The sequence below is a fragment of the Ovis aries genome, chromosome 4, assembly GCF_016772045.2.
Source record: "Ovis aries strain OAR_USU_Benz2616 breed Rambouillet chromosome 4, ARS-UI_Ramb_v3.0, whole genome shotgun sequence".
NCBI lineage: Eukaryota > Metazoa > Chordata > Mammalia > Artiodactyla > Bovidae > Ovis > Ovis aries.
Genome location: NC_056057.1, coordinates 95681481 through 95808143, shown reverse-complemented (window position 1 = coordinate 95808143; position 126663 = coordinate 95681481). Strand labels below are relative to the sequence as shown.

The 126663-nt window shown below is 44.8% G+C and overlaps 3 protein-coding genes and 1 long non-coding RNA gene across 11 annotated transcripts; 1 reads left to right on the top strand and 3 right to left on the bottom strand.

Annotated features, from left to right (window-relative positions):
- Positions 1-5893: 5893 nt before the first annotated feature.
- On the bottom strand, positions 5894-12440 carry CPA1 (carboxypeptidase A1). The gene is made up of 10 exons (XM_004008067.6): positions 12376-12440; positions 11851-11932; positions 11150-11383; positions 10803-10904; positions 9955-10056; positions 9675-9785; positions 9014-9101; positions 8298-8497; positions 7730-7814; positions 5894-6159 (listed from the first exon to the last, which is right to left on the bottom strand). Exons 1-10 carry the CDS (start codon positions 12438-12440, stop codon positions 5972-5974), a joined length of 1257 nt encoding a protein of 418 aa, XP_004008116.2. The 3' UTR covers positions 5894-5971.
- Positions 12441-22960: 10520 nt separating this feature from the next.
- CPA5 (carboxypeptidase A5) lies at positions 22961-76199 on the bottom strand. Of its 2 annotated transcripts, none has more exons than XM_042248831.2 (12): positions 76115-76199; positions 43329-43518; positions 42129-42210; positions 41011-41145; positions 30537-30635; positions 29860-29961; positions 28548-28649; positions 28091-28201; positions 27577-27667; positions 24110-24309; positions 23767-23851; positions 22961-23282 (listed from the first exon to the last, which is right to left on the bottom strand). In XM_042248831.2, the coding sequence occupies exons 2-12, from the start codon at positions 43442-43444 to the stop codon at positions 23095-23097; spliced, it is 1311 nt and encodes a 436-aa protein (XP_042104765.1). In that variant the 5' UTR covers positions 43445-43518; positions 76115-76199; the 3' UTR covers positions 22961-23094. The 2 variants fall into 2 exon arrangements, with proteins under 2 accessions (XP_042104765.1, XP_027824604.1); XM_027968803.3 differs by lacking the exon at positions 76115-76199 and adding an exon at positions 71467-71571.
- On the bottom strand, positions 71470-116680 carry LOC121815991 (carboxypeptidase A4-like). 4 transcript variants are annotated; one of them, XM_060415128.1, is made up of 12 exons: positions 116485-116680; positions 113932-114014; positions 91082-91163; positions 90546-90680; positions 89192-89290; positions 85527-85628; positions 83603-83707; positions 82722-82832; positions 81362-81452; positions 77281-77480; positions 76115-76199; positions 71470-71738 (listed from the first exon to the last, which is right to left on the bottom strand). In XM_060415128.1, the coding sequence occupies exons 3-12, from the start codon at positions 91100-91102 to the stop codon at positions 71554-71556; spliced, it is 1134 nt and encodes a 377-aa protein (XP_060271111.1). In that variant the 5' UTR covers positions 91103-91163; positions 113932-114014; positions 116485-116680; the 3' UTR covers positions 71470-71553. The 4 variants fall into 4 exon arrangements, with proteins under 4 accessions (XP_060271111.1, XP_027824605.2, XP_042104762.2 ...); XM_027968804.3 differs by having other exon boundaries at positions 113932-116680; XM_042248828.2 differs by lacking the exons at positions 113932-114014; positions 116485-116680 and adding an exon at positions 96328-96415.
- Positions 104773-118877, top strand: LOC121819429 (uncharacterized). Of its 4 annotated transcripts, none has more exons than XR_009600534.1 (5): positions 104773-105998; positions 109457-109558; positions 111826-114731; positions 114823-114993; positions 116110-118877. It is a non-coding gene; the product is annotated as an uncharacterized LOC121819429 (long non-coding RNA). The 4 variants fall into 4 exon arrangements; XR_009600533.1 differs by lacking the exon at positions 111826-114731 and having other exon boundaries at positions 104783-105998; positions 116110-117573; positions 118218-118877; XR_009600532.1 differs by having other exon boundaries at positions 111826-114993.
- The last annotated feature ends 7786 nt before the right edge of the window (positions 118878-126663 follow it).

The window sequence follows — 126663 nt, the reverse complement described above, 5'->3', positions numbered from 1 at the left end:
GTTCTATCCTGAAGATAATCATTAAGAACCTTTCTTTCTCCAGTTCTAAAATGCTCCCAGTATCAATAATGTGCTTTTATTTTTTCACAGTTCTTTCAAAGTTGTAACTCCCATAATACTCTCCTTTCTCTTTTTTCAAGAAACATCAGAAATGTGTATTTTACATCAGCTTATGTGAGCATGATGCTATGCTTATCTTCTATTCAATTATTTTTTTGATTAAAATTAATATGTTTTTCCTATAAAAACAATAAATAGGACACATTGTGCTTCCCAAGTGATCAAAATACATTTGGGTAGTAGTACTTCCCTAAAATTGCAGTAATTATTGAGATTGCTATTGCCATGTCCTTAAACTGGCGCGCAGGTCAGTTACAGCATGAAATGTGTAATGGCGGCAATTTGTCAGCACTGGATCCTGACGGAACGGGATTCAGTGCGTGATTTTACGTGTTTACAGAACTCTACTGCCTCCTTCCCCCGCCACCCCATCCCCTTACAGTCTCACTCTCTGATGCTGGTCCTCTTTGTTCCGAATGCAGACTCAGATTCTCTTCACATGCACAGCATCCTGAGGCACCTGGTGAAATGTATGGCAACAGAGGTCACTTCACTACGGACTGACTGACTACATTTTTAAAAATTATTTTGACTATAAGCTCCTAGAAGGTAAAAATCACCAACTACGTGACAGTGACCCTTAATAAGAGTATGTGCATAAATGACCTAAAGAAATCCATCCAGACTGAAGTCTGAGATGTAAAGCCCACTGTGGCAGCCACTCAGCCCTGGTCTGCCATTCTGGAGACCTGGAAAGTTTGTTATCCCTTGTTCCCTTGGACGTCCTACTTTCGTAGGCAAGGCATTCATAGCTCTGAGAATTTTAGATTACCCTCTGCAGGAGGTGCCCGGGAAGCTGTGAGGACCTTTATTGTTACCCTGGCTGTCTACAGTCTGTCTGTTTCCATGGTCCCCTCAGGCTCAGCATAGCCTTCAGAATTCATCAGCTGTGGGTTATACACCATCTCCCCATCTGAGAGCAGGTTTTACTTTCTCTTTTGTTTCAAATCTTAAAGATTTCCAGGTATTAATGCTTGTAAACATTTATGGGGTGCCTACTATGTGTTAGGTAGTAATCTTAGAGTCTTCATTGTATGTTTTGACTCATTTGACCATCCCAACATCCCTACAAGGTAGGCGCCCCCGTTTTTAGGTGAAGAGACTGAGGGTCGAGTGGAAATTAAGCAACTTGCCCTTGAGTCACTGAGCTGGAAGGTTGAGAAAACCGCTCTGCCCTGGGCTTCCCCCTCTGGGTGGGCCCAGCACGCTCTCTCTGGCCATACCTCCGGTTCACCAACAAAAATGTAACATCCCCTTGGCTGTCGGCCTCCCTTCCTTCCCCGTTACCCGAGATGCCACTGAAAGCCTTCCTCCTCTACCTACACGAAGGGCAATGGGAGTTCAGGGACAGAAGCATCTGCTTCTGGGACCATGAATTTCCCCATTCCACCGTTGTCTGTGTCTGGTGACCTATCTTGAAGACAGGTGCCCCAGGGATTCTGAGATTTGTTTTGGTTCTCAGCGTGTCCCTAACGAGGTATCACTTAGGGAAGGGGAGTTACAAGCTTTTCAACAGATTGTAGGGGGAAAGTAGGCTGTTTTCCTGATGGTTGAACTCTCCAGTAAAACTATATTGATATGATTTGTGTCCGATCTTCTCTTTCCTTTGTGGCTATGTTTCTGATGTAGGCTGAGACATAAATTGTGTGAATTGGCTCATGGTCACAGGCCTAAGCTTCATGGGAGGAAAAAGCAGCAAACCTGTGCGCCTCTGTCCGTGTGTGAGCAGAGCTCTCATTCCACTGCACTCCTCTAAAAATGTAGCTAAACACACCACTGTGGTTAAACAGAAGACTTAACTTTCTTCTTTTAGTTTGGCAGTAAACATTTGGCCGCTTTGTCTCTGGGGTTGGTAGATGATGCTCACAGTTTGAGTTGCCAAATGGATCCTGAAAGCTTTGGAGAGAATTCATTACCCTTTGACAGTTTTGCTTTTTCAGATTTGACGGGTGTTCTGTGCTTCTTTCTCAGTGCTCTTCCTTCATCTGGCCAGTTTGAATGTTTTGGTTGGTCATATCAGTTTCCTGTAAGGAGCATCTGGGTCTCAGTGTGTTCACAGAATGATGTTTCTGACCCTAGAGTCCTTAGAACAAGGATCCGTCTGCATCTTCAAATCCACCTAGTCCCACATGTCCTTGCAAAACAATCGCTGAGATGATGAACAGCCCTGCACTGGATGAGGAACTGGTGAGGTCATATCTGGATTGTATTCAGTGACATTTCAATTTTAACTTCAGGCCAACGCTAGACATACATATCTTAGTGTTAATTCAAAAGACCACCCAAAGGATTCTTATGGACCACCAATGGCTTCACAGGCCACACTAAGAACCATAGATAAGGATCGAAGAATGGAATAAATGAGTTCATTTTAAAATAAAGATTTTTGAAAAGTCCTGGAGAATAGGCATTAGCCTAATCAATTCCCCAGATTGCTGCAGGAACTGAATGTGAGCAGCAAGCGCTCCTGGGATTTGTCATCTGCACTACCTCTGGCCCCAACAAGGAGATGTTGGTACCCTGCCCTTGGTAGGGCACTTACTTCCAGCTCTATCTGGAATATAAACTTTTCCAAAAGTAAGACAATTACCTTGTTCAGGGCGACAGCAGAAGAAATGAGTTTAGACAAATTATGAAAAAGAATCTGGGCACAAATTAAGACGATCATTTAGAGTTTAATTTTGATAATAAGTTGATATTAGATAATGTTACCCACAGATGATCTGGTGTGTTTGTAGTAGCTTCTTTCATTGCAAGAAACTCAGAAAAGTGTAAAGAGGAAAAACCATCAACCAGGGTAACCGCAATTATTATTATTGGAGAATATCTACTTCCAGGCATAGTGGGTATATGTTTTTCCAAACAAAAGTGAGATTCATACTCCAGATACTATATTATAGCCTGCTTTTTAAAAAACTTTGTGGAAATACAAATCATATGCCATAAAATTCACCCATTTGAAGGATACAGTTCAGTGGAGTTTAGTAAATTTACAGGGTTGAGCAAGCATTACCACAATCCTATTTTAGCATATTTCCATCATGTGACCAGCTTCTTTCACTCAGTATATTGTGACCATTTTTCCATATCAATCACAGACTATAACGGCTTCCCAATATTCCATTGTGTAAACATGTAATATCCATATTAATACTGGTATCTATCTAGGTTCTTTTCTATTTTATTTAAGTTTTTATTATTGCAATGTGTACCTGTGTTTATTTGAACTTCTCAGGTAATTTTTAATAAAATGAATTCCTCCAAGTGGACTTACTGAGTCAAAGCAGCAATATGCTGAAATGTTTTATTTATATCACCAAATTCCCCCTGGGAAGGTGGTATAAATCTATCCTCCCACCAGCAGTATATGACAGGTCTTATTTCTTCATACTCTTGATAATACTGAATTGTCACTCTTTTTATTCTTTATCTGATGGGGAAAAAATAATATATTTTTCTTTAATGTATAAAAAAATTTGCCCAGAGAATCAGTATCCTTCATTTATCAACTTTTTGTATTTCTTCTTTGGGGAAGGAATCTTCTATTTTTCTTTTGAAATGTTGTCTTTTTTTTTTAACTCCTTTTACTTATAAAGGCTCTTTTCTTCTCAGGGTTATTAAAAATTTTTCATATATGTGGTATTAGTTTCTAAATTTATCATTTCTCTTTTAGCATTGTTTAATTTAGAAAATAAAAACTTTCAATCCATAGATTTATAAAAATATATATCTGCAAAGTATAAAGTTAAAATTTTTTTAAAATTAATTTCCATGTCTCCATTTGAGAAGCATTTATTAAGTGCATGATACGTGTCATGTACTTGGCCATTCATTAGAAACCAGTGTTGAGCAAAACAGCACAGTTCCTGGCCTCGTGGCATTTTCATTCTGGTGCTGTGCTTCTTGTCTTTTCAGCTTTCTTAATACTTTTACTTGTTCAGAGCATTACTTTCTAAACTGCAGCTCAGGGAAATTCAAAATAACTTGCAAGCCTACACAATACAGACTAGAAAAATGAGAAGTTTTCTAGTAAATGTGGAGAACATTTGTTCAACAAATATTTATTGGGTATCTGTATGTCAAGTACTTCTGAGGGTTTTGCAGACTGAATACCAAACCAGGTGGCCTCTGCTATCAGGGAATACAGTTTATTTTAGATTAAGCAATTCCACCATTGATCCCTAAGTAATCCAGTTTTAATAAGAGGATACACTATCTTGCTAACGTAATATTTTTATTCATTTATCAGTCTGTATTAAGCAGTAAGATCAGTTTTTTTTTTTCTTGTCCAATTTTTTTTTTTTTTTTTTTGCTGAGCCATCACAGTGGGTTTCAGCTTATCTACATAAATTGAAGGGAAATGCTTCCCAAAAGATAACCTGAAGGAAAGGTTATAAAATCTTTAGATCATCTTTCTGTAAAGACTGATTTACACTTTCACCTTGCCTCATAAACTTATATATGTGTAAGTTTATGTGTACTATATGTATAGTCAGCCTCATCCTTTTTATTTTTCAGCATGTTTGGTAGCAAAAACATATTAAAATAAAAAATGAATGGTGTATAATATATAAAAATTGTTAATCCCTATTTTGCATACCTGAAACATATATATATTGTAAATCAACTATACCTCAATTTTAGGATATCAACAATTATTTTAAAAACTCCAAGATGAAAATTCCCTAATGGGCCCTTAAAAAAAGCAGTTGAACTTCAGGCTACTGTATGTGAAAAAGACACAAATTTTTAAGTCACTGGAGTTGGAAGCATTGTGGTACTTTGTCTGGCTGATACAGGGAAAGGCTGCCATCCTTACCCCAGCTCCCCTGTTTGGGGAGCTACCGAGCCATCTCCCTACCCCAACTTCCCAGTAACTTCTTCGGACTGACTACCTACTCAACAGTCACACCTTAAGAGATCTGGAAGAAACGAATATAGATTCTTGCTTTGAAAAAAAGTTGAGATATATGCTACATGTTTGTGGTGCTAGCCACTAGGGTGATATCACAGACACTAGAATCACCAAGCCAAAGGAGGGAAGCCAGATTCTAGGAGCTGAGGAGGTGATGTAGCAAGAGGAGAGTCTTCCGTTTGAGAAATTTTGCAAATGGTAAGGAGCGGCGGTAGGTGGGAGAGGAGAGGGGGCGCAGACAGTGTACTAGGAGATGCTAGAAAGCGTGTGGCCATGAGAAGTAAACTACTTCTGTCTCTAAAGGCAAAGTCTTTGCGATAAACTTCAATTAATAAAAATGCCTGGGATTGGTGTTTGTTCTTTATCTTTAAATGATTCCGTTTAATGCAGTTGTTTTATTCCAATTTAGTTCAGGAGTGGGAGACCATATTTTGCTGTATAGAAAGCTTTGCCTGACTGTGACATCCATCTGGGAAAGCAGTGACCACCAGGATTATTCTATTTCATACTCAGGGTTATTGCTTTTGTAGATGAATGGATCCAACTAGCTAGATTATTGTACAAGCTGAATTCCTTACCACGGCAGGGTGCTGGGCATTTGGTTAGCAGCTGTGGCTGCTGCTTGCTCCTAAGGTATGAACAAATCACCCCACTGACGAGCTGAGCTCAGGGTGGTCTCATTAAAACAGATGCCACTTGGATACAACTTCACAGGACCTTGGAATGCAGGGAAGTTTAAGGGTCATCTAGTCCAGCCACCCACACATTTCCACTGCGATCTGCAGGAACTAAATGACTTCTGCCCCAGCTTGAAAAGGCAGGCATGCCACCTGCACCCCCACACGAGAGTCCATTCTGTTCCATGTACTCTCAGACTTTATTCGGTTGATTGGGTGGGGCTGAAGAGGAGGAGGAGGAGAGTGCTGGAGGGCTGGGTCAGTAAGGGTTATTCAGCGTGTGCTCCATGATGGCCAGAAGCCCCAGCCACGTCTCCTGGGCCGTGGGGATGATCTGGGAGGCTGGCAGCAGGAAGCCGTAGCGCCCCGTGTCCCGGAGTTCAAAGGTGAAGGAGTACTTGATGCCTTGGTTGTAGGACCAGTCAATGCTGCCTCCACTGGCTTGGTCTGCGGCAGGAGCAGAACCGGCAGAACAAGGTCACTCACTTGAAAATATTTGCGTGGGCCAAGCTAACGGTCCCAAGCCGAAAGCCTCATGCAGTGTCGACTGGAGTCAGCCTCTGCTACCTTCCCACTCTTGACCAAGCAGCCTGGCTTCCTCCCAAGAAGCTCCCCTGAAAGACTGGAGTCCAAGAGGGCCAGAGAGGCAGACCAGCAATGGTTTTCCTCTCACTAGGGCGTGCAAGGAAGCTCCCATGATTTTGAAAGCCGCCTCCGTCTAACAGTGGCTTGGGTCAAGCCCCCACATATTGGTAACCAGGATTGTCCCCCAGGGTCCTGCTCTGCAGGGGCAAAGTGCAAAGGGCCAGAGTCATAGCAGGAGCCCTCGGCTGTCTTTGGCAGACAGCTCTGCAGTAAATAAACAAAGCTCCCGAGGAACTGGGCTGGGGAGGAGGAGGTGGCTCCAGATCAGAACTGAACCCCATAACACGCTGAACAAAGCAAAAACCTTTTCATTCAGGGTTGAAACAGTCTCCAAACAAACTTCAAACAGTCCAAAAGCAAGGCCAGCCAGAGGTGAGATTGCAACCCCACTTGCCCCCCAAAACTGGGCAATCAGGGCAGGAAGTCAGAAGTGTGCCCCTGTGCTCTGCTTCTTTAGGACTCTTCCTGGAAGAGTGAACCCCAAATTTGCTGTATCCCCTCAGGGTCCTACAGAACCTCCTCCACCCCACACCTGTCTCTGCTGCAGCCAGTGAGTCTCTGCTCTTCCTGCTGTTCCCAAAGTACATCAAGCCAGAGCATGTGGTAGGGACTTTGTTCTAGAAGATTTCTCTGCCTAGAATCTCTTCCTCAGCCTCTTGGCTCCATCCCTCATTTCCTTCAACACTTGCCCAAATTTTGCTCTCACTGAGGCTCATGCTTCGGTCCCACTTCCACCCCCATTACTTGAGTCCCCTCACCCTATCCTGGGAGTTCCTTTTCTCCTTAGCATCGATCACTTAACACACCATATCATTTCCTTATTCGTGTTTATTGTCTAGAATAAATGGTCTGTCCCTGACTAGAATAGAAGTCTGCTTATTTTACTCCCAACTGTGTCTCAAGCACACAAAACAAGCCCTAGTGTATCATAGGTATCCAATAAACATTTGTTGACTTAATTCCATTTGATGCATTGCATGGATAAGTAAGCTGAGAAAAGATAAGATATATTCTATAATAGAAGGGCATTGGAGGAGAAGTATTTTTTAAGTTGAATTTCTTGGGGGATCTACAAGGCCAGCAGAACTCTCTACCTGCTCCATGTATGAAGCTGGATTTAACCCCAAGATAAGGGGACAAGAGTTCTCAGAGGAACTGAAGTGTTTGTCTGAAGGTATCAAGGAAGGCAGAGTTCACATCAGGAAAGGGCCCTCTGCCCACCAAGCCAACAGTCAGCCGGGGCCATTCTCCTTGCCCATGCTCCCCACATTGGGGTACCCCTGGCTACTTCCTCTGGGAGAGACACTCCCATAGGCAGGAAAAGTCAACCTAGCTTCCTCCCAGGACCACCCACGAGACCATGCACACTTACAAATTGTTGTGATGATGCTGCCATACTTATAGCTGGTCCCATACAGAGAGCTCAGGGCCTCAACAGCAGACTTAGCCACCTGATTCTGGAGAAAACGCCAAGCAGGACGACTTGTCACGGCCAGCAACCCCAGATCCCCCTGGGGGCTGGCAGGGTGACCCAGGAGCACACGCCCTGCAGAAGCCCACCCCCAGCAGACAGCATGGAGCCCACTGGGCCTTGCAGGGTCAGTCTCAGGAACTCAGAAGCCCTATGATTCTGAGCTTGTGGGCTGTCTGGCTGGTACTTCGCCACCCTTTGGTCATTCTGCAGCTCCAAGTGTGAACTTGTACTAGCTCAATGTCCAGCCCTGCCCTTTGCTCTGTCGTGTGACAAGAGTGACCGAAGCACTCTGTGCCTCAGCTTCCCAGGCGGAGAGTCTAATTGGCCTTGCTTGTCTTCCCAAGCCGTCAGGAGTCCATGGGAGAAAGGGGTGCTAGGCACAGTGTAGGCCCTCACTAAGCAGGTTTGATGGGCCCGCCCAAAGCTGCCTTTGGGATGAGAGGACAAGCAGGCACCAGGTACATACCAGCTCATTCTTGTCAGAGACTGATTGTGTTGTGTAGCCATAGGGATAGAGGAGGAGCTGGGAGTAGCTGTGGATGGAGAGGAAGGCCTTGAAGTTCCCATGGTCTTTCACAAAGTCCACAATGGACTTGACCTCCACTTCGGAATTGGCATACTTGCCGTGATAAGTCTCCGAGCAGGGGTTGCTGCTGGCTCCTGCTTCTGTGGGAGGGGAGAGAGGAGAGCTGGCATTCTTTACACCCAAGTAGTTGGTTTCCAGGGGCCTCTGGTCTTTGCAGGAGGTGAGATGTACGAGGCCTCACCCCCACCCCAGATAAGGAAAGGGCAGAGAGGCCTTTTATAACCTGGGGGTCCTGGGCCTCCCTCCCCAGCTAAACTTGGACAGAGCAAGAACACACCCAGAGAGGTAGGAAGGGTCCCCGTGTGAGCCTGCTCCCTGCAGTGCAGTGACCACGGAAGGAAGGGGCTGAAGTTATACTAGAAAACCCCTGATGGGCTTCAGACCTCAGATCCATCGGGAAGGCTCTCCTTTTACTGGCAAGGAACAAGCAGGTCTCAGAGGCCACCTTCCTCACTGAGTACCTTGGAGGAGGGGCCAGCATTCCCCACATGCCCCCATGGCAGGGGCAGGAGTCGGGTGGGGCAACAGAACAACGGATGGTAAAAAACCATTCTGGGGGTCCCACCCCTGCTCCCCAAAACCACACTGGGCCTTACTCCCAAAGCCGGCGTCCCAGTTCCGGTTGGCGTCCACCCCAACACAGAGGGAGCTCGTGACAGATCGCGTCTTGCGCCACAATCGATTCTGAGAGAGGAGAATGGTTAGCCACCCAATAGGGGCCACAATCAACACAGAGCCTGGGTGCGGACACAGTAGGGGATCAGAAACCATTGTCCGCTGGTTTTCAGGGAGGAAGATCTGCAGAGGAGGCTCTTGGCTGAAGAAAGATGGAGGAGATGATAGATGGCACTTGGCAGAGGGTTCTACTGGTGGAAAGTGAAGAAGGCATGTGGCATTCCCCCAACCCCATACATAGCTGATTGGTAGCAAGTTGTCCCATAGAAATAAAAGAGAACCAGGAAATAATTTCTGGGGAGCATGTCTCCACCGGGGACAGTTCTGTCCCCCACAAGCTGGAGATGTTTGCAGTCATCTCATCTGGGGGCTTGAGGAGGTCAGAAAGATGTTTACACAGGACACACACCAAGAATTATCTGCCCAAACTGTCAAGAATGCCAAGGTCAAGAATCCCTAGTCAAGGAGAAAAGGTTTGTCCTTCCCTCAACTTCTGGGGGCTGAGATTAGGGGAGAGTAGCTTGTTGGGGGGACAGAGGACAGAGGCTTGCCCCGCTTCCCCCAAGAACAGAAGGGCTATACCCGGCTGTGAGTGAAGACAAAACCATCAGGGTTGGTGACAATCTCCAAGAATATGTCCATGCTGTCAAGAATGGCAGTGAAAGTCGGGTCCTGGCCGTAGTCTTCTGTGAACTGGGGTTGGGGGGAGGGCGGTGTTAGGGAGCAGAGGGGCAGAGCAGGCCAAGCCAGGCATCTGCTGCACTGGACCGATGGGTGCCTGCCCTTAGCCTCCTTCTGTGGTCACTGCTTCCGGATGGGAGGCAGGGGCCAGGTGAGAGCACCCTCACCTCCCCAGGCTCACCTTCTTTGCAAACCAGACCCCAGTGGCCTGGGTGATCCACTCCCTGGAATGGATGCCTAAGTCGATCCAGATGGCTGGACGGTTGCTTCCCCCAGTGCTGAACTGGATGAGAAGAGCAAGAAATAGTTCAGCTGGGGCCCCATCTCATCCCCTGGAAAGGGAGTGCACCCTAGGCTGTCTGGTCTCTGTACCCCAGGTTGAAACTCCGTCTGAGGGACCGTCACTCAGGTGGGAGGCAGAGGTGGGTCTGGACAGGGATCCTGCACAGCCTAGCTTCCTGCCCTCAGCTCAAGCGAAAGTGAAAGTCGCTCAGTCGTGTCCAGCTCTTTGCGATGCCATGGACTGTAGCTTGCCAGGCTCCTCAGTCCATGGAACTCTCCAGGCCAGTATACTGGAGTGGGTAAGCCATTTCCTTTTCCAGGGGATCTTCCCGACTCAGGAATCAAACCCAGGTCTCCCGCGTTGCAGGTGGATTCTTTACCGTCTGAGCCACCAAGGAAGCCCAAGAATACTGGAGTGGGTAGCATGGGGCAAATATGACTTGGCCAGACTTCCGGGCCCCACCGTGTTCCCAGACCCACACATAGTTCTGTCGAAGGTCATGAGCATTTTATCTGGACTACCCAACTCTGGGATACTTTGCACAATGTGACACTTGACTGGGAGCAGGGAGTCACCTAAAAGTTTAAATTGTGTGTACAGGTATGTGTACACCTGTGCTACACACGGAGTCTGTATAACAGTGTGTTTTCTGTCACCCTGGGCTCACCCCGGGAGCCCTATTCACAAATGCGGGCGTCCATTCTTGCGGAAGTGCCCACGTACAAGCACTGGCAGGCACCTGTTACCTTCAGCACGTAGATGGGACGGCCTTCATAGCTGCTGCCAATCTGGAGCTTGCTGACAAGCTGCGGGTGCTCGGCCACCAGCAGGTCCATGAAGTCATAGATCTGAAGGGGCAGAGGAAGGAAGGCCGCCTTCGTGGCTTCCGAGGGGAGCCTGGATGCCTCCCTTAGCAGCTCCCTGAGCAAGCCTGCTGTGGGCTCTGAGTGCGGAGGAGCTGCCACCCCGAGCCTCCAGGCAGCGTGGAGATGAGGCAGAATCCACACACTTCCAGGCTGGCCCTGACACCATCTGCCGGTCTGACCAAGAGCTTGGCGCTCGTGGGGGGCAGCGCCCTCCCGGGGCCCCTCACCTCGTCCAGGGTGTGGTAGGTGGCGTAGTTAAATGAGTCGGTGCTGCGGGCCCGGCTCTGGGAGGCGAACATCTGCTCCTGCTCCTCGTCTAGCAGCGACTGCACGTCCTCGATCATGATCCTGTATCTGATGCCATGGGCTTCCAGGAAGACTTTAACAGCCTGGAGGCTGGGGAAGGGCACTCGGACGTCGATGGGGGAGCCTGGCTGGGCAGGGCCCCTCCAGAAGTCCAACTGGGGAAGACAAGAGCCACTGTCACTGCGGGCTGGGGAAGGGCACCCATGGGAGGGGGTGCTGGCGCCAGAATTTCCCATATAACTGGGGATAGGGCATGAATATGACAGGAAGAGGATGAGGGGAACCCCTGGGCACTGCACAAAGTCCAGTTTGGTCGGGGGAATGGCCCAGGAAGTGGAATGGAGGGGCTTGGAGGCAGCAAGGGAGAGACAAGAGCTAGAAGTTGGGACAGGGGGAGGGTGGGGGAGGCCCTTTCCTCAGATGCACAAACGCAGCAAGATTCCAAAATTGGGAGGTTTAAGTCACATCCTAACAGGGATCATCAGTCCCATAGCTCATTCCTGGGTAGCTGGGGAGAAAGAGCCCAGGTCCCAGGTGGCCCCAGATGGGTGGAGGTCTGGGGCAAGCCCGTCTGCTCTCAGAGGTACCCTGGGGCCTTGGGGCTGCTCCCACGTCCTCTAACCTGCAGGTGCTCCAGGTCCTCCAGCTCCTTCACCGTCTGCACCTCGGCCTCATCGGCGGCAGAGATTCGGAGCACCTGGTGCCTGGGCAGAGCGGGAGGCGAGGCTGAGGGCCTGAGCAACTCCTACTGGCCATGCACGCTCCCCAGGTGGGAGCGGGGCGGGGGGCCAAGTAGGGAAAGCACAGGGGATCCCAGCAATGGGAGCCCTGGGCCCCCTGGAAACTTCTAGACACTGCTGCCATCACCGCCCCAGCTTCGACTCTTTCTCTCTCCAAAGACCGCCAGGCCTCCTCCTGCCTCCGCTTTTGAAAATTCCTCTTTAGGGCTCAGATACTCTAGGGCTCACGAGGCTGTCCTGAGAGACTGGACCCTTTCTCAGTCCTGGTCCCCAGTCAGCCTGCCTTCTGGGATGTGCTAATTTGCTGCCCTCTGGCCATCTTCCCATGTATCTCCCCCAGGTGCTGGCTGGCGGATGAGTGCTCCCCCATCTCTCCTCTGAGCACCCCCTCCTCTCCATGCTCCTACCCCACAAAGTCCTCTTTGCCGAGGGCAGCCCCCAGCAGCACACTCAAAATCAGCAGCCCCTGCATGCTGCAGTCAGTTGGGAAGGTCAGCAGATGCGGAGAAGGTCCTGGGGCCTTTTAAACTCTCCCAGGACAGATGTCTCCTGGCTGAGCCCAAGAGTAGTCCTTCTGCTCACACCTGGGCCCTCTCCCACGGGCAGTGGGGAGGGGAGTTCCGGGCTCTGACACCGGCCCACCCTCCATGATAAAGTGGCAGGGAACAGGGCAGCTGGAGAGATAAGCCAGGCCTCAACCTCTGGCCATGAGGGCCCAGCCTGGGCCTGAGGGTCAGCTAGGGCTTGAGGCCTCCCAACTGGAAGCCTGCTTGCCCACAGACCCTCCAGTCCTATTACTGACCCGGCAATGGAGAAGAAGCCGGGACCCTGTAGCCTGGCTGCACCAGCTGGGGCCTTGTGTGGGGTGTCCCCTTCTCCCACGTTCCTGAACACCAGCTCTTTTGTTCCCACGAGAGAGCAAGCTGGGAGCCAGACTTGCTGGCTCCTCAACCACCCTGGTTTTGTCTAGGGTCGCCTGACCTGTAAGGGCACAGCCCTGGGAAGGAAACTTCCCAGCCCCACTCCCACCAGTCTCAGCGGCCTTGTGGGAATCAGGCCACAGCACAGGAACAGAAGTTCCCCTCCCTCCCTGCTGCTCTAGGGCTTTGGGAATCAAGGGTTGCCCTCGGTGGGAGCTGTAATCAGATGTCCTCTGAGCAGAAAGTGTGATGGTGGGAACCAGGGCTAGACCCCTATGGGGACTGCACAGTGTACAGGATGCTGACCTCACTGAAGAGACATCTAACACAAATCCACCCTAATCCACAGGGGTCAAGCGGTTCCCCCGCGGCATCCGGGGGCCCTGCTCTGCGTCAGGGCCTCAGGCTCCGGCACTGCTGAAACAGCCAAGGCGGCCCTTTCTGGTTTCCATCTGTTCCTTCTGCCTCTCCAGCCTACCCCCTCCCTACCTGGCCAAACTTCCTAGGCCAAGGCAGAGTGACCCATTGTGTTTACCCACAACTCTCCTGAACATAGCTCCGGGAAGGTGATAAGACGCTGAATTCATCCTCAACAGATGCTGAGCCTCCATGAAGACTGTTCCTTTCTATACTCTGGCACCCTTGCCTGCCCTCCGCACCCCAGGGAAATCTTACCTCCTTCCTGAAGCTTCCTCTGGCTTTTCTCCCACCTCTCTGTCCCACCTCTGAATGAACGCTCATCTCTTTGCTCATTCATCCTTCTGGGCCTGGTCCTCCGCTCCACCCTGACATGATGCCCAAGATAGATGGGCCCCTGATCTCATGGAACTTGGTCTGATGGGGCACACAGAAGTAACCAGCTTGGTTGTGTTCTCTCAAGTTTTCCTAGATGCTGTCAGTCACCAAGACAGAATTAAACATGCGTGACATTCACGGGGAGACATAGCCATGAGAGAGAAAGCGGAGGGGAGAAGAGCCTTCAGCTCGCCGCAGGACCGACACCTGGGAGGGGAGCAGGGAGAAGGCAGACTGGGTGGGAGGGATTCGGGCAGCAGCGCAGTCCTGAGGACACTTCAGCCAGGCCGATGCAGAACCTTGGGGCCAACACGGCAGCTCAGGGAGGCCTGCCTCCGACAGGAACGCTGCTGCCAGTGCGGTGCTGTGCTCAGTCACCGGCTGAGAACAGCCCAGGGGACACGTGGCCTCGTCACACCTCAGTGATGGGGCCATCGGGCCCCTAGGCTCCCCAGTGACTTGTTAGGATGCTGACAGAGTTCTAGTGGGAAAGACAGAAATAACCAGCCAACGTGTTGGTTCTGCAATAGGTCTCCAAGAAGCTGTCATCAAGATAGGATGAAACATGCGAGACACTCCTTGGGCCGCTCCCCTTGCTATAGGAGACCTATACGCATTTTCCGTAACGTGGTGTGAGAGACATCGGTAGGGCTGCAGGCTCAGAACTGTGGACCCAGCCAAGAGTGTCCAGCAAAGACTTTACCGAGAAAGTGAAATCTGACCTGGGTCTTAATGACTGGATTTTGCCAGGTAGGGCAGGGAAGTGATGTTTATCACACTGTTTGGTGCTTGAACATAAACACAGTTATTTCTCCTTAATCATTCCTAAAGTGTTATTTCTGTCTCCCCAGTGAGACTATACACTTCCTGAGACCAGGAACCATGTCTACCCATCCCTCATAGTCCCCCTCATCTCTTAAGTGTCCTACAGGGCTCTCGAGCTGCTCTAATCAGTGCCCCCCCGACCCCAGGAAAGTTTTGTAGGGCCTTTCTTTAGTTTGCATTATGAAAGAAGTATTTCTCTTTCTAAGTCAAAAGCTGCCCTATAGTTTTTAATGTTTCATGCACACTACCCATGTTGAAGGGGGTGCTGGCTAATTCTTGGTCTTTTGTGAATTCCTTTCAGAAAAGACAAGCCCATTGGAAAAGGGAGAGCAGAAAGGAGGGTGCCACAAGCCGAAATTAGGGTCAGCGCTGAGCAGCAAGCTAAGAGCACCGTGGCAGAGGAACGTGGGTCTCAAGTAGAGGTTAAGCCTAATTTCTGGGGTCCCTCCAAATGCTGAACATTGCCTTTTGGTAAAGACCAATTTGCTGGACTGGAACCGGGGGCAGAGGGCCGCAGCTCTGCCTTTCTACCCATGGGCATGCTTCACATCAGTCCAGAGTAAGGGCAAAGATGAGGGCCACTGGGCTGAAAGCTGGGGGAACAGGCAGAGCACCAAGACCTGGTCGCATGAGAAAGAAAACAGGCTGGCATCTAGATACAAGGACAAGCCACTGGGCAAGCGCCCGAGTGCAAACAGACGGCCCTGCTGTCATCACATCGACCAATTCAGTGTCCCTCCCTCCTTCCTGCTGCTGAGCTGGCTGAGCTAACCCAGAGTATATGCGGGTGCCACCCCTCAGCAAAGTCACCCCATTCCCAGCTTAGGGATAAAGTCTAAGATTGAAAGCGAAATGAAAGTGAAAGTCACTCAGTCGTGTCATACTCTTTGCGAATTCTCCAGGCCAGAATACTGGAGTGGGCAGCCTTTGCCTTCTCCAGGGAATCTTCCCAACCCAGGAATCGAACCCAGGTCTCCCACATTGCAGGCAGATTCTTTACCAGCTAAGCCTCAAGGGAACCCCAAATTCTAAGATTGGTCTAAGACAGTCTTCAAAGAATCTCATTCTATTTTGCAAGTGATTGGTTAGAGGTAGGCATGTGACCCAGTTTTGTCGATGAGATACGAGGGGAAACCAGCAAGGAAACTTCTAGAAAACATTTCCCTATTCTTGAGAAAGAGATACCTTTCTCTGGACATTGTCCAGTCTGTTGCCCCACATTTAGACTGTATAATATGAAAGAATATACATTTTGTTTTTATTAGTTGGGATTTCTGTTGTTCCTGTAAAAAGCATTCTAACTGATGCACTTACTAAGGTAAGCATACAGCTATTTTTAAAGTACCTGTATTGTCAGAAGACAATAAATTTTAGCCCAGGAGAGCCTTTATGGGAAATGGAGAAAGACACCCCTCCCGCTCTGGACAGACATCATTCCTTGTCCTAAGCAGAATACCTTTGTGCAGTGCATAAGCTGGACACACATCCATGGCAGCCCTGTTGCCAGAAAACACCCAAGCATGGCCAATAGGAGCCCTAAGACAGTGCTTAGAGATCCCCACGGCAAAACCTGGAAAATGGGCTGGTGACACAGCATAAGAAGATGCAGCCCCCCACGTCCACATTAGAGGTCCAAGAGGCACAGTGACGAGGGAGACCTTGGAAGAGGACAGATGGGCGCAGTCAGAGCGGCTAGATGCAGTAAAGGACTGAGACATCAGCTGTCCTGCCTTGGCAGCTGTGTTTAAGGCTGTCCGTGCTACATACAGTGTGCATGGGAAGAGACGTCTGTGGGAATCTGGGGCAGCCAAGTGGTGGACTGTAAAGGACATCTCTTATTTGCCCACCCAGTATCCTCCTCCTTCTGATAACAGCACCTTCATTTTCCCTTAAGGTCCACCTTTCCCAACTCTGAGGCCATGTGACTCAGATGGATGGAGCCACCCTGCCCCCACCCCAGCTTTAGGGACGAGCCAACAAATTCTACTTCTTTCCCACAAGCTTTTTCAGGTTGGTTTTCTGTCACACGTGATTGAAAAATGTATCTAGCTATAAAATAGACAACTAATAAAAACCCACTGTATAGCACAGGGAAATTTACCCAATACTCTGCAATGGTCTGTACTGGAAAGGAGTCTAAAAAGAGTGGAGATATATATATATATTACTGATTCACTTTTCTGTGTCCCTGAAACTAACACAACATTGTAAATCAACTATACTCCAATAAATTTTGGTTTTAAAAAAGAACCCACCTAACACAGACACTGCCTAACTTCAGAAGAGAGAACAATGGGACAGCAATGCCTTGTACAGTGATTGCCACAAACCCAGCAAATGGTTTGGGGCAGCTCCCTGCACATCCCTGGACCTCAGTTTCTTCATCCATGCAATGAGGGAGTTGGTCAAAATGATCTCCACAGTCCCTCACAGCTGTGACCCTTTATGATTCTAAGACACTTATATTTTTACCCTGGGCAGAGTGGAGAGAGGTTTGCCAGGTTTGTGGGAAGGTCAGAATAGAGACAGAGGGGCCCTGGAGTTCTCAATGGGTAAGTGCTCCCAGAGCAGTGTAGGTTGAGAGGGACCACGTCCTGCTAAGGTTGTATTAGGGAGGGCGGTCTTGGTGGGGGGGCACGGAAGCCAAGGAGAAGAAGGTCCATCAGCAGCCCTCCTTGAGCTCTGCTTTCATACCTGAGTGCCCAGTAGAGACTATTTGTTTGCTTGCAAGTTATGGAGCTGTCACTTTAACATAGCTAGCAGTGTTCATCCTCAGAATGGAGGCAGAAAATTTCTTTGGAAGAAGAGTCACCTACAGAAAGAAGCACTCCAGTGGGTTTTTAGGAAAAATCAGAAAAAAGAAAAAAAAAGTCAAAATCAGAGCCCAAATTTCAGGACAGAGATGCAGAAAAGAGAGACAGTGAGCGGGGGTGCCCCGTGTGCACAAGGGAAAATGTTCCTGAGCAAGCCTGAGAGAGAAGCTGGGGAGCACTTGAGGGTGCATTCCTACCCTTGGAGCCAGGATGGGCTGCCCCAGCAAAATAGGAACAGGCAGAGGAAACCACCTCTGAACCACCAACTCCAGTGGCAGCAATCTCCAGCATCCAATTTAGGTGTTTTATTTTCTACACTGCATTTCCCTTCTGTGTTCCCAAGTAAAATTTCGTGAGATGTTACCCCTGGTTTTGACTCTGTCTGGGGGAATTGAGGGAGGTGGGCTGATGGGTAAGGAGGTGAGGCTCAAATGGAGAATCACAGAACTTGGTGAAGCTAGTTAGGACAGAGCAAGGGGCCGAGTGCAGACCCTGGGGAGAGGTTAGCAATGGACAAACCAAATGAATAGATTTGCAACCGTGTCATCATTCCCAAGGATGGCCCCGAACCCTGGGGGGTGGACCCTCCAAAGGCAAACAGGCTGGAGTTGTTATTCAGGACGCACACCCCACCAGCAAGAGGAACATGGCCTCACCAGTTTATCAAGCCCTGACAGACCCCACGTCAACTGGGTTCTCCCTCAGTTCGTACTGTGTGGCTGCCTGGGCCTTCTTGTTTTTCTAAGGAAGCTTTTTAAATTTTTACTTTATCTTTCAGTAAAGTCATTTTCTCTCTGACCCTGTCGGGGGCATGCAGAGGTGAGAGGGAGGAGGAGGGGGGAAGTGGACAGCACCTCCCTGGACTCCCAGGACCCCAGCCATTAGCCCATCACCCTCGGCCCCTGCCGCCTGCCCTGCCCTCACACAGGACTCTTTCACATTCCAAACTGCCTGCCTAGTTTGTTTTTCTAAGAAAGCAATAACCACAGCACATTCACTGTGGTTCTTTATAGCTTTCCATATGTATAATCGCTCTTTCTCCCTTCAGTTTTTCCAATGTTTTTTTTTCTTTCAAATAAATGCTCATAAATTTTTCTGGTGAAAAGGATGAAAAACATACCAAAAAAGGACAGTCTGTTGGGAGAAAAAAACAAGCAAAATGCAGGGGGAAAAAAGGTCTTGTTTAGTATTATATACCTAAGAAATGGGGCAGGGTGCGGGGGGTGGAGTTCAAGCTTTATGAAAAAGAGATTATTCTGTAATAGCTCCCAAACTTGCATGTCTAAGTCTTGAGCTTTTGCTTGATAAACCTAAACCGCACCCTCACCCCGCCATCACGCCCCAGGGCTTGCTAGAAGAGACCCCGCAGTCCCAGGGGGACGATCCCTGGCTTCCCTCAGCCATTAGGTTTGTGTGGAGCCTTGCATAAGTCGGATGATCCAAGGGCCTCCAATCTTTATAACTGCAAAGTGTTGGATTAGAAACTTTCAAAGGACTCCTTAAGCTGGAAAGTTCTATGGCTTTATGATTAAGTCAGTCACTTGATGAGCTAGAGCAAAGAAATGGATTCAGAGGCCCCTGAAAATCCTCTGCCCTCTCAGAGAAGCTGCAGCAGAGTCTGCTGGCTGCTTTTCCAATATCCATGCTCCCCTTCCTCCTTGCCAGCAGAACTCCAAATCTGGGGGGAGGGTCAGCAATATCACCAGCTAGAAAGCAACTTTCCAGCCTCTCTTGCAGGTGGGCATGGCCACCTGACTGTCCCAGCCAATAAGACGTACATTTAAGTTCATGGACAGTCAGCTCAGCCCCTTACACTTTCTGTCTGGAATTCAGTCCTATGATGGCGACAGACCAGCGGTCAAGAGGATCACAGAGTGAAAAGATGGAACAGGCCAGAGGGGTCAGTGTCCCCAGCACATCACGGATGCACTGAACTAGCCCTGGACTGCCCAGCTCAGATGACTTGTTAGGAGAAACAAAACCATCTGGTTAAGCCGCAGTAAGATGAGTTTGGAGAAGGAAATGGCAACCCACTCCAGTACTCTTGCCTAGAGAATTCTGTAGACAGAAGAGCCTGGTGGGCTGCTGTCCATGGGGTCCCATAGAGTCAGACACAACTGAAGTGACTTAGCACGCATGCATGCATTAGAGAAGGAAATGGCAACCCACTCCAGTATCCCTGCCTGGAGAATCCCAGGGACAGGGGAGCCTGGTGGGCTGCTGTCTATGGGGTTGCCCAGAGTTGGACAAGACTGAAGTGACTTAGCAGCAGCAGCAGCAAGATGGGTTTCTGTCACCTATGCTAAACCTACACTAGGCAGAGAAAAAGAAACACCCCTTCAATACTGAGTACCTACTGTGTGCCTGACAGGAGCCAAGCGAGAGGGAAAAACCCAGACATGGTCAGTACCCTCATAGGCTCTCAAATAGCAGTAGACAGAACCACAGATAAAGAAGTCAACTAGGATCATTGCTGTCAAAGAAATTAATCAGTTCAGTCCAGTCACTCAGTCATGTCCGACTCTTTGCAGCCCCATGGACTGCAGCATGCCAGCCTCCCTGTCCATCACCAAGTCCCGGAGTTTACCCAAAGAAACAAGTAAGGTTTGAGAAAAGGAAACGATAGATCTACTTCCAGTGGGTGGTCTGAGGAGGACTAGTGAGGAAATTATACTGAAGGGAAAATCTTAAGGAGTGGGACACTTGAGGGAAGAAGAAGAGGACATAATATTGCAGACAAGGAGGAGCAACACGTGCAAGGCCTCTGGTTGGGAAGGAGCTGAAGGAACGGAGAGAAAACTGGCGAGGTTCGGGCTGATGAACGAGGCATTAAAACAGGCGAAACATGGCTGGCCACTCGCAGGGCCTGGCAGGGCCTGCCAAGCAGTACCTTGGGCGGGTTTTAAGTCATTGAAGGATTTTTAAGGGAAAAGTTACCTTTTAAGAAGACCACCCTCTGGAAAGCCGTTTCAGTGTCAACTTCGGAGGGCCTGTTGGCTGCACAGAGATCTCGCCAACGTGGCTGTGAGAATGAGTTCCTGGCCCTGGTCCTGAAGAGCTTTGAGCATGACTAGGGTGACCTGCAGGCCTGCCTCAGGCCTGCCACTCAGTAGCGTTGTGCCTTTTAAAAGCCAATGTCCAGTCTGAGTCTGAGCTTCCTCTTCTGGAAAATGAAAGACAGTACTACTCCTACCTCTTGGAGTTGCGAGGAGGCAATGGGTTGAATCCTTGGAAACATGCCTGGTGTGTAGTGTGTGCCAGAAGAGAGTTGATTATTTTCACTGTTATTGGGAAGCCCATCAGAGTCCAGATCTGCTGCCTCTAGGACTGTGCTTCTCTGACTAGGCTTTAGCATCACCTGGGTCCCCTCCTCAGAGATCCTGATTCAGGAGGGCTAAGGTGGCCAGAGAATCTGCCGTTCCAACAAGCTCCCAGGTGATGCTGATGCTTGTGGTCTGCAGACTACTCTGCACTAGGCTAGGGTCAAGGCAGTCCCTGGGAAATATTTGGGAGAAGGGTGACAGGATCCCCAGTGTTGTAGCCACCTTCAGCCCTAATAGCAGCAGAGGGTAGGAGGCCCAAAGCCCCAGGAGTCCCTGGGAGACTTGAACATGTTCCTTCAAGTCAGGGGAGCAGGGATCAGAGGTCCTCAGCCTTTTAGAAACCTCAGACCTCCTGGGCAGGATGGTAAAAAGGTGGATTTGGGGGCCCACCCCAGAGAGTCTGTTTCAGTCTGGAGATGGAATCTAGCCATCTTTATGTTAAATGACTCCCTACAGATTCTGCCCCGAGCCACACTAAGACAAATGGTGACATGGTGGGTTTGGAGTTAGACAAACCCAAGTTCAAATCTCCAACTTTCCATCTGTGTGGCCTTTTATGATCTTTAAAACCTCTCCAAATCATGCTCTCCTTATCTGAGCTTATTAATGAGTCTATACACCAGGAATATCCTCCCCTCAAGGCTGAAATAAAAATATTTGTGCAAAGGGCATAAAAGTTATAATCACAGACTCCAGTGTGCAAAAGTATGACTTGCTTTATTTATCTATAGCTTATATTAACTTAGCCCACAGCCTCGGGTTTCTGTTAATAGCAGAAAAATTCAGCTTGGAAATTCTAGGCCGCTTCCAGCTTTAAAAAAAAACACACACACACAAAAACTCAAGTCTCTTTTAGGAAACTCTAGCCCAAGTCAGGATTCTTTCCTCCTTTGTTGCCTTTTTCCTGGAGATGATCTAGGTACAGCTGGCCCTGGACACAGGCATGCCCACCATGCCATCACGGCCACTGGCTGCATGGCCCATCAGCTCAGCCTTCTCGCCTCTACGCATGCCAACCTTCTCATTTCTTTGCTCAGAGCTCTCAACAGCTGCTTTACTGATGTGTACCCAGCCATATGGCTGCCTCTAACCACCTGTCCAGACTCCCTATCAGCCACTGTTAATCTTTGGCTCAGGCGCCATATTGGACATGGCCCTTACCTAGAGCTTTGATCACCATTGATGCTCTCTTTCCACTAACTGGTCCAGCTTCTGTCTTCTTCTACAGGTTGGGTGGGAAGCAGAAGTTGTTCTTGTTCCCACCATCCCTCCTTTTCTTCCCTGTCTGTAAAACCCTGCACTCTTTGTGTCCTGCAGGGGCTAATTCATGGGTACCCACAATTCTGTGGGTTTTTTTTACTTTTTATTTTACATTGGAGTTGTGAAAGTTTCAGCAGCATAGCAGAGTGACTCAGCCATACACATACATGTATCCATTCTCTGGTACCCACAATCCTTTAGCAACAACAATAACAAAAGTCTGACCCTTGCAAATGAAGGTCTTGCTTTCTGCCTCAGACTTACACAAGCCCACTCAGCTCTCTAGTTGACCTCCTGTTCTTGGGGGTACCTGCTTGCCCCTGAAGGCAGGGCAGACAGACCCACTCTCCCTGCTCCCCAGTGATGGGGTAATGCAAAAGGGACAAGGCAGCCTGAGGATGGGAGAAGGCAGCTCATTTGTGTCTTAGAATCTCTCCTTGAGATAAAGTGCTTTCTTAGTAAATGGCCTTGCCTGGACTAACTTCTCAGTGCGTGACGACTATGGTGAGTAGCGAGAGGACCTCTCTCTCTGGATGTGCAGCACTTTGCTATACTGGCTCTGACGGGCTGCAACTCTGCTCCCAAGACCAAGGGAGCCTCTGAGGGTGCCCAGGAAGAGTAGGTCACACACCAGTGACTTGTTCACTTTTGTTATCTGGGTGACGAAAGGGGGGACTCTAAACAGGTCTCTCCAAAATAGGCAACTCCTCCCTACCCAGGATGGGAAATGCGGCAGGAAGAGGAGGTCACCTGTCTGTACCCACCTCTCACTCAGGGTGCCAGAAACGCCGCCCCTGGAGATCCACTCCTTCAGATCAACCACTGCCCCTTCCAGGGTCCTCTTAACAGTTAAGTGCCAAAAGGCTGATGTGGATATTAGTAGCTCCAAGGAGTAGTGTTATCTGTTTTGGGCCCCGAGACCATTGTAAGAGGAGAAAAGGGAATGCCTGCTAGTCTCACCTTTCTCCTGGGTACCTAGGAGGCCAAGAGGCATTTTCAAGGCCCCTGTCCCTTCCTGAACCCAAAGGAGTGGCAGCCAGCACCAGAAGCCACCAAGCCTCTTCAAATTTGTTTTTATTTCCTAAGGAGTCAGGGCAGGGATGGGGAAGGGATCCATAACTTGGATTTCAGGAGGATCCCAGGCCTCAGGAAAGAAAACCACTCCCCTGGCTCTCCCCTCCGCAGTTCTGTCAGTAGGGATGATGCAGCGTGTGCTCCATGATGGTCCGAACGGCCATCCACGTCTCCTGGGCCGTGGGGATGATCTGCACGGCTGGCAGCAGGAAGCCATAGCGCCCCGTGTCCCGGAGCTCGAAGCTGAAGGAGTACTTGATGCCACTGTCATAGGCCCAGTCAACTGTGATCCCGCTGGCCACATCTGGGGACAAAAGGGCAAAGAAATGCCCCCCAAAAGGGAGAACAGGGTGTGGTCACAAGGTACAGAGGCTTCCTGCAAAGACAGTGTGCCTTGGAGACCAAACCCCCACTCATCCCAGACCACACCAAGCTTCCTGGCCCAGGCTTCAACCTGGGCCACACCCTGCTCACCCAGTGCATGCTCTGCTCTAGCAAAATGGAAGCTCCTGGAGGCCACCAGACTTGGGATATGTATGCCTAAGAGGCATCGCAGTGAGCCAGCCATCAGGGGCCGTGCACTAATTAATAGAGAAGTGGGTGCTGGGTCTAGGTACCACTATTCACCCTTGTACTCAGATGTGGAAATCAGCTCTGGCCCAGCCCCGCTGGATCTGTGGCACAGCCCTGTGGCCAACCAGGCCTGCCAGCCAGCAGAGCCTGCACCTGCCTGAGCCCAGGTGGATGTGGCGCCCGCAGGAGCAGCAGCCAGGGGACGGCTCACTCACAGAGGGTGGTACTGATGCTGCCGTAAATGTACTCGATCCCGTGAACCTCATACAGGGCCTGCACTGCATCCTTGGCGAGATGGTACTGCAAGATTCAATCCAGGGAGTGAGAGGCAGTGGGTCCCCACTCCCCCACACCCTCACCAGCTGCTGTGAACCAGGGACTTAGGAGTCTTGGAAGTTGAATGTGTAGATGGCTCTTGCGGGAATGAAGCACAGCATCTCCAGCTGTGAACTGGATCACATGTGAGAACAAGCCCCTCACCCCCACCCTGCTCCCTACCAGGGGGAGAGTTGAGAGTCTGCGGGATGCCTCCCCCAAGCCCTAAGCAGCCAATCTTACCAACTCCTCCTGGTTTGAAACAGGCTCCAGAGAGTGGCCATACGGATACATGAGCATCTGAGAGTAGCTGTGGATGGAGATCAGAGCCTTGACGTTCCCATGGGACATGATAAAGTCCACGACGGCAGCCACTTCTGGCTCTGACTGAGGGGAGGGCCCATGATAAGTCTCTGAGCAGGGGTTGTTGTTAGAACCGTTTCCTGGAAGTAGAATAAAGATACCCACAGGGTTCAAATTCCCAGGCGTGGGAAAGACTCTCACAAAATATTCTGTATTCCTCTCTAATCCTAGTCTTCTTTGCAGTTTGGTTGCGATCATGTGGCTACTTTTGACCAATGAGAATGTGAGCAGTAATGATGGGTCACCTCTAGTTTGAGGCTAAGAGCAAGTATGACTTCTTGATACTCTTCTGTGTCATTAAAGCAAAAAAAACAAAACAAACAAACAAACAAAAAAACCCTCTAAATGGAGAAGTGTCCTGGATCTCTCTGTCACCAATGGAAGACAGCTATCAAGGAGGGTCACCTACCAATAGTGGACTTTACGTACATGAAAAATAAATTTTTTTACTGTGTTAGGCCACTGAGACTTGGAGGGATGCTTGTTACTGCTACATACCCTGGTCTAATCCATCAGAGGAGTGTTGCCACACCACAACTCAGCAACTCTGTGCCCTGCAGAGTGCTCCCTTAGCTTGTCTTTTGGTTAAGTCCTGACTGTGGTTCCATTAGAAAGTCAGGCCTGCCTCAGCAGTTGCTGCTAGGTCTCCAACCTGGCCTCCCCTATGAGCAGTGACCCCTGTGAGCTGACCCTTCTCTGCCGACCCTCCGCTTCCATGGGGAAGGCTTGGGTCAGTTGAGTGCTCAGATATAGTGTCTGCACAAGCTGTGCCAACCCAAGGGCAGCATGGACTTGGAGCTGGGAAAAGAGAGAATAGATCACCATAGTTGCCCAAGACTGCTCTGGGAAGCACAGATGCAAAAAATCCTTGAAAATTCTTCTGAATGGGTACCTAAGTCGGAAGGAGGGCAAAGAGTAACTGTTCCTCTACTTTGCTCACAAACTTAATTTGTTCCCATCTCCTACTAGATTCTTTGCTCCTCATCTCTTTTCTTCCTCTCCTGTTTTCCTCTCTTCCCCAGTGGCCAGTTGGTAGAGGGCTAGGCTGAGCTGGTCAAGATTTGGGGGTCAGGAACACATGAAAGAAGCATCCCAGGCCCTGCTCTCACTTCTCCCTGAAATGACTGCACAGAAGCCCGGTCAGAAGCCAGGGGCTGCCCAACTTCTGAAGCCTCCTGAGGATGCCAGAGCAGCCCCCTTACCCCCAGGGCAATGAGCTGGCTGCAGACCTAGGTGGTTGGCCCATGGACTGGTTCAGATGTTGTCCTAGGACTGCAGCAAACAGGTCCTCCCCAAGGGTGCAGGTGAGGGCGGTATAGGTGGGAAGGATGATCTACAGATTACTCATTATGCAGAAATCAAATTAAGGCAATAATAAAGTCATAAACAAAATCTTCCTGCCTGAGTCACTAAGCAGATACTCGCTATTTCTGGCCACAGGCAGGCCCAGAGGCAATTCTGTCACCTGAAAGCGCATCCCCTCTTGGTCTGCACAACCTCACCAGGGGTGAGGACTGACCCTGGTTGGAAGGGGGTATGCCTGCAGGGAATGAAGGGGTAGGAGCAGCCTGGTGGGCTGGAGCTGGCCCAGCTAACAGCGGCCCTGTTTGTTGTGTCTGCTGGGAGCTTCTGCACCTGCTACACTTGATGAATGACAAATAGCAACAGATGAGCAGAGCGGGGGAGGCTGCAAGCTTTGTCTGCTTTTGCAGCCCACGCATGGAAAGCGGTTCCCCTGCCAACGACCAGGTGGCTTTGCCCAAATATGGAGAAACACTTCAGGCCATTAGTTCTGGTTTGAGCTAAGCAGAATAAACTAATCTTCCCCTGACCAAATGGGAATTAGCTGCCTGCCTCTCTCTGACGTTCACAAAGTCCTCCGAGCCTGCCTGTTTCACAAGTACCTGCTAATGGATTCATTAGCTATTTATTTTTCCTTCTCAAAAATGTAATTTGTAGCAAGGGGAACTCACTGGAAGGACACGGTAAATTATTAAAAGCAGTAATCTTTGGGCAGTGGGATTATGGGAGCTTTTTGTCCCCTCTGGGCTTTTTTTTTTTTTTCCACTTTTTTTTCCACATTGTGTATATACTGATTTTTCCCCCCTGTGGTGAAACCCACAAAAGATATTTTCTTTAAGAGGTAATTTGTCTTTCTTCTAGCCAGTCTGTCTCAGGGTAGATAGGCACTCACTTCAGCCAGTTCTAAGGGGCCCACGTGGATGCTTTCTTGGGACAAATGTCTGGTTATTTGGAGATGGAAATGCCTAATTTTACACAGCTGTGTTTCCTTACACAAGCAGTTACAAGTACAACCCAGATTCTCAGGCAACCCCTACACTGTGGGCTGATTGGCTTTGCTCTGTAGACTTCAGAGCTATCCTTATTTTCAAAGAACGGGTTCAAAGAAGCCAGATTTTCGAAACAATGGGCATCTGGATCTAGAATGTTCTGCCTTGTTGGATTAGCCAACAAACAGGTCTGCAGATTTGTTTTTCAATAGCACTGTCTCCTGTGGAGCTAAACTCTGACTCCTGGTATAGTGTGGCAGCCACATCTGGAGGCCAAGGGCTATGCCTATTCAACCCTCTGCTTTGGAGACTGTCCTGGTTAGACCCAGCATCCCACCCATCAAGCTGCTGCATTCCCAGGGTTCACATACTGGTCTCTGTTTCAGTTTCCCCATGTGGTCCTTACGCCCCTGGCATGGCAAGGGAGATAATAAGGAAGAACACCAAGGGAACTCAGGAGGAAGCTGCCCACTCCTCCCTAGGATCACAGGGCCCTGTGGATACACAACAGCCGAGGGTCACAAAGTAATTGGACCGAAATAAAAGCCAGGCTTAAGTCAGTGTTGATGATAAGAAACTAGCTTATTCTATATTTAAACCTTTGTCCCGGCCTCCCCAGAGGGCAAAATTCGGGTCACAGTTCTCAAGGAATGAGTTTTGAGACATTTTCCTGTGGCGTGCTCCCTTCAAGGAAGGGCTAGAGATATTCAGGGGGCACCATAAATCCTGGGTTTTAAATAACAAGCAAGACTACTTTGGACCTCCTTAAGCCTTTCTCTGCCATATTTAGGATCGGATCCTTGCAGTTAGTCCCCATTCAAGGAGCTGTTTCCCACGAAGGCTTAGCATATGTATACACTTAACAGACATATGCAACCTCTCCCCATATATCACAGCCAATCCTAGGCATGTGCCCGCCTGTCCCTGGCCATGACTCACTCGCATTAGCTAAGTGCTCTGCCTCCCCGGTTATGCGTCAACATAATCTGTGTGGGAGATGTGCCAAGGACCAAGTTCTCCCCAGCCCTGCCCTCGGGGTGCAGCAGACTGAGGTACCTCCAAAGCCTGACTTCCAGTTCCGGTTAAGATCCACACCAATGCAGAAGGTTCCCGGTCTGCTGGACTTGTTCTTCCGCCACAAGCGGTTCTGAAAAAGTGCAGGGCAGGTGACTGAGCCCTTTCTGGGTGGGAGCCTCTGACATCCTCGTCTAGGAAGCGGGTCTGGTGGGACAGGGAGGGATGAAAGGAAGGAATCTCTAGGGCAGGATGGGGCTGGCATACTGAGCCACGGCTGCAGATCAAATGCTTTCTGGTTAAAGCTGGGGTACGGCGAGAGGCGTGAGCACAACCAAATAACAGTGGACTTCCCTGGGCAGTTGGAGGGCAACAGTTGCAACCACAGCACCTGAGCAGCCCGCCTGCCTCACGGAGACTCTGCAAGGAGCTCCCAAAGGCTCTGTCCCCAGGGAACCTCAGCAGAGCATCCCAAAGCCACCGTGACCTTTCTTTCCTCCATTACCCCCAGAGCTGACCCCTGATTCCTAAGCCCCTCCCTCTCAGGTGCTCTCACCATACTGTGGGTATAAGCAAACCCATCAGGATTAGAGACAATCTCCAGGAAGACATCCATGGCGTTCAGTACATCTGTTACGATGCGGTCTTTGCCATATTCACTGACAATCTGCAAGAAAGGGCCGAGTAGGTACAGACTGAGGGACAGGAGGTCCTGGCGGGCTCTCCTCTAGAGTACAGCAGGACATCAGTACAGCCACTGGCTACAGGCAGGGATGGCATCGGGTCATCAGGTTCATCCTTGTGCAGAACTGAAGGCTTGGATTTTCAACAACTAGAAGGTGGGGGCTCTGGGCTGCAAATGGCCAGAGCACATGGCAGCTGTTCCACAGGGCAGGTGTGCAGAAAGCACCCCAAGTCAGATGAACCAAGTAAGTTTTCAACTGGAGGTGCCCTTAAATAGTTGAGCAGCTCCAACCCTCCACCCCATCCCAGCCCCTACGGTCCATGCTGACCTTCCTAGCAATCCAGATGCCGGTGGCATGGGTGATCCACTCCCGGGAATGGATTCCAGAATCAATCCAGATGGCCGGACGCCGAGAACCTCCAGTGCTGAACTGGGGAAAAGCACCAGGCCCCACACAAGTTTGAACCACGACAGCTACAGGGCTGTCCCCAGACTGCCTAGAATGAGGCCCCAGATATATCTTCAGTGCCTGCGGTGGCTCCCTGTTCCTGAGAGGGGGGTTATATGTGTGGGTACCTGCGTAGGAGCCCATGGAAAGTGCACACATGTGGGGACCTTGGCAACATAGTGATGCTCTTGCGGGGCAAAGTGATCTAGTTAGAAGCACAGAATTGCCCAGGTCTGCAAGTGTTTTAGACTAGTGCTTCGCAAACTTTCAAGGGCACGTGAATCCTCCAGAAATGTTACTAAAATTCAGATTCTGATGCAGTAGATCTGGAAGGTGAGGTTGGTAATTTCTAACAAACTCAGAAATGCTGTTCCTTTGGGTCCAGGGACCACCCTGAGTAGCGAGAGCTTAGACAACATTAAAGAGCGAACACAGGCAGCCCTTATGAGAAATCAAAGCAGGCACAGGTGAAGTCAAGTCCCACGTTAGCCGAGGCCAAATGACCCTTCAGAAGAGTCCCCCAGGGCACTTCTGAGGACAGCTGAGTCTGTCTTCTCTGAGAGCTGCGTGTCAAATGACCTGCGAGGTCCACGCTCTTGAGTGCCCTCAGAGCACATACAAAGAATTGTTTTCCAGTATGCTTCAAACTTCCACCTCTCCTGCCGCCTCCATGGCCAAGGGCACTGCTGCCGCCAAGTTTACTGGAACCCTGTTTCCAGTGGGCTCTGTGAAGGGCTAGAAGGTCTCCTCATAGACTCAGGCCTATCCATGGGGCTGCCTAAGCCAGAGGGCCTCAGTCATTTGTAAATGAGGCCTCTGTGTACCTCTTTTCCCATTGACCAGATGAAGCAGCTGAGTTAACAGGAAGAATGCTGATTCACTCACACTCACATCCCAAGTTCAAGCTGATGACTGCCATTCTGCAGTTCCATCTCCTTAACAAACCTCCCACCAGATTCCTGACCCAGAATATGCCCAGGTCACTGCACTGCCAACTGTCCACACCTACAAGGTGTGGGTCCCTGAACATCACCATCCCAAAGCTTGTGCATCACCTCAGGACACGAGTGTACACACCTCTCTCCCTAAACGGACTGGCTGACTCCCCACCCAGCCACAACCCCACATGAGCTCAGTCTTATGCCTGAGGCACTCACTGTATAGTCTAGCGGTCAACACTCCCAGCTTTTACCTTCAGAACAAGGATGGACCGATTTTCAAAGCTGTGGCCAATCTGAAGTTTTGAGACAATATCTGAATGCTCAGTTACAAAGTTGTCAATCCAGGTATAGATCTGAAAGGAAAGAAGTTTCTCAGATGGGCAGTTAAGCAGGGAGGGAGCAAACCCCAGGGTCTCTCTGAATATTCTCCTTCCCTGATCCTACCACCCTCTTTAATGCTTCCCCACCTCCCTTGAGGATATAAAAGAACTGCAAAAACCAAAGACTACCTCCAGGTCTAAGGCAGGAGCTGTGGTCAGCCTGGATTCCCAGACTTTTCACCTCCGTGCAGTGCTATGCCTTTGCCTGGAAGAGCAGCATGTGCTGAGCCAACTCAGCCCCCTAGGGTTAGCCTGCAAGGCTCTCTCTGGTTGGAAGTTTCTCTTCCTTCCATTTTATTGGCCCCTTCCATCTACTTACAGATCTCATAGTCCTTGCAGTATTGTTTTTAGTCATCCTGCCCCTTTTATATTCTAAGTTTCTTGAAGGCAGGATTATTTATCTCAGACATCAATAACTTTCTCCCAGTGTCTGCTCTACACTCTCTAGGCATCAGCTCACAGTCTGCTATATCCCCAGAGCCCTGAGTCTGGACAACCCGAGGGTCCAAGAGGACAGCAGAGTCTGGAGCCTGATGGGGCAGACCCACCTCCTCCAGAGTGTGGTAAGAGGAGTAACTGAAGCTACTGGTGCTTCGCTCCAACCGGCGGGATTTCGCCATCGCTTCTCTCTCCTCATCCAGCAGCACCTGGGAGGCAGAAGCACATATTGGAAGGGAAGGCGAGGTTGGGCCAGGCATGTCACTTCTGGGCCCTGCCTCAGCTGGCTGCACAAAGATAGCATCGACATAGCAGAATGAGCCAGAATGAGTGTGAGCTGTGCAACAGGAGATGCCAGGTTGCTGGGTGATTCTTCTGCTTGGCAAGCTGGCATTCATCCTGCCTTTTCCCAAATGAGCATGGGTCAAGGAGTCTGGAGAATGTGGTCCTAAGTCTGCCACTGCCACTGACTTGCTGTGGAACCTTAACCTTGGTTTCCTCAGCTTGAAAATCGAGACTTGCCTTGCCCATTTCAATAGGATAAAATGTAATAACAGATACCAAAGTGCTTTGGAAAATATGCTCATGGGTGGCTGCCAACATTGCTTTTGCCCTCTGTGAACACTCTGTTGAGCAAAAGCCCAAGCTGAACTATGTACACTGACCCCTTGGAGAGCAGAGGGCTCACCTGGCCCACATCACGAACTCGACTCCAGGAAGCAGCCCTGACAGTTGACGTCCAAGCCATTTGAGAGACCTGTCCAAATCACTTTACTTAATGTGCCAACAGTCTTTCACTCACCATTTTAACTGCCTGTTAAACACAAGTACAGATGAGCCAAAGCAGCATCCTTACTTGAGTGGCAATTGGGAGCTGGCTCTCAGTCCTTCTGTGGTACTTTGAAGTGACCTCCCACATCATCCTGGGGCATTTTCCCCACTTTTGGAGTCAGTGAAATGGGTAGGTGCCCTTCATCCTAAACTCATACCCTTACATTGTCACCCAGGGACGAAGACACCCCAGGACTCAGCGATGACTACAGCATGGGAGGGGTCTGGGCCTCTTTGCAACAAAAGGGAAAGCAAAGACCCTCAACCCAAAGTCACCCTGGTTTGCCCCTCTGTGGTTGTTGTTTAGTCACGTCAGGCTCAGTCATGTCTGACTCTTTGCGACCCCATGGACTGTAGCCCACCACGCTTCTGGGTCCATGGGATGTCCCAGGCAAGAACAGTGGAGTGGGTTGCCATTTTCTTCTCCAGGGGAACTTCTACACCCAAGGATTGAACCTGTGTCTCCTGCAATGGCAGGCGGATTCTTTACCACTGAGTCACAAGTGCACGGGAAAGTCCGTGCACCTCTGGGTCACAAGTAAATCCTGATGATGCCTTGCTTCAGGCCAGGGCCTTTTAGTTTACCAAGCATCTTAATACCCATCATCTCAGTTCATCTTATGACCTGATGACAGGACAAGAATTAACTATTCATGTTTTAGAGATAAAGCAAATTAGAGAGATAAACAGACTTAACAGCAAAGCTAACAAGGGACAGAGACGAGATAAAAATCCAGTTACCCTAGTTTCTAGCACTATGTCCCTTAAGGCCAGCTAGCTAGCAAAATTAAAGGCAAATAAGAATCACACACACACACAGATACATCTATGTATCTGTGTGTGTGTGTGTATACACAGAGGGAGAAAGAGAAAGCACATGTATAAAATATTAACAACAGGTGAAAAGCCCATCATACTATTCTTATAATTTAAAACCGCTTTAAAATAATAAAAAGGCAATACCCCATGCATAGGAAAACAAGACAGTAAAATGCCAACAAAATTTACCCAAATGCTAACATGACTGTTAGGATAGAAAGCTTGTGATTTTAAGCAATTTTTCCTTTTCTCTATTTTCACATTTTTCTCAGCATGCTCATATTACTTCAATAAGTAAAATCTTCTGAATGAATAAATACAAAAACAAAGGCAAAAATGCCCCCAATGTCTGAAAATGAAGGAGCAGCCATCCATGGAGTCTCCAGTCCCAGGGCTAGAAGACAGCCCCTCTCCATCCCCACCTGCTGAGGCCGAGGTCACTGCCGGGTGACACTCTCACCCCACTCCCCCTGTCAACTTACTCACAAACCTCAAATCACAAATTTAAAAATGGGAGTGGAAATCAAAGCTTGGGGGCTCATTTCTTTTTGAGCACCAACTACACATGTGGCCTTTATAATGGTGACGTTTTCTAGCTAAACTGGCTGGGCTGGGGACGTTCCCACTTGTGCAAAGCAGGGATTGCTGGTTTAGAGAGAGATGGCTGGAGGAGCCCCGATCTTCACTGACACAAGCACCATCCTGGGAAGTCCTAACAAAGGAAATTTGTCTTCTTCCCAGAAAATCGACAGAAATCTCAGCAGCCCCCATGACCGATGTGTGCCTGTCACCGTGGGCCAGGCACGACCAGCTGCAGTGAGCAGCTGCAGGAAGAGCAGGTCGGGCCGACGTACCCGGAGTCAAGGCCGGTTCTGTGCCATGCTGGTCCCACCGCCATGAAGTTAAAGGACTGACTTCCTAGGGGTGGAGGTGGTGGGTGAAGATGGAGGAGAGAGAAGACAGGACTGGAGGACCCAGTTCTTTCTACACAGCCCAGGGACACCCACAGGAAGGGAGTTCACACAAGGTTGTCCTTTGTTCTACACAACAGCTTGGAGGCAAATGGGAAGTCGGCACCCAACTGCAAATAACTTTCCAAACACCCTCACAGCCTTGTGAATGGATGTGACACCCGCTTACAAATTGGAAATGCTCAGCCCTCACAGCTGGGCCCTGGATTCCAGGAACATGAATCTGTCCTGGCCTGAAAAATACACAGATGTTTGCTCCCTTCATAGGGCTGAGGTAAGGGAAGGAAGGGGATGGGAGATCTAAGAATGCAGTCTCATCTCACCACAGCCCTGTCAGGCTTCTTGGAGAAAAAAAACAGATTCAGAAGTAAGCCATTTGCCTCCTGGAAGCCATAACCTGACAGAAAAAGTAGTACCTTGGTGTAAATTAATTTATGACAGGAGTAAGGAAGGATGGAGACATTAAGAAGTGTACCTCCAAGATGGGGGGGGAGGGTGCGGGGAGCAGACTGAGGGCCCCAAAGGTGAAGGTGACACCTGAAAGGAACCTGCATTCACAGCTCTCTCCAACCTCAGACGTGAAATGGAAGCAGCTCCAGGAAGCAGTGGGTGGGGGACAGGAGACGGCTCTAACACGGCTCTATGAGGACAGCAGTCACTTCTCCTTACCCACCCCTGACCTCCTCTGCAGGCCTAACATCTCCAGTGGTAGCTGCATGGCTGGTAGCAACCACAGTCCATGCCTATGCTGGGATGTGGGGCTTGGAGGGTACAGATCTGGGACTGTTAGAATGAACCCTTCAGAAGTCAAAGCTGAACTGGGGCTTCACTATCCTAAAGGCAAAGTTAAAACACCATATGAACAACAGTGACACCCACTAAGGAGGCAGATGGCATAAGAGTAAAGAGTCCAGGGCCTGGAGTCAGGCTATCTCAGGTTAAATCCTTTGTTGTCACTGACGGGCAAATGACTAAGTTCTCTGTGCCTTGGTCTCCAAATTATGAATTTTTCTGAGCTTTCATAAAATGGAGGTCATGTTATCATGTACTTTCACACATACTTGAAGTGTTCTTGTGAGGATTAGAAGGGTGAATACATGTAAACTGCTTAGAACATTGCCTAGCACGCAGTAAATGCCAGCTATGATGACGAGGGACAACAACAGGATGACAGTAACTCTCGAGGTGACTCTAGGACTCCGAGGTGGAATAGTCATTACAGGGCACAACCAGGAAACCTGGGTTCCTCCAGAAACCTGGTGTCTGTCAGACTTGGACAGTAAGTGGACCATTAGTGGTCACTCGGGTGAGTCAGACAGTCCCTGCCCCTGCCCTCCGCAGGACCAACAGAGAGGCTGGCCCTTCTGTCCCCGTCTCCCCACCCCCTGGACCCTCCTCAACCCTCACCCCCAGGCAGCTAGCCTCTGCCTCTCCCTCAGCGGCTTGCCCATGATTCCTATCTTTCCTCACCTATTCCTGTCCTCCTCTCCTCTTCAGAGCTGCCACCCACCCCGACCCCAGCCAACACAATTCCCACGTTTTAATCTCTTCTGTTCAGCAGACTGGACTTCCCAGGTGGTGCTAGTGGTAAAGAATCCAGCTGCCAGTGCAGGAGATATGAGACTCAGGTTTGATCCCTGGGTTGGGAAGATCCCCTGGGGGAGGGCACAGCAACCCACTCCAGTACTCTTGCCTGGAGAATCCCACAGACAGAGGTGGGCTACAGTCCATGAGGTCACCAAGAGTCAGACATGACTGAAGCGACTTAGCATGCACACACATTCAGCAGAGTAATGTCTGTGATGCACACACTGGGCACTAAAGACACAACAGTCAACAAAATGAAACTGCCTGCCCTCCTCGAGCCCTACAATCTGGTAGGGGAGACAGACGATAAACGAGACAAAGAAGTGAACCATATAGGATATTAGAAGGCCATAGGTGCCAAGAAGAAAAGTGAGGGAGGGAACTGGGGGAATGTGGGAGAAGGGTACAACTTAACATAAGATGAAAAGTTGATATGTGAGTCAGGTTTTGAGAGCAGTGAGCCACCTGCTGATATTTGCAGAATCAGGATTCCAGCAATATAGGGCCAGCAAGTGCAAAGGCCCTGAGATATAATCCTAGCCAAAGGCATTGAGGCAAGGATAGCTCAGGCAAGCTGGAGGAATGTCAAGAAGGTGATGGTGCCTGGAGCAGAGTAAGCAAGAGTCAGCAGTGCAGGGCAGCACGTGGATATGTAGAGCATTACAGCAGTTTTAAGGACTTTGGCTTTTACTGTGAATGAAGTGGGGAGACATGGAGGGTTTTAAGCAGAGGACTGATATAACAGGACTTGCATACTTTTAAAGAACACCTCTGACTGCTGTGTTGAGACTAGGCAATAAGGAGGCAAGGGTGGAATCATGGAGAACAGTTAGGAAACTACTAGAATAATCCAGGTGAGGGCTGATGGGGTATTGACCCATGGTGTTTGCGTAGAATTTGCAAGATACATCTCTCTACATCTCACCATCAGAAGGGAGAACTGATAGGATTTGCTAATTTGTCTGTGGGACAGACCACCTGACCTGCCTCTTGAGAAACCTGTATGCAGGTCAGGAAGCAACAGTTAGAACTGGACATGGAACAAGAGACTGGTTCCAAATAGGAAAAGGAGTATGTCAAGGCTGTATATTGTCATCCTGCTTATTTAACTTATATGCAGAGTACATCATGAGAAACGTTGGGCTGGATGAAGCACAAGCTGGAATCAAGATTGCTGGGAGAAATATCAAAAACCTCAGATATGCAGATGATACCACCCTTATGGCAGAAAGTGAAGAAGAACTAAAGAGCCTCTTAATGAAAGTGAAAGAAGAGTGAAAAAGTTGGCTTAAAGCTCAGCATTCAGAAAACAAAGATCATGGCATCAGGTCCCATCACTTCATTGCAAATAGATGGGGAAACAGTGGAAACAGTGACAGACTATTTTGGGGGGCTCCAAAATCACTGCAGATGGTGACTGCAGCCATGAAATAAAAAGACACTTACTCCTTAGAAGAAAAGTTATGACCAACATAGACAGCATATTAAAAAGCAGAGACATTACCTTGCCAACACAGGTCCATCTAGTCAAGGCTATGGTTTTCCAGTAGTCATGTATGGATGTGAGAGTTGGACTGTGAAGAAAGCTGAGCACCGAAGAATTGATGCTTTTGAACTGTGATGTTGGAGAAGATTCTTGAGAGTCCCTTGGACTGCAAGGAGATCCAACCAGTCCATTCTGAAGGAGATCAGTCCTGAATGTTCACTGGACGGACTGATGTTGAAGCTGAAACTCCAATACTTTGGCCACCTGATCCGAAGAGCTGACTCATTGGAAAAGACCCTGATGCTGGGAAAGATTGAAGGCAAGAGGAGAAGGGGATGACAGAGGATGAGATGGTTGGGTGGCATCACCGACTCAATGGACATGAGTTTGAGTAAACTCCAGGTGTTGGTGATGGACAGGGAGGCCTGGTGTGCTGCAGTCCATGGGGTCACAAAGAATTGGACATGACTGAGTGACTGAACTGAACTGAAGAACTGTCTGCGGGATGTGAGAAAAAGAGTCAAGGATGACTCCAGGTTTCTTGTCTGAGGAACGAGAGGACGGCATTGCCATTTGCTACACTGGGGGAGGCTGTGGAGGAGCAGGCCAGGGGAGCTGGGTTTGTACCTGTGAAGTCTGAGATGCCCATTAGACACCCAGGTAGAAATGCCAAGTAGATGGTCAGAGATGTGAACCTGGAGTTCCAATCAGATATGAGAGGCTGGCTGGAGCTACCAACACGGGAGTTCTCAGGAGGTGGAAGGTATTCAATTCCATGATCTTGGATGAGGGGACAGAGAAGAGGTCGAAGGACAGAGCTAGGAAACAGAACAGCGTGCAGAGAAGCAGCCAGGAAGATGGGACGACCCAGGAGAGTGTGATGTCCCATAAGTCCAGAGAGGAGAGGGTGATGGGTCGGGCTAAAAGCTGGAAGCACGATGCACACTCGGAGCTGACTGCTGAGGGAACCTGGGAGCTGTGTGACGCTGTGTGTGACAACTGGGGTGAAGGTAGCGGTGGACAGTTTACCCAAAAAGAGGGATGAAGATGGCATGTAGAGTCAACATTTCCTGGAGTTCTGCTCTTGGAATAAGAGAAGTGGGGTGATAGCTGGAGGTTGGGGGAAGGGATCAAGAGAGGACCTTTTTAAGATGAGAGAAATAACTCTATATTTGTATGCTAATGGGAATGATCCAGGAGAGAGGGGAAAATTGGCCAAGCAGTATTTACACTAAATTGTATTTTACTCTAGAGCGTGCTCGGAGCATGGGTGATTTTTGTTTTCTCCTTTGTGCTTTCCCCTATTTTCCGAATTATCTATCATGAATATTTATTAATTTTGTAATCAGAAAAAAAGCCATTAAAATCCACAGAGCTGATTGCTCAAGTGAAGCCTTTCCATGGTGACTCATCCCAGGGAGGAAAAAAAGAAAAAAGAAAAAAGAAACCAAAGGGCTAAAAAGAATGAGGAGGTGAAGAAAAATTAAATGCAAATAGAGCTCACTCAAAATCAGATAATTTCTTTCCTGGCCCACTGCAATTTCCTCACCACCCTCCTGCCTGTCAGTCTCTCCCTGCTCCTGTCCCCAACTCAACACTGTCAACATTGTCACTGTCAGAAGGATTTTTCTTAAATGCAAATCTGATCGTGTCAGAGCCCTCCGAAGGCTCCCCCATGGTTTTCGGGATTTTCTCTCAACCTTTTCACCTGGTGGAGGGTGCCCTTTGTGCTCTGGTCTGGCCTCATTGCCAATCATGGGCCCCTTCCCCTCCCCAGCCCTCCCTTCTCCCGGCCCTCCCTTCTCCTGGCCCTCCCTTCTCCCGCTCTTCAGCCACACCGTAATTGCCGCCTTCTCAGAGCCTCAGAGCGACCATGCAGTGCCTCTTGTACCCGCTCCCATAGCAACCTGCTCCACTCCATCAGCGCATCATCCACTCCATTGTAATCACTGATTTACTCCCCTCCGCTTCCCCACCCCCACAGCACTCCAGCTCCCCTGGATACAGGGACTGGATTTCTTTATCTTTGTTTTTCCGGTACCTTGCCTAATACCCAGCACACAGTTGGCATCTCTGTATCTGTGGGTGGAATGAATGAGTCCACCTAGTCTATCTCAAGCATCTTTCTGATCACAAGACAGGAGGTAGTAGGGAGCACGTCCCTTCCTCAAAAATCTCCAGTATCTCTGGCCAAGGTGAAAGCTGGGATCAAGGTTTTTCACACTTTCTCTCAGCCTGGTACTAACCAGCAAACACACCCTCTTTCCTTTCCTTCTCACAACCATTGAGTGAAGTAACATTTACTAGCGCTGTGCTGTACTGAGTCACTCAGTCATGTCCGACTCTTTGCAGCCCCATGGACTGTAGCCCCCAGGCTCCTCTATCTATGGGATTGTCCAGGTAAGAATACTGGAGTGGGTTGCCATGCACTCCTCCAGGGGATCTTCCCAACCCAGGGATTGAACCCAGGTCTCCCACATTGCAGGCAGATTCTTTACTGTCTGAGCCACCAGGGAAGCCCAAGAATATTGGCATGGGTAGCCTATCCCTTCTTCAAGGGGTCTTCCCGACCCAGGAATCGAACTGGGGTCTCCTGCATGGCAAGCGGATTCTTTTCAGCTGAGCTACCAGGGAAGCCATTTACTAAGTCCTACCTAAATGACAGGCCCTATGGCAGATGCTGGGGTATAAAGATAGATAAGGCAAATGATTCTATACCTTGAGGGGCTTCAGGAGGGGACTCTTGAGACAAAGACCAATATATTAATCAGGTCTCTCTGGGCACGCTTTTCCTGAACCTGCCAATAGAGCAATTCATTCAGCACACAGTTACTGAGGGTCCCGTGCAGGAGACACTACGCCAAACACTGGGGTGAGAAGATCCAGAAGACAGAAAGCAATCAGTCCTGTGCGTCAATAACTAAAACGTGAGACTGGAGGCCAGCAACCTGAGTGGTGCAAACCCCTTCCCTTTTGTTAACACCTCTGAGTTTCCCTCCTCATGGACACCTTCCCCCATCATCACCACAAATCAGCTCAACACAGCAGTCTCCCCCCAGCCCCAGCTTCCTGGAAGCCAAAATGTGATCTCAAGTACGACAATCAGAGCTTGATGCATTGCAGACAGAGCAAGTTGCTGGTGAAAATCCTGCCTGACTGGGTTAGCACCCAGAGTCCAGGGCACTCTACTGAGAGGCAGTGAAAAGCTCCCCTTTCGTTATCCTTAAAGGGAATCCAGGGCTGGGGGTGACAGGAGAGGACAGCCCCAGAGGAGCCAGTGATTCAGGGAGACTCCCAGGTGCCTCTGGGGCCACTCCTGATACACAGAAATCAACAGAAAAATTTTAGAGACCTCTTCATATCTGTTTGCCAAATACTGCAGAGTCTCCAGGGCAGGGCAGATGCAGGGAAATGCAAACTTAGAAATCCAGGCACAGGCAAAAAATGAGAATTGAGCACTGAATTATTTGATGTGGTAGCCTCTCTTGTCTATGCGCGTTTCCCCATTTTTGTTTGTGGGGGATTAAACTGGACAAAGAGCCTACTCCCAGATGTTGACCAGGAAACAGATGCGCCTGAGGAGGAGGAAAGGTCTTTGAACGGACCACAGTGCCCCAGCCCTGTCCTTGCATGAAAAGGAATGCACCTAATGTGTTTATCCCCTGGCAGGCGGTGAGTGTGTGCACTCTGCGGACTGTGCGTTCCCGCACTCAGAGCCCGTTGAGGAGACCAGCCGCAGCACAACATGGCTGGGCAGGAACCTGTGTGTATACAAATCTACAGGTACGCAGCAGCATCTGCAGAGGGCTGCAGCCAGAGAGGTCTAACCAAGGGATGCCCCAGAAGAATCGTTTTAGGAAAGAGGCTCCTTGTGGGTATTCTGGAAGACAGATCAATTAAAACAGAATTTCATGATGTTCCGAAAAGATGCCATTAAGATGCAGCAACGAGTGAGGGTGGGGAGAGAATGGGATGCCTGGAATGAAGTCTCCCTTTGCCCTAACCAAGGGCAGGTCTGTAGTCACTTCTCCCAGAGCTGTTCTTCTGGGAGAGTCCTGCCCGGGAGAGACACCTGGTACTGAGAGCCGGCATTGGAGGCGGCAGGAAGGGAACCACAGCAGGGTTCACAGGAGCGGTTTCGCTCACCTCTTCCAGCTTCTCTGGAGTGAAGGAATTCCCTGCTATCGAATGGGTGAGACACACAGGGACAGGAAGGAGCAGTCAGAAAAGCAAAGAGAGCCGTCCAGAAGAGCCCTCCCTGCCCTCAGTGCCTAGGGGAGAGATGAGCTGCCCCCTCCAGCCTCCCTTCTCCCTGTTTTCTCCTTTGCCATGAACTACAGATTCCTCCATAAGAGAACTCTTAAAAACACAACAAACTAGTGAATATAACAAAAGAGAAGCAGACTCACAGATCTAGAGAACAAACTGGTGGTTAGCTAGTGGGGTGCCAAGGGGCAAGACAGAGGCAGAGGAGTGGGGAGTATAGACTGTGGGTGTAAGATAGGCCCTGCGATGTAGTGTACAAGGAATACAGCCAATACGTTTTGTAATAACTATAAGTGGAAAGCAACCTTTAAAACTATATAAAGTTCAAAAAATTTTTTTTTCGTTGAAGAGGATTCCACAAGCTACCCTGACCTGTGAATTATGAACTCTTTCTTGGATTTTTCTTACATTTAAATTTTTTAGAAAGATCTTTCTTAGATTTAAATTTCCTTTGACTAGCGTGAGGTTTCATTCCTTTCCTGGAAGGTTCACAAAAATGCAGATGAAACTCCAGAAAGAAAACATCCATTTTAGCTTTGGGTATTTTTTTCTCCAGGTTGGGCCCAAACCTGCAAGGGATGTGAAGGTGAGACCCCCAACCTCAGTGTTGGGGCAGGACCTCACCTGGATGTCCTTTATCATGATGTTGTAAGCAAGGCCGTGAGACTCCAGGTAAGCTTTGATGTCTTTCAGTTCGGAGAAGGGAACCCTCATGTCCACAGGGAGGCTGGGCCTGGCTGGGCCACGCCAGAAGTCCACCTGGATCACGAAGGAGAAAAAACAATAGGCACGTGTGTCACACATCCTGCAGGCACCCAGAGAAGCGGTGATCTTCTCTTATACAGCTGAGAGGGCCCCGGTTCCAAAACGAAACCCTTAAGGCAGACCGGAAAGATGGAGACAAACAAAATCCCCAGGTCATGGAGTTTCCTTCCGTAACGCTAAGCACCTTTGTCTCCCAGCCTCACTCACTCCATGTAACTTCACCCAGATGCAAAGAGCCCACAATAGTTTTCTAAAGGTGAGACAGCTTATCATCTGGGACATTCACATGGTCAAGAACATTAGGGAGAAGAGGGAGACATCACTATCCCCAAGCCCCAGAGGGGTAGGAGAGGCCCAATCTGGCGCCCTGTGCTGTCCGATTTTCATTTTGTAAAATGGAGAGAATTATTGTAAAGTGTTCTGAGTCCTGGTTGATAGGGGCACTCACACAAATAGGATGGTGGGCATTGGGGCACATCCAGAAATATCTGGTTGTTTCAACAGCCCTCAGACCAAACTCTTCTATATTGAAGAAAACGTCTTCCCTAATGGAATACTTGCAGAGGACACACATTCTCAGAAACCAGGGCTCAGGCTGAGGGACAAGCCCAAATGAAACAGGTTTGCCAAGCTAAGCCATTTCAGTCGGGAAGCAGATGTGTCCAGTGCGTGCGGCATGGCATCCCACCCAAGACCCACGTGCCTCTCGTGTGGCTTTAGGACCTTCCAGCCGTTTTCAGAGCAGCCCTCGCTTACAGGGCAGAGTGGAAAGCCAAGCAGGGCTGTCCCACTTCCTGGGCCAGTGTTCCCAGCCTCTCCTGAAGAAAAGCCTCGCTTGATTCTCCCCCGGTGCTGTCATCTCTGGCAGACACACCCAGAGGGCCAGGTTTGGGGTGGAGGGAACGGGACAGGAGCCAAGGGTGCAGGCCGCTGTGAGGGAGGAGAGGATGTGGCCCCAAGCCCCGCGGATTCCTCACCTTCTGCGGCTTCAGGCCCTCCAGATCCCTGAGAAGTGAAAGCTGCTTCTCATTTTTAGCCAGGATTCGAAGAACCTGGTCACTGGAAAGACACAGAGGGGACCAAAGGGGCTTCTCAGAGGGGTTCCTGAAAGGCTGTGCCGCCTGGAGGATGCAGAGTGGAAAAGAGAACCTGGCGGGATAGCTGGAAGGCTAGAGGACCCCTGAGCAGAAGGACCTGCAGCTCTGGGGAGTTCCCAACTCCTCTAGCCTGAGGCCAAGGGGTCTCTCCAGACCCAAAGACAGACCACCTGGAGACTCCATAAAGCCTATCAGTGCTGCTGATGAACCCACTGCCAAGACAGGGCAGACAGGACACCTAAGGACTGGTGGTGGAGAAGGGAGGAAGAAAAAAGAGGAAGGAAGGAGAGAAAGGGATAGACACAGGGAGGCGAGGTACTGATAGTGGCCCCATGTACTCTTTATACAAGGGTCCAGGCTATGTCTGCCCCAACCCCGCTGCCTTCTCCCAAGAGCTGGAGGACATGGAAGAGATGAATCTCACCCTACCTCACAGGGGGAAGCTGAGCCCCTCCCCGGGCCCCTGGAGGGGTGGGAGCTGGGGCAACTGAGCAGGTTGCGGTGTGGCCTCTGGGGTCTGAGCCCGGATGGCCATGGCTCCCTCCCTGGCCGGCTCTGATACCCTGGATGATGAACCCCCCTCTCTAAGCTTGTGTTTCCGCTTCTCCACTATGGAAATACTATGGAGTGCTCACTTTGCGGGGCCTTTGGAAGGCTGAGCAATCATGTCTGTAGAGGGCCTGGTATGTAATACTCATACTTAATTTTACTCAAAGGAGGACAATACCGCACCCACACATTAGGAACACATAGCCTTTGGGGATTATGACTTTTTTGAGAATCAGAGGAAAGTTATGAACACTGGAGAAAAAGTAGATACACACAAAATTTTACACATGGTTTCAGGGGATTCTTGGATTCTTGGGATTCACGTAGACTAAGAACTCTAGATTTGGGGAGGAATAATAAGACACCTGCGCGTCCTGCCCTCACACGCGAAATTGGCAGGTGAAGGAGTAAGAAGTGGGTTCAGGATGGGAAATGAAATCCTGAATCCCTCTGCCCTTATCAGGTCCCACTGGGCCACCAAGTCACCCGGCTCCTGGCAATCCTCCCTCCCACTAAGGAGCAGCCACTCACCCTGTGAAATTCATCTGGCCCAAAGCTGCTGCCAGGATAAAGCTGCAGACCAGGAGTGTCCGCCTGCCCACAGGGGACCACTTGCGAACCACGCCTCCTCCAGGGGAACTCTGCATGCTTCTTCCTCCAGGCGAACTTTAGGGGTTTTCCTCGCACACAGGCATGGGCAGGCCTCAGGACAGCAGAGCACCTAAAAGCCGGCAGGCCCGGCAGAGGACGTGCGTTAGGCTCTCTCTAGGGAGACCCTGTGTGGGACTCCCACATGTCAGGCCTTCCAGAAGTGGGTGTCTCTTCCCACTTCTAGGCAAGTCCTCTCCTGGGAAGGTGCAGGGGGCAGGGGTAGGGAAAGAGGAAGTCAAGGCCTTTAGCTGTTTTCCTTCCCAGAGGTTTACTGGGCCAGCCTCTCGTGAATATCGAATCCTCCATCTACAGAGAAAGGCTGAGAGAAGTCATAGGCCCAAGGAAATCGCTTCTTTCCAGTCTCCTGCTAATCTCTTCTTTGTGCTCCTTCTCCCTCCCCATCCACTCACACATATGATCCTTGAACATAAGGCTGTGGAAGCCATTGAAACAACACCGGGTTTAGACACAGAGCTGGGTACTCACTTCCTGTCTAAAGGATCCGGGGCAACTGACCTAGTCTCTCTAAGTCTCAATTTACTCATCAGTCAAATAGGGTTAATAATATCTCTCCTCCCTACCTCACAGGGTTTTCTGGGGGATATTAGATGAGACAACTTGGGTGAATTAGCTTGGCAAAGCCTGCAAAATAGAATGTCTTTATTATCTCAAAGCATTAGCTCTTAGTCACAGCTGCATCTTAGGTCAGGACTCTAGCTGCAGTGGAGAGAAGGGGAGAGAAGAAAATGGAGCGAAGAACAAAGGAAATGTCTATTCTGTGAGAAGGAATTCAGTGAAGGGTCCCTTTTTGCTGTCTTCAGGTGGTCACCATTATGCCTGGATAGGTAGTGCATTTTCTGCTAGACATGAAGGTCACTGCAGTCATTATTATAGTTCTCAACAGAGAGCAGAGTCAATTTCTCAGTCTGCTGAAGCCCCACACAGCCCCCTTTATGGTCTGGGAACAGTATGAATAAAGCAGAGTCCAGCATACAAAGCAGTCATATTAGAAGGAGAAAGTGAAAGATGATGCCTGAATGGTAAATGATGAATCTAACAGAAAATCTGCAGGAGGTGGAGGAAAGGCAGAGACTAAATCCAACAAAGTTGTTCAGCAGAGGACGTCAACAAAAGGCCACTTAACTGTCACCGGCGATTCTCAGAAGCCCCCCTCCCCATCCATGCTTTCCCAGAATGGCCAATTAACCGGCCATGTGTGCAGAGAGGAGAGCTCTTTTATTGAGAGAATGCCCTGCTCCCACACCCCGCCGGACCTACTCCATTATCTCGCAGTTCAGCTGTTCAGACATGCCAAACTCTCCTAGAACCCTGGCTTTGAGAACTCTCAGACTGAAACATTAGCAAAGAGTTTAAGGACCTAGAAAAGAAAGCAATTAGGCTTTCTACTCAAGTAACATTCAGCGTCAGTAGAAATTTGGAATAAAAGAATATACTAGTAAACAATAGCTCAGGAATTTAAAAGAAAAACAGTGGGATGGTACTAGTCACCCAAAGTACCCAGCATCTTCTTGTTCAAAAGCATCATTGTAAGTCACTAATAATAAGACAACCCCTGCACTTGCTTTAGGGGTGGGGAAAGAGAGAGAGATCGAGAGCAAGAGCAAAAGAGAGACAGAGGCACAGTTAAGAATTCTTGAGAATTCTACGGCAGCACATGCAGTAGAACTTTCTATGATAATGGAAATGTTCTACGTCGGCAGCATCCAATAGGATAACCACCAGTGGCTAGCATGACTGAGGAATTTCAATTTTTAATTAGCTTTAGTTGATTTAAATAATTTAAATGGCCACATGTGGCTAATGAGTGCCATATTATAAGACAGCACAGTTGTGTGGGAATTCACCAGCCCTAAGTACTGACTCCATGGCTGGATCCGAAGCAGACACACACAGCTGTGTTTAATACCTAACATCGGCTTCTCACTCAAAATTAATTGCTCGTTAATTAATTTTTATTTGTAGACATTACTTAGACATTAGATAATGTCTAATTAAGTAGACACTATTTACTCAGTAGATGCTTACTGAAGACCTACTATGGACCAAGCACTTGCTAAGGTGTGGAAATAAAATAGAGTGATACAGATCTGGCCCTTAGGTTTCTACTGGGCTAAGTAGACAATTGAAAGAGCATACAAATAAATGTGAAAATATAGCTGATGTATGTGTTACAAGGGGAAGGTACAGTGTGCCAGAAGGACAGGTAACATAGATTCCATATAGACTGAAGATGCAAGGAGAGTTACTCTAAAGAAGTTGTTAGAAGGACTTTCACCTCCTGTCATATACCTGACCAATCCTGCCCAAATGAAATAAGTAAAGTGCTAGATAAAATATTTTTAATACAATGCCTCACTGGGTTGGCATGAAAGTAAGAATCCACAGATCCCAAAAGAAGTAAAAGCAAGACCCATGAGAGGTAAGCAAACTTTTCCCATGACGAGTAGAGGTCTTTCAACTCTATAGAGTTCTTGATCTTCCTCCTTAGAAGAATATACCTTGTATCTAGGGTCATTTTCCTCCTACTTGAAGTATATATTTAAATGTTTCCTTTAGTGAAAAAAAAAAGCTCTCTGTTTTTGTTTGAAAATTCTTTATTTGCTTTAATTCTTGAAAGAGTCTCACTGAGTATAAATTCTAGGTTGATTGTTTTTCTCTCAACACATTGAAAACATTATCCCCCAGTCTTCTAGCTTCCACTTTCACAGTTAAAAGGTAATCAATTAGTCTATTTACTGTTCTTTAGTATGTGATCTTACCTTTGGTTGCTTTGAAGACCTCTTTGTCTTTGATGTTCTGCAGTTTTATCTTCATGTATTCTTCAGATACACAATAATGTGTCTAGGTACAAGTTTCTTTTGGTTTATCCTGCTTGAGATTGGATTCCTGTATCCGGGGATAGCTATCTTGCCACTATTCTCATGAATTTTTCAGTCATTATACTTTTTAACATTGGCTTTTACCCAATCTCTTTATTACCTTCTGGAATTTTATTAGGTATATGTTTTGTGCTCTCATTCTATCCTCTAAGATGTAGTCTTTCTATCATATTTCTATTTCATTGTCTCGCTGGGCTACAATCTGGACAATTTACTTACATTGAATACTGTTTCTTTAGTCCAGTTAACTGATTCTCTCATCAGCTGAGCTTAATCTGTAATTTAATCAATCTGCTAGATTTTTAACTTTCAATTTATATAGTTCATCAATTCTGAAACAACTTTCCTCTCAGATTTAAACACCCCTGCAACAGTCCAGGAGCATCTTATAATCAGTGGCCTCTTGAATGATAACTGGCAGTGTTTTTGATGGCCCATAAAATTATGCTGGATCTTACAATCTTATTTTATAGTCAACACAATATGGTATTCCTTTTTCATTTTTTGGAATTTCTATTTGATTCTTTTTGAGCCCAAAAGACTTGCAATTATTATCTATTTTACTTTATTTTTATTTTATTTTATTTTATTTTTTTACATGGTGAAATGATCTTTTTTTTTAATTTTAATTTTTACTTTATTTTACTTTACAATACTGTATTGGTTTTGCCATACATTGACATGAATCCACCACGGATGTACATGCGTTCCCAAACATGAGCCCCCCTCCCACCTCCCTCCCCTATTATCTATTTTAGAACCTCTTGTTTGTTTTTTTAAACTTATAAAATTTAGTAATTTTAGACTCTGTGTCAGGTAACTGCAGTATCTGAAGACTGTAAGTCTATGTCTACCGCATATTATTTCTGCTGGTTCTTATTCAAAAAGCGCATTGTTTTCTTGTGCCATTTATCTGTGAGTCAATCATTTTCTTTGGACCTTTATCTGTGGAATTCCTTTGAGGCCTAGACTGAAGTTGAGTTCCTCCAGAGAGGATTTGTATTTATTTTTATGAGTTGCCGGTGGTGGGGGCGTTGGGGCGGGGGGGGGGGCGCACTACCAACCTGAGATCACTCTAAATTATTTGCTTGAGTTATTTTGGACAGCATAGTTAGCATAAATTTAGACCACAGACTCATGTAGAGGCTTACTTATTGTTATGAATTCTTGGAAAATACTTTTCTCTGGATTGCTTAACATCAATACTTTAAATCCTGCACAATAAAGCAAGTTACTTGCAAGTAGATAATCAGAGTTAGTGTTTAAGTGTTTTAACCTAGAACTGTTGGAAGAAAGGGTAGATAGTGATAATTTTCTAGACTTAGATTAAGTATGTATGTTCAATTTGCTAAAGCAGTAACTTCCAAACAGGTAGAAAGGGTAAAGATGAAATAAAATACTGGGGGAAAAATAAATCAAAAGATGAGAAAGGAAAGTTAAAAAGGCAGGGGGTAAAAGTATGACAAAGAGAGCATAAAAAGAAGAAACTTACCTAAATATATATTTCAGTTTAAATTTAAATGATTTTAACCCGCTAGTACAGACAAAAATTATCAGAATAGATTTTTTTAACCTAGCTATATGTGTTCACACGAGCTATGCTTAAAGCATAAGAACTAAAGAAACTAAAAGTCAAAAGTTGGGGGGGAAAAGATATGTCAGGTAAATGTTAACCAAAAGAAAATATCTGTAGCTTTATTAAGAAAATATCTGTAGCTTTATTAATATAAGATAAAAATAAATATCAAGGCAAAAGGCACTATCAGAAACAATACGGTCACTGCTGCTGCTGCTAAGTCGCTTCAGTCGTGTCCGACTCTGTGCGACCCCATAGACGGCAGCCCACCAGGCTCCCTTGTCCCTGAGATTCTCCAGGCAAGAATGCTGGAGTGGGTTGCCATTTCCTTCTCCAACGCATGAAAGTGAAAAGTGAAAGTGAAGTTGCTCAGTCGTATCTGACTCTTCGTGACCCCATGGACTGCAGCCTACCAGGCTCCTCCATCCATGGGATTTTCCAGGCAAGAGTACTGGAGTGGGTTGCCATTGCCTTCTCCAAAGAGGGTCACTACTACTTTCAATTTCCCAAGAATTTTTAACATATAAAAATATTTTGGAATTATTCTAGCAAATAATGTGCAATCCCCCCTGAAGATAATTATAAAGCTTTACTGAAAAATGCTAAAATTCGAAATAAATCTGAAGATATACTTTATTGTAGGATAAGGAATTTCAATTCTTCCCAAATTTGGGAACGTAATTTGGGAAAATTACATTCTTCCCAAATAGATTTAGAGATTCAATATAATTCCAATCTTTAAAAATCCAACAGCCCATACAACTTCATAAGCTGATGTAAATGTATATGAAAAAATAAAGGCCAAAAGAAGAGTCAGGCGAATCCTGGAGAACTAATTAGAACTTTCTATATCAGACACTAGTACATATTATAAAACTATATGAAACTCTGCTGCTGCTGCTGCTGCTAAGTCGCTTCAGTCATGTCCAACTCTGTGCGACCCCATAGACGGCAGCCCACCAGGCTCCCACGTCCCTGGGATTCTCCAGGCAAGAACACTGGAGTGGGTTGCCATTTCCTTCTCCAATGCATGAAAGTGAAAAGTGAAAGTGAGGTTGCTCAGTCGTGTCCGACTCTTTGCGACCCCATGGACTGGAGCCTACCAGGCTCCTCTGTCCATGGGATTTTCCAGGCAAGAGTGCTGGAGTGGGGTGCCATCGCCTTCTCCGGAAACTCTGTTCTAGAGCCTGAGAACCGCAACTACTGAAGCCCATGTGCCGAAGAGCCTGTGCTCTGCAACAGGAAGCCCCTGCAATGAGAAGCCAGGGCGCCGCAGCTAGAGAGAAGCCCCCGCCCGCCCAGCAACGGAGCCCCGGCACGGCCGAAAACTAACAAGCAAGCGAAAATTTTAAAATAACACAGAACTATAGTAATTGAGATGGCATGGTATTGGCACAGATAAACAGAACATAGCAGAAACACACCCAAGCATATTTGGAAACTTCGGTTTTTTGCAGACTTGGCCCTGCACATCATTGTGGAACAGAAAGACTATTCAGTGAATGTTGCTGAGACAACCATAGATCTATATGAGGAAAATGGCATTAAATCTCAATCCTACCACAAACAAAAATCAGTTCCAGGTAGATTAAAACACTTAAATGTAAAGACAAATTATAACACTCTCAGAAGACAACATAAACAATATTTTATGACATTGGAATAGGTAATAATTTTTTCTAAATAAGATGTAAAGGCAAAAAATAAAAAACATAACTATAAAGTTTCCCATAAAGGGAAAAAATGAGTAAAATCAACTACATTATAATTAAGAACTTTGCAACAGAGAATAGAAAATAAGCCTCAACCTGAGAGGATTTTTTGGTAATACATAAAACTGGAAAACAATATCCATGATATAAAAAGAACATCTGTGAATCATTTTTTAATGGGCAAAGAACACAAAAATCCATTTCTCAAAAGAAGACTCACAAATGATCTATAAACATATGAAAGTTATACTTAGTATTTGGGGAAAAGAAAATTAAAACCACAATGAAATTACCATATCATACCACCAAATTGTCAAGAGTTAAATGTCAGTCAATACCAGGAGTCGAGGGCAAGAGCACCTCTCATCACTCCTGGTGGAGCTTTAAAGTGGTGAAATCACTTCAGAACACCGTTGTTACCTAGTAAAGCCGCATATACTACACCCGAACAATTCCACACCCAGCTATATGCCGTGAAGAAGCTCTTGTGCCCATGCAGCAAGATTTATGTCCAAGATTGCATTTCTAAAATGGAGACGTAGCTGTAATACAACAGAGGAGAGAAAATGAACCAATTACAGCTACATGCATCCAGCAGACAAACCTCAAAACAGCGATGTTGAGTGAAAGACGCCAAATTGGAACATGCACTATATGTTTCCATTATATATGTTCAGACAGGTAAGACAGAACAATACATTGTCCAGGAATATGTGCACAGCTGATATTACAAGGAAAAGGAAGGAAATTATTATCATGGATTTGTGGTTTCATCTGGGGAAGGGAAGGGTGTGCAAAGAGGCTTCTAAAGTGTGTTTGTTCTTGTTAATGCTGAATGGTGGGTAAAAGAGTTAATTTTAAGAGGCAATGAAAGTTTTACACAGGCTCTTGTACATATACTTCATAGTAAAACCTATCTTAAGGGTAATATGGGAAAGCTAAATTCTTATTTTTCATAGTGAGAAATCAATAGAAAATGCCTAAAACTTAAAAAAGCAAGAAGTAGCAATATAAACACCACATCAAGGTTTATGGATGTGAATGTCAAGGTTAAAAGAATTCAATTTGGTTGTCGCTGGAGAGCAAGACATGGGAAGAAGGAAAGGGGAGTGGGACTTAGCTGCTTTTTACAAGTCTTTACAGAACTACTTGACTCTTGAAACCATGTGCTGTGAAACTGATTTAAGTAAAAATGAAGTTTTAGAAGTGGCATTTGATACCTAGAATAGTCAAATGCATAGTGACAGTAGAATGATGGTTACTGAGGGCTAGTGGGGGTAAAGGATCATAGGGGTTAGTGGTTAATGGGTTCAGAGTTTCAGTTGGGGAAGATGACAGGTTCTGGAAATGGATGGTGCTGATGATTGTACAACATGTGAATGTACTAAATGCAAATAAACTATACACTTAAAAATGATTAAAGTGGTAAATTTTATGTTATGCATATTTTACCACACACAAAAAAATTTAAGCTCAAAACAAAAAAAGAGAGAGACTGGAATTTGAGCTAAGTTAGGCAGAGTATGAAGGAGTCAACCATCCAAGGCAGGGTGAAGAGGTTGTAGGAAATCTGATTCTTGCCCCGGATCTTTTCTTCATTAAAAGTATTAATTCCCACTCCTGGTTAGAAACCTCCCTAAGAATCTCCAGAGATCACATGAGGTGCTCCAACATAAAACTCACAAACTAAATTATGTTTAATTTCCAAAATTCCTCCTTGGGTGCTTAATGGAAATAAATACATCAAAAGTAATCTTAAAAAACAGAAAAACTCGAGTATCATTATTCACAGTACAAAAGGATTCTTTGACTAACAAGAGGATTTACTACAGTCTCTTAATATAACTCCCCCAGGACACTCAAAATGTGATTTAATTAACACAAAACACGCTTATCCCACCTTTCAGAAATATGCCAAACAGGTGCTTTCAAAGGAAATTGAGAACTGAAAATCCAAGAAAACAATGACCCACCATACAGTGGGTTAAGGCTGCTCTAGCCTAGAGTTTCTAAATCAACTTTATTACTGAAAAATCCCACACTGGGATCATCCCCACAAGGGAAGCTATAGCTGACCAACCATATCTCCAATCATACCTCATGCCTCCCTCTATCATTACACACCATATAAATTCTAATTCTTCACAAGAATCCGTCTAATATGAGACAAGCTCATCGTGGGCTGGGGCTGTGTCTTCCATCTGTATGACCCCAGGACATTTGCATACAGCCCAGGCACTGCCCAGGACCTACTTATTGATTATGTTGATCCAACTGCCCAAAGCCTAGGAAAACAAACCCTTCTTTCTCGGGCTTTGTCCTTGCCTGCATCTACCAGCTCTGCATCCACAAGCTCAGAACCTAAATCTTTGCTCTGTTCTGCTCCCCACTTGTAGTTACTGGACTCCTTTCTTATCATGCACAGTCAGAGACCTCACATGGTATCATACTTGAGTATAATCCTTGGATATCAGGGTCTTGCCTTCCCCTCCCCCAGAACGGGTGGCCATCCCCAAACCTAGGTCCAGCAGTTAATGACAGGCTCTTGGGTCATCCTCTGCCGCACAGCTGCCTCCACTTAGGCAGCCAGCTGGCCTCCTCTCTGTTGCAGTACACCCTCCCTCTGCCTTACCAGGTCAGCCACCTAATGGGGAGACCCCAGCTCTATTCCACCTCCACTCAGTCCCTCAAGGGGAGAGGGTTTGCCAAGTGACATTCTCTGGCCCTCAGTCCACAGGTCTCACCACACTGTGGCTGAGGGTCTGGCCACACCAGGACCACCCAGCAAATGATGATGAGGTGTCCCAGATCACAGGACAAGAGCTTGCTCCTCAGTGAGGCAGAGGGTTGGCAGCCACCACCCAAGAACCCACTTCCTACTCTTTGGAGGAAAGGCATCTGCAGCCAGGGACCACCCCTACAGCCGGGGAGCCCCCTATATAGCCCTGGGAAGAGCGGGTGAAGACCCTACTGTATGGAAGAAAGGCAAGGTGACTAGACACCTTCCCTATCTGCGGGCCAGCAGGACCAAATAGTAAATATTTCAGTCTTTGGCAGGGCGGGGAAGGGTGGGGAAGGGCATGAGGCAAGACAGAATCTCACTGAATAGTCTTTCTTATATTTAAAACTCTAAAAAAGTTTTGGGGCTGTACAAAACTAAGTAGAACTAGATTTGGCCTGCAGGCTGTAGTTTGCCCACCCCCTGGTGTGGTTGAAGAGGCAAGAATTCATTTACTAAACTATTAGAAGCTATTAGAAAGCTCAAGGGAAATCAGAGATGTGCGTTAGAACCCTTCTTCAATCAAAGCCAATGATTTCCAAAGCTATAGAAGCCTTCTTCAATCAAAGCCAATGATTTCCAAAGCTATAGAAGCCTTCTTCAATCAAAGCCAATGATTTCCAAAGCCAGGCATTCACTCCTACTGGGGAGAAAGGTAGAAATTAATGACTTCTAGTGTATTTTTATCTCATACTTTTTATTTCAAGTTTTGTTTGTGTTTTATAAAATACATGATAATACAATGGTATGTATACAGAATTTATAGATATGTAATTATATTGGGTGTGATGTACTACAAACTTTTTAATTGTAGGAGGGCAGGGTAAAAAAATCTGAAGAATGCTGGCCTAATGATCTGGCACTAATTGATTTTGAAAAATCTCACACTGTCATGCCTTTATTTCTATGAGTACCTATTTTCTAACATAGTGTTGAGGTTTTTTTTTTAATTAAAATTTATTTAAATCAATGTTGACAGATACTAGAGGATTTCCCTGTTTTTGAAATCAACATATTACGAGGGGGGGAACGCTATTTGAGTACTGCTATGAGCAAGGTTCGGGCTTCCCAGGTGGCACTACTGGTAAAGAACTCGCCTGCCAAAGCTGGACCTGAGAGACACGAGTTTGATCCCTGAGTTGGGAAGATTCCTTGGGGAAGGGCATGGCAACCCACTCCACTATTCTTGCCTGGAAAATTCCATGGACAGAGGATCGTGGCAGACTACAGTCCATGGGGTCACAAAGAGTTAGACATGACTGAAGTGACTTAGCATAGCACAGCATACATCAACAAGGTTCTGCCTTTGGAATCCAATGTGTGGTCAAGATATTGAATCTTCACTGCTCCTTTTTGTCGTGTTGCATTAGAACCATCTTCCCCTATGGCAGGCCTCGGGATCAAGACTTTTAAGACTACTTCTGGGTCCATGTTTACTTCATGAACCTTGAAGGACTGTGGTCAAGGATCATGCTCTCCTTGACTTACACCAATTACATAGTAACACTTCCTGTATGTGCTGAATTCAGCCTCTTTTGCAACAGAAGGAGTTGCTGGGGGTGGAGGTGGTGCCTTCAGTTTAGCTCCTCACCTTACCTGATTTTATCCAAATGGCATCATTTGTACATTTTGCCCACATTTTGTAAAAATGGAAAATAACAAACTGAAAATTGTAGTGCCAGTGATTAAACAGTGGAGATAAACTTGATGCAACTGAGATAAACATGAATGGAAATAAACATTCTGGAAACAAATAGCCTCACTTGGACACTCATTGCATAACCAAGGTAGCTAGGTATTGATTTGGACAGGAAAAGATTAAAACTATAGAAGACGTTGTCAAGGACACTGAAAGGCCAAATTTTTACCCCAACTTCAAATTAACTTGGCTTGCCACTGTTTCATGGATGCCAGCAAAAGACACAAAACCCTGGGTCACAGAGGATTTTATTACTCAGGGTAATATCAGCACTCGTGCCAATTCCCTGAGCCCTATTTTCTACAAAGAGAGTCAAGTGACATCTGCCCAGGCAATACATCAAATTATAGGAGAGGAACCCTGAGTGTAGGGAACCTGAAATCTATGATTTCTAGTTTTTTTAATTTTTAAAGTTTTAAAAAAATTTTCTGGTCATACCATGGTTTGCAGGATCTTAGTTCCCTGATCCAGGATTGAACCTCTGTCCTTGGCAGTGAGAACATAGAGTCCTCGCCACAGGACCACCAGGTAATTCACCAGATTTTTTTGTGTATATGACCCAGAATGTGGCTTATCTTAGTGAAAGTTCATGAGAACTTGGGAAGAATGTGTATCCCATTGTTGTTGGATGAAGTGTTCCATAAATGTCAATTAGATCAAGTCAATTGATGGTGCTGTTTAGGTCAATCATATTCTTTCTGATTCTCTGCCTGGTTAACCTAAAAATTACTGAAAGAAGAGTTTTGAAATTCCCAACCAGATAGCAGATTTTTCTATTTCTCCTTGCAGTTTTATAGTTTTTGTCTCATTAATTATAACACTGTTAAGGGAGAAGGCAATGGCACCCCACTCCAGTACTCTTGCCTGGAAAACCCCATGGACGGAGGAGCCTGGAAGGCTGCAGTCCATGGGGTTGCTGAGTGTCGGACACGACTGAGTGACTTCACTTTCACTTTTCACTTTTATGCATTGGAGAAGGAGATGGCAACCCACTCCAGTGTTCTTGCCTGGAGAATCCCAGGGACGGGGGAGCCTGGTGGGCTGCCGTCTATGGGGTCGCACAGAGTCGGACTGAAGTGACTTAGCAGCAGCAGCAAGAGCAAACATGTTAAGAACTATTATATAGTCCTGGAAAGTTAAATTATTTATTGTTATATAATGCCCCTCTTTAATCCTGATAAGTTTCCTTTTTCTGAAGTCTGCTTTGTCTGTAATTAAGACAGCTACTACAACTTTCTTTTTAACTAGTGTTAACACGGAATAGCTTTCTCCATCACTATACTTTTAACATATCTGAACCTTTATATTTAAAGGGAGGTTCTTGCAGGTAACTTAAAAGTTGGATCTTCTTTATACAGTTGACAATTTTGGTCTTTCAATTGATGTATTAGACTATTCACATTTAAATTTATTACTGATATAGTTGGAGTTAATATTACTCGAACTATCATTGGAGTGAACTATTACTGATATAGCTGGATGAATCACAAACTGGAATCAAGATTGCCAGCATAAATATCAACAACCTCAGATATGCAGATGACAACCACCCTTATGGCAGAAAGTGAAAAGGAACTAAAGAGCCTCTTGATGAAGGTGAAAAAGGGGAGTGAAAAAGCTGGCTTAAAACTCAACATTAAAAAAACTAAGATCATGGCATCTGGTCCCATCACTTCACGGCAAAGAGATGGGGAAACAATGGAAATGGTGACAGACTTTGTTTCCTTGGGCTCCAAAGTCACTGCAGTGACTGCAGCCATGAAATTAAAAGACACTCACTCCTTGTAAGAAAAGCTATCACAAATCCAGACAACATATTAAAAAGCAGACACATCACTTTGCCAACAAAGGTCCATATAGTCAAAGCTATGATTTTTCCTGTAGTCATGTATGGATGTGAGAGTTGTACCATAAGGAAGGCTGACTGCCGAAGAATTGATGTTTTGAACTGTGATGTTAGAGAAGGCTCTTGAGAGTCCCTTGGACAGCAAGGAGATCCAACCATTCAATCCTAAAGGAAATCAACCCTGAATATTCCTCGGAAGGACTGATGCTGAAGCTGAAGCTCCAATACTTTGGACACCTGATGAGAAGAGCTGACTCAATTGAAAAGACCCTGATGCTGGGAAAGATTGAGGGCAGGAAGAGAAAGGGGTGACAGAGGGTGAGTGAGATGGTTGGATAGCATCATTGACTCAATGGACGTGAGTTTGAGAAAACTCCAGGAGATAGTGAAGGACAAGGAAGCCTGGCTTGCTGCAGTCCATGGGGTCACAAAGAGTAGGACACGACTGAGCAACTGAACAACAACAACATAGTTGTAGTGATATCTACCATTATTGTAACCATTTTCTATGTGTTATACTTGTTTTTGTTTCTTTTGTTCCCCTCTTTACCTGCCTTCTCTGGTTTAAAAAAATAAATATTTATTTATGTATTTGGCTGCACTGGGTCTCAGTTGCATCCTGCGAGATCTTTAGTTGTGGCGTGTAAACTCTCTGCTGTGGCATGTGGGATCTGACTCCTGTATTGGGATCACCCACCACTGGACCGCCAGAGAAGTCTCACCTTCTCTTGTTTTGACTGAGCCTTTCAAAGAGCTATCCTGATGGCTCAGATGATCAAGTGTCTGCCTACAACGCAGGAGCTCAGTTCAGTTCAGTCACTCAGTCGTGTCTGACTCTTTGCGACCCCATGAGCCACAGCACACCAGGCCTCCCTGTCCATCACTGACTCCCAGAATTCACCCAAACCCATGTCCATTGAGTCGGTGATGCCATCCAGCCATCTCACCCTCTGTCGTCCCCTTCTCCTCCTGTCCTCAATCTTTCCCAGCATCAGGGTCTTTTCAAATGAGTCAGTTCTTCGCATGAGGTGGCGGAAGTATTGGAGTTTCAGCTTCAGCATCAGTCCTTCCAGTGAACACCCAGGACTGATCTCCTTTAGGATGGATTGGTTGGATCTCCTTGCAGTCCAAGGGACTCTCAAGAGTCTTCTCCAACATCACAGTTCAAAAGCATCAATTCTTCAGCACTCAGCTTTCTTTATAATCCATCTCTCACCTGGGTTCAATCCCTGGTTCAGGAAGATCTCCAGGAGAAGGAAATGGCAACCCATTCCGGTATTCTTGCCTCGAAAATCCCACCGATGGAGAAGCCAGGTAGGCTATAGTCCATGGGGTCGCAAAGAGTCAAACACAACTGAGTGACTTTCTTTCTTCAAAGAATTCCACTTTATTCTTTCCCTTGGCGTTATCAAGAATGCTTCTTTTAAAAATTATTTTAGTAATTGCCCTAGAATTTGCAATGTACACTTTTAATTATTCTATGACTGCCTTCAAACAACACGGCTTCACATGTGGTGTGGATACTTTAGAATATTTTCAGTTTCTTCCTCTTGCCCCATATAACATTGCTGAAATATAGTATGTTTCACATATCCATAAACTGTAATCTAATTGTTACTATTTTTAAAGTTATCTTTCAGATCACTTTAAGAGTAAGAAAAATAAAATATTTTATTTTACCTTCTTTTATTCCTCCCACTTTCTTTATATAGATACAACGTTTTGACCTATGTCATTTTCCTACTCCCTGAAAAACTTAAAAAAATATTTTTTCCAGAGCCGGCCTGCTGCAATGAATTGCCTCAGATTTTGTTTGTCTGAAAAAGTATTTCTTCTTCATTCTTTTTTTTTAAAGAAATTTTCATCTTTATTTATTTATTTAATGTCTTAGGCCAGGCTCTGCACGGCATGCAGGATCTTAGTTCTCCAACCAGGAACTGAACCAGTGCCCCTGAACTGGGAACTCAGTCTTAACCACTGGACCTAAAGGGAAGTCCCCTTTCTGTTTTGTCTTTTTTTTTTTTTTTTGCCTCTCTGCTTGTCATCCCCTCACTCTTTTTTTTAATGTTGATATTTCATTATTATCCTGAAGAAGGAAATGATAACCCACTCTAGTATTCTTGCTGGAGAATCCCATAGACAAAGGAGCTTAGCAGGCTACAGTCCATAGGTAGGCAAGAGTCAGACACGACTTAGTGACTAAACCATTTAATTATTATATAAGTTTCAGGTGTACAGCATTATAATTCAATCTGTATATACCATAAAATAAATATCACAAATCTAGTTACCATTCATCACCATTCAGTTGACCCCATTCCCTCTATTTTACCCACCTCTCAACTCCCTTCCCCTCTGGCAGCCCCTAATCTGATCTCTGTTTCTATGAGTTTATTTTTGTTTTATTTGTTCATTTGTTTTATTTTTCAGATACAATATATGAGTGAAATCATATGGTATCTATCTTTCTCTGGCTTCGTTCACTTATTTCATAATATCTATCTATGTTGTTGCAAATGGCAAGATTTCTCTTTTTTATGTCTGAGTGTATTCCATTTTGTATACACCCATCTTCTTTATCCATGCATCCATCAATGGATACTTAGGTTGTTTCCTTATCTCGGCTATTGTAAATAATGCTGTAATGAATATAGTGTTGCATGTATCTTTTTGAGTTAATGTTTTCATGTTCTCTAAAATAAATACACAGAAGTGAGATAGCTGGGTCAAATGGTAATTCCAGTCTTAATTTTTTTTAGAAACCTCCATATTGCTTTTCATGGTGGCTGTACCAATTTATAGTCCCACCAACAGTGTATGAGGATTTCCTTTTCTCCACACCTTCTGCAACATTTGTTATTTCCTGTCGTTTCAGTCATAGCCATTCTAATAGATGGGAGATGATCTCTCATTGTGGTTTTGATTTGCATTTCCCTAATAATCAGTGATGCTGAACATCTACTCATGCGTGTTGCCCATCTGTGTGCCTTCTTCAAAAAAATGTCTATTCAGGTCCTGTGCCAATTTTTTAATCAAGGTTGCTGGTTTTTTGTTGAATTATATGAGTTCTTTATATATATATTGAGTTGGCCTATAAGTTCATTCAGGTTTTCCTTTAAGATGGTACAGAAAACTTGAATGAACTTTTTGCCCAGCCCAATATTTTGCATATTAGACCCTTATCAGATACATGATTTGCACATACCTTCTCCATTCAATATGTTGCCTTTTCAATGTAAGACAGTTTCCTTCACTATACAGAAGCTTTTTAGTTTGGTGTGGTTCCATTTGTCTATTTTTGCTTTTGTTTCTCTTGCCTTTGGAGTCAGATCCATAAAACGTTACTGAGATATCACTACATGTCTTTGAGGTTGAGTGTTAAGTGTTACTCGCTCAGTCGTTTCTAACTCTCTGTGACCCTATGAACTGTGTAGCCAGTCAGGCTCCTCTGTCCATGGGATTCTACCAGCAAGAATACTGGAGTGGGTTGCCATTCCCTTCTCCAGGGGAACTTCCGGACTCAGGAATCGAAATCGGGTCTCTGGCATTGCAGGCAGATTCTTTACCATCTGAGCCACCAGGGACTACCTATGTTTTCTTCTAGCAATTTTGTGGTTTTAGGTCTTACATTCAAGTCTTTAATCCATTTTGAGTCAACTTTTGTGTACAGTGTAAGACAGTGAGACCACTATTTCATTCTTTCATTCTTTTTCATGTGACCATCCAGTTTTCCCAACACTACTCATTGAAGAGACTATCCTTTTTCCATTGTATGTTCTTTGTTCCTTTGTCATAAATTGTCCTTACGCATATAGGTTTATTTCTGAGCTCTCACTTCTGTTCCATTGGTCTGTGTGTCTGTGTTTGCCAGTACCATACTGTTTTATTATTAGATCTTTGTAGTATAGTTTGACATCAAGCAGCAGGATATCTCCAGCCGTGTCCTTTTCTCAAGACTGTATAGCCTTTTTGAGTCTCTTTCAGTCCTGAAGGATAATCTCACTGGGTAGGAATCCTGTTTGTCTTAATTTCTTTAAAATTTTAAATATTTCACTCCACACTCTTCTTGCTTTCACAGTTTCTGACAATTTCACTGTAATTCTTATGCTTGTTGCCCTGTAAGTTGTAAGGTCATTTTCCCCATTCTTGCTTTCAAGATTTTTTGTCTTTATTTTTCTGCAGTTTGAATATGCTGACTATTCTACTATACTGAACAGTAAACAACTGTTTCCTTCACTCCAGAAGGAACATTATCTCCATCCTCCAAAGCTATTTACTGTTCTAACATCCTTGAAAAGATCATCTGGATGTGCAGAAAGATAAGAGATCCATGGAGAATTTATCCATGTGTAAAACATTGTGAAAATTGCACTGGAAATTGTGTTCAAAACAGTTTCCTCAGGGAGAATTCCCTGGTTGCCCAATGGTTAGGACTCGGTGCTTTCATTACTGCAGTTCTGGGTTCGATCTCTGGTCAGGGAACTAAGATTCCTGCAAGTTGCACGGTGCAGCTGAAATTTTAAAGTGCTCTCAGCCTTGGTTGTCCATTAGTATCAGCTGAGATCTTTATAAGCCAATGTTCACAGATTCTGTTTCAATTGGCCTGAGGTGGAACCCAAGCCATCAGTAGTTTGCAAAACCCCTGGGTGATTCTAATGTACAACCAGGGTGGAGAACATCTGTCTAAAAGATGCTGAGGTGAGGTATAGTTGGTAAATATATTTTTAGCTCGGTGCTTCTCAAAATTTACTGGGCATGTGAATTACTTGAGAATCATGTTCAATGCAGACTCTGATTCAGAAGGTCTGGAGTGGAGCCAGGGATTCTGTTTCTGACAAGCTCCTGGATATAGCCTAATGCTGTCATTTGACTCTGAGTAGAAAGGTTACCGGGATTCCCTGCTCAGACGGTAAATCATCTGCCCGTAATGCGGGAAACCCGGGTTCAATCCCTGGGTCGGAAAGGTTATCACTAGAATATGTGTCTACTGTAAACTTTTGTATATATACATGTTCAGAAATTTACCATATATGAAAGGAGAAGGCAGCTTGACTCTGGAAGATGGTTTTGCAGTAAGAGTGAGACCTTTTGGTTCCCAAGATCATAGAAACACCTTGGGTGTTAAGATCTTGAAAAATTTGACAGACAATTCAGGGTGTTAACAAAAACACAGAGATTTAGAATACATGGCCATTAAATCCTAAACAACAACTTTACTCTGAATCTCACATTGCTCAAATATGGATGGTGCTAATAGCTGAGGAATGGTCCACAAATTGGGATTCAAGTGTCAGAGAAATTCTGATACTACTAGAGCAAACAGTCCATCAGCTTTGAGCAACCCAGGGAAACACTGATCAATGTGTTATTATTGCTCCTTCTATGGGAGTATGAACAATTATCTCTGGACTGCCTCCTCTCAATCTTTCAGTTTAATTTCCAAAGGTTATGATACCACTGACCTCTGAGCCCGCAGAGCTGGCACTTCTATCTCTCCCCAACCCTGCAGCCCTGGCAAAGAGTAGCAGGGGAAATCCCTCTTCCAGAGCCAGTGCTATTAGTTAGCAGGCCTTCCCCAGCCTCAGCAGTAAACAATCTGCCTACAAGGCAGGAGTCTCAGGAGACATGGGCTCAATCCCTGGGTCAGGAAGAGCCCCTGGAGAAGGGAATGGCAACCCACTCCAGTTTTCTTGCCTGGAGAAACCCATGGACAGAGGAGCCTGGCAGGTTACAGTCCATGGGGTTGCAAATAGTTGAACACAACTGAAGAGACTTAGCATGCACGCATCCCAGCCTAGCAATTTGTCCACTTTCAGCCTGAACAAGTATCTTTCTGGCTACAGGAGTACCTTATTTGTATTCCTGAGTAAACAGAAGGCTCCTAGACTTCCTGCCAGGGCTCAAGGAGCCTGGAGGACATAAAGAAGCATGCCTATAAGATAGTTATCCTATTGATGGCCCTGGGGCAAGAGGGAGAGAGGAAGATATGGGGCCTTCTTTGACATACCTCCTTAGCAAGTTAATACCTGCTTACCACCAACTGCTGCTAGAAGTATCTAGAAATACCACTTTAGGGACTTTCCTAGTGGTCCAGTGGTTAGGAATCAGCCTGCCAACGCAGGGGATGTGGGTACGATCCCTCAGGGAGGAACGAAGATCTCATATGCTGCAGGGCAACTAAACCCATGCACCACAACTCCAGAACCCACGTGCTTCAACTAAGACATGACACAGCCAAAAACAAATAATAAAATATTGAAATACATATATATTGTTTTAATTTTAAATAAAGAAATAATACCACTTCACAACAATGAGATAGGTCATCCTTCCTTTCCCACTGAGCCTGACTTCTCTGAGTTTTCTCATACAGATTTGCTGAAATGAGAGCAGGAGGTCTTCGCTTTCCCTGACCTCTGGGCTTCTTACATCCATCAGAAGAGAAAAATACCATGGCAAGGTACTCAGAGCCAAGGAAGGGAGACTGCCTCAGCCCATTAGCCAAGTGGATCAGATGTGAAAATGACACTGCTGTAGGGGTCACCACTTTTTGCTCACATACTATGGACCCAAAATAAATAAAACCTTGGCTCTGCCCTTGAGAGTCCAAAATCTGAGTTAATGATTTTCTAAGGTTAAGTCAACTCTTTGCATGAGGTGGCCAAAGTACTGGAGTTTCAGCTTTAGCATCATTCCTTCCAAAGAACACCCAGGGCTGATCTCCTTTAGAATGGACTGGTTGGATTGCCTTGCAGTCCAAGGGACTCTCAAGAGTCCTCTCCAACACCACAGTTCAAAAGTATCAGTTCTTCGGCGCTCAGCTTTCTTCACAGTCCAACTCTCACATCCATACATGACCACTGGAAAACCATAGCCTTGACTAGACAGACCTTTGTAGGCAAAGTAATGTCTCTGCTTTTTAATATGCTATCTAGGTTGCTCATAACTTTCCTTCCAAGGAGTAAATGTCTTAATTTCGTGGCTGCAATCACCATCTGCAGTGATTTTGGAGCCCCAAAAAATAAAGCCTGACACTGTTTCCATTGTTTCCCCATCTTTTTCCCATGAAGTGATGGGACCAGATGCCATGATCTTTGTTTTCTGAATGTTGAGCTTTAAGCCAACTTTTTCACTCTCCTCTTTCCCTTTCATCAAGAGACCTTTCAGTTCCTCTTCACTTTCTGCCATAAGGGTGGTGTCATCTGCATATCTGAAATTATTGATATTTCTCCCAGCAATCTTGATACCAGCTTGTGCTTCTTCCAGCCCAGTGTTTCTCATGATGTACTCTGCATATAAGTTAAATAAGCAAGGTGACAATATACAGCCTTGATGTACTCCTTTTCCTATTTGGAACCAGCTGGGAGGGATTGGGCACAGGAGGAGAAGGGGACGACAGAGGATGAGATGGCTGGATGGCATCACCGACTCAATGGACGTGAGTTTGAGTGAACTCTGGGAGATGGTGATAGACAGGGAGGCCTGGCATGCTGCAATTCATGGGGTCGCAAAGAGTTGGACACGACTGAGCGACTGAACTGAACTGAAGGTTAGGTCAAGTCGTTTAAATACTCAAATAGAATGTATCTGTTTGTTGAGAGCAGTAGGCATTTTGTCATTCAAGGTTTCAAGAGGCTAATAGTTAAAGATGGGAGTAGGTGGTTCCATAGGCTGTCTAATCTCTATGAAAGTGCACGAAGTACCTAATGTATGGAAATAGTGTCTTTGGTCCATTCCAGATGTTTCATAATAATTAAAATATTGTCCCTTGATGACAATGTTAGGTGCAGGCACAGGGGGCAGACCCATGGGAACCACACAATGCCCCTCAATTGTGGGTGTCATCAGCCAGCAATGGTAGCCGGAGAGGGAGAATGTGGCTCCTGTTTCTTCCCTAAACTCCCTCTTATCGCTGCAAACCTAGAAACTCAAAGCTATCAGAGGTCAGGAAGGTAGTATAGGGTTGTGAGACCAAAAGAGCTGGAGGAACTCTGTGCATTTTAAAAGCATTCAAATTGCTTTCTCAGCAACAATTTCTAGTGCTGGCCTAGAGAATCTGCTTCACCATTTCCATCTGTTTTTGTTTGGACAGGTTACTTCACCTCTTTAATTCTTTGACTCCTCATCAGTAAATAGGGACAGGAATACCCAGCTTGCATGTATCCCCAGGTGGTTGTGATAATTTAATTATCCAGTATAAATAAAAGCATTTTTTAAATATAAATCATTACAAAAATGCAAGCAACTTAACATCAAGTCTTCCTTATCTCTGAAGGCTTAATTTATGTTGTTTCTCTTAGAACTGAGGGATATACATTCCTATCTATTTTCCAAGAATTCCACTGATAATATTTGTTGGAAAAAGTACTCTTTTTCTGCTGCCTGAACTTGTTGAGAGTACAGCTTATGCAATTGTTAACTTGCTGCCCTACAGCAAATCAAATCGACAAATATTTACTAGCTGCTGAGCTCAGCTTTGTAAGAAATACAAAAACTATGAGATTCACTTTCTGAGTTAAAGGAACAAATTGCCCAGCTGCACACGGTACCCATATATTCTAAGGAGGAAAAAACTGCCTATGCTCTCTGGATGCCACCAGTACACCTGGAGCTTTACTTCAAATACAAGAAACAGCTGGTGCTCATGATTTAAGGCTCAATACAAACAGTAGAGAGAATTTATTTTACAAGCTGTCTGGTTTGGCAAAATTCCAGAATTCATCAACTAGAAAGATAAGGATGATGATGATAATGATAAAAATGATTCTTCATAGTTGGTCTGAAGATAGTGACATAAAAAAAGTACAATCTACATAAGACATTCCAAAACTGGAACATATCCTCAACTTCACCCAAAATAGACTTATAGCAGGCAGCACCTGTAAAAACCAATGGTAACCCTACACACTTGACACGGCTGTGCGTGGAAGCTGGACCTATGGAAGTTTCAGGCCATGTTCCTTTGACTAATCCTTTTACTTAAAAGGGCATCAATATCTGTTTAACACAGAAAAGCTCCCAGAGAAAGAACCCCGCAATTTCAAAACCCAAATAATACTCAAAATGGAAACATCCAACCAGTGCTTTTCTGTGAATTATTGAGATCTTTAAGTCTTAAGACTAGTCTAAAAAAAATCTATGGCTTCTATGGGACTTTCCTGGCAGTCCAGTGGCTAAGACTGTGCTTACACTGCAGGGCACAATGGTGTGATCCCTGGTTAGGGAACTAAGATCTCACATGCCACGAGGTGTGGCCAATAAATAAATAAGGGTTCTAATAAGGGAAAATGCCAATGCCTCATTCATAAATGAATTTTTAACATTTGGTGAGAATAATAATTCAAGCTAACACATATGGAGTACTTCCACCTGTAGGTAAAGTGCTGAAGACTTTCATGCATTAGCTTACTGAATCCTCTTCATAAGTTACTATAAATACAGTCACTATCCTCATCTTAAAGAAAAGGAAACTAGGGCTCCCAGAGGTTATAGCAAGGCCCAAGGTCACATGACTGAGTGAAGGAGTTGGGCTATTTGGCTGCCCCTTGCCATGTGTAACACAGACAAGTGGATATGGTCTGCCTTGAAGTCCCCAGATGGCTGCAGTTCAATAAGCAGCTCTGGTTTCAAGTAGCTAATTCCATCCACAGCCATGGACTATACCCCTACCCCATCCTATTATTTACTTCATAGAAGGTCTTCTTTTGGTCCCCAACAGGACTGGGTATAAGACTTGAAAATGGCTCAGCAAGCCCCTTCCCAGTACTACAAAAAAGAGAATTTAAAATACTTTATTTCCATTATCAATGGATTATCCCTTTTCTATCCTCTTCCATGTCCTTAATAGTGAAAAATTCCATGGAGACTGGCTTGATGAGGTATGAGAGCCTTTTGAACTGAAATGTGATTCAAAAATTCAAGTTGTGTCCATGAATGTTTATGATTTAGCTCTTCTCTTTTTCAGTGGGGTCTTCACTTAGGAACAGAAGATATTGTTTTGGGCAAGAACCTTATTGCTCTTCAGATTTTCTACCTGTAAAACGTGGATAACATTAGCCCACATTTTTCACATGGTTTGGGGGAGTATAAAAGAATACAAGGAAGAGAGGTAAGAATAATATTATAATATTATACAAGCCAGATGCCATCTTCTCTAACATTTCCAATCTAGAGGCCCCACCACCACCCATCACTCTCCTGACAGCAGCTGGTTTTATTTATAGCATCTCTCATTACCCAAATTAAAATTTATTTTATTTGGCTGTGACAGGTCTTAGTCTCAGCACATGGGATCTAGTTCACCAACCCAGGCCCCCTGCATTGGAAGCAAGAAGCCTTAGCCACTGAACCATTAGGGAAGTTTCCCAAATTAAAATTTTAATTTAACAATTCTCTTGAGAACTTCCTGTCTCTCCAACTACAGTGAAATTCCATGCAAGAAGGGATTTTTGTCTTTTTGTTTAACATTGCTTGCCAGCATCTAAAATTGTCCCTGGCATACATTAGATTCTCAATAAATGCATGTTGCGTGTATGTTGCATAGTAAAACCTTAAAAAAAAAACTGTATCTTTGTAAACATTTTTAAAAATTGGATTTCAGGTCCATGCATGCATGCTCAGTTGTGTCTGACCCTTTGCAATCCTATAGACTGTAACCTACCAGGCTCCTCTGTCCATGGGATTCTCTAGGCAAGAATATTGGAGTGGGTTGCCATTCCGTCCTCCAGGGGATCTTCCCAACCCAGGGATCAAACCCATGTCTCCTGTGTCTCCTGCATTTCTGGCAGATTCTTTACCCACTGAGCCACCTGGGAAGTCCTAGAAATAGATTGTCAGTTCAGTCACTCGGTTGTGTCTGACTCTTTGCAACCCCATGGACTGCAGCATGCCAGGCCTCCCTGTGCATCATCAGCTCCCAAAGCTTACTAAAACTCATGTCCATTGAGTCAGTGATGCCATCCAGCCATCTCATCCTCTGTTGTCCCCTTCTCCTCCTGCCTTCAATCTTTCCCAGTATCAGGGTCTTTCCTAGTGAGTCAGTTCTTCACATCAGGTGGCCAAAGTAATTAATTGTAATTAATCCAAATTGATTGCAATTGTAATTACAAATTAATTGTAATTAAGGATTAATTGTAATCCTTGGTTAATGGCATGCCTTCTTTTGTTATTTAGCTGTTGAATTAGGTTTTTTACCTGAAAAAAAAAAAAAAGGTAACCTAAAACAAAACCTCAGGTCCTTCAACTCACCAAAGGGCTTTGACCCTTATCTCATGTCTCAACCTCTCCCGATCTAAGGTAATCATCATTCAAAATCCCAGGTTCTCCATTTCCCTACAAGTAGAGCCTGAGATGAGATTCTTGTTTAGATGATTTACTGAGGGAGTTCTCAGGAGAAGGGGAGTTTGGGAAGCAGGGATGGAGAGGGAAAAATAGCTAAGCAAGGATGTGGAATCTGCTGAAGCCTGGATTCAGAGCTCTCAGGCATACAGTGAAGCACAGCATTGACTCTACCTTGAAGCAAAGACTACCTGTTTGTACCCAGAGTCAGTCAGTGATGGACTGACATTTGGGGAAGTGATAAACGGAAAGCAGGTGCATGGTTTCCTGGGTAAGGCAACCCCATTTGGCTAATGGCAATACTCCAGAGAGGGATGGGGCCTGATATGTTGACAGCCAACATTCATAGTAGCTAGGGATAAGCGCTCTTGACCAGGAAAAGGGGTCTGGGTGGGTCTACTGTATCTTGCTTCCCTCCTATCCTTTTTATTGAGTTATAGCTGATTTACAATATTGTATGTTTTAGGTGTACAACAAAGTGATTCATAACTTTTAAAGATTATATTCCATTTATATTTATTATAAAATATTTGCTATATTCCCTGTGCTGGACAATATATAGCCTTGTAGCTCATTTATTTTATACATAGTCGTTTGTACCTTTTAATCCCCTACCCCTATCTTGCCCCCTCCCTCTTCCCTCTCCCCACTATTACACACTAGTTTGTTCTCTCTGTGAGTCTGTTCCTTTTTGTTATATTCACTCTTTTATTTTTCAGATTCTACATATAACTGATAACATATAGTATCTGTCTTTCTCTGTCTGACTTATTTTACTATTGCTTACTTTTTTACATAGTTTTATCAAATTTTGTATGTCTTCCTTATAAGTGTGTGTGTATATGTGTATATATAAATTTTATATATATTTACCTCCCAATTATTTGGAACTTTCTAGAAAGGAAATCACACTAAATTTTGTTCTGACTGTAGTAAAATATTTCAGTATGTGAAAATACCATATTTATTCACCCACTGTCCCACTGGTGGACTTTTGTTTTTAGGTTTTTGCTGTTATGAACAGTGTTGCTGTGAAGATTCTCATATATGTCTCCTGTTACATACTGCAAGAATTTCTTGGGTTTATAACTCTGGGAGACAGTGAAGGGCAAGGGAGCCTGGCATGGTGTAGTCCATGTGGTCGAAAAGAGTTGGATACTGAACAACAATGCTTGGGATGGAAGAGATGGAAGGGATGGATGGAAGTGTGAAATTTAGAAGACAATGCCAAACTATTCTCCAGAGCGAATTTGCTAATTCACACATCCACCAACAAGGTATAAGAGATCCTGTTATCTGCCTCCTCTCCAACTTTCCTTTTTTTTTTTTTTTGGCTGCACTGGGTCTTCACTGCGGCTTGTGGGCTTTCTCTAAGCTTTCCGGCTAACAGGGGCTGCTCTTCGGCACACCGACTTCAGTAGTTGCACCACATTGGCTCAGTAGTTGGAGTGCGAAGGTTCTAGAGACAAGCTCAGTGATGTGGTGCACAGGCTTGGTGGCTCCACGCCATATGGAATCTTCCCAGACCAGGGATCAAATCAGTATCCTCTGCTTTGGTAGGCAGACTCCTATCCACTGTCCACCGGGGAAGTTCTCCAACTTTCTGACTTATATAAACTGAATCAGTATAAAATGGCTTTTCATTTTGGTTTTGATCTATATGTCTCCCGTCAGTAATCATCTCTTCCTGAAAGTGTCAGTCACTCAGTCGTGTCCAACTCTTTGTGATCCCAGGACTGTAGCCCACTAGGCTCCTCTGTCCATGGGATTCTCCAGGCAAGAATACTGGAGTGGGCAGCCATTTCCTCTCCAGGAGATCTTCCTGACCCAGGGATTGAAACCATGTCTCCCGCACTGCAGGCAGATTCCTTACCACTGAGCCACCAGGGAACTCCACCCTCTGGACTGTAGCCTGCCAAGTTCCTCTGTCCATGGGACTCTCCAGGCCAGAATACTGGAGTGGGTTGCCATGGCCTCCTCCAGGGGATCTTCCTGACCCAGGGATCAAACCTGCTTCTCCTGCAGCTCCTGCACTGCAGGCAGTTTCTTTACCACTGAGCCACAGGGGAAGCCCCAATCATCTCTTCTATGTTATCAGAATACCTGTTACCGCTTCTTAAGTGAAGGGCTTGCTCATATCTTTTATCCACTTTTCTATTGGATTATTTGTCCTTTTCTTACTAATCTGTAGGAGTTCTTTGTATGTCCTTTGTCTTTTGAGTGTATTATGAATATTATGGCTATCTTCTAATTTCCAACTTGTTTTCTCATTTTATAGCATCTTTTAATGATATCTCAATGTTATTATAGTCACAGGTATTCTTTTATGGTTTTTTATGCCTTGTTCAATAAATCTTTCTCTTAAGGAATCTAAAGGACCATTTCAATCTTGGGGGTGGGCAAGGGGTTCCACAAACAGAGGTTACAGGCAAGTCACAGAGGCAAGCATGTTATATCTACTGAGGCATTGTCTGGTCTGAAGCAGCCCTGACTAGCCAGCACAAGCGACCAGCTGGCCGGCAGGTGTGCTCTGGTTATAGAATTAGATGTTTCATGTTATTAGAGCTGGATACCATTAAAAATTCTAATCATAGACTGTAATTAACTTTCCTTGCTCTGACGCCCCGCTCACTAAACAACCTTCTGATTATAATTTGGCTTCCCATGTATCTTTGCCTACAGGGAGAGAATGTACTGTTCAGGCCGACGTGAGGACCCAATCCACTAAACAGTTACATGCCATGATGTAAATTAATAAATTTGTATTCTGATTTTATCATGTGCCTCATCTGAGCTCTGTAGGCGTGAGTCAGCATCCCCAAGTCTAATCAATACAGACACAAAAAATATCAAGCCTCTGAGCTGAAAAACGAAGAATTAGACCCAGGACCAGAGCGCAGTCACCAAGGTAACATTACCCTGGAGGCCCCTCAGCCTGATGGAGAAGGATATGTCATGTGATATGGACAGGGATTAAAATTGACTTTTTGACATTATAAAGAGCTGCATATTCAAAACCATGGCTTGGTTCCATTCAGGTGAAGGCAAAGAATAGAAGATGATCAGGAGACTCATATTGAATATTTATTGGCTTATGAGCACATACCAGATGCTGCACAAATCCTAGGCAGAAGGGTAAGATTTACAGACATGTTTGAAGAGAGCAAATTTAATAAAAGAGAGAGAGAAAATAAAAGAGGCAGATGGTATATGCTAAGGAAGAATGTAACAAGAGGAGCCTGACTGATGAATCTTTGCTCCACCTTGCTACTCAAGGTCCAGGATGCAAAATAGAAAAAGCAATTTTAAAGATCAAAACCAAAAAATGAAAACCAGGAGAAGGAAACACAAGGTGCACCAGAGAACAAATAGGGATGTGCAAGTGTAGTAAGATTACTCAAGCCAGAAGCATGATTTAGGACCAACAGGGTGAGAGGAAGATCTCTGTAGTTCAAAAGCCAAAGTAGAGGTGAGCCCATCAGCACAGATGGGGATAATTTAGCTATCCTGCTATTATATTAGATCAGCACTTAATCCAGGCTTTCTGAGTGAGCAGTACCTATGAGGACACAGATCACCTTCTGGATCCCAGTTACACTGAATAATAAAGGGGAGAATGTGATCAGAATTGTAATATCTGGGAATTTTTGACCCAGTGATGAGATGTGAGTCTACATTTTATATTCAGACTAAGAGTGAACAAAAAACAAGGGGATGACCTGTACTGATGACCCTATGGGATTTATTTTTCAAAGAAAAATATGTTCAAGAAGGAGTGAGATCAGTTAAAGGAAGTTCTATGACATCTGTGAGACCAGTCTAAAAGACAAGCGTTACCTCCCACAGCACTTCCCTTGGGGCCCCCGCCAGAGCAAGGCCATGGGTGTGGCTAGATCAGATGAAACTAGAGAACCATTTCACACGCCTTTTGATCTAAACATGAGGTAGAGACATGCCACCCAGCAAGGGTTGATCCTAAGTTTGGCTTGCCCACCCAGCTACGTGGAAGGAAAGGCATACAGAGGGCTCAGTGAAACAGCGGAACCAAAACACAGCAGGCTGGCAGAAGTGCTTCTCTCAGCACACGGCCAGAATGCACAAACTACAAGGAAGGGGGCTGGCAGGTGGCTGACCTGTGTTCTCTACAAAGCCAGAAGACTCCGACTCACGTGTGAAGGAATAAGCTCTCTTTAATAATGGCCTCTGTGTCTGTGTGGACAAGAGAATATAAAACGTAGACAGAACAAGGCTCTCTTCTAGATGCTGTTCTGCACATGCTCCATGATGGTCTTCAGCCCCAGCCAGGTCTCCTGTGCAGTGGGGATAATCTGGTCGGCTGGCAGAGTGAAGGCATAGAAACCAGTATCTCTCAACTCAAAAATGAACGCATACTTGATGCCATTATCATATGCCCAGTCAACACTGTTCCCACTGGATGTATCTGTTAAGTCAAAAAGAGAAAACACTTTGAAGCCTAGTTCCTTTCAGGGTTAGATGGGATGGGGCTAGGAGCTCTGCCAACCTGTGGTTCCTTATGATCTATAGTTCTTTCTGGAAGTCATCAGGCCTACAACACACAAATGTTGACCTGATCCCTATGTCTCAGACTGTCCTGCACCATGAAGGTCTTCACTAGTCTCAATCCAAGAGATTTTAAATCCTCATTTCCATTTGTCACCAATTCACTGTTTGGACTCCTTCAGGTCACTAGAAGCCAATCTCTGCAGAGTGTGGGAGGCAGCCTCCAACACAGCCACAATGATCCTTATCTCCTAGTATTCACTTCCTTGTGTAATGCCCTCCTACACTGGACAGGGCCAACATGATCTGTTTGACTGCAGAAATGAAAGTGTGCGCCCTTCAAAGCTAGGTCATAAATATCATGGCTTCTGCCCTTGCTCTCTCTTGGATTACTGGCTCTGATAGAGCCAGCTGTTACGTTGTAAGAACACTCAAGCAGACCTTTATAAAGAGGTCTATGTGGTGAAAAACTCACTGCCAACAATTAGCAATCACTTGGCAGGCACCAGAGTGAGTCTGAGAAGCAGAACCCTCAGCCCCATTAAGCCTCTAGATGACTGTAACCCTGGAAGACATCTTGACTGCAACCTCCTGAGAGTGTCTGAACCAGAGCCACCCAGCTAGGCAGCTCTTGCGTTCCTGACACACAGAAACTGTATAAGAAAATTTATGTTTATTGTTTTAAGCTGCTAAATTTTAGGATAACTTTTTGCATCTCAAGAGGTAACTAACAACCCAGAGGGAAGGAAGCACTCGGGACTTCCCTTTGTCAAAAGGCTGAGGAAAGGCAAAAGGCCTGTTTTCCTGTTTCTTCCAGTCAAACTCTAGCAGAAACTGGATAAAGGTGTAGTGTAGATCATACAGAATAATAAAATAGCAATGTCAATAGCAGCTATCATTTGTTGAACATCTACCATGAGCCAGTCATCATACTGGTAAGTTTACATTTAATCTTTAATAAACCAATGAGGTGGGTATTACTATCCTTGTTTTTCAGATGAGAAAAAAATCCAGGCTCAGAATAGAATACTTTGTCTAAGAAAATATAGATGGAAAATGGCAGGGCTGGAATTCAAATCCATCTGATGCCAAAGCCCATGCTTTCTTCAACCTACTTGGGGTTCAGTTAGAATGTTATATATGTATATATATAATATATATACATATATAACATATGGTGGTGGTGGTTTAGTTGCTCAGTTGTGTGCAATTCTTGTGGCCCCATGGACTGTAGCCCACCAGGCTCCTCTGTCCATGGGATTTCTCAGGCAAGAATACTGGAGTGGGCTGCCATTTCCTTCTCCAAGCGACCTTCCTGACCCAGGGATTGAACCTGTGTCTCTTGTGTTGTGGCAGTCTCCTGCATTGCAGGCAAATTCTTTACCAACTAAGCTACCAGGGAAGCCCATAATATACACATGTCTGTTAAATGAAAATATGAGTCCCTTCATTCTTCCATTGTTTCTGAACGTTGTTTCTTATACCATTTGTGATTTTCTAGAGATGCTGCTTCACGGAGAATGCAATGGCATCCCACTCCAGTACTCCTGCCTGGAAAATCCCATGGATGGAGGAGCCTGGTAGGCTGCAGTCCATGGGGTCGCTGAGTCGGACACGACTGAGTGACTTCACTTTCACTTTTCACTTTCATGCATTGGAGAAGGAAATGGCAACCCACTCCAGTATTCTTGCCTGGAGAATCCCAGGGACAAGGGAGCCTGGTGGGCTGCCGTCTATGAGGTCGCACAGAGTCGGACACAACTAAAGCAACTTAGCAGCAGCAGTAGCAGAGATGCTGCTTCAGCTGCAATTACATGTTCCCTAAGGTTATGGAATAGGCTCTCCTAATCTCTCTGAAATTCCTGTATAATTCCTACAGATTTTCTCTACCTTGAGAAAAATGCTGAATAAGAAACAGACTATGGTACCAGCAAGTTACATAGCAAGCTCAAGTATTTTAGAACAGGTTTTAAATTCAGGAAGAGGGCAAGAGGACCTCTGCTGAACAAAGTGATCAGATTCAAGAACTTCACTTTACTTGGGTCCTTGCTAAGTCTACCTACCTACTCTTTTTTAAATATAACTGGGAACATACTAATAACACTGGTGTGCACACGCTATTTTTCAATTAACAATTGAAGATTATTTCCTATTAGCACATACAGATCCACCTCATTCACTTAAGGGCTGCATAATGTTTCACTGTAAATGAGATGAAGTTGCTTAATCATATCCAACTCTTTCTGACCCCACAGACTGTAGCCTGCCAGGCTCCTCTGTCCATGGGATTTTCCAAGCAAAAATACTGGAGTGGATTGCCATTTCCTTTTCCATTTCGCTGTAGCAATGCACCAAATACATTTTTATTCAGTACTCTACTGATAAACATTTAGGTGCTTCCCAGTCTTCTATAACTAAACAATGCTGTCATGAACATCCTTAAAACTCACAATCTACCCATGAGCCAAACAAGCTCAAAGAATTTGTTTCTAAGCCCTTAGTAGATCAGAATCTCTGAAGAGGAGGGGAAAGAGTTGCTAGAGGAAGGTGGCCTAAGGAAGGAGACATGAAAATTCTAGAAAGCAGACACAAGAATTAGAGAAGCAAAACAAGCTCGGCTGTTTAGCAAAAGGATTGAACAGTCCAATATAGCACAGAAGGCTTTCAAGATACAACAACTGACATCCAGAAGGCCACTCAGTCATGAAGAAAGGAACTTAAATCTCTTCTACATGCTCAAAGAAGGCAGGAGAGTGTGGAAATCCATTTTAGAATTATTTATATTTATACAAATACAAATAATTTGTATAATTGAATAATATATACAAATTTTATAATTCATCTAAAATGTATATTATAATTCATCTAAAAGGATTAATCTGAGGAAAGGGTCAGCACTTGAAGGAACAAATATCAAGTATTTATATCCTACACACCCTAACCCAGAGAGTTAGTGTTTTTATACAAAAATTGATTTCATTTAGGGGAAGAAAGGAGGGCAGGCAAAGCCTATTAAAAATACAGAAGATGGACTCTTGAAAGAAGTAGAAAATATTATGTCTCTTGATAACACTCAGGAGAGCCTTTCTCCTATTCTGTTGGAGCAATCTGATGAGTATCTCTTACTTTGGGCACAGCTGGGAAGAAGAATGTTTTTTGATATGGGAGGAAAAGGCTATTCTTTAAACTGGCATTTAGACCCAAAGACCAGGACTCTGGTGACCTGCAGAGATCTTTGGAGAGGACCTCCTCAAAAGGCTCCTGCCAAGCTCCTTTAGCTCTCTTTGGCGTAGGGCTCAGATCTGACTAATTAAACAGAGGGTGGTGAACCTCTCCTGATATGTTTGTTCTCAGAGGTGTTCCCATTCAACAACTAGTAATGATAAACCATGAGTAATTACTAGCTTGTTGATGCATTTAGCAACACAAACATCAACATCCTGCTAAGTGCTTTATGCAGCTTGGTGGCATGTGAAATACAGACAAGAGCGCTGAGGTCAGAGTACAGATGAGGACCTAGGAGGTGGGATGGAGAATCTTCGCAGAAGAGGAAGACTGAGAACAGCAGTTGAGGGCAAAGTAAGTAGGACGGGAGAGCAAGTTACAGTATGGAAAAGGAAAGCAATATCGGCAAGTTTTCAGGGGCTTTGAGGGCAGACCAACTGTTGGAAAACTATTTACAGGGGAGGCACCAGACGGGGAGAAGAAGGCCACTTGTTTGAAAGGAGCTTAGCTCCCCATGTTTTGTGTTTCTATTTCCAATTTATAGCTAGGGCCTTGGAAAACAATCATATCCTTCAATCTGATCTAAAAATTTAAAGATCAGATCACAGAATAACGGAACTAGAAGGATCTCAGCAGGAACAGAGTGAAATGCTCAGATGAAACACTTCAGCGAGAAACCAAAACAAGGGTATTTCCTGAAACTGAGGTTGAGTTGTAGGTGATAGGTCTCAAGACCCTTGTCAGGTCTGGAGTCTTCACAGTTTTTTTGTTTTTTCAGCTCAATGCTAATGACTGTTGGGAGGACCTCCTAAACCAAGCCTGCTATGCATGTGTTCATTACAGACAGGAAGGTGAGGGGGTCCCCTCCACGCCCTGGTACCACCACCCCAGTTTGATGAAGATGGTTGCCTGCAACAACTACCACCACACGGACTTGACATAAATTCAGCCTATCACTAGCAACAAAAACAGGTTACAACATAAAAAAAAGGCTGTCTTGCGGCTCTTCTCCAGCTTCAAGTAGCCTCTCCAAGTGTTCCCTAGTAACCAGTAAACTCAAGGAGTACTTACAGATAGCGGAGCCGACAGAACCCACTCGGTACTGAGTGCCCGACAAGGAAGCCATAGCATTGGCTGCATTCTGCGCCACTGTATCCTAGGAGCAGGGAGATCATTAGAGTGAGAAAGAATGGACTCTGAAGCCAGACATTCCTCAGCTGTTCTGTACTGCAGTGGACTGGAAGATTCCCGAACCCCCACCCCCAACCCCTCCCCACCACCCAAAGTTCCCTTCTGGCCTCCTTCTTTCCCATCTGACCAGAGCCAAGGCCCAACTATAAAGTGAGAAAAACGTAATGGTTCCTCCAACTCCTTCTATCACATCCTCAGTTCTTTACTTCCAGTTTGGGACCAGGGTAAGGAGAGAGGTGGAAGAAGGCCAGAGAAGTGCTCTGGAAACAGGTGTATTATCAACTCAAGTTGGGGTGCTGTACTGAGCTCTTTGCAGATCTGGAGGGCTGCTCACCAGCCCATTAGAAATCTAGTAAAGGCATCACCATGTTCACCTAACCTGAGGGAAGGGACTGTCATGTTCATGAAGACAAGGGAAGGGCAAGTATGTTCAAGAGAAAACCTTTTAAGAGTTTGGGTGTTCTCAGAGTGGAGGTGGAGACAGGGCCACCATATACGGATGTGCCCTACACAGAGGACCTGCTTGAGACCAGAATCTAGCCCACACCTAGTCATAAGCCCTGTAGCTGTGACCCCCGGCAGAGGGGCACACTCCAACACACCAGCAGAGAAAGAGAGGCCTGCAGTCACTCTGCAGGTGTCAGGCCCACTCCAGGGAGTCCACCCCAAGCGTCTGCTCACATCCTGGGGTGAAGCACTGCATGCAGCACTGAGCACCCCCGGGACCACACCCCGAGTGAGGAGCACCTCCCCCCTGCCCACGCCGCCCACAGTTCCTGACGAGCAGTGGATCTGCAATACATTTTGGTCAGAAAGACAAGTGAGAAGGAAAAACAGCATCCAGTGTGGACCTTGGAACTCACAGCAAACACAGAAAGAAGGAGGATCATCTTCTTCCTGTTCCCAGTAGGCCTGATGGCACATTGCAGAGAACAGAGAGAGAACACTGGGCCCTTCTGGAAACAAGCCCAGCTTCTGGACTTTCTCTACAAAGCCTGAGAACCACCACTGTAGCAGCACCCAGAGGAAACACATATACCACTTACCAGTTCATCAGCATCCCCGGCTCTCATAGTCGTATAGCCATATGGATACATCACCAGCTGGGAGTAGCTGTGCAGGTCGATGAAGCATTTGAAGTTCCCATGATCTGCAATGAAATCTGCCACCAATTTCACCTCCACTTCTGAATGGGGACGGGGTCCATGATACATGTCAGAGCAAGGGTCCCTACTGGTTCCCGCTCCTGTGGGGAGTGACCCAAGCAGAAACGTTAACCCATGGGCTAAGGAAATAGAAATGCAGGATTCTGCACCCAGAGGAAAGGCAGAAAGCGTGCACAGGCCGCTGGCTACCCTGATAATCTAGTCTGCAATGTGTATATATTGTGGGGAGGGTGTGGAAGTGGGGTGCTGAATCTGCCAGTGTTGAGCAGGAAAATTGATAAGATTCATTTAAATGGATAGAGTTGACCTTGTACTGTATCACCAACAATTAATGTCATATTTTACAATGAGTAATTAATATGTATTCTTGATAATTAATATGAATACTAATTAATAATGAAAATGACTCCATTTATTCTCCAACTAATTCTCTTGGTTCAGATCTTAATGGCCAAGTGCTGCCAAAAATAATCTATTGTTGTGGCTAAAATCTCTTGATTATTTGACAGATATTTAAAATTATTGCCTTCTGTATTACTTCACAATATAGCCCCCAAAGGTATCTGACATGTATGTGAAAGCATCCCTGTTGTGACTTAGCTTTGATGCCCTCAGTTGCCACATTTTTATCAGCTCCTTTCCCACAATCACATTACTTTTCCCCTAATGGTTTGTGTGGTATTTCTATGCAAGTAAGAAAATTAAAACCATTACATTAAAACATCACATCAAAAGCAAAACATCAGTACAGCTGTGGAACAGTGAAAGAGAACCACCAGAATTTGGAATGGAAAAGTGAGTTTAGTTCCTAAATTTCATCAACCGTATGCTCTTGAGATTGTCACTGAGCTTCCATTGTCCCATTTCCAATAAGAAAACTCACTCTCTAGGTCAGAAGAATAAATAAGATATATGGGATAAATAAATATATAAACAATATATATAAATTTATATATATAAATATATATATAAATAAATATATGGGAAGCTATATAGCATATAGTTGGCACTACTGTGGGGGTGATTTTTACATAGCTGGAACTCAGAACCCACATCTCCTAATTCTCATTCTCTTTCCATAACATCAAAGGGCAGAGGTTCATATTTATATATCTAAGGGTAAACTAACACCTAAAAGAGATGTCCTTTTCATTATAGGGGACTGGAATGCAAAAGCAGGAAGTCAAGAAATATCTGGAGTAACAGGCAAATTTGGCCTTGGAATACAGAATGAAGCAGGGCAAAGACTAATAGAATCTTGCCAAGAAAATGCACTGGTCATAGCAAACACCCTCTTCCAACAACACAAGAGAAGACTCTACACATGGACATCACCAGATGGTCAACACCAAAATCACACTGATTATATTCTTTGCAGCCAAAGATGGAGAAGCTCTATACAGTCAACAAAAACAAGACCAGGAGCTGCCTGTGGCTCAGATCATGAACTCCTTATTGCCAAAGTCAGACTTAAATTGAAGAAAGTAGGGAAAACCACTAGACCATTCAGGCATGACCTAAATCAAATCCCTTATGATTATACAGTGGAAGTGAGAAATAGATTTAAAGGCCTAGATCTGATAGATAGAGTGCCTGATGAACTATGGAATGAGTTTCGTGACATTGTACAAGAGACAGGGATCAAGACCATCCCCATGGAAAAGAAATGCAAAAAAGCAAAATGGCTGTCTGGGGAGGGCTTACAAATAGCTGTGAAAAGAAGAGAAGCAAAAAGCAAAGGAGAAAAGGAAAGATATAAGCATCTGAATGCAGAATTCCAAAGAATAGCAAGAAGAGATAAGAAAGCCTTCTTCAGCGATCAATGCAAAGAAATAAAGAACAGAATAGGGAAGACTAGAGATCTCTTCAAGAAAATTAGAGATACCAAGGGAACATTTCATGCATAGATGGGCTCGATAAAGGACAGAAATGGTATGGACCTAACAAAAGCAGAAGATATTAAGAAGAGGTGGCAAGAATACACAGAAGAACTGTACAAAAAAGACCTTCACAACCCGGATAATCATGATGGTGTGATCACTCATCTAGAGCCAGACATCCTGGAATGTGAAGTCAAATGGGCCTTAGAAAGCATTACTACGAACAAAGCTAGTGGAAGTGATAGCATTCCAGTTGAGCTATTTCAAATCCTGAAAGATGATGCTGTGAAAGGGCTGTACTCGATATGCCAGCAAATTTGGAAAATTCAGCAGTGGCCACAGGACTGGAAAAGGTCAGTTTTCATTCCAAGCCCAAAGAAAGGCAATGCCAAAGAATGCTCAAACTACCACACAATTGCACTCATCTCACATGCTAGTAAAGTCATGCTCAAAATTCTCCAAGCCAGGCTTCAGCAATACGTGAACCGTGAACTTCCTGATGTTCAAGCTGGTTTTAGAAAAGGCAGAGGAACCAGAGATCAAATTGCCAACATCCACTGGATCATGGAAAAAGCAAGAGAGTTCCAGAAAAACATCTATTTCTGCTTTATTGACTATGCCAAAGCCTTTGACTGTGTGGATCACAAGAAACTGTGGAAAATTCTGAAAGAGATAGGAATACCAGACCACCTGACCTGCCTCTTGAGAAATCTGTATGCAAGTCAGGAAGCAAGTTAGAACTGGACATGGAACAACAGACTGGTTCCAAATAGGAAAAGTAGTACGTCAAGACTGTATATTGTCACCCTGATTATTTAATTTATATGAAGAGTACATCATGAGAAACACTGGGCTGGAAGAAACACAAGCTGGAATCAAGACTGCCGGGAGAAATATCAATAACCTCAGATATGCAGATGATACCACCCTTATGGCAGAAAGTGAAGAGGAACTAAAAAGCCTCTTGATGAAAGTGAAAAGGAGAGTGAAAAAGCTGGCTTAAAGCTCAACATTCAAACAATGAAGATCTGGTCCCATTACTTCATGGGAAATAGATGGGAAACAGTGGAAACAGTGTCAGACTTTATTTTGGGGGGCTCCAAAATCACTACAGATGGTGACTGCAGCCATGAAATTAAAAGATGCTTACACCTTGGAAGAAAAGTTATGACCAACCTAGACAGCATATTCAAAAGCAGAGACATTACTTTGCCGACTAAGGTCCATCTATCAAGGCTGTGGTTTTTCCAGTAGTCATGTATGGATGTGAGAGTTGGACTGTGAAGAAAGCTGAGCACCGAAGAATTGATGCTTTTGAACTGTGGTGTTGGAGAAGACTCTTGAGAGTCCCTTGGACTGCAAGGAGATCCAACCAGTCCATTCTGAAGATCAACCCTGGGATTTCTTTGGAAGGAATGATGCTAAAGCTGAAACTCCAGTACTTTGGCCACCTCATGCAAAGAGTTGACTCTTTGGAAAAGATTCTGATGCTGGGAGGGATTGGGGACAGGAGGAGAAGGGGACGCCAGAAGATGAGATAGCTGAATGGCATCACTGACTTGATGGACGTGAATCTGAGTGAACTCCGGGAGTTGGTGATGGACAGGGAGGCCTGGTGTGCTGTGATTCATGGGGTCGCAAAGAGTCGGACACGACTGAGCGACTGAACTGAACTGAAGGGTAAACTGCTATAGTTTAATCTTCATAACATCATCCTGCCTGTTGGGGTAATAGTGCTAATTGATCTCTTCTGTTACTACCAAGAGCCTTTCCACCATTCAGTAACTTGCCCAGGAACCAGAACAGCCAGGTAGAAAGTCAGCCCATGGATTTGTATAAGATAGAATAGTTTTAAAGATAATAGTGTTCTCTCAGGAGGACAGAAACTGCTCAGTCATTCCCTTTCAAAATTACAGTGAACAATAATATAGAGTGATACACAGAATAAGGGATTTGCCCAGTTTCTCAGTGAACCAGCAATGGAGATAGCCTACAAACCAGTTCCCTCACTGCCAGCTCAGAGACCTGAGGACCAGGCTACCCAGAGGTATCAGGATTTAATAACTCTCTCCCCCACCTACCTCCAAAATGAGAATTCCAATTTCTATTTGGATCAGTACCAATGCAGGGGCTTCCAGGATTTACAGACCGTGTCTTCCTCCATAATCGGTTCTGAAAAATTCACCAAGGAAGAAACAGCATTCAGAGATGGGTCAGGGCACAGAAGAGGTGAAGATTTTCTTTGGGGGGCCTATTATAGAGATGGCACCATGGATGGGGCAAGCTGCCTGAAGTTCTGGAGGCAACTTCAGAGATCTGGAGGATCATCAGGGCTTCAGCTTCTCTAACTGCAGAGTCTCCTCTCCTTCCCCAGAAGGGAGAATTAGCCTCCTGATCGGGAGCAAAGGACTTCCCCAAAATGACCTGATGCCACCTGAATCCGTTGAATAATTTAGGGCTTCAGTCAAAGTGGAACAAATGGACATTATCGGCCTCAGTGATAACTGATGTGATAGCAAGTGCACAGCAACTATTTAACCCTTGCCTGAAAAATTGACCTGACTCCAACTGAGCATCTAGATCCGACCACAAGTGAACAGGAAACATAGGCGATGAGGGAATAAATTAAATGGCACAGAACAAAGAAGTCATCAGGCAAATTCAGAATGTGACACATTCTACATGACAATTTACTTGGGTTTCTGCATGGAGAATATAGCTAATAATTTTGTAATAACTATGTATGGTGACAAATGGTATCTCACAATGTATAAAAATACCAAATCACTATGTTGTACACCTGAAAGTAATATATTTGTAAGTGTACTGAAAAAAAAAAAAAAAAAGACATGTGGGGGCAGGGCAGGGGCGGGGAAGACGTTGTATAATTAAAAAGCCTGCATAGTTGTAACAACCAAATACAGGTACAGACCTTATGTGGATCCTAATTTCAACAAATTGACTCAAAAGACATTTTAAAGATAATTAGGGATATCAGATTACATTGAAAAACTTCCATTCAATTTTTTTTACTGTTGATAATGGTAGTGTTTCAATTATCATCAACTAGAGATGAAGACTAAAGAAGTTTTGAATGAAGTAACCTGATGTCAGGGATTTGCTTTAAAACACGTTAGGAAAAAAAAATATGTGGGAGGGAAAGAAATGAAAAGAAGATTGGTAAAGTGTTGATAATTGTTCAAGATCCATAATAGGGAGTTCATTAGATGATTCTCTATAAGAAAAAAAAAAAACATTCCCTGGTAACCCTCAGCCCAGAGAATGACTGGAAAATGAGACCCCCCCAAGGACGCTCCTAAAGTACACATTTTATGGAATTTTTATCTAAGATCATAGATAAAGGTCTATACAGTCACAAAGCAAGGAAATCAACAAACAGGTCTTAACTCCAAGCCCAGCCCACCTGTCAGTATTACTCACGTGAGTATGAGTGTACACATATCCATCAGGATTGGCCACCGGCAACAAGAAAATATCCATTTTCTTCAAGATGGAGGTGATGACCAGATCTCTCCCATAATCACATGCAATCTAAGCAAGACAACATGCTTGTCAGCTATGTCTTTGCAGGCTGGGTTGCTAGATCTAAGTCAGAGTATCTTCCCCAGATGCCCAGCTCCTAGAACAGCATCTACCCTCTGGCAGTCTCCCTGCCACCCTTGTAGGTGCAGCTCTCTGCAAAGCCCACAGAGCATTTCAAAATCTGAGGGAACATGGCTACCTGATGACATCAACTTCAGTGAATCCTGGGCGGCCTGGTTTATTCTTCCTTCCAGAGGGTAGGAGCAAGGGAAGGGAGAATCACACATCATAATAGTTATTAGGAATATGAGCCCCTGTGCTAGGATTGGGGAAGATGGATCCTCCACTCGCACCACCCCTCCTCCCTGGAACTGGCTTAAACTAGACTTTCCAGAGGGACAGAGCATGGAGATAGCATGAGGTTCCTGAGGGCCAGGGGAGCCTGAAAGGGACTGAAGGTAAAAATTATCTGAGCCTTGCTGCTGAGAAGGTCCTGGTCCCTTCCTGCAGGACTGACTATGTGTCAGTGATTCAGGGCCACCGCTACAGCTCATTATTAGTATGCTCACTGCTATGAGCGGACATTGCCATTTAGCTAAACTATGAGGCTGACTGTGGGGTTCTGATCTTTTGTTTCGCCAATTTGAAAAGACTCCCCCAGCCTACTGTTCCTATGAGAGTACTCTCCTAACCTACCATAACCCCACCCCAGGTACAGCTGCATAGTACAGTACAGGGCACCCCTGGCCCTGCAGAATTCTGGGCTAATACGACATGACCTTTCTCGCAGTCCAGATTGCCGTGGCCGGTGCGATCCACTCACGGGCATGGATGCCTGCATTCAGCCAAATGGCCGGCCGCCGCCTGCCTTTTCCAGTGCTGAACTGGAACGAAAAAGAGGCCAGAAAATTACCATTCTGTCTGGCTGTGTGTCTACTCACCTCTCTTCTCTTCTTCCCAGCTCGCCCCTATTCATTTAAACCGTTTAAGATCATTCAGAGGCCAAATGTTCCTGAGGGCACCATCCATTTATCAGGCTTCTCCAGGTCGAGAAGCTTAATTAGCTGACTGGCAGGGCCCAATTGCAGCACCACAGCTCCAGGCAGCTTGAACCACTCCAAGGTTGGAAGCAAATGGGAAGGGGAAACAATTGCTATTGTGAATTATAATGTCAGTGTGATTAGAGATAATATTATGTCTCTTAAATGGACTTCCCTGGTGGCTCAGATGGTAAAGTGTCTGCCTACAATGCAGGAGACCTGGGTTCAATCCCTGGGTCAGGAAGATCTCCTGGAGAAGGAAATGGCAACCCACTCCAGTATTCTTGCCTGGAAAATCCCATGGATGGAGGAACTCAGTCCATGGGGTCGCAAAGAGTCGGACACACCTGAGTGACTTCACTTTCGCTTTATGTCTCTTGAATGACCTCAAATGGTATCTCAACAGAGAGAGACACAAAAGTGCATGAACCGGCCTGTTCTAGCTGATGCCATAAATGAAATCAGTTTTAAAATGAGGAAGGAAGGGTTCACTATTGCTCACTGCATGAAATGAATTCTGACTGCTCCCTTTTAGTGTTGGGTCCCCTTGGGTCAGAGTTTGGTGCTAATGAAGCAAAGTTCTCCATCAGTTGGCAAATAATCTAAATTTATGTAGATTATTTGACAGCAACCAGCTCAAAGGCAGGGCTTCTCCCACTGGCAATTTCACCACTGCTGTAAGCCTGGATCCCTCAGGACCTATATGGATCTAAGGGTTTGAAAAATTCTAGGCACGATCACTTGTTCCATGGTTTATATCTCCAAATTCCTTTTTATTCATTTGGCTGGATTATTTATGTAATTTATGTCACTGCCATAAATTCTTTGCCTCTTTTGCCAATATAGACCTAAAATCTGTTAGAAATATCTGGAAATTAGTCTTCATGCAGCCAAGGATCATAGACTGGGCTTAAAATTACACCAACCCCAAAATTACCCTCCTAGATTGCTTTTCCAATAAGTACCCCTAAAAAGCAGAATGGAATTTTTAGACCCATCCCAATTTGTCTTCATATTTACAGAAGATGGGAATGGAGGCAAAAGACTGTGGCCAATCTGAAAGCCTTCTGAAACAGTAACCACCTCCCACTTCCTTCATTTTTCAAGTTTTGTAGATTTTCTTGGCTGCCCTGGGTCTTCATTGCTCTGCTTTCTCTAGTGGGCTTTCTCTAGTTGCGGTGACTTCTCTTGTTGCAGAGCAAGGCTCTAGGGCTCACAGGCTTCAGTAGCTGCAGGCTCAGTAGTTGTGGCACACAGGCTCTAGAGCATCGGCTCAGTAGCTGTGGTGCACGGGCTTAGTTGCCCCTCAGCTTGTGGAATCTTCTTGGACCAGGGATTGAACCCAGGTCCCCTGCATTGACAGGTGGATTCTTAACCACTGGACCACCAGGGAAGTCCACTCACCTCTTCTTGATCCTGCCTTTCAGCCAAAACTTGGAAAGGGATGTGCTCCTTCTAACTCCATTCACAACAAGCAGAAGCAGGGGACTCTGTGTCAGAACAACTTCTAACCCGAGCAGAGGTGTCCCCACCTCATCCTCCTCCCTGAAGTCAAGGAGGTCCTTACAAGCTGCCTCTTTCAAAAGTGTGAGGGCTGAGTCCTAGACACAAGGAACCAGGAGCCTGAGTCCAGTTGCGCCCTTCAGGATGCATGGAACCTCACCTTCAGTACATACATCAACCGGTTCTCAAATGAATGCCCAATCTTCACCGCGCTCACCAAGCGAGGATAAGATTTGACAATGAAGTCCATCTCTTTGTGAATCTGAAGCGTGAAAAAGTAAACACAGGGGCATTTCAAAAATTTGTTCAGCTCTAGATGGGTATCTGTGAACTTTATTTTGTTGATATTAATGATTTTTTTATAGTCCCCTAACCTTGGGGTTGACATTATGAAATGCTTATTATTACAAGCAGACTACCTAAGAATCCATCTCTATGATTTTCTAGAGAAAAACACATTTTATTTGTCCACAAAATTATAGTCCATTAAATAAGAGTAGAAATACTTATACAGATACTGCTCCAAAAGTGTGGCCCTTTGCACTATACTAGTCTAGGTCATATATTATCACCCTGCTTATTTAAGTTATATGCAGAGTACATCATGCAAAATGCTGGGCTGGATGAAGCACAAGCTGGAATCAAGATTGCTGGGAGAAATATCAATAACCTCAAATATGCAGATGACACCACCCTTATGGCAGAAAGCAAAGAGGAACTGAAAAGCCTCTTAATGAAAGTAAAGGAGGAGACTGAAAAAGCTGGCTTAAAACTCAACATTCAAAAAAACTAAGATCAAGGCACCCAGTCCCAACACTTCATGGCAAATAGATAGGGAAACAATGAAAACAGCAACAGACTTTGTTTTCTTGGGCTCCAAAATCACTGCAGATAGTGACTGCAGCCATGAAATTAAAAGATGCTTGCTCCTTGGAAGAAAAGCTATAACCAACCTAGATACCATATTAAAAACCAGAGACATTACTTTGCCAACAAAGGTCCATCTTGTCAAAGCTATGGTTTTTCCAGTAGTCATGTATGGATTGAGAGTTGGACCACAAAGAAAGCTGAGTGCCAAAGAATTGATGCTTTTGAACTATGGTATTGCAGAAGACTCTTGAGAGTCCCTTGGACTGCAAGAAGATCAAACCAGTCAATCCTAAAGGAAATCAGTCCTAAATATTCATTGGAAGGACTGATGCTAAACCTGAAGCCCTAATACTTTGGCCACATGATGAGAAGAACTGACTCATTTGAAAAGACCCTGATGCTGGGAAAGATTGAAGGCAGGAGGAGAAGGGGAGGACAGAGGACAAGATGGTTGGATGGCATCAAGGACTCAATGGACATGAATTTGAGCAAGCTCTGGAAGTTGGTGAAGGACAGGGAAGCCTGGCATGCTACAGTCTATGGGGTCACAAAGAGTCAGACAGGATTTAGCAACTGAACTGAATTGAGTCTAGATAACCAGCAAGGGCCCCATTTAGCCAAGATTCTTGAAAGAATCCCCCTCCTTTTTTTTTTCATCACTTTTCCCATCAGTTAGAATGAAAATTCAGCATGTACTATAAATATATATAATACCACACAAGTATATTATGTACATTATAAAACAAAAAATAGAAACAAAAGTTGTTACATTAATAATAAATTCAAATATATGTAGAAATATAAATAGAAATTGCAACAGTTTATTCCTCCATTCCAGTGGACTATCTTGCTTACACCCCACTGTACAAGCACTCCACTTTGGAAGTGATTCTTCTAAAGACTTTGATCTCTCAATTGAAGAGCTGTAATAAAGCAAGGTTATGAATGCTTTCATTTGCTTTCAGAAAAAAGAAAAGGTTTGCTTTAAATGGAATTCATCCACCTTAGTTGTTCAAACTTTTTGAGGGCTGAAATAAGGAAATAAATGAATTTATATTTAGACCTTAAATTTGAAAGAAGGAGCTTTACAGAGAAGGAAAGTGTGCAATCAATACACAATAAAATCAAGCTTAAAGGGTTTATCAGACTTGCAGACATTATGGCAGACTGAGCAAGAAACTCGCTCTCAAATATACAGGCAAGCCAGATAAAATACTATGAAAATGAGTCCCAGCCAAATTTAAAAGCCAAAAAAAAAAAAAAAAAAAAAAAAAGGAAAAATTGTGCCAGAAATTAAGAGGAGCAAGCTAACAGAGTACAGGACAAAAGATGAAGCCCCACGGCTAGATATCCGTCTTAGGTTCTGAGGGTTTACAGCAACCAGGAAGAGGAGTAGAGGGCAAACGACCCTGCTTGGAGCAAGGAGCAAGTTCCAACTTGGAACTGGAAAGTGGTAATTATGGCCATGAAAAGGGCCTGGAAACTCTACCCACCAACCCTAGAAAGTGGAGCAAAAGCCAGATGCCTGCCTGGAGTCATGAGAGGAGAATTACTCAGGAAAAGTTAAAACAACAAGCTGTGTCCAGACATGGGGTTGCAAATTCACAGTGCCAACACAAGGGGAAAGCTTACCCACAACAATAACAAAAGTAACTGCCACCACAACAATATGCACAAAGGGTCTTAAATTAGAAACCCTGGCAGAGACAAACATGGAATTCCCTTTAGAGACCTAAGAAGGTTCAAGTGATTGTGGGATATGTGCTTCTAAAAGCTGTTTTTAGAAAGAACTGAATACGAGCAGCCTTCTGCTGCAAGCCAGATGACAATGATACCTCAAGTCAGAGAACAAAATTGAGTGGATAGGAATGTGAGGATCCTGCAACACTCAGGTGAGGGGATGGTGTTTCCAGAATCTTGGGTGACATTTGCAACCTGTTAGCTCAGCTCAGGAGTGTCCCATGTTAATAAGGCTATCATCACGGGTTGGATCCCTGTGTGGGCCTCAGCTCCATTTTCATCCATGGCCCTGGACTGAACTCCTGACTTTATCCAGCTGTGTTGCAGATGTATGTCACTGGTCACAAGAGGGATCAAGAGGCAGTATGGCCAAGTGTACACAATAAACAAAGCTACTGACAATCCTGGGAAAGAAGTGGAAAAAAAGCTTGGGAAAAAAACCTCATCTGAAAGAAAAATAATTCAAAGTATATGCCTCATGAAAAGCATGCCAGGAACTCTATCTTTGGATATATATTCAGCTATAGGAAACAGAATACCAGTTTAGATTTGGGGTTTGTTCCTGAGTTAGCAGAGAATTTCCAGACTAAGGAAAAAAACATTGAGCGGCCTAAGAAAACCATAGGCTACGTGATTCAGTTCCATTCCAGTCCTTCTTGGTTCTTCAAATTCCAATATTACATTAAATTATTCTGTTCCAAATTTCTTATTTGAAGGGTTGGCTTACCTTGAAAGCCATTTATATAAGTGAATTCTAACTAAACACAGCACCAACATGTATTATGGAACAAATATACATTATAAGTATTCATGATAAATGAGTGGAAATATTTGGTTAACCTTGGAAATAATCACTTGTCTATTTGCCTGGGATAAGTAACACTTTAATCTGGGTGAATAAAGTACAGGGATTCTGGTGGAATATAACAAGGTTGAATTACGAGGACTGAAAATGGTTGCAATTACTTCATGGTTTTCTTTGAGGGGTTGCTTAAGAAAAGAAGGATGCATGTGGGAGTAAATGTTCAGTTTGCATTTCACTCTGCTCTTAGGAGATAAACAACCCAAGAGTTAGAAAGAAATTGAAGTGTACACATTTTAACCCCTCATTGTAGGCATACTGTACTAGGGACAAACACCTCCTGGAAGTAAGGAGAGGGGTTACAAAACCCAGAAGGCCAATGATCTGATCTTCACCTGCTCTGAAATACTTACAGCTTCCAGGGTGTGATAGGCCCCATAGTTAAAGCAATTACTGCTCAGTTCTTGGCGTACATTGCGTTGCAGTTTTCGGTCTTCACTATCTAAAACGGTCTGAAACAGACATGGCAACATTACAAAGTGATTCTCTGGGGACAGAGGTTCATGTTGTTTCCACTCTACCTTGGGATATGGGCTGGCCAAGACGGCAGCACCCTCAGCACACATATCAAGAAGCACAAATGTCAAGGTGTAAAAGGGGGTCAGATTTCTTCCCCGTATCTATAAAATCTTTCTTCTTGGAACCCAATGTATATCACCTCATTCAAAACTCACTTTCTCCCTGGAAGCAACATATGTGCCATTTGGTTATTCTATACTACGAATTCTCTAGACGTCAGCCTGCATCTGGTATCCAGTGCCTCTGAAATACCCAGCTTGGGAAACCATTCAGAAACAAAGAAATTCTTACAACCACTCCTACTTTGAAGGTTCCTGGCAGATGTCTGTGACATGTGAGGATGATTAATAAGCTCACAGCTGCTCACACCATCAGGAAACTCCCAGGCCAAATCACCAATTAGCCCACAACCCACCTCGGTGAAGGAGAGAATGTGAGCCAGACACTGTCCTGCTGTTCAAATACAGCTCGTGAGGCTGGTGTCTGATTTGGGCAGTGACGCTGACTCTGCTAGGGGCTGCTGGTAACATTCTCCCTTTCACCAACCATGCTTATTTATTATTTATTTATTTTTGCCCATGCCACATGGCATGCGGGATCTTAGTTCTCTGACCAGGGATTGAACTTCTCCCCCTTGCAATGAAAGTGTGAAGCCATTGGACCAAACATCCTTTGAAAGAATTCTCAAAGGATATTTTTTATGACTGGCCTTCAGCACCTTCCCACCAGCACACATTCTATTCTTCCCTCTTGATTTCAAAAAAGAAAAAAGAGACTTAATACTTGTGAGAAAGCCATGACATACCATGCACTGTTAGACATTTTATGTACATTTAAGCACTTAATCTCAATTAATCGTATGAAATAGGTATAAATTATTACCATTTTACTGATGAAGGAACAGAGTCTCAAGAGGGTAACAGTTTGTCCAAAATCACACAGCTAGTAGTTAGCAAAATGAGGATTTGGATCCAGATCTGACTGGTTTGCCATGTAAGCCCTTTCGCCATGTAAGCCCTTTCTAGCACAACATGTTCCTCTAACAAGTCACTGCACTTTACTTCCATATACCTCAATGTCTTCATCTGTTCACTGGAAAAGAGTGAGGCCAGAACTTGAAAATGTTCCAAGTCCACTCTGGCTGCTTGGTCCTATGCAAGACCAGTGGAGGGACCTTGGCCTACCCACCTGCAGGTCTTCAACAGTCACTGCGTACTCTAAGCCATGCTCCTCCAGGAAGGATTTGACTTCCCGCAGACTGAAAGAAGGGACCAGGACATCTGCAGGATGACCGAGGGTAGAGGGAGATTTCCACAAGTCGAGCTGAAGAGAAAAGAAGTGAAACCAGGTTAAAGGATAGTTCAGGTAAAAACCACAATGAACTCATTCTTCTAGAACAACTGCCAAAAGGCTGGGTGGTCCCTGAGAAGCTGAGTTCTGCACAAGGGCAAACTTCTGCTGTTTCACAGTTTTATCTGGTCAGGCCTGCCCAGCAGGCAACACACGGCAAAGCCCAAGGAGTAACAAGTCAATGGCAAAAAGATGAAGCCCTCTGCTGAGGACCCCATCTCCCTGGAGAGCACTTTCCCACCAACTCTCTCCATTGTATAAAGACGTGTTGATTAATATAGGATTATACAGAGAAACTCTTCAGGAATAACAATGCCAGTGCTGCAAGAGTCTTCTCCCACCATGGTTAACTCAAGAGAAAGAGAACTAGGTACCTTAAGGTTGTCTGAATTCATTAGCTGATTGAGTTTGCTGATCTCATCTTCATTTCTGACGTTAATTCTGAAAACTTGGTGCCTGGAAAGTGGGGGAAAAAAAGCAAAAAATAATGGTAAAGCTTTCAGCTGGCAAATAAACCCCAGGTCTACTATCCCAGACATAATGAAAGGAAATGGTCTAGTCTTTGGTTATAATATATAGCCACTAAAAACAAGGCTACGTGGCAAATATGAAAAAGTGCTTATGGTATATAACTTTCAGGGAAATATTAAGTGAAAGAGCAGGACACAAAATTGTATGTATGCCATGACTGTAACTATGGAAAAAGCAGATGCATTGGAAGAAAAACAGACAACGGAAATATAGCAAATGCTGACAGTGCTTATGTTCGGGTCATGGGATTATGGATGACTTACTTTTTTCCCCTCGTATCTGTTTTCTGTAATGTGGTCATATTACTTTATAATGAAAAACATATATATTTTGCAGAAAGGAATGTTCCTGAGCTACACGCAAAGCTAACTCAAGACATAAAGAGGCACTTCTTCACTGTCAAGGTCTAGGACTGAAACTGGCTGAATGTCCACGCTGGAAAGAGCAAGGAAAGAGAACAGACCTTCCATCCTGGGAGGGTTAGTTATTTTTCCTCTCAGCAAAGAGGGGAGAGGCTGGGTCCTCTCCAGGCCCTTCCAGCTCCGGAGCCCTACACAAATGCATGGTGCTGGGGCTGAATTTGGGATTCATCCTCCCAATGGGGCTCTGACAGGGCCCAGAAGGAAGCTGGCCAGTCCCAAGTCCCCCTTTGTTGTTCGTCCTGCACTTGTTTCCTATACATCATTTAGCTCCCGCGGCAGCAGCAGGGGTAGAGGCCCCCGAAGTCCTGTGTGTGGGTGGGAGAAGGCCAAGCCTGAAAAGCTGCCTTTGTGCTCTCAGCCGGCTCAGAGAGCCAGGGGAGCCATTAGGCCGTTGCTAGGTGACGGCCCGAATGAATCGGCACTCAACACTGTCACATGCGTCATCCCTTTGACACAAATGAATGCGGGAAGAGCTGTTGGAGACGGCTGTGGGCTGAAGGACCTGTTGACAGAGAAAATGGTTCTGTCACAGGGAGCTAAACGTGCAGCCTCACGTGGCAGATCAGCATCTCCTCATCAGAAAACCGGTCTAATCCGGATGAACTCGCAGAGCTTAACTTTGTTCTGGGAACTTCTGGGGGGTCTCCAGGGGGTCTGGTCTAGCCTCTAAGGAGGTAAGGTCCGCTGCAGAGTTGCTTCTGTTGCAGGCAGCAAATTTGAAGGGAACGCCATTGCTGAAGCCTCACTTTCCCCCTGCTCATCTGGTCTCCACAGGGTCCTGAGAGGTGGGCAGCCAAGTGCATCCCACGGGAGTCTCTGAGGCCACAGTGGAGAAGCCACTGGCTGGCAGGTATCAGTCCGAACCTGACAGACTTGCTAGATGTTGGACTGCAGCCCTGGGAAGATGGGGAATGAAGCCACCATTTCCCTGATACAGGCAAGCAGCCTTGCAAAAGTAACAGGTTTAAAACAAAAGGGAAACCCTTCCTCCTAGCTGAGTACCAGGACCTATCTGTAGAACTCATGCTCTGTCACAACCTGTCCTCAATACTCCAGAAAAAGAGGCCTCTTAAAAATGGGTGTTCTGCCTATTTGCAGGGCAGCAGTGGAGATATAGACATAGAACAGACTTGTGGATACAGTGGGAGAAGGAGAGGGAAGAAAGAATGGAGGGCAGCATGGAAACATACGTTACCAAATGTAAAACAGACAGCCAGTGGGAATTTGTTGTTTGATGCAGGGAGTTCAACAGGGACTGTGTGATAACCTAGAGGGGTGGGATGGGGAGGAGGAGGGGTGGAATGGGAGGGAGGTTCAGAGGGAGGGGACATATTATATCTATGGCTGATTCATGTTGATGTATGGCAGAAACCAATACAATATTGTAAAGCAGTTATCCTCCGATCAAAAATAAATAAAAATTTTTAAATGGGTGTTCTGAAAAGTGCCTGTGCACTGGCATCTTTGTTAGCAAAATGAGGCATCGGTAAAATACAGCATTGACTAGAGTATCACAAAGAGAACAAGGAGGGAGAAGGAATAGGAAGAGAAAAAGAGAGGAACATAAGAATAATGGGCTCTTAAGAATATTAAAATCATGTTACACATTCATCCACACCATGTGCTTTAATTCTCCCAAAGTGATAACTTCACAGCAGAACTTTCATACTCCTGGGCACAGTCCACAAGGGAGTACAGGGAATCTAATTGGCCCTGATGATGATTAAACTCACAGCTCATTTCATTACGTCCTAATTAGCCCAGCTCCAAAGGATAAAGACACATCTGTAACATGCAGACAGGCAGGGCGGAAGAGCTGGTACAGAATAGAGTCTTTCCCCACATGTCTCTCCTCCGTCTCTCCCTCCTACACATTCTTGGCTCCAGCCTCACTCAAATCCCAGATTCACCATACATTTTGCCCTCCTATGCCTTTGCACATGCTGTTTCCTCTGCCTGGATATCCAGCCCTTTTCTTTATCTGCCTAGCCAATCTCTCACCCAGGCTTTAGGACCAACCTTCATCACCCATAAGGTTTTCCTCAACCAGAAAAGACAATGTTAAGGACAATCTTCAGATGGCACTAAAAACTGGCAGGAGGCAAGGAGGATCTAACATTATTCTCATGAACATAAGTTCATCCATACCTAGAAGCACAAAAAACGTAAGTGGGTGCCAGGTGAAGGGCAGCCTTTCTCTTGCCCTCACTGTCTTTGTCTCTATTTGGAAAATGCACCCTGAGAGTGTGGGTGGTGGAACATAACCTATCTCCACCATCTGGAAATCTTTTCAAAGATTTAAGCTCTTTCTGAAGATGGAAAATTGGCCTGGGGAGGGGGACATGCTGGGGTTTGCAGGTTGCCATTTTTACCCTTCCTACTCCCCATAGGTAGGTGTTCCTACAGCTCTTCTTAACTCTGGTGCTCTCCAATACCTGGACTGGCAGCTGCTGCCAACACAATGGTTAGTGATCCACTCTCAGTCACTCTCACACTCATCCCATGTTCTGGACAGTCAGTAGTCATCTTGGTTCTGAGCTTCTATCCCTCCCCGCTTTCACCATGTGGGTGGCCAAGCAGCATGTTCTTTGTGCCTTTCTTACTTGCATCCCCAGCCAGTCTTAGAAGCCACCACATCTGAGATGATTTCATGGAACTCTTAAATGCTTACCAGTTACTGCCAATGCAACAAGTTCTGCAACTATTTCCTGTTCTCTGCTTGCTGTACACCTTTAGGCATCCTGGCCACCATCCTATCCTTAAGATGAGCAGAGCCCAGGACAGAAGACACCAGCAGAGTGAGAGAGACTGGGGAGGTAGGTGAGGTTGGCGGAAGGAGCAGAGACTGAGGGTGTAGGGGGGATGAAACCATCACCTCCATCTCCATTAGCACTGTTCCCCCTATAACCCAACCAGCTTCCTGGCTATCCAACCACTCGAATGCTCAGAGAACAACTTCCCCTTGCTCTAAATGTTCACCAAGTTGGGTGTCTAGGCTATGTCTATGGACCTCAGGAAGAAGTCCTCCACCTTTGCTGGGTTCCCTACTATAAGGCGAGAAAGATTTGGGGGTAAGGATAACACCATTAATTAAAACTGTCTGCAATTTGCTCAGGCACACAGCGCTTTCTGTGTAAGCGCCTATGGTGAGCACTCCAGACCCCAGGCAAGCAGTATCAACCCAGGTGTCCACTGCATTATATGAGAAGTCTGTATCTTGAGAAATAAAGATTTTTTTTTCAGCCATGTGAATAGGTGCAGCGGGAGCCTGAGAGCTCTATGCGTCAGCCCACATAGCAGCAAATGTAGGTATTACACACTTACTGCTGAGCTGCCTGTGGAAAAACCTCCTTCCCTTACCACCTGTTATGCCTAAGTGCTCTGAGCTATTTGGCAGCAGAGACCAGGTGTGAACGGAAGTCATCAACATAAAAATTACTCAATCACACATAAGTAATTACTTCAATAAACAATCTCAAAGTCCCTTTAGCCAGATAGTATAATAGAGAGTAAACTAACAGATACAGACAAATCAGTTAGATATACGATTCTTTCTGGAGATTGTTGTTCAGTTGCTCAGTCATGTCCGACTTTTTGTGACCCCATGGACTGCACTTGGGTTTTGCAGAGTTCCAACTCCCCTGCTTACCAGCTAAGTAGCCTTGGGCAGGTTCCTTAATCTTTCTAAGGCTGAATTTTTTTTCATGTTTAAATTGAGGAAAATAACACCCCTGCCTGGCAGAATTGTGTGATCCAAAAGATAATGTATGTGACAGCTCTTTGCAAATGGCAAAGCATTATGCAGTAATGAGTTATTAGAATTCAATCTTCCAGTAGGGTACCATGGCATCCTTTCATCTCTCCTACCTCCCAAATGTCCTCTCCTTTGTAAACCAAAAGGCATTCCACGTGGAGCACATGTGCGTGTGCACGTGCACACACAGAATGAACAGGTGTATGGTTGCCTTTCATAGCTAAGGCTAAGCAAGACCCATCAAATCTCCATATGCTAGATGCTACCAAGAAGGGTCTGCCAAACCTTAACCGTTAACAGGAAGGTGAAGCCAAGAAGCCTGTGACCCAGGTTTTCCTCTAAGTATGACAGAAACTGGGCTTCCCTGGTGGTTCAGTGGTAAAGAATCCACCTGGCAATGTAGGAGCTATGTGTTCAATCCCTAGGTCAGAAAGATCCCTGGAGAAGGAAAGAGCAATCGACTCCAATATTCTTGCCTGGGAAATTCCACAGACAGAGGAGCCTGGCAAGCTACAATCCATAGGGTCATAAAAGTTAGACACAACTCAGTGAATAATCAAGAACAAAACACAGCAGAAATTAGAAACAATTGGTAAGTCTTAGTAGTTCATAGCACAGGAGTAACAAAGTAGGAGATGCCTGAAACTGACCTTAGGAATAAACCAGGAAGAAAGAACTGGCAGGAATTACTGGGCTGGGGAGGGACCAAAGACCATCTAGTTTTGACAAGACAGCTAAAACTGAGCCTGAGAAAGAAGTAATTGGTCCAAGATGATACAGGGGCACAGCTGGGACAGGAATCCAGGTCTTCCCTCCCAGCACCATACCACCTGAGGTACAATCAGCCATTCATGTCCAAATCTAGTAGGTTCCTGTATCTCTGAACTAAGTAATAAGTCCAAAAGGAACTTACCCAGAAAATGTTTCTTGGTCACAGATGCCAGACCCAATAAGGGCCCCAAAGAATAGTATCCACTTCATGTTCCAAGGATGCCAGTCATAGAGTGGTTGAGTCAAGCTGTGTTTATAAAGAGTCTGAGGCAGACTCATGTCCTCAAAAATGCTAATTCCCAAGCACTCTTGCAACTCTGACAGTACATCAAGTGGGTCTTTGATGCCTCTTCCATTTCTTTTGAGTGATAAAGGCCAAGCCTCTTGACCTACAAAGTCAGGAATCTGCTCCTCAGGCTGGAAAAGTCTGTGACAAGGGTTCTGTATTGCTCAACACTTGGTTTTATAGTATCGTTTTTTGAGTGGAGAAGGCAATGGCACCCCACTCCAGTACTCTTGCCTGAAAAATCCCATGGATGGAGGAGCCTGGTAGGCTGCAGTCCATGGAGTCGCTAAGAGTCGAACACGACTGAGCGACTTCACTTTCACTTTTCACTTTCATGCATTGGAGAAGGAAATGGCAACCCACTCCAGTGTTCTTGCCTGGAGAATCCCAGGGATGGGGGAGCCTGGTGGGCTGCTGTCTATGGGGTCACACAGAGTCGGACATGACTGAAGTGACTTAGCAGCAGCAGGGAAGTCCCACAGGGCTGGATAGAACTTACACAGACAGAAGAGGCCAGATTATAAACCTGAGATGGTGTTAGCTCTAGAATAAAAATAAAGACTATCAAAGAAACCCCAAGTCAACCCCAAGATCACACACTTCACACACTTGACAAGCCCTTCTCTGGTGAGAGTAGATCATGATGGAAAGTTTGTGGCTTCTGTTTTGAATCTGACACCTAATTTTTCTGACTCCACTAAAAAGGCAAAAATATATGAGGTACACAGTATAGGAGAAATGTGTTAGTCTTAATAAATTATCAGTTTTCCTTGGAATCTAAAAAGATAAGGCTTAATGGTATTATTAATAATAAGACTTCTTACATTTACTAGAATCCGAGTCTGGTGTCCTTTCTACCAAGTCACAGAAGAATAAGTGGAAGACACTCATGATCTCCACTTCTTAAGGACTCTGGAGACTTTCAGTCCGTCCAAGGTGCCCCAGATTGCACAAGCCTCCCCAATTCTACTGTCCCCCATCCACATTCTTTCTGTACTTTCTCAAGGGAAGAGGATTCAATCAAGGGTCATGGTTGGGAGTGTTAAAGAAATGTTATTCTGACATTTGTTAACAACTGTAAGGGAGACTTTATTCAAGATTATTGCAACAAGACTTCCCTGGTGGTCTAGTGGTTAAGACTCCATGCTTCCAATGCAAGGCCCACAGGTTAGAGGCCTGGTTGGGGAACTAAGATCCCATGTGTTGTACACTGTGGCCAAAAAGAAAAAAAAAAAAAGGTTATTGCAAGAGAGGTCATGCAACAGGAGAGATTAATTGTGTTCAACTTCAAATCTATTAAATATAGCAGAGCAAGGAGGTCGGTAGATGGAAAATTGCCGAGAGGAGACACAAAGTATAGGGAGAATTTTTGCTTAACTGACCTAACAGGATTTGTGCAACAAGCAGGCTACAGATTTAGACATTAATGGTGGAGAATAATGAACCTAATCAGATATCAAGGACTGAGGGATGATTTATCAGTATTCTTTGCTAAGACTGACTTAGAGTCCAAGGATAAAGCTAAGTAGAAAAGAGGGCTCAGGGAAGCCTGTCTAAGGTTTGGTCAAGAAGAGTTCGTCAAGAGTTGTGGAGCTGGGGGGCCTCTATCGGGGCTCTTTTGTCCTTCCAACACTGAAAATGAACGCCTAGGCCCACCTTGATCTGTCAAAAAAGCTGGGCTCTACTTCACCAAGATAGAGTTCAGCTTGAGAAGCTGAGATCTAAATCTGCAAGAAATCTGAACTAAGTAATCAAGCACTCAGAATTCCAGGCAAGCTGAAATTCACTTCCCACCTATATCTCCCAAGGAAAGCCATTAACATGAAGAAAATCCAGATCTCTAATGGAAGTCAATGTCTAAAGAGAAATGATATGGAATCTGAGACTCAGATTGACAGAGCAGCCTGGAGGGAGGAATGTCATTGGTTTGCCATCACTAGCTTTTATCATGCAGCGTATCAGAAACAGAAACCCAAAAGTCAACAATGGATCCAGAGTATGCAGCACCTAGCATGATACTTAGCACAATCCAGTTGCTTAACTAGTATTTATTGAATTAATAAACTCAGAAGTCCCTTTCTAGCTCTAAAATGTTACTCTCTTAAGATGAAGGAGCTGACATATACCACAACATGGGTGAATCTCAAAAACATTATGCTAAGTGAAATAAGCCAGTCATGAGAGGACAAGTACCATATGATTCCATTTATATGTGGTGCCTAGAATAGGTAAATTCATAGAGACAGAAATAGAATAGAATTACCACAGGCTGGAGAGAGAAAAAACAGGAAGTTGTTGCTTAATGGGTACAGAGTTTCAGTTTGGGATGATGGAAAATTTCTGGAGATCGATGATGGTGATGATTGTACAACACTGTGAATGCACCTAATGCCACTGAACTGCACACTCAAAATGGTTAAAATCACTTTATGATATGTATATTTCACCACAATTTCTTTTCATTTTTAAAGGATGTTGGTAGCATTTGTTTTAAATGGGATTTTAAAAGATAAAGGTTTTTTAAAATAGCAGTTCGCTGTGTTTCAGGGCAACATAAATCAAAGATATAATGTTCCCCTATCAGGATTAGAAAAAGAAATAATCATAACCCAATTTTGCTTCCAATCAAAGAGCTTTTAATGGTATTTAGTCCCCAGAGTCCTAATGGGGGCGGTCTCACACATGCTCCATGACTGTCTTCAAGCCAAGCCAAGTCTCTTTTGCTTGTGGCTAAGATCTGATCGGGCTTCCCAGGTGGAACTAGTGGTAAAGAACCTGCCTGCCACTGCAGGAGATAAGAGAAGATCCCCTGGAGAACAGCATGGCAATCCACTCCAGTATTCTTGCCTAGAGAATCCCATGGACAGAGGAAGCCATACTTTGACCACTTGATGTGAAGAACTGACTCACTGGAAAAGACCCTGATGCCGGGAAAGACTGATGGCAGGAAGAGAAGGGGATGACAGAAAATGAGATGGTTGGATGGCATCACTGACTCGATGGACATGAGTTTGAGCAAGCTCCAGGTGTTTGTGATGGACAGGGAAGCCTGGGATGCTGCAGTCCATGGGTCGCAAAGATTTGGACACGACTGAGTGACTGAATTGACTAACTGAACTAAAGATCTGATTGGCTGGCAAGAGGAAGCCATGTCAACCTGCCTGTCTTTCAGTTCAAAGGCAAATGAGTATTTGATGCCAGAGTCATAGGACCAATCAGTACTTTCTCCACTGGCTTGGTCTGAAGAGTAAATGAGAATAAATTCTGGTTATACTATTCCCACTAGCCTCTCACAGCTATACAACCTCTATATGCAATTCCTTCATTATCAAAAATAAGTCCAGCCCCTATGTGCATGAACCTTGAGAACAGGGATAACTTAGTAGAGGGCCATGATTATGAAAAAAAAAAAAAAAACAAGATTAATTTGAAAAGAAAAAAAGGTGTTATCAAATAGAGACTATACTTAGCCTTCCTTTCGTATTCTTAGGAGCTTCTGGCTTCACCCACCCATTTGAAATCCTGCCTGCTCTCCTCATTGGCATCTATTACATCTTAGGGAGGCTACGCCACTTCCTTCTTTAGTTGGGTGCTAGGTACAAATATTTTTTCCTCTGGTGGGAGAGGAGGAATCACAAACAAAGGAAGAGAGGGAATTCCCTGGCAGTTCAGTGGTCAGGACTATGTTTCCACTGCCTAGAGTGCAGGTTCAATCCCTGGTCAGGAAACTAAAATCCCATAAGCTGCATGGTATTACCAAAAATAAAATAAAACATTAAAAAAAATAGAGGAAGACATTTGGCCCCTACCCTTAGAGGACTTTCAGCATAAGGACTGAACAGGCTTTGTTCTGATATCAAATAACGTGCCCAGCACCTATATGCGTGCGTGAAATCAAAAATGTGCACCTGTGTAATATGTGAACACTGATATATAACATATGCTAAAGGAAGGAAGCATTAGCCTACAAAGACTTCTGGCAATCATGACTCAGAAGGGCTGAGCAATGGGCCAACTCTGAGGCCCCTTCCATGGAGAGCTGGTAGAGGTCAAACAGGAGATGGCTGGGGAAGAGATGGAGGAAGTCACCTAGTCCCTAAGAATGAGGCTGGGCAAAGGTGAAGACTAGGCAGGTTATACCAGGGGAAAGTAGGACTAGTGGCTAATACTGGGAATTAACACTATAAACTCTTGTTTCTTGAGTCTTTGCCTTCACCCACAGAAGGTGTAGTAGCACCTGGTTATTAACAATTACCAAATATGTTGCTTGCTTGAACTATCTTCCTGGGTACCAAAATTACTTACTTAGCCCTTTCATGTGGCCACATGACACAGATAATCCCACTAAGAGCTTCACGGTGCACCAAACCCTGGCTTCAGATTCAATCCTGATTCTGCGTGATCAGCTGGTCATCATAAGTGATCTAAGGCAATTACTTAATCTGAGTTCCAAATGCTTCTTCTGTCAAAAAGGTATAGTAATACAACTTATTTTGCAGGGCAGTGAGAATTAAATAGGATAATATAATGGTTATGAGTCTATCACTTGTTGAGTGCTTATTAATGTGTTAAACATTATGCTAAATTGGTTTGTTTAATCCTTACCATGTCACAAGGTAGATATTAGTATTATCCCCATTTTACAGATGAGGAAAACTGATTTCCTCTCTCTGAGGAAATCTCAGAAAGATTAAGTGAAGGAGCTGAGATCATGTACATAGAATAGGCATTCAATAAATGCCAGTTGTGATTATAATCATCAACAAATGACTAAGATTCCACCAAGGGACCATATTACAGATCAGAGGTATCTGGATTAGCTCCAAGGAAGCTAATTCACTTTAATTCACTCAGTCATGTCTGACTCTTTGGAACCCCACAGAATGTAGCACACCAGGCCTCCCTGTCCATCACCAACTTCCAGAGCTTGCTCAAACTCATGTCCATCGAGTTGGTGATGCCATCCAACCATCTCATCCTCTGCTGTCCCCTTCTCCTCCTGCCCTCAACCTTTCCCAGCACCAGGGTCTTTTCCAATGAGTCAGTTCTTCACATCAAGTGGCCAAAGTTATGGAGTTTCAGCTTCAGCATCAGTCCTTCCAATGAATATTCAGGATTGATTTCCTTTAGGATTGACTGGTTTGATCTCCTTGCAGTCCAAAGGACTCTCAAGAGTCTTCTCCAACATCACAGTTCAAAAGCATCAATTCTTCGGCGCTCAGCTTTCTTTATGGTCCAACTCTCACATCCATACATGACTACGGGAAAAACCACAGCTTAGACTAGATGAACCTTTGTTGGCAAAGTAGTGTCTCTGCTTTTTAATATGCTTCCTAGGTTGGTCATAGCTTCTCTTCTAAGGAAAGTGAAAGTGAAGTCGCTCAGTCATGTCCAACTCTTTGCAACCCCGTGGACTGTAGCCTACCAGGCTCCTCTGTCCATGGGATTTTCCAGGCAATAGTACTGGAGTAGATTGCCATTTCCTTCTCCAAGGGATCTTCCCAACCCAGGGATTCAACCGGGGTCTCACACCTTGTAGACAGACGCTCTACCATCTAAGCCACCAGGGAACTCCTTTCTTCTAAGAAGCAAACAGCTTTTAATTTCATGGCTGCAGTCACCATCTGCAGTGGTTTTGGGGTCCAAGAAAATAAAGTCTGTCATTGTTTCCATTGTTTCCCTATCTATTTGCCATGAAGTGATGGGACCAGATGGTGACTGCAGTCATGAAATTAAAAGAGTTTTCCTGTGGTCATGTATGGGTGTGAGAGTTGGACTGTGAAGAAAGCTGAGCACCGAAGAATTGATGCTTTTGAACTATGGTGTTGGAGAAGACTCTTGAGAGTCCCTTGGACTGCAAGGAGATCCAACCAGTCCATTCTGAAGGAGATCAGCCCTGGGTGTTCTTTGGAGGGAATGATGCTAAAGCTGAAACTCCAATACTTTGGCCACCTCACGTGAAGAGTTGACTCATTGGAAAAGACTCTGATGCTGAGAGGGATTGGGGGCAGGAGGAAAAGGGGATGACAGAGGATGAGATGATTGGATGGCACCACCGACTCGATGGACGTGAGTTTGAGTGAACTCTGGGAGTTGGTGATGGACAGGGAGACCTGGCATGCTGCGATTCATGGGGTCGCAGAGTTGGACATGACTGAGTGACTGAACTGAACTGAACTGATGGGACCGGATGCCCTGATCTTAGTTTTTTGAATGCTGAGTTTTAAGCGAGCTTTTTCAGTTCTGGACTGGGTTGCCATTTCCTTCTCCAGGGGATCTTCCCAACCCAGGGATTGAACCCAAGTCTCCTGCATCGCAGGCAGATTCTTAACCTACCGAGCTATCAGGGAAGCCCCCTGTTGCCCTCCCTCATTGCAAACCCCTTCCGCTGCCTAACATCTCCCTCCCATCCGCCGCCCAGGGCTTTTCCTACTTCAAATGGTCTCCTTATTTTCCTGTTCCAACTACCCTATCTATGTCAACTACCTCTAAGTCTCTCTGCAGAATCACAGAGCCACATAGCCCAACACTTATAGGACATCACCACCTGAAAAACACCACCATTATCTCAATCTCAGTAATCCAAAGTCGAACTCATTATCTTTCCAACCTCACCCCTCCTTCACCTTCCTGGATATCCCCCTCAGTTAATGGCACCATTCAGTGACCATCAGTGAGAAAAACTCCACTTCTAACAAATGACAAAAGCCTTTTGATTTTACCCTCTAAATGTTTCCCTTCCATCCGCACTGGCCTCAGAAAGTCTAACAGCAATGTCCCAAGCTCTATTCCTGCCACTGTTATTATTCCTGACTTGTCCTCCTCTGTTTCCCCTAACTCTTCATGGACAAATGGCTGCAACAGAATCTTTCCACTGAAATCTCTGTGTGCTCTTAAAGAGCCACAGCCATTCTGTCCCTACACAGTCCATGGGTTTATTTAGGGTGTGAGCCTCTTTTAGCCAAGCCATGTGTAACTAATAAAAAGTGATCATTTAGGACCAAGTCTTGATAAATGCCCATTCTCAGGCAAGGAGATACCACATAATGAGAGTGAGCCTTAAGAATCACGACAAACAGAGCAGGAAACACAGAACTTTGCTCTAAATATAGGGTAACTAGCAGGAAACCCAGAACTTTGCTCTAAATACAGGATAACTAACAGGAAACCTATAACTTTGCTCTAAATTCAGGGCAACTAGCAGGAAACCCAGAACTTTGCTCTAAATACAGGGTCAGTTCAGTTCAATTCAGTCACTCAGTCACGTCGGACTCTTTGCGACCCCTTGAACTGCAGCACGCCAGGCCTCCCCGTCCATCCCAGACAACTCCCAGAGTCCACCCAATCCCACGTTCATTGAGTTGGTGATGCCATCCAACTATCTTATCCTCTCATCCCTTCTCCTCCTGCCCTCAACCTTTCCCAGCATCAGGGTCTTTTCAAATGAGTCAGCTCTTCACATGAGGTGGCCAAAGTATTGGAGTTTCAGCTTCAACATTAGTCCTTCCAATGAACACTCAGAACTGATCTCCTTTAGGATGGACTGGTTGGATCTCCTTGCAGTCCAAGGGACTCTCAAGAGTCTTCTCCAGCACTACAATTCAAACGCATCAATTCTTCGGTGCTCAGCTTTCTTTATAGTCCAAATCTCACATCCACACATGACCATTGGAAAAAACCATAGTCTTAACTAGACAGACTTCTGTTGGCAAATTAATGTCTCTGCTTTTTAATATGCTGTCTAGGTTGGTCATAACTTTCCTTCCAAGGAGTAAGCATCTTTTATTTTCATGGCTTCAATCACCATCTACAGTGATTTTGGAGCCCAGAAAAATAAAGTCAGCCACTGTTCCCACTGTTTCCCCATCTATTTGCCATGAAGTGATGGGACCAGATGCCACAATCTTAGTTTTCTGAATGTTGAGCTTTAAACCAACTTTTTCACTCTTCTCTTTCACTTTCATCAGGAGGCTCTTTAGTTCTTCTTCACTTTCTGCCATAAGGGTGGTGTCATCTGCATATCTGAGATTATTGATATTTCTCCTGGCAATCTTGATTCCAGCTTGTGCTTCTTCCAGTCCAGCGTTTCTCATGATGTACTCTGCATATCAGTTAAATAAGTAGAGTGACAATATACAACCTTAACGTACTCCTTTTCCTATTTGGAACCAGTCTGTTGTTCCATGTCCAGTTCTAACTGTTGCTTCCTGACCTGCATACAGATTTCTCAAGAGCAGGTCAGGTGTTCTGGTATTCCCATCTCTTTCAGAATTTTCCACAGTTTATTGTGATCCACAGAGTCAAAGGCTTTGGCATAGTCAATAAAGCAGAAATAGATGTTTTTCTGGAACTCTCTTGCTTTTTCCATGATCCAGTGGATGTTGGCAATTTGATCTCTGGTTCCTCTGCCTTTTCTAAAACCAGCTTGAACATCTGGAAGTTCACAGTTCACGTATTGCTGAAGCCTGGCTTGGAGAATTTTGAGCGTTACTTTACTAGCGTGTAAACCCTTCTACTCCTTGGAAGAAAAGTTATGACCAACCTAGATAGCATATTCAAAAGCAGAGACATTACTTTGCCGACTAAGGTCCGTCTAGTCAAGGCTATGGTTTTTCCAGTGGTCATGTATGGATGTGAGAGTTGGACTGTGAAGAAAGCTGAGCACCGAAGAATTGATGCTTTTGAACTGTGGTGTTGGAGAAGACCCTTGAGAGTCCCTTGGACTGCAAGGAGATCCAACCAGTCCATTCTGAAGGAGATCAGCCCTGGGTGTTCTTTGGAAGGAATGTTGCTAAAGCTGAAACTCCAGTACTTTGGCCACCTCATGGGAAGATTTGACTCATTGGAAAAGACTCTGATTCTGGGAGGGATTGGGGGCAGCAGGAAAAGGGGATGACAGAGGATGAGATGGCTGGATGGCATCACTGACTCGATGGACGTGAGTCTGAGTGAACTCCAGGAGTTGGTGATGGACAGGGAGACCTGGCGTGCTGCAATTCATGGGGTCACAAAGAGTCAGACACGACTGAATGACTGAGCTGAACTGAAACCTTTCTCTGGTGGCTCAGAGGATAAAGCGTCTGCCTGCAATGCGGGAGACCCAGGTTCAATCCCTGGGTTGGGAAGATCCCCTGGAGAAGGAAATGGCAACACACTCCAGTATTCTTGCCTGGAGAACCCCATAGACAGAGGAGCCTGGTGGGCTACAGTCCATGGGGTCACAAAGAGTCACACACGACTGAGTGACTTCACTTACTAGCATGTGAGACGAGTGCAATTGTGCGGTAGTTTGAGCATTCTTTGGCATTGCCTTTCTTTGGAATTGGAATGAAAACTGACCTTTTCCAGTCCCATGGCCACTGCTGAGTTTTCCAAATTTCCTGGCATATTGAGTGCAGCACTTTCACAGCATCATCCTTCAGGATTTGAAATAGCTCAACTGGAATTCCATCACCTCCACTAGCTTTGTTCGTAGTGATGCTTTCTAAGGCCCACCTGACTTCACATTCCAGGATGTCTGGCTCTAGGTGAGTGATCACACCATCGTGCTTATCTGGGTCATGAAGATCTTTTTTGTACAGTTCTTCTGTATGTTCTTGCCACCTCTTCTTAATATCTTCTGCTTCTGTTAGGTCCATACCATTTCTGTCCTTTATTGAGCCCATCTTTGTATAAAATATTCCCTTGGTATCTCTAATTTTCTTGAAGAGATCTCTAGTCTTTCCCATTCTATTGTTTTCCTCTATTTCTTTGCATTGATCAGGGTAACTAGCAGGAAACCCAGAACTTTGCTTTAAATACAGGGTAATCAGCAAGAAACATAGAACTTTGCTCTAAATACAGAGAAACTACCTCCTGGAAGAGATCTAGCCTCACAGAAGAATACTGGGTAAGGCGGGGTTTCATGTACTTTTAAGGTATATTCTATTTTATATCAGTGCATTTAAAGGCTTTTATCGTAAATTACATAGTGCCTGCTAGCTTAGTAGGCAAAGACACATTCTGTTCAGTTCAATTCAGTCACTCAGTTGTGTCCGACTCTTTGTGACCCCATGAATCGCAGCACGCCAGACCTCCCTGTCCATCACCAACTCCCGGAGTCACTCAGACTCATGTCCATCAAGTCAGTGATGCCATCCAGCCATCTCATCCTCAGTCGTCCCCTTCTCCTCCTGACCCCAATCCCTCCCAGCATCAGAGTCTTTTCCAATGAGTCAAATCTTCCCATGAGGTGGCCAAAGTACTGGAGTTTCAGCTTCAGCATCATTCCCTCCATAGAAATCCCAGGGCTGATCTCCTTCAGAATGGACTAGTTGGATCTCCTTGCAGTCCAAGGGACTCTCAAGAGTCTTCTCCAACACCACAGTTCAAAAGCATCAATTCTTCGGTGCTCAGCTTTCTTCACAGTCCAACTCTCACATCCATACATGACTACTGGAAAACCATAGCCTTGACTAGATGGACCTTAGTCAGCAAACTAATGTCTCTGCTTTTGAATATGCTATCTAGGTTGGTCATAACTTTTCTTCCAAGGAGTAAGCATCTTTTAATTTCATGGCTACAGTCACCGTCTACAGTGATTTTGGAGCCCCAGAAATAAAGTCTGACACTGTTTCCACTGTTTCCCCATCTATTTCCCATGAAGTGATGGGACCAGACGCCATGATCTTCATTTTCTGAATGTTGAGCTTTAAGCCAACTTTTTCACTCTCTCTCCTCTTTCACTTTCATCAAGAGGTTTTTTAGTTCCTCTTCACTTTCTGCCATAAGAGTGGTGTCATGTGCATATCTGAGGTTATTGATATTTCTTCTGGCAACCTTGATTCCAGCTTGTGCTTCTTCCAGCCCAGCGTTTCTCATGATGTACTCTGCACAGAAGTTAAACAAGCAGGGTGACAATATACAGCCTTGACGTACTCCTTTTCCTATTTGGAACCAGTCTGTTGTTCCATGTCCAGTTCTAACTGTTGCTTCCTGACCTGCATATAGATTTCTCAAGATATCTATATTTGACTGAGGACATAGGTCCCACTTTGTATTTGGAGCTGTTCAGGCTTGCCAGAGTTTGTGCTGCCTTTGGGGCACATCACTCTAGAGTGAGGGAACCAGGGAAAAGGTGGGTGAATAGTGCTAGTTTCTTGGAAAAACAGAAGCCCAATAGCAGGATGTAAAAGGGACAGTCTGATGAACTGGACTTTGGTTAATTAAGCATAACATTGTTTTTGTTTCAATCGTTTTCACTGGGAAGTGAGCACAAGTTTACGTCTTTTGGCTCTGAAAGCGCAATAGACCCTCATTGTTTATTTGATCATCCAGGTGTTGGCAATAAATACACCAGAGTCATTATTTTGCCACCAGCTTTCCTCATTCAGGAGTATGGGAGGAAAGACAGTGGGAGTAAGGGGCTAAAGAGAATGTGTACTGACCTAAGGATGTACCCTGGAAGTTGGGGTTTTTTCCTTTTTAACTCAATCCCTGTTGTTGATGTTCAGTTGCCAAGTCTTGTCTGACTCTCTGCAACCCCATGAACTGCAGCACGCCATGCTTCCCTGTCCCTCACCATCTCAGAGTTTGCCCAAGTTTATGTCCATTAAATTGGTGATCCTTACATTGGCTTATTTCCCTATGATTGTCTCTTTTTCCAAGAAGTACAGCTCAACAAAGTATTTTCCATTATTTGAGGGTTCCAGTTTTGACTGATGGAGGCTTTACTGTCCTTTCTAGGGATAATTCAAGGTCTTGAACTTGGATTCAGGAAAACAACTGTACAATTACCAGATGGGGGAAACATGGCTGGGCGGAATCCTCTGAGACCCTGGGGGTTTCAGCTGTCAATGAGCCCAGCATGAGTCAATGGCATGACACCACTGCCAAAAAACTAATATGACCCTCAACTGCATAAGCTGGATGAGGGCAGTTATGGTTAGGCTCTGCTCTGTGCTTGTTAACATACACAAGTTCTACATTCACTTCCAGGAGCTGCCCTTGAAGAATACAGACAAAGCAAAGCACATTCATGAGATAGCAACCAGAAGGGTGAGGGGAGTTAGAACCATATTCTTGAGAGCTTGAAGGGACCAGGGTACTTAGTTAGGATAAGGAAAAACCTAGCAGAAGCAGTCTACTAATCTTCAAGTAATTAATGAATTTGTCTCTCAGAGGGAAATAAGCTTGCTCTCTGGAGCAAGACGGTAAACTAAGGCTGATACATGAAAAACATAAGCAGAGGGTTTGAGCTCACTATGAGACAGAATTCAAACAATCTCATCTTCCCAACATGGAACAGGCTGCCTTAGAGACAGGGAGTGATCCAATTATGGGCTGGAGGATTATTTGGTAGAGATGAAAACACCAGGTTTCGATAATTTAAGGATATCTAGAGTTACTAAAGGGCTTCCCACGTGACTCTAGTTGTAAAGAATCCACCTGCCAAGGCAGGAGACATAAAAAACTCGGGTTCTATCCCTGAGTTGAGTCAGGAAGATCTCTTGAAGGAGGGAATGGCAACCCACTCCAGTATTCTTGCCTGGAGAATCCCATGGACAGAGGTGCCTGGCTGGTTACAGTCTATAGGGTCACATAGAGCTGGACATGACTGAAGCGACTTAGCACATGCACAGAGCTACTAAAAGTACCTTTGACTTTCAACCCTGACATTCTTTTATCCCTGATCCAATGTTGAGTGGTAACATTCACCATCAAACCCTGAAAATTGCATAACAGAACTGAAATACAACTATGAGATAAAAGATACACCTGAATTGGAATAATCTATTCCATTTCTGCTAGCTGCTGACAACAATCTACTTGAAACAGAAAGTCCATAACCAGTGTTTTAAATCTTTGCCTGAGTCACAGTCTTCTCAGAGGTTGGACATATTATGTCTCATTCATCTTTGTAACCTGTCACTAGTCCACCCAGATCTCAATACCTATCTTTATGACTGAAACTTAACCTGTCCACACCATGGATGTTTGTTTCCAGGCTAAAATGAAGTTTCAGAAACTTAACAGCTCGTCAAAGTTATGTGACTTGGCACATGTATACTCAAAGGGGAACATCAGCAGCTGTGAATAGCTGTGGAAGGTAATGAAGCCCTTGAATTTCCCATGACTCTTGATGAAGTCCACTATGGATTTCACTTCAACTTCAGAGTTGGCACTGGGTCCATGGTATGAGTTGGAGCCAAGAGTTGTTGCTGGCTCCAGGTTCAGATAGGATGTGGAAGAAGCCAAGTGAAAACAGTGAGCTTTAAGAGGACAGTGTATGGAGGCAGTTACCATGCATCACTCAGTTCCTCCTCTGGAAATCAGAGCAAGATTGTCATGGTATTAAATTGAGATACTACCTAAAGGCACAGTCAGAAAACCTAACTTAAGAGAGTCTGGACATATCTCTCTTTAAAAACATGGTTCCTCTATATGGCAGAAAGAGCAAGTTAAATCATCTCCCCTCTGTGGGCGTTGTTGGAAGAAAAGCTAGATTTAACATTATAGATGGAATTCCTGCATCGGGTGGGGGTTGAGCAAGCTCATTTTCTGGGATTTCTTCCAATTCTTAGAGCCCAAGAGTAGAAGATTCTATGCATCTGTACTTCTAAGTCACAAACTCACAAATGCAAAGAACCTCTGAAACCCTTTCTGTGGTAAGAAAATCACAGCCACCATCGACAACAAGGCTACCTTTGGCCTCATTTTCTCAGCTACAGGAGTTACTTATGACCACTAAACTGGGCCCACTGTGGCCTGGCCAGGGTTAGAGAAACTATGAGGGGACAGGTAGAGGCTGGGACTCCCCAGGATCTCTAAACAATATGGACAAAGTATATATGCAACCTATCATCTCATTTTGAGAATATTTAATAAGAACAACATCCCAGGAAAAAGTCTGACTTTGAATTGCTGGACATTGTTCAACATTTTGGATCTGATGCTTTGATGTTTTTATTTCTGACACTAAAAAAAAAAAAGGAGAGAAAAGAAAAGAAAAAATTGGTAAAAGTAATGAATGAAGTTGCCACTCATCCATATCCTGTCACAGCTCCTTAGGGTATCCTTTCTTGGTTCAATGATTCTCATTAATTCATGTGTCTTACAAGTATTTATTGATTGCTTTCTATGTGCCAGACACTGTGTCAGGTGTTAGGAACACTATTTCTAACTGCACTATTACATCTAATGAGGAAAAAACAAACTCAGCTTAACTGTGATTAGAGAAACATAAGGGGTTTTAACTGGTGCCTGAAAGCAAAAAGAAGCCCCCCCTCAATCAGCCTTTCGGCATTAGACCCTCGAAAATCAGAGCTACAGGTCAACAAAGGCAGAGCAGGAAGTGAATATTTTCTCTTTGAATCTATTTTGATTTGTACTTCATTTTAGTTTTCCTTCTCGAAGCATCCATGGATGATGTAGTGCTTCTCCTCTTTCAGATCCCAACCCCCTCTAGTGGTTGGTTCAGGGCTGCCTGAGCCTTCCTGCCAGCATACAAAGTCTTTGCTCTGGAAGCTCAGAAGCTGAGCTGGGATACAGCTTATGTGAAAACCAAGATGTGAGACAAAACTATATTAAATGCTCCTCAAACTCAGTGACAGCACTGTGAGCCTGTGAACGGAACTTAGTGAAGTGTTTTTTGTTTTTTTTTTTTTCCCAGATGGATTTTTAAATAGCTTCAATCCTGAATGGGCTAAGCAGGCTGACAGCAATGCAGAGCCATGCAAATAGCTAGCTGTTGTTTATCAGACAACATCTGACCATCCCCGGAGGCAAGCCCCTGTGCTCAACCTCCAAACCTGAGTCTCAGTTCTGGTTTGAATCAGCACCAACACTTGAGGTTTCCAGATACCTTCGACCGGGTCTTCCCCCACATACAGTTCTTTAAAATCCAATGGAAAGACAATACAGAAAAAAAAAAAAAAAAGATGGCTGTTCAGTCTGATGAGAAGTTTCCTTTAGAATTCTGTTCATTGCTCTCACTTCCTGCCTGGAAGGCCCCTTTGGAACTGCACTCATGTCCTCCTTTGCCCATAGAGTGACCAGTAGTCTTCACACAGGGTTCTGCTTGGAGCTTCTCAGCCATGGCTGTCTCACCGATGCAAGAAGTAAATAATCTCTCCATCTCCTCAAATGAATACCTGAATACCTGCCTCTAACCATGTTCCGTAGAACTATAGTCCGGCCAAATGTTAACAATACAGTAACAAAAAACAAGAGCAACAGGAAACAAAAATTAAAAAAATGTGGGGAGAGAACAAGGGTTTTGTGATAGAACATTTTGGGAAAATATAGGGTTAAATTGGCTAATTTACTTCAGAACTCCTAAAGGTGTTTTTTTTTTTTTTTTTTAATGCTTTAAAGTTTTTAATGAAGCGCCAAAAGAGGGACACCGTGGACTATATTTCTCAAACTTGACTGCGGAACCCTTTATTCTCATGAGATGAGTACTAGTGTTTGTACAAGTTCCTTTTGAACACGCATTGAAAAACACTATGGTAGTCGGCTCTCTCCAAAAATAAACCTGAAGCTCTGATTCATTTTTAATATACGTGGGTCACAGTTGCCATAATGGTGTTCTGTAATGAGATTTTAAAAGGAAAACTACAAAACTCCTTTTTGTGATATTACAGAGGATTTCTACAGATTTTAAGTAAAATGCCAGATGCATTGTACTGCCTACGTAAATCCTTACAGCAATCTAATTGTCAGCAGGTAACATCCGCCTCCTCTTTTCTATCAATCCTACCACAAAAAAGCAGAGACAATGGGAACAAATCTCCTAGGTGACTCACAGTGAACACTGAACTCTAATAGCCCAGCCTAACAGCTGAAATGGGCTCTGATTCAGGCAATACGGAAAGATATCATGTGCTAGGAAAAGAAATGATTATAAATATCACTATATGCCTCATTTCTGGGCCACAACTAAGAGATAAGGCATTCTGTTTAGGGTAAAGCAGAAACAGAAAGATCACTTTTATTTTGTTTTGAAGTTCCTACACATCTCTTTAGATTCTTGTTGAAGAGAAAAAGTCAGGCTTACTTTGAGAGAACACATAGCCATTGGGGTTGGTGACCCGAAACAGGAAGATATCCATCATATCCAATCAAAGTGATGAATGGATCATTTCCCTAATCAGAGGCAATCTGAGCAGAGACAACAACATATATGTCAATCTCATACTCCCCTTTCACCAGGGAACAGAGAAGAGACTATTAAGGCAATGCGTTTTTTCCAAACATGAACTATCACTAAAGGTCAATGAGAGTCTTCCAGGACTACAGCCCATCTCCAGTTAACATACTTAATGTGCCAAAGTCGATACTTCTACTTCCAGTCAGAATAATCTACTTATATTAAATAAAAATCAGATATCACTTATCCATTCTCTCTTAAAAGCAGAATTCTTCCAATTAATTTTGGTGAGGCATTTTGCAATGCTGGGGAATGGTGTATGCAGCTTATAGGGATCTGTGAACCAAAGAAATTTTTTCAGTTTCCTAGTTTCCTTAATCACCACACAGACTATAGCTTCCCCAAAGTACTCACAACCAACATCAGATTACTAAAATATGCAGACTTTTCTAAAGATCCAGAGAACCGGTTAAATTCCATTTGGGGAATTACATTTCTACTTGTGATCAATTGCAGTAAAGTTGAAGTTTCTGCTGGATTAAAATTTATTCATTTCCTGTGCTCAGCCATCCTAAAGCATTATTATTCAACTGTTAAATATCCATTTCATAATACCCTAAAGGTAACCGAATTTTAATTGAAGGGGAAAATGTATCAGCCGGTATGCACGTGGTTGCACATGCTTGAATGATCTGATGTGGATTGATTTCCTTTGCTCATGAATTAACATTCTGATTTATAGCATGTCATTTTTGAATTACTTAAGAAATACCAGAGTAGGTCACACCCAGCACGGTGTCCTGACTCCAATGTCAATGAACATGTGGAAGAGAGGTATCACTACACCCTAACTTTAAATCAGATTTGGAAAATTTTCAGAACAACCCGAAAACCCTTAACAAGTTCCACTTCAGATCTGCAGGTCACAGTAAACTCTTCTAGCTCCTATTTACATTTTCTATCTGAGCTCCTTTTGTGATTATATACATTTCTAGTACACTGTGCCATAGCCCTCGGAACTCCAAGCAGCAAAGCAATTTTCTCTAGTCTGTTCTTAGGCTGAAATCTGACCCACCCTCTTAATCTCTTCTAGCTCGATCTTTTAACAGAGCACATGGTGGCCAGCAGGGCAGAGGAAGACTGGGGTGCATGCTAGGGTGCTGGGTGGGGCAATATCAAATTAGGTTTGAATAAGTCTATTTCTTGCCTTGTGACAAGAGAAGAGGTTGGGATGACAGTGTTAGCTGTTAGGACCACAGATATTGCTTTGAGTTTAGGCGGGGCCTGACCCCAGAAAGACATAATAATCGGGGGACTGGGGGCAAAATTACCTTATTTGCAGTCCACAGCACAGTAGCTTGTGTAACTCACTGGCGGGCTTGGATCCCGCGCACGTCCTCCCTCCCGTGCTGAGCTGAAAAAGGAGCATGGAAATGGGAATGGCTTCACTGCTGCAGAACCCTTGTCTGTTCCTCTTCCTGTACTTGATGTGGTTGAGAAGGAGGTGTAGACAGTGGTGCTGTCGATTAACTTTTCATTTAAAGTGGATTTTGGGTTTTTTTTTGGTCCCCTTCCTTTAATGTAAACTTAAATTCTGGCTAACAAGAGGAACATCCTTTGATGTTCGTAAAAAATCATTGTGGGAAACGTGATGACATGAAAATATGTTCATCGTATGTTTTAAATTTTTAAAAATAGATTATCAAATAGTTAAGTGCCATTTGTAAAAGGCTAGCTCATGTGTATGTATATATATACGTACAACATACAAATACAGGAGGAAAAGGGGGTCTGGAAAAGAGAAGAAGAGATAGATACACAACAAAATGTTAATGGTTAACAATCCCATAATTGTAGAATTAGTAAAATAAGGATGTTTTTCATTTTTTCTCTATTCTACATTTTTTGCAATGATTGTATTATTTCGTAATAAAAATGCTTTCGAGTCCTTCATAAAACCAGGATGGTAAGCTCCGGAGGTGCTTTCCAGAGTTTAAATTTTATGATCTAAGTGGCTCAGTTTTATTTGGAACAGTGGCTTTGCCAATTGGATCAGTAAATGGGGAGGAAAAGATTATTTTTGCACCATCAACTTCTGTCTTCGTGCAGCGTTCTAAACATCACAGATAAGGTAAATGAGAAATGCAAATCCTTGCTAAAAATAACTTTTCACGCGCTTTGGGAGTTTTAGTTTAAAATGTTTTGCGCTTTTTCCTCCGAAGGGCTCAAATGCAAAAAAAATGGGAAACTTCGGGAAACAATATTTTCAAGGATGAACCAAGGAACCATCCGGGAGAAGGAAAGGCCACCGAAAGTTCAAGCGGGAAGAGAATCTGGGGTTTCTTGATCCCGTTGTAGGAGAAACCGGGAAAAGGAAACAGAAAGAAAAGAAGGTAGTAAATATGAGCAAATGTGTCACGGTGTCATAGAGTAGGCAAAGCACTCCTCCGAGGCCTGCTTTCTGAGAACTGCTCTGGAGATATCCATCTGTCCCAGTGAGTCCGTTGGTTCTCAGCCATAACGTTCCCAAATTTAGCAGGGAGTTGTGACATTTTTTTTTTTCCTTAACTAACTCTTTCTAGGAAATAATTTTCACTCTCTTTAAAGGCAAGGTGAAAAAGCTTAAAATTATCAGCACTGAGACTTGCCAGCGCTTACAGGTTGGAGTAAAACCATAACCTTTTCCGGCTCGCACCTAAAAAATGCCTCCGTTTTTGGGCAGTTGCCTTTGCCATTTAGTTGCCCGTCATCCCGCATCACGGGAAGAACTGTTTTGGTTTTAAATGCGGCTCGGGCAAGTACTTGGGAGCTTTTCTTTCTTCTTAAACTCCTGGTTGAAAGAAAAAAAGGGAACAAAAAAAAAACCACCCCAAGGTACAGAACTGCTACCTTGATTAATTACAGAATTCCTTCCCCCATCCTCCCTAACCCTGGGGCTCCGCACTACCTCATGCATCCCCCGCTCACGCGGGGGCCCACACCACCTTCCCAGCTCCCCTCACCCTGGGGCCCACGCCACCTCCTCCTTCCTCTGTTCCTATTGGCGCATACGCCCCTGTTTCCCTGAGAGCAAATCTATCAAGAGGAGAGCATTAATTCACTCCCGCAGACCTGCGTCAGCTTGCGCAGTTAAGAGAAAAGAAAAGCGAGGGGGGCGGGGGTAGTAAGGAGGTGAATACTCAAAACCAGCAAGGACCGGTTGGGGAGGGGGAGCGGCGGGGGGAAAAACAGCTCTGCAGGCGAAGCTGGGACTGACAGCTCGCCTGGGAGGAGCAGGATTCTAGAAGCATCGGGAGGAAAAAAATCAGCCCTGCACCTGTGTACCTTGAAGCATGTTCATGGGCCGGTTTTTTAAAAGAATAGCCAGTGTTCAGTTTGCTCCCTAGACTAGGGTGCTCAGCAACCGAGGTTACCCACTTCTTGGGAAATCTGAAATGTTTTAAGATGCAGAAACAGATATTTGCAAATGAATAATCATTAAATGACTTTTCTCTCTCCTCCATTTCCAGTCCCTGCTTGCGGGAATGGAGAGGGCTGCACGGCAGATGCTGTGGGGCTGGGGACGCTGGAATCGAAGCTAAGCGACGATGAGTCACCGGGCATCCGCAGTGGCTGGGAAAGGGGAAGCCATTTTGCCGCAGCAGAGCCGGCTATTTCCAGTTTCGTGCTTCAAGCAAGATGGTACTGCTCGGCCTATGGTTTGCCTCAGCCCAGCTCGAGGTGAACTTAGCCAGCCAGAAAGCCTTTTGCCCTCACTAGCAGAAGAGCACATAATGGGAATGGTACACACACATCCCTCCCCCTGCCCCCCCTCGCCCGCTCCACACACACCACCACCAAAAAAAAAAAAAAAGTGGATTTAGAGGTATGCGCTGGCAACCCACCGCAGTATTCTTGCCTGGAGAATTCCAGGGACAGAGGAGCCTGGCGGGCTACAGTCCATGCGGTCTCAAGAGTCCCACACGACTTAGCGACTAAACCAAACCACCGCTACAAAACGCACCAAGGCTGGGTCAAGGCAGGGCGGCGGGGTGCCTGCCTCAGAGGCACGTCTGCCACCAGCTACTTCAGCTCCTGTTTGCAGGGCTGATTGCAAGTCTGTGCAGCTGGGGCACCCAAGCTGTGTCCATTGCTGAGACTGAGACATGTCTGGGCCTGTCTGAATAGGAATCAGCGTGAAGCGGCCGCTGCAGCTGTTGCCAACATTTGCTCTCCGCAGGACACACACACCAGTTTGTCAGGCCGGGCCGAGAAGAGAGCACATCGTGTTTCCATCACTCCGTTCTTTTTCTCTCTCAGTCTCTGTACTGGTCCATAGTTCCTACTCTGAAAACCCTTAGGTTTCAAATTAAGAATTTGGGGACTGGGTGCAATTTTAGAAAAGTAGGAGGGTGTATTTTACACATGTGGCAGTACTTCATCCTCAAACACGTTAATATTTCTGGCAGTGAAACAAAGAGTGGCAAGTCAGTTCTGGTCAGGTTTTTGCCCCTAAATGAGTTAGGTCAGGTCAGGGTTTGCCACCAAATAAATCTAGGGGAAAAGAAGTGTTTTCAGAATTCTTTGTATTTTAGAGTTGCAGATTTGGGGAATCATTTCCTACCACATATCTCCTCCCTAGCTCTTTCCTGCTCCCCCACCACTCCCCTTAACGCGCCAACCCCTCATCTCCTCGTCCCCTCCCCCAACCTACCTGGCAAATCAGTGCCGATCCCGCGCCGCCCCCTCCAGCCAAGAAAAGTTCTGTGTCACAGAGGCAAGTGCAGCACTGTCCAGGTGATCCAGATGAAGGGGGCCTTTCTTCACACCAACAAAACAGGAGAGATGGCACACGACTTGGCTGCTATCAAGTCGAGGAGACTTTGGCATGTTGGGAGACTCCGCCGTGGCTGTCAGAGCATCAAGGTGTCCCTGGATTCTATCATCAATGGCAGCCAGGAAGCACAGCTCTCTGATGGGTTGTGGGTAGCAAGGTCAGAGTTCAGCAAGGGAAACTTGAGGGGAGAGGATAAGCATGAGAGGCTGTTTTGTGCTAACTTAAGCTGCTCCTGGATGCTTCTAAATAAGGCAGTGGCTGCTGGGATAGGCAGGTGGGCTTCAGGGCCTGACTTAAGGCAGTGACACTGATACTGGCTGTAAAATCTTAGGGAAGCTTGGAGAAGTCAGAAAATAATATGAGTGTAATTTCCAGTAAATCATGAAGTGGAACCACAGGCCTTATCAGAGCAGAGCATGGCCCATTTCTCTGATGTTCATGTTGAAACACCTGCCTTTTCCAATGTATGATAAGTTTCAGAGTTGAAGTTACCATTCCATTCTTTTCTCTAAGTAACATTTCTTCATTCTGCTTGTTAAATAGAACCTAAGATAAGATCACAGTCACACGTATGAGTGGTTTATAGCAATGCATTTGAATCTACAATTGTGAAGGAAATGGTGATACCCAGTCCCAAGCATTCTTTCTGTCCTATAGGTGTTGGGGTCACATCTTTCCCATATTCTGGCAGCACCCTAAAATGGGCTGGGACATTAATGGGTCTTATGGCCAGACAGATGCTGTGAATATAGGATGACAGTCAGTCCTGTGATTGTCTTATGGCTTATTCTCCCTTTCCAGGAACCCAGAGTCTGAGATAATCTCAAAAACTAAATGAGGGGACTTCCGTGGTGGCTCAGCAGTAAAGAACCCATCTGCCAATGCAAGAGACACAGGTTCCATCCCTGAGCTGGAAAGATTTCATATCCTGTGGAGCAGCTAAGCCCAGTGTGTCACAACTGTGGAGCCTGTGCTCTAGAGCCCGGGAGATACAATTGCTGAGCCCACCTGCCACAGCTGAAGCCCAAACGCGCTAGAGCTCCTGCTCTACAACAAGAGAAGCCACAGCAATGAGAAGCCCAAGTGCTACAGCTAGACAATAACCCCTCTCCCCAGCTCACAACTAGAGAAAGCCTGTGTGCACCAACGAAGACCCAGCACAGCCACAAATACACTAATTCAATTATTTTTTAAAAAAAACTAAATGAGGACCTCCCTGATGGTCCACTGGTTAAGAACCTGCTTGCCAGTGCAGGGGACACTGGTTTGATCCCTGTGTGCCACAGTTACTGAAACCCACTCGCCATAGAGCTAGTGCTCTGCAACTAGAGAAGCCACTGCAGTGAGAAGCTCACACATCACAACTAGAGAGTAGCCCCCACTTGCTGCAACTAGAGAAAGCCCGTGTGCAGCAAAAAAGACCCAGCACAGCCACAAATAAATACAACTAAATGAATAACATCTTACCTACTTTGAGTCACACTCTTCTGATTGCACTTTGTTTTTCATGTCAGAGGCTCTTTTTTGCCCTTTTCATAACACTTTTTATTATCATATCCCACTTGCACTGTGAGCTTAGTTGCTCAGTCGTGTCTGACTCTGCGACCTCATGCACTGTAGCCCACCAGGCTCCTCTGTCCATGAGGATTCTCCAGGCAGGAATACTGGAGTGGATTGCCATGTCCCCCTCCAGGGGATCTTCCCAACCAAGAGATCAAACCCAGGTCTCTGATACTGCAGGTGGATTCTTCACCACTTGTATCAAATGAGAGAGGGACAGAAACTTCCTACCACTTTGCAGGGGTGGCTCAGAGCTCAGAAGGCCCTAGTGGCATCCACACATCCCTTCCATGGAAGAAGATACCCAGAGATTAAAGAGGATGGACCTTCAGTTCATACGGATCAGCAAGCCTCTGGAAGAGTGGGCTGTGGGATAATTACTTGAACATCTTCAGTCATGATGGAATAAGCACTTCCCTGGGACTCTAAAATAACTTTGACTGCCTGGATGTTGACAAAGAGAATTTGGACATAAGTTGTCTTTCCTAGGATGGTGGGTGATTTCCAGAAAACAAGCTGAAATGGCTAAAAGGTCAAGGCAATGACTGGGTCATTCCAGGGAAATGGACAGTTCAGCATGGATAAATTTCAGGAAATTAATTCATATCTATCTTAACTCAAGCCTCCAAGACCAGAATCATTGTGAAATCACTGTGAGGTTGCAAGAAGGGTTTTTAAATATCCAAGCAACAGCATATGTATTATATTCCCCCCCCCATATGGTTAGATATTAAAACTGGCAGAAGGTAGAGATTATTTTAAACTATGGCAGTTTTTTTTTCACAGTTGACATTCAAGTGATCCAATTAATTTCATAACAGAATATTAACACTATAAATTATTTAGGGAAGAAATAATGCATTGAAGGTGCCAATAATTTTTCAAAATAACTTTCAGATTTGATTTCTCTTTTCATTCTTATAAAACACCTGTGAGATACAAGAATGGTGTATTTATCCTCATTATATCAAATGGGATCTGTAACACAGGGTCTGTAGCTCAGTTGGTAAAGAATCTGCCTGCAGTGCAGGAGACCCAGGTTCAATCCCAAGGTCAGGAAGATCCCCAAGAGAAGGAAATGACAATCCAGTCCAGTATTCTTGCCTGGAAAATCCTAGGGACAGAGAAGCCTGGGGGGCTACAGTCCATGGGGTCACAAGAGTTGGACACGACTTGGCAACTAAACCACCACTACATGCTGAATGGGAAAATGCAGAGAAGGTAGACCGATGACTCAATGTCATATAGTTGGGACAAAAGCCCAGCTGTTCTGGGTCCCAGCTCCATGGGTTAGCACTCCACAGTTCTCATCAGAGAAAACAAGATACAAACCCAAAATAAGAGATCTCTATCATCACGTCTAATTGTGAACTATTCACTCTGGGAAGCAGAAGTCCCCTCACGACAGAGACCTGAAAATGTTCTTCATTCTCCAGTTCCACCAGACTTTTTATTTTTTCTTCATTCTTTTTATGATCTCAAGAACTTGGTCTCTAAAAAATATTAACCACAGACATGACCTTAAAAACAAAACCTGGATACTGTTTTCTGTTGCTTTCTGCACCTATAAGTCTCTACATATAAAAGGTTAATGCAGTAGTCAATAATCTCTTTGACAGTCAAGAAACTAATAAATAGTATACTGACCCACAGCCTCAGAATGAGGAGTTGATAGAATGGCTTTTACTTCCCCTAAGGAAATATTATTTAAATGATAATTAAGAACTATACCCAGGCCTAGCAGGAAGTTTGCCAATAAAATTATCCTTCCTTTAGCTAATGATTATTTACCAGATAACATCTGCTGCTCATAAAGCATTGGTTTGTACATCTTGTCTGTTCCTGTTTTTCAGAAATTAGCTTCAAAAAGGTAGAATGATTAATTTGGTGTTTATAAGTGCTCAAAAAAGGAATCAAATTTACATTTGAGTAGATCTAAGGTGTTTTTGTTGTTAACTGAAATGTATCAGTATTCCATCTCCAAACCCCATTCATGCAGCCCAAACTTGGGGTATTGCTAGGGACAACTGAGACCTGGATAAAACATGGTATGTGTGTCTCTTTCTCTCTCTACACACACACACAATGAGGAATGAAGGGTATCAAGGACATCCTGCCAGGAAAGAGAAGTTGCAAAACAAGTAAATATATACTCTCTAAAAAAAAGTTCAGTAGTAGAGCTAGATTCTTATAGCCCTTCCTTGGTGACAGAGGTGTTTCCTTTCTCCCATTCTCTGAGTAGGCTGACTTCCCTACTCTTTCTGTAGTTACTGCCCTGCCCATTTGTGCAGAGGGGAAGGGACAGGTACAAAGAGCCATAATAAAGTACCAGAACCTAGACTCTCTAAAACCAAACACCACCCAATTTCCAATGAACTTCAGAGGAATACTTAAGTGATAGAATGTGAGCTCTTCAAAGCTCTCCTGCCTCCTGGCCACAGATGGTCTGAAAGTTCTTCCATTTGAGTCTCATTCCTTCTAGCTAATCTGTAGACTCCCGGGTGTCCTTTAAAATGAAAAGGCACTGGGAAAATAATATGCTGGGCCAGTATTTCCTGGTGCATGTCCTAAGGAATAATAGCCCTTTGAGTTGTTCAACATAAAAAAATAACAATAAAGGTGGGGAAGAGTTTGATGATCAAGGAGAAATGGATAGCTGCAGCAACCTAGATCCCCTCTTATAGATTTACAAGGCACACTAATTTAGTTAAAGTTCCTAGAAATTCTATGATTTGTTTAAGCCCCTGATTCCCAAATTTACTTGACCACCTTTGTTTTGGGGCCAAATTTATTTGGCTATTTCATTAATTCTCTAAAACACTCTTCAAGAAATGCTGCCTAAAGCTCTTCATAGAATCTTGAAAGTGATATAATTTGGAGCAAAAATGAATACAAAGCCATGAGAGTTGGATTTGGACTGAAGTCTGAAGCCCTGGTCCTCCCACTTCATGAGCTCCCACTGCCTAGAAACTAAATCTGAAGATGAGGCGGACTTGAGCTGACTTGAAAGGTAAAGTTCAGAGAGGTAGAAAGGAGGACAAGAGTAACCCAATCACTTACTGAGATGACACTGAGATAAATGACCAAACAGCTTTATTTTCGCTGATGTCTATCATCACTACATAACAATCATCAGAGGGGAAAATGGTTAAGAACAAAGAGAAATCGGGTACCTGTGTTCTGTTTTCGCTTTTTTTTCCCCTTTAAATTCATTTATCTCTTTCTTTTTAATCATTCATTCTTATTATTTCCATCACTCCCTCTCCAAATCTAAAAGAACTCTAAAAATGCCAAACACTTACATTCATTATTCTACAACAGTTTAACATGATACTCTGTGAATCAGGTAAACAAAATTCAAATATGCACCAGAAAGCATAACTTACCCTACAGATGTTTCTCGACAGTAGATACGCCCTAAAAGGGCACCAGAAAACAGGATCGATCTCATAGTCAAAGATCTTCCAAGAGTCCAGAATTAAGTGTCACTCCAGAACTTTATTTATAGAGACCACAGCTAAGGCTGATCGGTTGACAGTCTAAGAACTCAAGTTCCCAAATGGTAAAATTCCTACCTGCAGATCAGATTCTCAAGGTTGCAGTCACCCACCTGTGTGATATCACCAATCCATACATTTTACGTTCCTACAATGAGATAACAAACTTTGAGGGAAAGAAAACAAAATTGCTAGAGCATATCAAGGACAAATTATGTGTTCATGATTTAGAACGTAAAGTGCCACTAACTATGACCAGTAATAGAAGCCAGATTAATAGACCTAGAGGCTAAAGTCCTTTCTGGGTCTCTGACAAAAAAAAGGACACAGCATTTATAGTAATTATTCAGGCATCCCTTCTATCACATTCCATTAATTGGCTCATTTGTTTATTTTTATAATGTTTACCCTGAAACACTACAATCACTTAGTCCACATCTGCTGAATCTCCCTGTAGATATGGCCCATTCCAGTCCTCACTCTATATTAAAACAAAACAGAAGGCCATTTAATATTCACTTCTGAACTGTTTCTAAAGTAATCCATCTGCATTTGTACCAAATTGATGTCCCTGTTTCTGTGCTTTTTCCTAAAATGAAAATGTCTTTCTAATTATGACAATGAAATTGCTTGTTACAGAAAGTTTGGATTAAAAGAAAGTGTTTTATTTAATCACCAATAATTCCTCCACCCTTGACTTCCTACTTTGCTAAAGCTGAAGCTCCAATACTTTGGCCACCTGACTCAGACAACTCGTTGGAAAAGACCCCGATGCTGGGAAAGACTGTGGGCAAGAGAAGAAGGGAACAACAGAGGATAACATGATTGGATGGCATCACTGACTCAATGGACATGAGTTTGAGCAAATTTAAGGAGATAGCAAAGGACAGGGAAGCCTGGCCTGCTGCAGTTCATGGGGTCACAAAGACTTAGGGGTCACAGACTTAGCGACTGAACAACACCAAAAATTCCTCCACCAAAAGAAAACCATTTGGTGTGTATCTCTGCAAACTTCTTTCCATGTTTTAGAGCTTTTTCTAGAAAATATTAGACCATCACACGTATTCTGATTTTTTTTTCTTTTTGACTGTGTTGAATCTTAGTTGCATTGTACCATGCAGGATCTTCCTTGCATCGTGCAGGATCTTTTGTTGCAGGGCAAGGACTTGCTAGTTGTGGTGGGAGTGTGCTTAGTTGTTCCAGGGCATGTAAGATCTTAGTTCCCCAACCAGGGATTGAACCCACGTCCCCTGCATTGCAAGGCAGATTCTTAATCACTGGACCACCAGGAAGTCCCATATATTCTGATTTTTAAACAAAGGCTTTTTTAAACAAAGGTTTTCTTTCCCTGTCTATAAACATACATCTACATTAATCTGACTTTGTTCTTCATTGCAAACAGAGAAAATGCACTTTTCTATTTTTAGGAATCATATTTGATTATATTTTAGTCATTCATATACATTATATTAGCCTAGCAAGTGTCAACCAACAGACACAAGGAAATTTTCATCTGTCCTCCATGTAACGAATTCTTTATCTGCACACATTCTAACTCCTTGGGTTTGTCAAGGCTATGGTTTTTCCAGTGGTCATGTACGGATGTGAGAGTTGGACTATAAAGAAAGCTGAGCACCGAAGAATTGATTCTTTCGAACTGTGGTGTTGGAGAAGACTCTTGAGAGTCCCTTGGACTGCAAGGAGATCCAACCAGTCCATCCTAAAGGAGATCAGTCCTGGGTGTTCATTGGAAGGACTGATGTTGAAGCTGAAACTCCAACACTCTGGCCACCTGATGCGAAGAACTGACTCATTGGAAAGGACCCTGATGCTGGGAAAGACTGAGGGCAGGAGGAGAAGAGGACGACAGAGGATGAAATGGCTGGATGGCATCACCGACTCGATGGACATGAGTTTGAGTGAGCTCCGGGAGTTGGTGATGGACAGCGAGGCCTGGTGTGCTGTGGTTCATGGGATCACAAAGAGTCGGACACGACTGAGCAACTAAACTGAACTGAACCTGAATTTTCAAGTACCAACTTTAAGGGGAAAGATATATGTCAGGGGATGTTCAACTTTAAGGAATCCAATATGTTACACGTTTCTTCCTTTGTGTGCCATTTCTCCAGGATTCTCTGTTCCTTATCAGTTCCTATTCCTGGAACGAGTACAGCTGCATGCAGTTCTCAGGACTGAGACCATGGGAAAGGGTACCTGCTTAGATTCCTTTCAGTAACTCCCTTCAGTGACTCTTTTCAGCATCAGCAACCTTGTATGTATTAGACTATCCATTTTGTTGCAACTGATGGAATTTCATTCTTTGTAATAGCTGAGTAGTCATTTTACTAAAGATATATGAGCCTGCATTTCTGCTAATAAAATACCCTTGGTCCACTAGAGACCTGGGTCCCCTGCATCCTGCTTTGTCTTCATTCTCATTGGAACGTGGAAACCTACAGAGCTCACTCTCGCGCCCAGGCTTTCAAGACCTCCTTGAGAGGACGCCCTGTGCCTTTGTGAGTGGTACAACTCCTGTAAAACTTATGGGCTTTATTGGTTTTCCACATAACCCGAGAGATACTGCTCTCTCTCTCTCTTTTTCTCTCTTTTCATCAACTCCAGTCTACCAGGTCCTGGTCTGTAAAGAAGACCAACAGGTATATATACAGTGTTTCTGTTTTTTTCATTCTGTTGGGTATTGGGGAGAAAAAGAAACCAAGAGGTAGAAGCCATAATTCATCCTCATGTGCCCAGAACCTATCAAGTAAACATTAGTCATATGAATTGAAATTAATGTATTGCAGAATCAGTAAAAAGCTTTTTGGAAAAGATGGAGCCTTAGCTGGATCTTAGGGCAGGTAGATTTCTGGTGGTTGGGAAACATGTAAAAGGTAGAGAACTGGGAGAAAATAGTATACAACAGAATTGGGAGGAAATTTGAGCCTGGCATGGTGGTGAAGATAGAATATGAGAAGGCAAGGACTAGGTGGTAGAGGGTCTCACAGTGCAAGCAGAAGAGTTTATACTTGATGAAAGGGGCAGATGGAGAGCCTTGGAAGGTTTTTGAGCTGACTGCAGTCTTGAGAATGATGAATCTTGCAGCATGGTTGCAGGGCAGAGAAGTTTTAAGCAGGGAGTCAAGCAAGGAGCTTCCTGGAGAAATCTAGATTTTTAAATGATGCATATGGATTGGGTGGTGCCAGAAGGAATGCAGAAGATGGGCTCAAAGAGGTATTTTGGTGGAAGGATCATGAGTCCCTGGTGAGTGACTGGTGCCTGACTGAGCATAGAAGAAGTCAAGAAAAGAATATTTAGCAGTGGGTGGGAAAGGAGGGGCAGAGCCCATCTCCACCACAGCCTCTGAGCATTTCCTTACCCAGCTGTCACAGTATGAAGTTCCACTGTAAGAATATATTTTGTCTCCCTTAGAGTGTACTTTCAAAGAGGACTTTTTGCTGAGAGGTACTACCCAATGAGTTGAGTTCACTATAAGAGTTAGGGACATGATAGCTCTCTTCTTTTCCTGAAAAAGATGGTGGGGATGAGCCTAGAGACACAGTAAAGTCCAAATGAAGCTTGGACCCCCTCGCTCCTAAACCTCAGGCATTCCAAAAAAGAGCAGGGACTGAAAGATGATGCCTGAGATGAAGAAAATGAACATTTCCTGGAATAGATGAAAATAGTAATTTAAAAACATAGAAGCTGGGGGAGGAGAAAGCACAAGCCATAGTAGGAAGCTATAGGGAAAACTCCAGAAATCACTGTTGTTTCTCTCTCTCACTAACATTATAAACAGATGCTTATCAGAATAGAGTATTATCCCTTCTATTGCCTCATCATTCTAAAAGTTGGATAAAATTATTTTAGATAGCTGTATTGACATATATGTGACATACATTAAACTGCATGTATTTAAAAATATGCCATTTGAAAAGCTTTGACATATGAAACCTTCACCACAACCCACATCATGAACCTATCCATCAGTTGCAATAAATCTGTTTTTGAGAATCACTGAGAAAATCTCCAGATGGAAAAAGATCATTGAAGTCCCCTTGCTTTGCAGATGAGGAAATTAGGCCCCAAGTGGGGAAATGACTTACACAAAGACCCAGGAGTGACCAGGGTGGAGCAGGCATCCTTGGACCCTGAGTCACTGCTCACTCTGGGCTGTCCAGTCATTCAAGGTA

Bases quoted from the DNA above. Each gene is read 5' to 3' on its own strand.
- LOC121815991 (XM_027968804.3), bottom strand. From the start codon at position 114,029: ATGCTCCTTTTTCAGCTCAGCACGGGAGGGAGGACGTGCGCGGGATCC. The intron at 91,164-113,931 runs GTAATTTTGCCC...CCCACTTTCCAG, and splicing joins TGCTGTGGACTGCAAATAAG to GCACCAAGTTTTCAGAATTA. The intron at 81,453-82,721 runs GTGAGTAATACT...TGAATTTTTCAG, and splicing joins ATGTGTACACTCATACTCAC to AACCGATTATGGAGGAAGAC.
- CPA1 (XM_004008067.6), bottom strand. From the start codon at position 12,440: ATGCAGGGGCTGCTGATTTTGAGTGTGCTGCTGGGGGCTGCCCTCGGC. The intron at 11,933-12,375 runs GTAGGAGCATGG...CGCTCTGCCCAG, and splicing joins GGCAAAGAGGACTTTGTGGG to GCACCAGGTGCTCCGAATCT. The intron at 9,102-9,674 runs GTATAGCCCTTC...CTCCTCTCTCAG, and splicing joins TTGTCTTCACTCACAGCCGG to AATCGATTGTGGCGCAAGAC.
- CPA5 (XM_042248831.2), bottom strand. From the start codon at position 43,444: ATGCAGAGTTCCCCTGGAGGAGGCGTGGTTCGCAAGTGGTCCCCTGTG. The intron at 30,636-41,010 runs GTGAGGTCCTGC...TCTGCCTCCCAG, and splicing joins TCATGATAAAGGACATCCAG to GTGCTGCTGGATGAGGAGAG. The intron at 29,962-30,536 runs GTGGGTCTGCCC...CTTTCCTTTCAG, and splicing joins CTTACCACACTCTGGAGGAG to ATCTATACCTGGATTGACAA.